Here is a 144179-nt window from a genome sequence, read left to right as displayed (position 1 = left end):
GTTCTAACACCAATCCCATCACCAGTGTCAACTTCTCTCCCACTGTATCCAGGATTCTCCCAGCACCACACATTCACCCGACTCCCAACACACACACCTTACCTGCCTCCTTGACAGGCACTTTAAAAAAAAATTTATTTAAACACTGTGGTTTAAAAGTTGTCCATTATACAATGGCATTCAATGTTCCAATACCAATCCTGCCACAAGAGTGACCTGTCCTTCACTATCACCTTCATTGTCCCAACTACTCCCCAAGCATGCTTCCTTAGCAGGCACAAAATAATTTATTCTATGTTGTTTATTACAATCAAACAGCTAATAGAATTATCAAATAATCACTGTCACTGTCACTGTCCTCTCATTGTTCATCGATTTGCTCGAGCGGGCCCAGTAACATTGTGAGACTTGTTACTGTGTCTGGCATATCAAATACGTCACAGGTAGCTTGCCAGGCTTTACCATGAGGGCAAGATACTCTCTGTAGCTTGCTGGGCTCTCCGAGAGGGGCAGAGGAATCTAACTCGGGTTGGCTGTGTGCAAGGCAAATGCATAACCCACTGTGCTATCGTTCCAGCCCAATCTATATAATATATATAACAAATATATATAAATACTAATATCCACAACCAGGGTAAACAGAGGCTATGAGGACTGGTCAATAGTTAGAATAAACCACAAGTGTGTGTGAGGCAGAGGGTAGGTAAGACAGAATAGGAAACAGTATGACAGAAATAGCTGGAAAAGATCACAAAACTGAGTGCTAAAAGTAGGTAAGGGGATGTTCATGATAACCTGTCAGTTCTGTGTTAAAGTTCCTTTTAAAGTTCTGTTAACCTTCCTCAGTGCCCGAGAGAGAGAGAGTGAGAGAGAGCGAGAGAGAAAGGAGAGAGAGTGAGGAGAGATGAGAAAGAGAGAGAGAAAGAGAGGGAGAGAGAACAAGAAGAAAGTACCTGCCATAGGCACTGAAACCTAATCATGAACATCTTCCTAAGGATCTATCTCACAGACATTCAATAAATTCTTTTTTAAAACCAAAAATCTCTGCTATAGGTATATCCACACACAGTATATGCCTGTGCACACACAGATTCATGCACACAATGATGAAAAAATTTGTTTTTGTTTTGTGCCACACAGAAGTAAGCCCTGGCTGTGCTCAGGGCTTGATCACTTGATCACTTGACATCCCGTTACTCATCGATTTGCTTGAGTGGCACCAGTAATGTCTCCATTTGTCCCTGTTGTGTGCTAGTGTAGCCCAATGGTGTATGCTCGTTCTAGGAACATAAACAGCCTCAAACAGATCGTTCAGGGTCTTGACGAAGAAGTCTGACCATCTCATAGGTGGGCGGCCACGAGATTTTTGATGCCCCGTGGAATCCAGTTGTAATGGCTCTAGGCTAGCAGTCGTCTATAAATCTCATTACGTGTCCAGCCCATCTGATTTTCAACGCCTTGGCAAACGAGACAGCATCCCTGATTCTTGATTGTCAATGAAGGTCCCAACTCCAGATTCTTTCTCTCATTTGAGTGAAATGTGATACTTTAAGCATAGCTCTTTCAATTCCTCTTTGGGAGACCCGAATAGCATTCTCATCCTGTTTTGTAGGGCCCAGGTCTCTGAGGCATATGTTAATGCAGGAAGAACAGTGAAATCAAAGAGATGTACCTGGAGACAGAGGTTCTTCATCCTCTTAGCTATTTCTTCGATGCTCTTGAAGGCGTTGGAAGCCACTCTATTCCTTCTGCATAACTCAGGTGCCAGGTCATTCGTCATGTTACCTTCTCGACCTAGGTACACATAACTGTTAGATTCAGTGATGTTCATCCTGTTGAGAGTGAAGGGAACATCAGGAACGAGACCATTTCTCATAAACATTGTCTTTGTTAGATTCAGCAGTAGTCCGACATTTCCACACTCACAGTCAAAGTCAGCCAGCATTTGTGCCGCATGGCTGATGTTTGGTGTTATAAGAATGATGTCATCAGTGAAGCAGAGGTGGTGTAGTTGCCGACTGTCTATCTTCACTCCCATTCTAGTCACTGCATGATGTTCTCGAGGGTGGCTCTGAAGAGTTTTGGTGAAATGGTATCACCTTGCCGAAACCCTCTCTTGACGTCAGTTATCACCTCCTTGTAGAATGGTGAGAACCTGGTATCGAATCCACAATATAGCTCACAAAGGATCCTGATGTACTGACTTTGAACGCCCTGTTTGGCTAGGGCCTTCATGACTACTTCAGTCTCAACAGAATCAAAGGCCTTCTTTAAATCAATGAATGTTAGAAAGAGTGGCATCTTGAACTCCCGAGAAACCTCAATGAGCTTGGTTATTGTGTGAATATGGTCAACTGTGCTGAATCCTTTTCGGAAATCGACTTGCTCACATGGTTGTCCTTCATCTAGTGTTCTGCCAATCCTCTTCAGGATGACTTGAGTGAACAACTTGTAGACAATAGACAACAGGCAGATCGGGTGATAATTCCCAATGTCCTGGATGTCTCCCTTCTTGTACAGTAGTATAGTCCTGCTGGTTTTCTATTGGAACGGAAACTTGCATTCAGACAGGTAGCATGTGAAGAGCCAAGCCAGTATATTGATGAGTACTGATGGCAGGTTCTTTAGGTGTTCGGGTCTGACCTTGTCTGGGCCAGGTGCTTTTCATTTCTTTACTGATGAAATGGCGTGTCAGATTTCGGAAGGGAGAACTTTGGAACGATATATCCATACTGTGGAATTTGGTATGTAGGCAAGTGGACATGAATATCTAAACTCTGAGTAGAAGTCAGATAATGGATAATGGATAATCCAATGGATAATGGATAATCTTCTCCATTGCCCTTCTGGAAGATGTGATAGATCCATGAGGATATCAGAGGGCAGTCATTTTGGTCTTGTAGTTAGCAAAGGACAAGTGGGCGTTGCAAATGCTCTTGCCACATCTTCTCTTCTATCTTTGAGGTCTTCCTCTATCGCTTCTCTACACTGTTTTGTGAGCTCGGAAGTTTGCTTGCGTTTGCCTGAGGCTTGCGCCAAGCCACGTTGGCGAATGAGCTCAAAAAATTTTGAAGACAGGTGTCTTTTTGTGGCTATCTCGCTCTTGGCGCTCTTCGCACAATCATGGAGGTGCTGAACCAGTCAACCGTATTTCTCGTCAATGTCAACAACGGTATCTTCCTATGTTGCCTCAATAGTGCCAAAGATCTCCCAGTTGGTGGTCATTCTGAGAGTTCTCTTCTTAAACTTTGCAGCCCTTTTCCCCCCGATCTGTGAAGTAGAATTTTGCATGAAGGAGATGGTGGTCCAACTCCGTTTGGAATTTTGGGACAATAGCAACATCGATCAGGCAAGACTGTCGATTGAATATGATGTAGTCAATTTAGTTGTGGATCCTTCCACGGGGAGACTCCCATGTCCAATGTTTAGATTCGGCCTTCTGAAATTATGAGTTACCATGGATGGTCTTGGTTGACATGATGGACTCGGACAGTCTCTCACCCTGTTCGTTCCATGGGTCCTGATGAGTAGTTCTTCCACTGATCTTCTGGGTCCTGTCTTGGCATTAAAATCACCTACAATGATCTTGTAGAAGGTGTGGTCTTCTTTATAGAACTTCTCTATCTCCAGCTCAGGGCTTATTCCTGTTAAAGTGCTCAGGGACCTCTCCTAGAGGTGCTTGAGGCACCATAGGAGGTGCTGGTATTGAATTGGATAGGCAATATGCAAAAGAAGTGCTTAAACCCTCTGTACTATCTTTCTGGCCCCACTGATAAGTTTCAATAAGTTACTTTTATACTCAAATGAGATAATTGCGTGGTTTTTGAATCTAATTTTGAAACTCCATTTTCACCATTTGCTAAAATCTAAAAGCATATTGTTCTTTCTAAATTTTAAAGGGGTAATATTTTTAAAAAGTGAAAATAGACATTGGTTCTTTTATCTCAAAATGCTTTTTATGAGATAAAAACTGATCATGTTTGGTCAGTCCGTAGTCTCCTTAGAAATTATTTCTTATTGAATATTTTATTAAAACAAAAGCTTCTAGTGCTTAGTTTGCACAAAACTGTCAATTCCAGAGATCAACATTGAGATCTAAACCTGCTTCATTAGATCTTCATTTATACAAATATAAGCAGAATGTGATTAGTTTAGTATGATAAAAACATTCCTGAGGCCCTGTGTGCAACTTTTATAAATACTGCAGCTCATTTGTGAGTATCAATGAAGCTAAGAATTACAGGAAGAAAAGCAAGAAAATAGATGAGAGGCACTATTGGGAAATAAATTTTCATTGTACAAGAAATATTACATTCATATTATCTGATCTAAACAGAGTTTACAAGTTAATTTATTTTTTTTCTTTTTCTTCCCATTAACTTGGGCTATCTGCCTTGCACGCAGCCAACATGGCCGACCCGAGTTCGATTCCTCTGCCCCTCTCGGAGAGCCCGGCAAGCTACCGAGAGTATTCGATATGCCAGACACAGTAACAACAAAGTCTCCAATGGAGACGTTACTGGGCCCGCTCGAGCAAATCGATGATCAACGGGAGGGCCTTTTTAACTTGGGCTATGAAATACATACGATGTGAAGCAGTGCCTATTGCTTCTGGGATAATCAGCATACTTGAGGCCTACAGATGGTGCCAAGAGAGATATGGATAATTCTCCAGTGTCTGAATGGCACAAGTCACAAGAGCCAAACTTAGGTGTAGCATTGCCAGACTAAACACTCCATTCAGAGTCCCCCTTTTGATTGACACGTTCATTTTTGTATGTTTCTGAGAGACAAGAAAAGCACAAGTGTGTGACTATGTATGACTCAGAGCAAACTTTTTCCTGCATTTACACTGCTATTCCTGAGGTCAGCCTTCAGGAAGAAAGGCCCCCTGGAGTCCTTCTGTGCCTCTTCTGCTCACTTATGTTTCCTTAGGCCTCTTTTCCCCACTGAGATTGTCATGGCATCACTCACCATATTCTCACTTATGCTTTAGGGAATAAAATAATTCTGCCTATCAAAACATGTTGTCTGTTGATTGCTTCTAAATTTGTAATATCCATTACAGATATTTTTAGAGACTGTGTCTGTGATATTACTGTTGTTTTTCAACTTTTATTAAGGATTATACTTGATTTGAAAATCCTTCTTTTTCCTTCTTTTCATTTTGGTTCTGTTTATTTTAAACATTCCTGATTACTTTTTCAATCTGCGGATACTTTTGGCTATAATATTTATAATATAATATTAGTATAATATTATAATAGTTTATAATATTAGTATCACTCACATAAAAATGTTGATTTAAGAAACCTTAACTGGAAGATGAAATCTTACAAAAGAAAGTAAAATGAAAGCATTTATCTGTTTCAGAAAATAAGTTATTTGGGATACTTATGTTTACTTATCTTCAATTTACGTTGTGGCCTATGACATTTAAATGTTTGCTCGAGCTCGATTTGTTCGAGCGGGCCCAGTAACGTCTCTATTGGAGACTTTGTTGTTACTGTGTCTGGCATATCGAATACGTCACGGGGAGCTTGCCAGGCTCTGCCGTGCGGGCACGATACTCTCTGTAGCTTGCCGGACTCTCCGAGAGGGGTGGAGGAATCGAACTCGGGTCGGCCATGTTGGCTGCATGCAAGGCAAACGCCCTACCACTGTGCTATCGCTCCAGCCCTGCTATATTTAAATGTTTATATAAAATAATCTTAGAATCAAGATTAGAACATGTAATTGGAAAATAATAAAAAGTGTGAAGGTAAAAAGACTTGGTCAGAAATCTGTGTGGATTATAATGGGTTATTGTGACAATGGTGTTGCTGTCACCATTACTGAATATTTCTTCAGTTTGCAAAGCTACGTAAGCCAGAGAGACGACAATGAACTTAACTTGCTTTATTTAGTGTTAATCCTTCATACAGTGATGGCCAAGTGATGTGATTTTCATTTGCTTTTCTTTTGCCTGGGTCCTATTGGGTGAGGTTAGCAAAATTAACCTTAATGTAAAGATCTGTCAGTGGTGTCAGTGTTCTTGTCAATACGAACTTGGCCATAAACTTTGATTCATTCAAAAGCCTAACAACCAGAATTGGATGATTACACTTGAATAGATGTGGCTCTCTGCCAGCATTTTCTATCTTCATTGTCTATGCACCAACATCCAATTTTGATGAAGGAGAAATTGAGAAGTTCTACATGGAGCTGGAGAAGTTCTGTAAAGAAGAACACACCATCTATAAAATCATTGTCATTGCCAGTGATTTTAATGCCAAGATAGGACTGATAAGATCAGCCAAAGAACTCCACATCAGGCCTAAAATGGAACAAACAAGGTGAGAGACTGTCCGAGTTCATCATGTCGACCAAGACAATCCATGGCAACTCACAATTCCAGAAGGACAAATCTAAACATTGGACATTGAAGTCTCCCGGTAGACTGTTCCTCAAAAAAATTGACCACATCATATTCAATCAACGCTTTTGACTGACCAATGTCGCTGTTGTCCCAAAATTCCAAATGAGGTTGGACCACCTCCTCCTTCGTGAAAAATTCCACTTCACAGAGCAGGGAGAAAGGGCTGCAAAGTTTAAGTTTAAGAAGAGAACTCTCAGAATGACCACCAACTGGGACCACCAACTGGGAGCTCTTTGGCACTATTGTGGCAACATGAGAGATACTGTCATTGACAACATTGATGAGGAATACGATTGACTGGTTGAGCACCTCCATGATTGTGCGAAGAATGCTGAGAGAGAGATAGCCACAAAAAGACACCTGTCTTTGAAAACTCTCAAGTTCATTCTCCAGCATGACTTGGTGCAAAACTCAGTAAACCGCAAGTGAACGTCCGAGCTCACAAAACAGTGTAGAGAAGTGATAGAGGAAGACCTCAAAGAGAGAAGAGCAGCAGTGCTGGCAGATGTGGCAGAAGCTGGGAAAAGCATTCACAATGCCGCCTGTCCTTCACGAGCTAAAAGACCAAGATGACTGCCCTCAAATATCCTGATGGATCTATCACATCTTCCAGAAGGGCAATAGAGAAGATTATCCATGACTTCTATTCGTATCTCTTTGATAGCCATGTCCACCTGCCCACATACCAAATTCCGCAGGATGGATATGTCATTCCCAGTGTTTTCCCTTCTGAAATCCGACATTCCATTTCATTGATAAAGAAGCCAACTGCACCCAGCCCAGACAAGGTCAGACCCGAACACCTAAAGAACCTGCCGCCAGTACTCATCAATACACTGACTCGGCTCTTCACATGCTACCTATCTGAATGCAAGTTTCCATCCCATTGGAAAACCAGCAGGACTATAATACTGTACAAGACGGGATAAATCCAGGACATTGGCAACTGTCACCCAATCTGCCTGTTGTCTGTCATCTACAAGCTGTTTGCTCGAGTCATCCTGAAGAGGATTGGCAGAACACTAGATGAAGGACAACCATGTGAGCAAGTCGGTTTCCGAAAAGGATTCAGCACAGTTGACCATATTCACACAATAACCAAGCTCATTGAGGTTTCTCGGGAGTTCAAGATGCCACTCTGTCTAACATTCATTGATTTAATGAAGGTCTTTGATTCTGTTGAGACTGAAGTAGTCATGAAGGCCCTAGCCAAACAGGACATTCAAAGTCAGTACATCAAGATCCTCTGTGAGCTATATTGTGGATTCAATACCAGGATCTCACCATTATACAAGGAGGTGATCATTGACGTCAAGAGAGGGGTTTGGCAGGTTGATACCATTTCACCGAAACTCTTCAGTGCCACCCTCGAGAATGTCATGCGGCGACTGGAATGGGAAGGAATGGGAGTGAAGATAGACAGTTGGTAACTACACCACCTCTGCTTCACTGATGACATCATTCTTATAACACCAAACATCAGCCATGTGGCCGACTTTGACTGTGAGTGTGGAAAGGTCGAACTACAGCTAAGTCTTTTGAAGACAATGTTTATGAGATATGGTCTTGTTCCTGACATTCCATTCACTCTCAACGGAATGAACATCTCTGAATGCAACAGTTATGTGTACCTAAGTCAAGAAGTCTTCATGACAAATGACTTGGCACCTGAGTTGCGCAGGAGGAAGAGATCAGCTTCAAACACCTTCAAAAGCATCAAAGAAATAGCTAAGAGGAAGAAGAACCTCCAGCTCCAGGCATAGCTCTTCGATTCCACTGTTCTTCCTGTATTAACATACACCTCAGACACCTGGGCTCTAAGCAAACAGAATGAGAAAGCTATTCATGCTTCCCAAAGAGGAATTGAAAGAGCTGTGCTTGGAGTATTACGCTTCACTCAAATGAGAGAAAGAATCTGGAGTTGTGACCTCCATTGACAATCAAGAACCAGGGATGCTGTCTTGTTTGCCAAGGCATCAAAAATCGGATGGGCTGGACATGTAATGATATTTGGAGATGACTGCTGGACTAGAGCCATTACCGACTGGATTCCATGGGATGTCAAAAGATCATGTGGCCCCCCACCTACGAGATGGTCAGACTTCTTCATGAAGACCCTGAATGATCGGTTTGAGGCTGTTTGTGTTCCTAGAAAGAGCAGATGCCATTGGGCTACACTAGCTCGAGACAGGACAAATGGAGATATTACTGGTGCCCACTTGAGCAGATTGATGAGTAACGGGATGTCAAGTTATCAAGTAAAGATCTATATATTTGCAAAGATACACAGGTTTTCAAATTTAGTAATTTAGTATAAAAGCATACTAATAGCGCTGAATGAGACATAACAAATGATGTCTAGTAGAAGCTTTGTAGATCATACTTTTTTGTATGTATGTAGTATATAGTCCTCAGAAACAAAAATTTTTCTGAGAACTATACCTGCAAAGTTTCCCCTACAATACGAAAAGTATCCTTCCTTCCTTCCTTCCTTCCTTCCTTCCTTCCTTCCTTCCTTCCTTCCTTCCTTCCTTCCTTCCTTCCTGCCCTCCCTCCCTCCCTCCCTGCTTCTTTCCCTTCCTCTCTCTTTCCCTGCCTTCCTTACTTCCTCCTTTCTTCGTTTCCCCCCTTCCTCCTTCCTCCCTTCCCCTCTTCCTCCCTTCCTCTCTTCCCACCTGACTGCTGAGGGATTACTCCTGACTCTCTGCACTCAGGGAGAACTCCAGGTGGTGCTCAGGGGACCATGTAAGGTCCCAGGGATCAAACCTGGGTCAGTCTCTAACAAGACAATGGCAATATCTGCTGTACTATTGCTCCAGCTATTGTAGCCTTATTAATTAGAAACATAGCATGAGTTCTAAGAATCCAGGTGTCAGGTTAATTTCTTGCTAATGAAACAAGTATCTTGGTTCATTCATGCATGATGCTACAAATAGCAGGATTTTTTCTTTTTGATATGTTTAAATAGCTTAATAATATTCCACATCTTTATTTTTCTGTTGAAGGACACTTAGGTATTTTTGTAGTTCTCGGCTATTATAAATGCAATTATTTGTAATTATAATTTGGGAGTGAATATCTCTCTAAGTGAGTGCTTTTCTGTTTTTCAAATAAATACTAGAAGGTATTTACTAGAGATTCCATATGATCCTGGAAGAACTGGATCATATAGAATTTCTATTTTTTAAGTTTTTGAGAAATCATCAAACTGTTCTTGATATGGCTATACCAATTTACATTTCTACCAGTAGTATATAAGTATTGCCCTTTCTTTACATACCATTCAACAGTTTTATTTTATTTACTTTAGGATAAAATCAGTTCTCATCAGTATGAGGTGAAATCTTATTTTTATTAGCACTCCCTAATAAGAATTGATAAAATACTGACACATCTTTTACTAGAACAAATGTTGATACAGCTCTTCTGTCCATTTTAACTTTTTTTTGTTTGCTTGTTTGTTTTACAGTTTAGTTCTATGTTCAATACCAGTCTGTTGTAATACATGCACAGTGCAAATATCTTTTCTTATATTTTAATCTTGGGCAGGAGCGATAGCACAGCGGGTAGGGCGTTTGCCTTGCACATGGACAACCCGGGTTTGATTCCTCCACCCCTCTCAGAGAGCCCAGCAAGCTACTGAGAGTATCCCGCCTTCATGGCAGAGCCTGGCAAGCTACCCGTGACATATTTGGCATGCCAAAAACAGTAACAACAAATCTCACAATGGAGACGTTACTGGTGCCTGCTGAAGCAAATCAATGAACAATGGGAGGACTATGCTAGAGTGCAGTGTTATATTTTAACCTTACTTTTATTTTGATGTAGGTTCTTGCTCAAAGAAGCTTTTCAATTTGATTTAGTGTCGCGTTTTTAAAATGGTCTTTAAAAATCTCAATTTTATTCGTTCTGCACTAATTAAAACATTTCCTCTTTTCTATTGCCTTTTTGTTTTTCCTTTTTTTTTTCTTTTTCTAGTTTCTATGGACATATGTTCAGAATTGTATTTGTAATTCCTATTTCCTGAGCTAGGCATGCATTGCTATATACATGTTTGTCTTAATATTTTTTTTTCCTGAAATACATGGTTTCTGAACTTGTATCATTTTTATTCAACTTCAGCTAGTTTTTAAATTTCCTTTTTATTTTCTCATTGACCCATTAGTTGCTCAGTAATATGGTTGTTTATTTTCTCATGAATTTTTTTATTACTTTTCTTTTCTTGGTTTGCTTCTGGTTTCATACCATTGCTCTCCTAAAGATACTTGATATGATTTTCACTTTCACAAATTTATTGAGACATGCTTAATGTATCAACATATGGTCTATCCTTAATTATGTTAAGTGAACATTGGAAAAGAATGTGCATTCTGTTTGTAATGGGTTGAATGCTTTGAATTTTTAATTTTATCTTATACAGTCTATTATTTAATGTCGTTGTTTTCTAGTCTATTTCTGTGCGGATAATTTCCATTGCTTTAAGTGGGATTTATAGTTCCATACCAGATTACTATCAATGTCTGGGACCTTTCTGTGGGGAGGGATATTTGCATTTTCAAATTTTATTTTTATTAAAAGAATACGACTTTCACGGCAGAGCCTGGCAAGCTATCCATGGCATATTCGATATGCCAGAAACAGTAACAATAACAGGTCTCATTCCCCTGAATCTGAAAGAGCCTCCAATATGGCAGCATTGGGAAAGACGAGTAAAGATAGGCTGCTAAAATCTCAGGGCTGAGACAAATGGAGACGTTACTGACGCCTGCTTGAGTAAATCAGTGAACAACGGGATGACAGTGATATAATGATACAGTAATAATTCATCCTGTTGCTCTGTGTATTCTTTTTTATTTTCCAGAATAGTTTATTCATTATACCCATCAGCATTTTTATTTATTTATTTATTTTATTACTGAAACACCATGAGGTACAGTTATAGACTTACATATTTTTGTGCTTGGGTTTCAGTTATACAATGATCAAGTACCCATCCCTCCACCAACGCCCATCCTCCACCACCACAGGTCCCAGCATCACTCCCACCCCCATCCCCCCATCCTACCCTGCCTCTGTGGCAGGGCATTCTCTTTTGTTCTCTCTCTCTCCTTTTGGGTCCTGTGGTTTGCAAGAGAAACATTGCGTGGCAATCATGTTTGGTCTATAGTCTACTTTTAGCATGCTTCTCACATCCTGGGAGGATCCTCCCAACACCCTTTATTTGGTGCTCCCTTCTCTATCTGAGCTGCCATTTCCGCTAGCATGTGAGACTGGCCTCCAAGCCATGGAGTAAACCTCCTGGTTTACTCTCGGCTATTCTTGGGTGTTAGTCTCCTATTTTGTTACTTTATATTCCCCAGACGATTGTTATTTTTCTATGTCTGTCCCTCTCTTTCTGACTCATTTTCTTAGCATGATACTTTCCATGTAGTACCACTTGTATGTTAATTTCATGACTTCATCTTTTCTAACAGCTACATAGTACTCCATTATGTAGATGTACCAAAGTTTCTTTAACCAGTCTGCTCTGTGTATTTTAATTGGTGAGTTACATATATTATATTTTGAGTGAATACTAATATCTCATGACTTGTTTATATCAGTTTGTTTATTTTATGACTATTGACTTGTTTCATATTTGGTGAATGTTCCTTTTGTTTGAATAGGAGAGCTACTTTCAATTCTTCTTGCGAAGTAGACAGAGTGCTGAAAAACTCCTTCAACTTTTGTCTGGGGAAATTTTTTTCTCTATTGTAACAAAGGTGGATTCTGTATTCTATTAGAATATCTCTCCATTTTGTATCATTTACTAACTTGGAAAACGCCATGCAACCATCTATTTGGAGAGTTCAGATACGTATTGTTATTTCTCTCTATGTAAAAATGTCAATATATTTATTATTGAGGCAAATGAATAAAATATGTGAGAATCGTTGTAAGGGTTATGGCATAATTAAACCTATTTTTATGTGAAATTAAATAATGGTTAGATGACTTATATTATTGAGACTAGCAAAACCTAAAATGAATTAGAGAAGGAAAAGAAAATTATTTAGAAATAAAACAGAAATATGCGCAACACAAAGATTTGAAAACACTAGGAAAACCATGCAAAGGAAGTAAGATTTATTATTTATTAGAAAGTGAAAACAAAATAAACCAGTATTTAAGGAAAGATACTAAAGAAAGTTGAAAATTTTATTGAGAAAATCTGCAAAGTTGATCAGATATGTATTTGATAGTTATAACCTAACAAAAAGATATAACCTAACAAAAATAATGTGTTTAAAATAAGGAAAAATTGTCTTTGGATAACTAGACCATTATGATCCACATACAAACAAATCAAGTAACAACAAAATAAATGAAAATTCCATAAAATCTCTTGGCAACAACATTTTAAGCTATGAAGCAGTGAGGTAATTTTGTTATTTAAGAGAAGAAAATGTAAGTAAGATTTTAATATCCAGCTAAGATTCCTTTCGATTAAAGGCTACAAACAGTTTTGAATATGCAGTACTTACAAGAATCAAATCACAACATAACTGTTCTGAGAATTTCTTAACAGAACACACTTTCAAAAATATGTTTGAAGAAGATTCTTCGTAAGGTTTGGAGACAAGACAACAAACATTTGAAAACAAAACCATGAAGATAGAAATGACAATACATGTTAAGACATCATGAAATTTTATATAAGATAAATAATATAACCAATTAAAAAGAGATGAGTTATTATAAAAAGAAAATATTATAACTTGCTGATAAGTTTACTGGTATTAAGAGAAAGAAGATATTTAAAATCAAAATATAAAGAAGCTGGAGGTTAACTATATTCTCCTTAACAAGCATTAACAAGCATCAATACTAGGATTAAATTAATAAGAAATTAACAGAAAGAGTTAATTACACTTATAAATAACATAAATAAACTGATAGTTTCAGAACAAAGTTTCAGTTTAAATGCATTTTACAAAATATCAGTATGAAACTAATGTTAGAAAAGAGTTCAAATATTTCTGATAGCAAAAAAATGAAATGAAGGGTATAAAAGAAAAAACTGTTAATAGAATGTAATATATGCATGCACATATATAAATTAATACTCTACTATGCAAATGAGACCAAAATATCATATTTTATAAATACATGTTTGTGAGCTTACGTTACAATTGAGAAAAAAAGATTTTTAGTTTGACTAGAAGGCAAAATTCAACTTTATGTTGTATGCAAAAGACATACCTTAAATAAAGTGAATTGAAAAGGCTTACAATAAAAGCTTGAGCCAAAATATATCAGTCGAAGGCAACTAAAAAGAAAGCCTGGGTCATGATCTTGATCTAAAACAAGGTAGAATTGAGGTCAAGAAGAATTAAACAATACAAAGTAGGACACTACAATGCTAAAGGCTTCAACTCACAGTGAAGATATTAATATCTATTCACCAAATATAAGAACAGCTTTCATAAAGAAGAAATGGTGGGAGATGAAAGGGACAGGCACATATTAAAAATAGGAGATTTTGCAAACCTTGTTCAGATCAAGATAAATCAGGAGAACAAAATGTTAGCAAGGGCACAGAAGACCTGAAATGCTTATGACAGTGTCTATAGATATAAGCACTGAGAGCATAGAATATGCCTTACATTCAAGCATGGGATGGCCATTAAACTAGAGCACATATTATATTACACTATAATCAACATTATCAGGCCATAATGAAATAAAGGCTTAAGTAGTAATAATCAAAAAAAGGGTTTATCCCTTTTAAAAATCTGGAAGGAAATTTAAAAGAAGTTAATTTTTACATCACTAGAACAATGCAAATCCAAGTTTCTATATTTATAGGAAAGAATAATGAAAAGCACATCAAAATCTAATGAAAGTGAGAATGTCATAAAAAAGTGAAACATCCTGGTATCTTTCCAAGGCACAGAGAAACTTAATTAAAACTTGGTAGGAGCCATGATAGAGTACAATGGTTAGGGTGCATGTCCAGAAATGATCTGATTCTACTCCCCTCACTGAATGGTCCCCTAGGCACGGTCCTGGCAGCTCTTACATCCTAGGGACCTTGCACTGATCTGTGAGGTCCAATTGGATAAGAATCACTGGTAATGTACCTCCTGAGCCCCACTTGTGAGCCTCATTCACACATATTAAAAACTATTATACTGGCTGATCTGTGAGAATGGATAGAGAAGAAGCAGAAGCTCAGAGACCAGTTTGCGTAAGTTAGTGTGGTCGCAATAGAAGTGGACAGAAGTGGGAAGATTTCTGATGTTTTATTCGATGCACAAGCTAGAGAACTGGAGAGAATTGTGAATGGAAGTGGAGAGTGAGGAGCAAGGTACGGACTCATTCTAAAGGATCTGACAGAGCAGAAAATACATCGAGTGATGCAAGAAGATGGAGCAAAGATTTTTGGTATAGGAAGGCAGAAAAACAATTGACAAACTGGATTATGATATAGACAACTCATAGTGAAAAGATTACAAAACCAATAAGATCAATGGATCTGATGAATTTCAACATGACTCTAACAAAGAAATGCAGATTAAAATAAAATGTAATTTTTAATTGATCAAATTAACAAATTATTGTTTATGGTAGTAAAACCAACCCGGTTAATGTTGCGTAAACTTTTAACCTCCCATTTACAAAACTATATCATCTAGGCGATTGAATTTAATTTCTAAACATGTACTTCAGAGAACTAGTTAGTTATGTTGATCACTGTGGATCAAGAAGAATGTCAATCACAGCTTTATGTATTGCAGCAAAAATCATAATTAATTAATTATTAATTGGGCTGGAGCAATAGCACAGTGGGTAGGGCATTTGCCTTGCACACAGCCAACATGGCCAACCCGAGTTCGATTCCTCCACGACTCTTGGAGAGCCCAGCAAGCTACCGAGAGTATCTCACCCTCCCAGCAAAGCCTGGCAAGCTATCCGTGACGTATTTGATATGCTAAACACAGTAACAAGTTTCACAATATTACTGGGCCCACTCGAGCAAATCGATGAACAACGGAAGGATAGTGATAGTGAATTATTAATTAATTAATTTAATAATGTGAATTTTAAGTGACAAATGTTAAATTATGCCAATATAAAACAAATGCATATGAAGTTAATATTAGGGTTTTGAAGACATACTTGAAAAGGCATTTCTAGTTTACATCAATGTAGAGTTCATTGAAGTTAGCAAACTATCTTACTAAGTCTCATTCTAAAAGTACAAGTAAGCTCTTCCTCTTCGTCCCCAATGCATGCCGGTCTTCTTCCCCACCTAGGTCAGTTTTACCTCCAGTATTAGAACCCTGGACTTGGCTTTCACCATGCAAAACCCCAGGCGTACTCTAGGCCCCTGGGACAAAAGCAGCCCTGAGCCTCTTCCTCTTCGTCCCCACGCTGTGCCGGTCTTCTTCCCCACCCAGTCTTTACCCCTCCCGAATCACACCAGGTACCCATGGGGGCGTGGCCTCTTCAGAAGTGGAAGTGGCTTCAGGATCAAAGTGGGTGTGGCCTAATTTTAGGCGGGTCAATGCTCACCCAGCTGCAGGTAATTTTCTCATACCAAGAAATCAACTGTAACATATCAAGTCCCATGCCTACACACCAACATGAAGAAACAAAGCAAATCCCCATCAAGTGGGAATAAAGATGAAAAGAGTCCAGAAGCCTCAGTAGGTGCTATTCACCTAAAGGACCTCTCTAAGAAAGAATTCAGATATGAAGTCATGAAGATGTTTAATGAACTCAATGAAACAGTCAGACAGATATGCAGTAACATGACAGAAACAATCGAGAAATTACAGGAAGAAATGAAAGCAGTTGTCACAAGTAAATGATTCTGTAGATGAAATAAAAAAACTCAGTGTGTGTCCTCAACAGTAGAATGACCACAGCTGAAGATAGAATCAGTGAGCTGGAAGATCAGCGGCACCAAGCCAACAGAAAACAACAAACAATGGCAAGAGATCTCAAAATAAGTCTAGAGCAAATCAGAGTCCTAGGAGATGATTCCAAGAGGAACAACGTTAGGATCATTGGAATACCAGTAGCTCAGGGAAACAATCCCAATGAAAAAGCCAATGTTAAACAAATCATTGCTGAAAAATTCCCGAGCTGGACAATGCAGCCATTCAGATTCAAGGATCCCGAGGGGTGCCAGCTAAAAGAGACCCTAACAAAAACACTCCAAGACATATCATAGTTAGAATCATGGATGCCACGGATAGAGACACAATACTGCAAGCTGCAAGGGCAAAGAAGGAAATCACATACAAGGGAGCACCCCTTAGATTCAGGGCAGATCTATCAGAGGAAACCCTCCAAGCCCAAAGGCAATGGCAAGATATAATGAAAAAACTCACTAAAATGAATGCTTCATCAAGAATACTCTATCTGGCTAAACTCTCACTCAAAATCGAAGGAACAGTACACTATTTTATGGATAAACAGCAGCTCAGGAACTTCATAGACTCAAAACCAAACCTAAAAGAAGGCCTAAAGAGGCTACTATAAGATAAGAAAAACCCTACAAGCACAACAGACCCTTACAGAAAGATGACACAAAACCCCATAACAATAATCTCTCTCAACGTCAATGGTCTAAATTTACCAAGTAAGAGACACAGAGTGGCAAAATGAACTCAGATACACAACTCAACATTCTTCTGCCTACAAGAAACCCATCTCAACAGTCTGAGCAAACACAGACTCAAAGTCAAAGGATGGAAAATAATTCTGCAAGCAAACAGCTCCATCAAAAAAGTTGGAGCGGCCATACTAGTATCTGACAACATCAATTTCAGGTTGAAAAAGATTAGAAGGGAAAGTGAAAGCTATTATCTATTCACCAAGATATATTTACAACAGGAAGAAATCACACTCTTAAATGTATACGTACCTAATGAGGGAACAGCTAAGTATTTGAAACAACTGCTAACGGTTTTTAAGGAGGTCATTGCTAACAACACAATAGTAGCCGGAGACTTAAACATTGCCTTATCACCTCTGGATAGATCAACAAGAACAAAACTCAGCAAGGAAACATTGGCTTTGAAAGAAGAAATAGAAGAGAGAGGGCTTATAGACCTATACAGTGCTTTACACCCCCAAAAGAAAGAATACACATTCTTCTCCAGTGCACATGGTACATTTTCCAGAATAGAAAATGTGCTAGACACAAAATATACCTCAACTAGATTCAGGAAGATAGAAATAGTATCAAAAATCTTTTCAGACCACGATGCACTGAAAATAGAAGTGAACCACAAACAGACACGAAAAACCAAATCAAACACCTGGAAATTAAACAACTCAATGTTGAACATTGAGTTTTGCTGATGACATTGTTTTAATAACACCAAACATCAGTCAAGCGGCACAAATGCTGGCCGACTTTGACCGTGAGTGTGGAAAGGTAGGACTACAGCTGAATCTTACGAAGACAATGTTTATGAGAAACAGCCTTGTTCCTGACGCCCCATTCGCTCTCAATGGAACGACCATCTCTGAATGCAACAGCTATGTGTACCTAGGTCGAGAGGTCAACATGACAAATGACCTGGCACCCGAGCTGCGCAGGAGGAAGAGAGTGGCTTGGAACGCCTTCAAGAACGTCGAAGAAATAGCTAAGAGGATGAAGAACCTCTGGCTCCGGGCACATCTCTTTGATTCCACTGTTCTTCCTGCATTAACATATGCCTCAGAGACCTGGGCCCTACGCAAACAAGATGAGAACGCCATTCAGGTCTCCCAAAGAAGAATAGAAAGAGCTATGCTTGGAATATCACGTTTCACTCAAATGAGAGAAAGAATCCAGAGTTCTGACATCCGTCGACGATCAAGGATCAGGGACGCTGTCTCATTTGCCAAGGTGTCGAAAATCAGATGGGCTGGTCACGTAATGAGATTTAAAGACGACCGTTGGACTAGAGCTGTTACTGATTGGATTCCACGGGATGTCAAGAGACCGCGTGGCCGCCCACCTACCAGATGGTCAGACTTCTTTGTCAAGATCATGAACGATCGGTTTGAGGCCCTCCATGTTCCCGGAGCGAAGAGATGCCATTGGGCTACACTAGAACGCGACAGGGACAAATGGAGACGTTACTGGCGCCCGCTCGAGCAAATCGACGACTAACAGGAAGTTAAGTGATTAAGTGAAGTGAATGTTGAACAATGAGTGTGTCAGGAAGGAAGTCATGGACGAAATCAAAAGATACCTGGAAACAAATGAGAATGCGAGCTACCAGAACCGCTGGAATGCAACTAAAACAGTGTTAAGGGGAATAGTTACAGCTCTGCAAGTATTTGAGGAAGGAAGAGAGGGCCCACATAAACAACTTGATTTCGCAGTTCGAGATCGTAGGAAAGGATCAAGAGAAGGAGCCCAAATCGGGCAGAAGGAAAGAAATTATAAAACATAGAGCAGAAATAAACGACATGGAAACCAAAAAAACAATCTGAAAGATCAATGAAACCAACAGCTGATTCTTCGGGAAAACAAATAAGATAGATGAACCACTAGCAATACTCACAAAGAAAGAGAGAGAGAGAACCCTAATAAAGTGAATCATAAATGAAAAGGAGGATATCATAACAGAAACCAAAGAAATTAAAAATATCATCAGAGACTAATTCCAAAGTCTGTATGCCACGAAACAAGAGAACCAAGAAGAAATAGATAAATTCCTGGATTCCTATAAATGCCCAAGGCTGAATCAAGAAGATCTAGAGTACCTGAATAGACCTTTTCAAATCAAAGAAATTTAAGCTGTAATCAAAAGTCTTCCCAAAAACAAAAGCCCAGGTCCAGTTGGATTCACTAGCGACTTTTTCCAAACATTTAAAGAGAACCTATTGCCAGTTCTTCTCAAGCTTTTCCAGGAAATTGAAAAAAACAGAAACTCTCCTAAAGAGTTTGTATGAAGCCGATATCTCTCTAATACCAAAAGGAAAAAAAGACGCCACAAGAAAAGAAAACTACAGGTCGATATCCCTGATGAACATGGATGCGAAGATTTTCAACAAAATACTAGCAAATAAATTCAACATTTGAATTTTTATTCAACAAATAAATTCAAAAAGATCATACACCATGACCAAGTGGCATTCATCCCGGGGATGCAAGGATGCTTTAACATTCGGAAATCAATCAACATAATCCATGGTATTAACAAAAGAAAAGATAAAAACCATATGATCATATCAATAGATGCAGAGAAAGCATTTGACAAGATCGACACCCATTTATGATGAAAACCCTCACGAAAATGGGTATAGAGGGGACTTTCCTCAATATAGTTAAAGCCATCTTTCACAAGCCTACAGCAAGCATCATCCTCAATGGGGAAAAACGAAGAGCCTTCACCCCAAGATCAGGGACAAGACAAGGATGCCCACTCTCTCCATTGCTGTTCAATATAGTACTGGAAGTACTTGCAATAGCAATTAGGCAAGAAAAAGATATAAAAGGCATCCAGGTAGGAAAGGAAGAAATCAAGCTCTCATTATTCACAGATGATATGATACTATCGTTAGAGAACCCTAAAATCTCTACCAAGAAACTCCTAGAAACAATAGACTTGTAAAGTTTCAGGCTATAAAATCAATACCCAAAAATCCATGGCTTTCCTATATGCAAATAGTGAGAGATAAAAAAGTGACATGAAAAAAAAATCCTGTTCACAATTGTGCCCCAGAAATCAATACCTATGAATCAGCTCAACTAAGTGAGTAAAAGACCTGTACAAAGAAAACTACAAAACAATACTCCATGAAATAAAAGAGGATACGAGAAAATGCAAAGATATCCCATTTTCATGAATCAGGAGAATTAACATTATCAAAATGGTGATACTCCCTAAAGCATTGTACAAATTCAATACAATCCTTATAACGATACCCATGACATTTTTCACAGAAGTGGTGCAAACAGTCCTGAAATTCATATGGAACAATAAGTCCCCAAGAATAGCTAAAGCAACTCTTGGGAACAAGAAAATGGGAGGAATCAACCTCCCTAATTTCAAACTCTACTACAAAGTAGTAATAATTAAAATAGCATTGGTACTGGAATAAAGGCAGAGCTGCAGACCAATGGAACAGGGTTGAATATACTGACATCTCCCCCAAGCATATGATCATCTAATCTTTGATAATGGGGCAAGAAATGCGAAGTGGAGCAAGGAAAGCCTCTTTAACAAATTGTGCTGGCAAAACTGGACAGCTACATGCAAAAAAATGGGCTCAGATCTCTGCCTAACATCATGTAAAAAGTAAGACCAAAATGGATTGAAGACCTCAACATCAGACCGGAATCTATCAGGTACAATGAAGACAAGATTGGCAAAACCCTCCATGATATTGAAGCTAATGGTAACTTCAAAGATGTCACACCACTGGCCAAGCAAGTGAAAACAGAGATAGACAAGTGGGACTATCTTAAACTAAGAAGCTTCTGCACCTCAAAAGAAACAGTGACCTGCTGCGCTGATCTCGCCCCAAACCCAGGTGAGTTCATCTGCCTGTACTTGAACCTGGGACTTGGATCTCTCCCTGCAAGACCCCAGACATCCTCCCAGACTCCTGGAGAAAAGCAGCTCTGAGTGTCTGCCTTTCCCTCTTCACTCCTAATGCTGCACTGATCTAGCTGATCTCGTCTGAAACCCAGGCTCCCGTGGAGGGGGTGGGGAGTGGACTCTTCAGAAGTGGGCGTGGCTTCTTAGGAGTGGGTATGGCTTATTTTTCAGCAGCAGCCACTCACAGGCTACCAGTAATTTAGCCATACTAAGGAACCTAGTCCCCAAGGAAACTAGTCCCCAACCTACACAGCAATATAAAGAAACAACGCAAATCCCCACCACATGGGGAGGACAATGAAAAGAATCCAGAAGAATTTGTCGATACTGCTCACCTAAAGGACCTCTCTGACAAAGAATTCAGATACAAAGTCATGAATATGTTCAATCAACTCAATGAAACAGTCAGACAGATATCCAGTAATATGTCAGAAAAAATCGACAAATTACATGAAGGAATTAGAGCAGAAATGTCACAATAAAAGATTCCGTAGATGAAATGAAAAACTCAGTCTCTTCTCTCAACAATAAAATGACTGTAGCTGAAGAGAGAATCAGTGAGTTGGAAGATCAGTTGCACAAAGCCAATAGGCAACAACAACAGTCGCAAGGGACCTCAAAATAGCTCTACAGAGAATCAGAATCCTAGGAGATGATTCCAAGAGGAACAACATTAGAATCATTGGAGTACCAGAAGCTCAGGGAAACAATCCCAATGAAAAAAATACACAGTTAAACAAATCATTGCTGAAATATTCCCAGAGCTCCACAATGCAGCCATTCTGGTTCAATGAGTCCGAAGGGAACCAGCTAAGAGACCCTAACAAAAACACTCCAAAAAATATCATAGTTAGAATGATTGATGCTGCCGATAGAAATACAATACTGCAAGCAGCAAGGTTAAAAAAAGGAATCGCATACAAAGGAGCACCCCTTAGATTCACAGCAGATCTATCAGAGGAGACCCTCCAAGCCCAAAGGCAGTGGCAAGATATAGTGAAAAAAACTCACTGAAATGAATGAATACTTCACCAAGAATACTCTATCCGGCTAAACTCTCACTCAAAATCGAAGGAACAGTGCACTATTTTCTAGACAAACAGCACCTCGGGTATTTCATAGACTCAAAACCAAAAATAAAACAAGGGCTAAAGGGGCTACTTTAGACAAGACAAACCCTACAATCACAACAGACCCTTAAAGAAAGATGACACAAAACCCCATAACAATAATCTATCTCAATGTCAAGGGTCTAAATTCACCACTTAAGAAACAGAGAGTGGCAAAATGGGCTCAGAGACAGAACCCAACATTCTGCTGCCTACAAGAAACCCATCTCAAGAGTCAGAAAAAACACAGGCTCAAAGTTAAAGGATGGAAACCAATCCTGCAAGCAAACAGCTCCTTCAAAAAAGGTAGAGTGGCCATACTAGTATTAATTTCGGGTTGAAAAAGACTAGAAGGGAGAGCGAAGGCTATTTTCTCTTCATCAAGGGATAACTACAACAGGAAGAATTCACACTATTAAATGTATATGCACCTAATAAGGGAACAGCTAAATATTTAAAACAACTGCTAACAGATTTTAAGGAGGACATTGCTAGCAACACAATAGTAGTTGGAGATTTCAACATCCCCTTATCAACTCTGGATAGATCAACAAGAACAAAACTCAGCAAAGAAACGTTGGCTTTGAAAGAAGAAATAGAAAGAAAGGTCTTATAGACCTATACAGGGCTTTACACGCCAAAAAGAAAGAATACACATTCTTCTCCAGTGCACACAGAACATTTTCCAAAATAGACCATGTCCTAGGCCACAAAACATACCTAAAAAGAATCAGGAAGATAGAAATAGTATCAACAATATTGACAGACCATGATGCACTAAGAATAGAAGTGAATCACACACAGATACAGAGAATAAACTCAAACACCTGGAAATTAGACAACTCAATACTTAACAACGAGTGGATAAGGAAGGAAGACAAGGACGAAATCAAAACAAAAGAGAATGAAGACACGAGCTACCAGAACTTATGGGATACAGCAAAAGCTGTTTTAAGGGGAAAATTTATAGCTCTGCAAGCATACCTCATGAAAGAGAAAGGATGCAAGCAAACAACATGACTTCACAGCTCAAGATCTTAGAAAAGGATCAACAGAAGTAGCCGAAATCAGGCAGAAGGAAAGAGATCATAAAACTTAGAGCAGAAATCAACGACATGGAAACCAAAGAAACAATCCGAAAGATCAATGAAACAAAGAGCTGTTTCTTTGAGAAAATAAATAAGATAGATAAACCACTAGCAACACTCACAAAGAAAGAGAGAGAGAACCCTAATAAATCGAATCAGAAATAAGAATGGGGATATCACAACAGAAACCAAAGAAATTCAAAAGATCATCAAAGACTACTTTGGAAGTCTGTATGCCACGAAATAAGAGAACCTAGAAGAAATGGATAAATTCCTGGATTCCTATCATCTCCCAAAGCTGAATCAAGAAGATATAAAGTACCTGAATAGAGCTATTCACATCAAGGAAATTTAAGCTGTAATCAAAAGTCTTCCCAAAAACAAAAGCCCAGGTCCAGATGGATTTACTAGCGAATTTTTCCAAACATTTAAAGAGGACCTATTGCCAGTTCTTCTCAAGCTTTTCCAGGAAATTGAGAAAACAGAAAATCTCCCAAACAGTTCGTAGGAAGTCCATATCTCTCTAATACCAAAAGGAACAAAGACACTACAAGAAAACAAAACTACAGGCCGATATCCCTGATGAACATGGATGTGAAGATTCTCAACAAAATACTAGCAAATAGAATTCAACAGCTCTTCAAAAAGACCATACACCATGACCAAGTGGGATTCATCCCAGGGATGCAAGGATGGTTCAACATTGGGAAATCAATTAACATAATCCATCATATCAATAAAAGAAAAGAGAAAAATCATACGATCATATAAATAGATGCAGAGAAAGTATTTGACAAGATCCAGCACATTTTATGATAAAAACCCTCACCAAAATGAGGATAGAGGTGACTTTCCTCAATATAGTTAAAGCCATCTACCATAAGCCTACAGCAAAAATCATCCTCTATGGGGAAAAAATGAGAGCCTTCCCTCTAAGATCAGGGACGAGACAAGGATACCCACTCTCTCCACTACTGTTCAATATAATATTGGAAGTACTTGCAATAGCGATTAGGCAAGAAAAAGATATTAAGGGCATCCAGGTAGGAAAGGAAGAAATCAAGCTCTCACTATTCACTGATGATATGATACTATACTAAGAGAACCCCAAAACCTCTACCAAAAAACTCCTAGAAACAATAGACTTGTATAGTAAAGTTGCAGGCTATAAAATCAATGCCCCAAGATCCATGGCCTTTCTATATGCAAATAGTGAAAAAGAAGAAAGTGACATGAAAAAAACAATCCCATTCACAATTGTGCCCCAGAAAATAAAGTACCTAGGAATCAGCTTAACTAAGGAAGTAAAGGACCTGTACAAAGAAAACTACAAAACGCTACTTCAGGAAATAAAAGAGGACACGAGGAAATGGAAAAATATCCCCTGCTCATGGATGGGGAGAATCAACATTGTCAAAACTGCGATACTTCTCAAAGCACTGTACAAATTCAAAGGTGATCCCTATAAGGATACCCATGACATTCTTAAAGAAATGGAGCAAACACTCCTGAAATTTATATTGAACAATAAGCCCCCACGATTAGCTAAAGTTATTCTTGGGAAAAAGAAAATGGGAGGAATCAACCTCCCAATCTTCAAGCTCTACTGCAAAGCAGTAATAATTAAAACAGCATGTTACTAGAACAAAGGCAGAGCTGCAGACCAATGGAACGGGGTTGAATATACTGACATCTCCTCCCAAGCATATGATCATCTAATCTTCGATAAGGGGGCAGGAAAAGTGAAGTGCAGCAGGGAAAGCCTCTTTAATTGTGCTGAAAAAACTGAACGACTACATGCAAAAAAGTGGGCGCAGATCTCTGCCTAACGCCATGTACAAAAGTAAGATCAAAATGGATTAATGACCTCAACATCAGACTGGAATCGATAAAGTTCATTGAAGACAAAGTGGGCAAAACCCTCGATGATAATGAAGCTAATGGTATCTTCAAAGATGTTACGCCACTGGCCAAGCAAGTTAAAACAGAGATAGACAAATTGGACTATCTTAGACTAAGAAGCTTCTGCACCTCCAAAGAAGCAGTGACCAAAATACAAAGACAGTCTACAGAATGGGAAAGGATATTCGCCAAATACACATTCGACAAGAGGTTGATATCAAGAATATACAAGCTACTGGTTGAACTCCACAAGAAGAAAACCCCCAATCCCATCAAAAAAATGGGGCGAGGAAATGAACAGAAACTTTCCCAAAGAAGAAATCCGAATGGCTAAAAGTCACATGAGAAAATGCTCTATATCATTAATCATCAGGGAGATGCAGATCAAAACCACAATAAGATATCATTTCACACCACAGAGACTGGCCCACATCCACAAGAACAACAGTAATAGGTGCTGGCGAGGATGTGACGAGAAAGGGACCCTCCTTCACTGTTGGTGGAAATGCCAACTAGTTCAGCCCTTCTGAAAAAACAGTATGGACGATTCTCAAAAAATTAGATATTGAGCTCCCATTTTACCCAGCAATACCACTCATGGGAATATATCCCAGAGAGGCAAAAATGTATAGTCAAAGTGACGTCTGCACTTGTTATTTCATTGCAGCATTCTTTACAATAGCTAGAATCTGGGAAAAAACTGAGTGCCTGAGAACAGATGACTGGTTAAAGAAACTGTGGTACATCTACACAATGGAGTACTATGTAGCTATTAAAAAGATGAAGTCATGAAATTTACATACAAGTGATACAACATGGAAAGTATCATGTTAAGCGAAATGAGTCAGAAAGAGTGAAATAGATACAGAAAGATTGCATTCATCTGGGAAACATAAAGTAACAAAATGGGAGACTAACACCCAGGAGTGGCCAAGATTAGTACCACGAATTTTGAACCATGACTTGGAGGCCAGCCACACGTGCTAGGGGAAAAGGAAGCTCAGATAGTGAAGGGAGCACCAAATAAAGGGTGTTGGGAGGATCCTCTCAGGATGGGAGAAGCATGCTGAAAGTAGACTATAGCCCAAACATGATTGCCACTCAATGCCTCTCATGCAAACCACAGGTCCCAAAAGGAGAGAGAGAGAACAAAATGGAATGCCCTGACACAGAGGCATGGTGAGATGAGGGGGATATGGGGTGGGAGAGGTGGTGGATTAGATACTGGGATCAATGGTGGTGGACAATGGGCACTGGTGGAGGGATGGGTATTTGATCATTGTATAATCGAAACCCAAGCACAAAAATTTATAAGTCTACAACTGTACCTCATGCTGTTTCACTAATAAAATTTTTTAAAAATTAAACAAAAAATAAGTAAGATAAATTTAATAAGATTCAGCAACTAAATGGATCAAGGTAAAATATCATATGTGACTGTAATAAGAAAACTGAAAAGCAACCTAACATTCTTTTTTTAACATTTATTTATTTATTTATTTATTCTTATTTAATCACCATAAGGTACAGTTTCAAAGTTTTTATGACTGAGTTCCAATCATACATTGATTGAGCACCCATCCCTCGACCAGGGTGCATTTTCCACCACCAATGTTCCCAGTATCCCTCCTGCTGCCTTAGTGGCAGGCACCTTCCTTCTTACTCTCTCTACTTTGGGGCACCATGGTTTGCAATACAGTTACTGAGAGGCCGTCAGGAACATAATGTTCTTAAGACATTGTAAACATTAAAAAACAGACTTAAAATCAAAACTATTATATATCAATTCTAACAACATTATTACTTAGAGTTTCCAATTAGTAAGTGAGAATAGAGCTGTATGGTATGAATGAAATTGAGTTTTTATGTAGATATGGAGAGCTCAAACTAAATATTGCAGAATAGCACTGCACTATCCTCCCTTTCATTGATTTGCTCCAGAAGGCACCAGTAACGTGTCCATTGTGAGAATTATTGTTATTGTTTTTGGATATTGAATACACCATGGGGATCTTTCCAGGCTCTGCCCTACGGACAGCATACTCTTGGTAGCTTGCTGGGCTCTACGAGAACGGTGTAGGAATCAAATCTGGGTCAGCTGCATGCAAGGCAAACGCCTTACCCACTGTAATATCGCTCCAGCCCAAATATTACAGAATACATACATAATTTCCTTCTTTGATCTTATTGCTTTCAATGTTCTATCTCTCTTTTTGGCTTTGTTATTTTAACTATGATTTATTTTTGGAATAATTTTATTTGGGTTTCTTTTGGTTTTGATACTTTAAAACTCTTCAATCTTGCTTTAAGCGCCCCTCAGTTCTGGGAATTTCTTAGCTATTTCTTTGATTAATGATTCATCAAGATTGCATACCTATTCAAGGACTCCAATGATTCTTATCTTATTCTTCTTGAACTCATCCTCTATCTTTCTATTGTGCTGTTTATCTATTTGAGACATTTTCTCATCTGTTGTTTTCTAGATGTTTTCTGCATCTCATCTTAGATGCATCTTGATTTCTTTTTTCATTAGCTCCTGTTACTCTCCTGTGAGGACCTCCAATTAAATTTTTATTTTATTTATCAAGGTCTTTAGTTCTGTCACTTCTGATGGTAGTTTTCTCATTTCTGATCTTTCACTTTCTTGTATCTATACCATCATTTCTTTGAGCTCATTAAATTCCTCAGCATGTCTCTCCAAAGTCTTTATGTCAGAGACTATAGAGTTGGTTAGTTTTAGTCAAATCTTCTGGGGCTCCTGTCTTTACTAACTGAGATTGTTGGAATTCTATACCTCTTCTCCACCGTGTGTGATGCCATTTGGGGGTGAGTTTTTCTAATTCACCACCCACAGCGCCTTCTCCCCAGGTTGCTCTCTGAGAGATTCAGATGAATGTTGCCCTCTTACTTCTCAGCCAGATATATCACAACTAATTTCATTGCTTTTAACTAGTTAGTTGGAGTTTTGTGTGAGGGATTCACAGCAGCTTTCAAGGTCATTGGCTTTGACTCTCCTCTAGCTATAAGTTAGGGTCCTAGGAGTTCTAACTGGCAGGTTACCTTTGAGAGTTTTGAAGGTAATAAATGATTGGAGCTAGGTTTAAGTTAATATTAGCACTATGTTAGGGGCAGTCAAGCCAGTCAAGAGTTTATGGCAAGTCCACAACACCCAAAAGGAGAGAGAGAACAAAAGGGAATGCCCTGCCACAGAGGCAGGGTGGGATAGGAGGGATGGGGGTGGGAGGGATATTATCCATGGTGGTGGAATATGGGCACTGGTGGAGGGATGGGTATTTGATCATTGTATAATCGAAACCCAAGCACAAAAAATTGTAAATCTACAACTGTACCTCATGGTGTTTCACAAATAAAAATTTTTAAAAAAGAGAAAGATAAACCCTAAAACTCATGCTGAATGAGATCAGGAAGAGTCAAGGTTATTCTTCAAAAAAAAAAAGAGTTTATGGCAAGAGTTCTAAGTGTTTTTCATGTGAGGTGTGAGGCATTATTCCACAATATTATGGACTGTGGACTCATGAAGGACACTGAGCAATGATTCTATTGTTCTGGGTTTTCCTGTGGACCAGTTCCTTCACAGACCCTTTAGATGTTTCCCTCGGGAGTAGGAATGATAGAGATTTGACCCAAACACATTTAAATGATACTTTTAGTCATAGGGCCATGTGCTTCTCTGAAATTTATTTTCTGTTACTGATGAGAAGAGTGTTCAGAAACAGTAAAATGTTTCTGCTAAAGAGAAGGTACAATCAATATCCATTTCCTCTTTAGCTTCTGCCCCTGACCAAGCATCCACTGTATACCCTAAAATGTGGGCTGGAGTGATAGCACAGAGGTAGGACGTTTGCCCTGTGTGCAGTTTTCCTGGCTGAGCCAGGTTCGATTCCTCCACACCTCTCAGAGAGCCTGGCAAGCTACTGAGAGTATCTCACCTGCCGGCAAAGCCTGGCAAGCTACCCGTGACATATTCAATATGCCAAATACAGTAGCAACAAGTCTCACGATGGAGACGTTACTGGGCCTGCCTGAGTGAATCGATGAACAACGGGAGGACAGTGCTACGGTGCTACTCTAAAATGCAACTAGGCACCCCTGGGGAAGAAAGTTCTATATTATTGTGCAAAAATATATGTGCTTATTTATCTCCTTATAATCACAAATCATCCCTGTAGTAATTGGGTTTATTGAGAGTTCTGCTCAAACGGAAGAGTTACATAGATACATAACTCAAAAAATATACCTCAGTCTGCCACAGTACCTAAGAGAAAAATAAGAGTGAGAAAGAGAGAGAGAAGTGAGAGAGATAGGGAAAAAGAAGAGAGAGAGACAATGAGAAAGAAAGAGGGGGAAGAGAGGGAGAGAGAAAGAGGGAGAGAGAGGAGAGAGACAGAGAGAGGGAGAGAGAGGCAGAGAGAGGGAGAGAGACATAGAGAGAGAGAGAAGGCGGTGTCTGACATAGAGGTAGGCTGCTAAGGTGGAGCAAGGGGGTACAGGTGGGACGAAAACTAAGAATATTGATGGTGCGTAATGAGCACTGGTGAAGTGCTCTGGTATTGGAACATAGCATGACTGAAACTCAATCATGAACAACTTTGCAATTGTATATCTCACAGTGAGTCAATAAATTTTTTAAAAATAAATCATTCTGCCCTCCCTCAATCTTGATAGCAAGAATGCTGGCATATTTTAAAATGTCATATATCCATATAGAAATACACATGTGAATGTATATGTAGAAGGTATCAAGCAACCAGGATACACAAAGCTGCAACTGCTATAATGGCTGTCTGGTGAGAAAGTGCACCTAATTTAATATTTTTGTTTATGTCAATGTTTTTCAAAGTACTTTTCTAAATCACTTAATCACTTAACTTCCCGTTAGTCATCGATTTGCTCGAGCGGGCGCCAGTAACGTCTCCATTTGTCCCTGTCACGTGCGAGTGTAGCCCAATGGCATCTGTTCGCTCCGGGAACATGAAGGGCCTCAAACCGATCGTTCATGATCTTGACGAAGAAGTCTGACCATCTGGTAGGTGGGCAGCCACGCGGTCTTTTGACATCCCGTGGAATCCAATCAGTAACAGCTCTAGTCCAATGGTCGTCTTTAAATCTCATAACGTGACCAGCCCATCTGATTTTCGACACCTTGACATATGAGACAGCGTCCCTGATCCTTGATCGTCGACGGATGTCAGAACTCCGGATTCGTTCTCTCATTTGAGTGAAACGTGATATTCCAAGCATAGCTCTTTCTATTCTTCTTTGGGAGACCTGAATAGCATTCTCATCTTGTTTGCGTGAGGCCCAGGTCTCTGAGGCATATGTTAATGCAGGAAGAACAGTGGAATCAAAGAGATGTGCCTGGAGCTGGAGGTTCTTCGTCCTCTTAGCTATTTCTTCGACGTTCTTGAAGGCGTTCCAAGCCGCTCTCTTCCTCCTGCGCAGCTAGGGTGCCAGGTCATTTGTCATGTTGACCTCTCGACCTAGGTACACATAGCTGTTGCATTCGGAGATGATCGTTCCATTGAGAGCGAATGGGGCATCAGGAACAAGGCTGTTTCTCATAAACATTGTCTTCGTAAGATTCAGCTGTAGTCCTACCTTTCCACACTCACGGTCAAAGTCGGCCAGCATTTGTGCCGCTTGGCTGAATGTCATCAGCAAAGCGGAGGTGGTGTAGTTGCCGACCATCTATCTTCACTCCCATGCCTTCCCATTCCAGTCATCGCATGATGTTCTCTAGGGTGGCACTGAAGAGTTTCGGTGAAATGGTATCACCCTGCCGCACCCCTCTCTTAACATCAACGATCACTTCTTTGTAGAATGGTGAGATCCTGGTAGTGAATCCGCAATACAGCTCACAGAGGATCCTGATGTATTGGGTTTGAATGCCCTGATTGGCTAGGGCTTCAATGACCGCTTCCGTCTCAACAGAATCAAAGGCCTTCTTTAAATCAATGAACGTTAAACAGAGCGGCATCTTGAACTCCCGAGAAACCTCAATGAGCTTCGTTATCCTGTGGATATGGTCGATGATGCTGAATCCTTTGCGGAACCCGGCTTGCTCACATGGTTGTCCTTCATCTAGTGTTCTGCCAATCCTATTTAGGATGACTCGAGTGAACAACTTGTAGATGACAGACAATAGGCAGATCGGGCGATAATTGCCAATGTCATGGATGTCTCCCTTCTTGAACAGTAGTACGGTCCTGCTGGTTTTCCAATGGGATGGAACCTTGCATTCAGACAGGTAGCGTGTGAAGAGCCGAGCCAGTGTATTGATGAGTACTGACGGCAGGTTCTTCAGGTGTTCAGGTCTGACCTTGTCTAGGCTGGGTGCTGTTTGTTTCTTTACCGACGAAATGGCATGTCGGATTTCGGAAGGGAGAACGTTGGGAACGACATATCCATCCTGTGGAATTTGGTATGTCAGCAAGTGGACATGGCTATCGAAGAGATTTGAGTAGAAGTCATGGATAATCTTCTCCATTGCCGTTCTGGAGGATGTGATGGATCCATCAGGACGTCGGAGGGCAGTCATCTTGGTCTTATAGTTGGCGAAGGCAGGCGGGCGTTACGAATACTTTTCCCGGCTTCTGCCGCATCTACCAGTACTTCTGCTCTTCTCTCTTTGAGGTCTTCCTTGATCGTATCTCTGCACTGCTTTGTGAGCTCAGGAGTTCGCTTGCGGTTGCCTGAGGCATGCGCCAAACCACGCTGGCGAATTAGCTCAAGAGTTTTTGAAGATAGGCGATTTTTTGTGGCTATCTCTCTCTTGGCGTTCCTCGCACATTCATGGAGGTGCTGAAACAGTCGATCGTATTCCTCGTCAATGTTGTCAACAATGGCATCTTCCCATGTTGCTGCAATAGTACCAAAGAGTTCCCAGTTGGTGGTCATTCTGGGAGTTCTCTTTTTGAACTTTGCAGCCCTTTCTCCCCGCTCTGTGAAGTAGAATTTTGCACGAAGGAGATGGTGGTCCGATCCCGTTCGAAATTTTGGGACAACAGCGACATCGGTCAGGCAAAACCGTCGATTGAATATGATGTGGTCTATTTCATTGTGGAGTCGTCCACCGGGAGACGCCCATGTCCATCGTTTAGATTCTGCCTTCTGGAACTGTGAGTTACCATGAATGGTCTTGGTCGACATGATGAACTCAGACAGTCTCTCACCCTGTTCGTTCCATTCTAGGCCATGGGTCCCGATGTGAAGTTCTTCAGCTGATCTTCTCGGTCCTATCTTGGCATTAAAATCACCCACAATGATCTTGTAGAAGGTGTGGTCTTCTTTATAGAACTTCTCTAGCTCCATGTAGAACTTCTCGATTTCTTCTCTCGACACTACTTCCACTACCCAGCCGTCGCCACACTCCAGGACGTTTTCCGGACCCGCGTGGCAGCTCCGGCCGAGACCCACGCACGACTGAAGACCCACAGAACAAGATAAGCGGAACTCTCTGAGACCTTGGACTCCAGGCTCGGGGGACCCAGGGACAGAGCTTCTCTGCTTGCTCCCACCACCACAGGTGACAAAGGGATTCTAATCAGGAGCCCCACCCTACCCTGCCCTGTCTGCTTCCATCAACCACCCAGGGATCGAATTGTGCACAGGAGACCCACCCTACATCATAAGACACTAAATACCCATCTTCTGGAATTGTTGTACCATATTTTATAGGGTTCAAATATGGTAACACCTACAAGGGTGATTAGAGGTCACCCCAAAAGCCTCTATCCCTCTCGGAAAGACTGGCAAGCTATCGAGAGTATTCCGCCCGCATGGAAGAGCCTGGCAAGCTCTCCGCTGTGTATTCGATATGCCAAAACCAGTAACTACAACTGGTCTCATTCACCTGACCCTGAAGGCTTCAGCGACATGGCAGCACTGAGAAGGATGAGAAAGGAGAGGCCGACAAAATCTCAAGGCCGACCTAGGCTGCCACAACGAAGGAAGACAAAAATGATCGTCTGTATTTTCAATGCACGTACGCTAGCATCAGATGCATCCATCGAGGACCTGATGGTACAAGCGCGAATGATCAAGTACGACATCATTGGTCTGACCGAGACAAGAAGGCACGAATCTCACCATGCCGTTTTCAACACTGGAGAAGAATTGTTCCTCGGAACATGCGATAAAAGAGGCATTGGAGGCATCGGTGTCCTTGTCAACACAAACTTGGTCAAGAGCATTGATTCATTCGAATGCCTAAGCACGCGAATCGGACGTTTACATTTGAATAGATGTGGCTCACTGCCTGCAGTTTCTTTTTTTTTTTTTTTTTTTTAGTTTTTGCTTTTATTTATTTATTTTTTTTTTATTTTTTTTTCCCTTTATTTTATTTTATTTTTTTTAAAGTTGTAGATTTACAATTTTTTGTGCTTTGGTTTCAATTATACAATGATCAGATACCCATCCCTCCACCAGTGCCCATTTTCCACCACCATGGATAATATCCCTCCCACCCCCATCCCCCCATCCCCCCGTCTCTGTGGCAGGGCAATCCCCTGTGTTCTCTCTCTCCTTTTGGGTGTTGTGGTCTGCAAAAGAGGCATTGAGTGGCAAACATGTTCAGTCCATAGTCTACTTTCGACATGCATCTCCCCTCCTGGGAGGATCCTCCAAACATCCTTTATTTGGTGCTCCCTTCTCTATCTGAATAGCCCTTTCCTCTAGGATACCCGGCTGGCCTCTAAGTTATGGAGTAATCCTCCTGGTGCTGATCTCAGCTATTCTTGGGTATTAATCTCATACTTTGTTACTTTATATCCCCCAGATGAATGCAATCTTTCTATGTCTATCCCTCTCTTTCTGACTCATTTCGCTTAGCATGATACTTTCCATATTGTACCACTTGTATGTAAATTTCATGACTTCATCTTTTCTAAGAGCTACATAGTACTCCATTGTGTAGATGTACCAAAGTTTCTTTAACCAGTCATCTGTTCTTGGGCATTCAGGTTTCTTCCAGTTTCTGGCTATTGTAAAGAGGGCTGCAATGAACAAACAAGTGCAGATGTCACTTCGACTATACATTTTTGCCTCTCTGGGATATATTCCCAGGAGTGGTATTGCTGGGTCAAATGGGAGCTCAATTTCTAATTTTTTGAGAATCGTCCATACTGTTTTCCAGAAGGGCTGAACCAGTGGACATTCCCACCAACAGTGAAGGAGTGTCCCTTTCTCGCCACATCCACGCCAGCATCGGTTGCTTTTGTTCTTTTGAATGTGGGCCAGTCTCTGAGGTGTGAGATGGTATCTCATTGTGGTTTTGATCTGCATCTCCCTGATGATTAATGATGTAGAGCATTTTCTCATGTACTTTTTTGCCATTCGGATTTCTTCTTTGAGAAAGTTTCTGTTCATTTCATTGCCCCATTTTTGGATGGGGTTGGATGTTTTCTTCTTGTGGAGTTTAACCAGTATTTTGTATATCCTGGATATCAACCCCTTGTCAGATGTGTATTCGGTGAATATCGTTTCCCATTCTGTAGACTGTCTTTGTACTTTGGTCACTGTTTCTTTGGAGGTGCAGAAGCTTCTTAGTTTAAGATAGTCCCATTTATCTATCTCAGTTTTCACTTGCTCGGCCAGTGGCGTGGCATCTTTGAAGATACCATTAGCTTCAATGTCATGGAGGGTTTTGCCAACTTTATCTTCAATGTACCTTATGGTTTCTGGTCTGATGTTGAGGTCTTTAATCCATTTTGATCTTACTTTTGTACATGGTGTTAGGCAGAGTTCTGAGCCTATTTTTTTGCATGTAGCCGTCCAGTGATGCCAACACAATTTATTAAAGAGGCTTGCCTTACTCCACTTCACATTACTTGCACCTTTATCAAAGATTAGATGAGCATATGATTGAGGAGAGATGTCAGTGTATTCAACCCTGTTCCATTGGTCTGCAGTTCTGCCTTTGTTCCAGTACCATGCTGTTTTAATTATTACTGCTTTGTAGTACAGTTTGAAGTTCGGGAGGTTGATTCCTCCCATTTTCTTTTTCCCAAGAATTGCTTTAGCTATTCGTGGGGGCTTATTGTTCCATATAAATTTCAAGAGTGTTTGCTCCATTTCTTTGAAGAATGTCATGGGTATCCTTATAGGGATTGCATTGAATTTATACAATGCTTTCGGTAGTATTGCCATTTTGACAATGTTAAGTCTCCCGACCCATGAGCAGGGGATATCTTTCCATTTCCTCATGTCCTCTTTTATTTCCTGAAGTAGCGTTTTGTAGTTTTCTTTGTACAGGTCCTTTACTTCCTTAGTTAAGCTGATTCCTAGGTACTTGATTTTCTGGGGCACAATTGTGAATGGGATTGTTTTTTTCATGTTGCTTTCTTCTCTCTCACTGTTTGCGTATAGGAAAGCCATGGACTTTTGGGTATTGATTTTATAACCTGCAACTTTACTATACGAGTCTATTGTTTCTAAGAGTTTTTTGGTGGAAGTTATTGGGTTCTCTAAGTAGAGTATCATATCATCTGAATACACATTCTTCTCAAGCGTACATGGAACATTCTCCAAGATAGACCACATGCTGAGCCACAAAACATGCCTCCATAAAATTAAGAAGGTAGAGATTGTATCAACAATCTTCTCAGACCATAATGCGCTAAAATTAGAAGTAAATCACACACAAAAACAGAAAACTAAATCAAACACCTGGAAATTAAACAGTGCACTATTGAACAATGAGTGGATTAGACAGGAAATCAAAGAGGAAATCAAAAGATTCCTAGAAACGAATGAAAATGAGAACACGAGTTACCAAAACTTATGGGACACAGCAAAGGCTGTGTTAAGAGGAAAGTTTATAGCTCTACAAGCATTCCTCAGGAAGGAGGAGCGAGCACACATAAGTAACCTAACCTCACAGCTTAAGAGCTTGGAGAAGGACCAAAAAAAGGAGCACAACCCGAACAGGAGAAAGGAAATAATAAAACTCAGAGCAGAGATTAACGAGATGGAAACCCAAAAAACAATCCGAAAGATCAATGAAACCAAGAGCTGGTTCTTTGAGAAAATTAACAAGATCGATAAGCCTCTAGCAAAACTCACAAAGAAAGGGAGAGAGAAAACCCTAATAAACCGAATCAGAAATGAAAAGGGGGTCATTACAACAGAAACCACAGAAATTCAGAGGATCCTCAGGGAGTACTTTGAGAAGCTTTATGCCACGGAACATCAAAACCTCGAGGAAATGGATAAATTCCTAGACTCCTACAGACTCCCAAGGCTGAACCAAGAAGACCTGGAATACCTGAACAGACCTATCACCATCAAGGAAATTGAAATGGTAATAAAAAGTCTCCCCAAGCACAAAAGTCCTGGCCCGGATGGATTCACTAGTGAATTCTTCCAAATCTTTAAAGAGGACTTACTCCCAATCCTCTTTAAGCTTTTCCACGAAATTGAAATATCAAAAACACTTCCAAACAGTTTCTACGAAGCAAATATCACACTGATACCAAAAGCAGACAGAGATACCACAAAGAAAGAGAATTACAGGCCGATATCCCTGATGAACACAGATGCAAAGATCCTCAACAAACTACTAGCAAATAGAATCCAACTACTCATCAAAAAGATCATACACCATGACCAAGTAGGATTCATCCCAGGGATGCAAGGATGGTTCAACATTCGGAAATCAATCAACATAATCCACCATATCAACAAAAGAAAAGATAAAAAGCATATGATCATATCAATAGATGCAGAGAAAGCATTTGATAAGATCCAGCACCCCTTTATGATGAAAACCCTAGCCAAAATGGGTATAGAGGGGACCTTCCTCAACATAATTAAAGCCATCTACCACAAGCCTACAGCAAGCATCATCCTCAATGGGGAAAAACTGAGAGCCTTCCCTCTAAGATCAGGGACGAGACAGGGATGCCCACTCTCTCCACTGCTGTTCAATATAGTACTGGAAGTACTTGCAATAGCGATTAGGCAGGAAAAAGATATTAAGGGCATTCAGGTAGGAAAGGAAGAAATCAAGCCTGCAGTTTCTATCTTCGTTGTCTATGCACCAACATCTCATTATGATGAAAGAGAAATCGAGAAGTTCTACTTTTCTAAATTGTATTAAAATGTTTTTCGTAATATATTGGTGCTTAATAGTAAATTTTGATGGAAATTTTTAGTTCACAAGAAAACACATTTGAAATGCAAGATCATCTCATCTGTAAGTAGGAGCTGGAAACTTTAGGGTTCCGACAAACAAATGATCATAACAGCAAGCAACAGCAGGGTAGGACGTCTAAGTTGTATTTGAAAGTAAAGGATTGAGCCTCTTCAGTATGCTCATTCAATAAGCTTACAGTTTAGAGGTTCTTTTTAATTACATCTCTCTTGGTACTTGGATTTGTATACAAAATGGGATTCTTCTCTACCACAGGTTATTAATGCCAATATACGTGAATTGCAGTATCTTTGGAAACTGTTTTCAATGTCTATGAATTTATATTTGTGTTTTTCTCTTCTAACAATAAAAATGCTTCATTTAGAGAATGATGAAAAATTGTGTGTGTGTGTAGGTCCCCATGCAAACATAATGCCCATTATTACATATCATTTTATTTTCGTTTTAATATATGCTTTTCTTTGAAGGTATATACGTGTGTATATTTGCACATTTCTATAAACTTAATTTCCCAATGCTTTCTTCCAATGGGATTCTAAAGTCTTATTAAATCCTCCAAATTGAATATGTTATTATGTTAGAAATACTGGGCTAGGCAGTGACATGACAGAAGACATTTAGTTTATGACAGAGAATTAAACCTTATAAATGCCGTGGTCTGTATAGTATTTGTTTTCTCTCAAGACTGATAATGGAAATACTGAACAATCCTTGTCCAGAGTCACTGACCAATCAGAGTAAACATCTGATTAATCAAAACAGATTTGTAATACTTGTATATCCCTATGGACTACTAAACTTTCATCTGCAGTGTGTGGTGCACAGTAAAAATTTGATATATTTTCTAAGAAGTTGAGTGTATATTTTTACAGAGAAATCCTTTATCTTAAAAAAATTGTTTTGGTTTTTGCTTTTTGGGTCATACCTGCTTGTACTCTTACTCTGTGCTCAGTGATCACTTCTAGCAGTGCTCAGAGGACCATATGAGTGGCCAAGGATCATACCTTGGTGGAGTACATGCAAGATAAGTGCCCAATCAACTACTATCTTTTCATCTCCCTTAAAGTGCTTTCTTGTGCCATTCATGGCCACGAAAGAACACTAATGCACCTAGTTCAACAAGAGGAAAGATGAATTCAGAAGAAAGAATGGTATCAAGAAACAATACCATAGATATTGATGAAATACTTGAAAAAGCAAGATGCAAGTCGAAGAAGCAACTAATGGTGAACAGAATAATGGCACACCCAAATGTCTACAATTAATCCCTAGGATCCATGATTGCATATCCTAATATTCTATCGGGGGAATCAATTCTAAATTTGCTGAGTGAGCTCATTTTTCTCACAGAGATTTCTAGAAGAAAATAGCATCCTTCCAACTCAAATGCCTTAATCAGTTCTATAAATTTCCTTTTGAATATAAGGTAACATAACCAAAGGTTAGAAGGATTAATTTTGTTTGATGAAGTTCGATGTACTAAAATACCCAAAACATGGTTATTGTATTGTTCAAGTGCTCTCACATACTACTCCTACTCTATTTCTCTAATGCAGAAGCACAAACCAAGAAGTACTGTGCAAGGTGCTGGAGTGATAGGACAGCAGGTAGGGCGTTTGCCTTGCACCGGGCCAACCCAGGTTGGATTCCCAGCATTCCATATGGTCCCCTGAGCAAAGCCAGGGATAATTCCTGAGTGCAGAGCCAGGAGTGACCCCTGTGCATCGCCAGGTGTGCCCCCCCCCAAAAAAAGTACTGTGCAAGACGTATTTATTAGTAAAATTTATCCTTTATTTTTATTGAGGGTAAAAGACCTCCAGCCGAAGACCTCCAGAACCAGCCACCACCATGCTGAGACCACTGTCCGCACACATGAAGGTACCGGCAGAGGAACAAAGGCAAGCGTGTCCCAGGGCTGAGATCTCCAAGCCTACTCGAATCGGGGCTGAGCATCCTCCACCCAGATCCTCCATATTCCAGTAGGCAGGGGTCACACCCACCAACTGGCCCCCTGGCGCCGTGTAATCCCATCAACGGCCAAGACTCAGAAACTATAAAACCCAGCTCCCAGAACATCTTATTACGACATCTTATTATCTCATTCCTACTTTGGATAAACTGGCAGGCTACTGAATGTAACCTGCTCACATGGCAGAGTCTGGCAAACTGCCCGTGGTGTACCCAATATGCCAAATACCACTAACAATGATGGGTCTCATTCTCCTAAAGAGCCTTGAATATAGCACGTTCTTAAAAATCTCAGGGCTAGGATGAAGGAGACGTTACTGGGGCCTACTTGAGGCAATCGACAAATAACAGGATGGTCGTGATTCGTCGTGATTGAGGGTTATGATCACTTGATGACTTGATCACTTGACTTCCCGTTAATCGTCGATTTGCACAAGCGGGCGCCAGTAACGTTTCCATTTGTCCCTGTCGCGTGCTAGTATAGCCCAATGGCGTCGGTTTGTTCTAGGAACACAAAGAGCCTCAAACCAATCGTTCATGATCTTGATGAAGAAGTCTGATCATCTGGTAGGTGGGCGGCCATGCGGTATTTTGATGTCCTGTAGAAGAATCCAGTCAGTAACGGCCCTAGTCCAGCGGTCATCTCTAAATCTCATTATGTGACCGGCCCATCTGATTTTTGATGCCTTGGCAAACGAGACAGCGTCCCTGATTCTTGATCGTCGACAGATGTCGGAACTCCGGATTCTTTCTCTCATTTGAGTGAAATGTGATACTCCAAGCATAGCTCTTTCAATTCCTCTTTGGGAGACCCAAAGAGCGTTCTCATACTGTTCGCATAGGGCCCAGGTCTCTGAGGCATATGTTAATGCAGGAAGAACAGTAGAATCAAAGAGATGTGCCCGGAGTCGGAGGTTCTTCATCCTCTTAGCTCTTTCTTCAATGCTCTTGAAGGCGTTCCAAGCCACTCTCTTCCTCCTGCGCAGCTCAGGTGCAGGTCATTTGTCATGTTGATTTCTCGACCTAGGTACACATAACTGTTGCATTCAGAGATGGTCGTTCCATTGAGAGCGAATGGAGCGTAAGGAACGAGGATGTTTCTCATAAACATTGTCTTCATAAGATTCAGCTGTAGTCCGACCATTCCACACTCATGGTCGAAGTCAGCCAGCATTTGTGCCGCTTGGGTAATGTTTGGTGTTATTAGAACAATTAGAACATCAGCAAAGCGGAGGTGGTGTAGTTGCTGACCATCTATCTTCACTCCCATTCCTTCCCATTCCAGTTGTCGCATGATGTTCTCGACAAAGTTTTGGTGAAATGGTATCACCCTGCCGAACTCCTCTCTTGACATCGATGATTACTTCTTTGTAGAATGGTGAGATCCTGGTAGTTAATCCGTAATACAGCTCACAGAGGATCCTGATGTACTGAGTTTGAATGCCATGATTGGCTAGGGCTTCCTTGACCACTTCCATCTTAACAGAATCAAAGGCCTTCTTTAAATCAATGAACGTTAGACAGAGTGGCATCTTGAACTCCAGAAAAACCTCAATGAGCTTGGTTATTGAGTGGATATGATCGATGGTGCTGAATCCTTTGCAGAACCCGGCTTGCTCACATGGTTGTCATTCATCTAGTGTTCTGCCAATCCTATTCTGGATGATTCAAGTGAATAACTTGTAGATGACAGACAATAGGCAGATGGGAGATAGCTGCCAATGTCATGAATGTCTCCCTTGTTGTACAGTAGCACAGTCCTGCTGGTTTTCCACTGGGACGAAATTTTGCATTCAGGCAGGTAGGGTGTGAAGAGCCAAGTCAGAGTATTGATGAGTGCTGAAGGTAGGTTCTTCAGGTGTTCAGGTCTGACCTTGTCTGGGCCGGGTGCTCTTTGTTTCTTTACTGATGAAATGGCCTGTCGGATTTCAGAAGGGAGAACATTGGGAATGACATATTCATCCTGTGAAAATTGGTATGTAGGCAAGTGGACATGGCTATCAAAGAGATCTGAGTAGAAGTCATGGATAATCTTCTCCACTGCCATTCTGGAAGTTGTGATAGATCCATCAGGACGTCGGAGGGCAGTCATCTTGGTCTTGTAGTTGGCCAAGGACAGGCGGGCGTTATGAATACTTTTCCCGGCTTCTACCACTTCTACCAGCACTTCTGCTCTTCTCTCTTTAAGGTCTTCCTTGATCGCATCTCTGCACTGCTTTGTGAGCTCGGACATTTGCTTGCGGTTGCCTGAGGCATGCGCCAAATCACGTTAGTGAATAAGCTCAAGAGTTTTCGAAGACAGGTGTTTTTTTGTGGCTATCTCTCTTGACGTTCCTCGAACAATCATGGAGGTGCTGAACCAGTCGATCGTATTCCTCGTCAATTTTGTCAACAATGGCATCTTCCCATGTTGCAGCAAAAGTGCCAAAGAGCTCCCAGTTGGTGGTTGTTCTGGGACTTCTCTTCTTAAACTTTGCAGCCCTTTCTCCCCGGTCTGTGAAGTAGAATTTTGCGCGAAGGAGATGGTGGTGCGATCCTGTTTGGAATTCTGGGACAACAGCGACATTGGTCAGGCAAAACTGTCGATTGAATATGATGTGGTCTATTTTGTTGTGGAACCGTCCACCAGGAGACTCCCATATCCAAGGTTTAGATTTGACCTTCTGGAACTGTGAGTTACCATGGATGGTCTTGGTCGACATGATAAACTCAGACAGTCTCTCACCCTATTCGTTCCATTGTAGGCCATGGATCTCAATCTGAAGTTCTTCAGCTGATCTTCTCGGTCCTATCTTGGCATTAAAATCACCCACAATGATCTTGTAGAAGGTGTGGTCTTCTTTATAGAACTCCCTCACGTCCATGGAGAACTTCTCAATTTCTCCTTCAACATAATTGGATCTTGGTGTGTAGACAATGAAGATAGAAACTGCCAGCAGTGAGCCACATCTATTCAAATGCAAATGTTCGATTCAGGTTGGTAGGCATTCAAATGAATCAATGCTCATGGCCAAGTTCGTGTTGAAAAGGACACTGATGCCTCTGACACCTCTTTTATCGCATGTTCCAAGGAACAATTCTTCTCCAGTGTCGAAAACGGCATGATGAGATTGGTGCCTTCTTGTCTTGGTCAGACCAATGATGTTGTACTTAATCTTTTGCGCTTGTACCATCAGGTTCTCGATGGATGCATCTGATGCTAGCATACGTGTATTGAAAGTACAGACAATCATTTTTGTCTTCCTTCGTTGTGGCAGCCTAGTTCAGCCTTGAGCTTTTATCGGCCTCTCCTTTCTCATCTTCTCAATTCTGCCATATTTGTGACAACTTCAGAGTCAGGGGAATGAGACACATTGTAATTACTGGTTTTTGCATATTGAATACAAAACGGATAGCTTGTGAGGCTCTGCCATGCGGGCTGAATACTCTTGGTAGCTTGCCAGGCTTTTCGAGAGGGATAGAGGCTTTTGTGGCGGCCTCTAATTGCCCTTGTAGGTGTTACCATGGTTCAAACCATATTTGAACCCTATCAAATATGGATCAAATATGGTATGGAGGTTTATGATACCTTTTTCATTTTAAAACTGCCTATGAAAATTTCAAAGGAAAGATGATAGAGTGACATAGAATTTCATATGTATTTAATAGTCAAAGGTATTTTCCTAAAACTCACACTGACTTTTTTTTTGGTTTGAACCACTAGCAGACTCTGAGACCAGAAAGTAAAAGAACAGATCTTATTTAAAGTAAGCATAATTCTTTACATGTTAAGTATGTCAAGAGAGCATAATGACTAAAAGTATGTGCACATATGAATCATATGTTAAATACATATGCCTACCACACACATTTATGCATATACCACACACACACACACACACACACGTTATGGTCCCACAGAGCCAAGCAAGGAAGCTAGATTTACTTCACACTAATCCATGTTTTCCAGCTTCATAAGGGCTTAGATTATTTTCTATCAATCTTTCTTGTCCACTGCATTAAAAGAAAAAACTCGTGGGCTAATTTCCTAAGCCACAAAGCCTAGTCCTTCTCAACCCATTTTAATCTGTGGATGTGCTGAATATGAATGAAAAAGAGACCACTTTCTTTGGATCATAACATTCCTAATAGAATGTAAATTTCTGTCTTGAAATGAATACTCTTCTGCGTGTAGGTGTGTAAACACTGCATTCAAAAATATCCATATAATGAACTTGTCTCGGCTTTATTGGGTGCATTTTAAAATGCATTTTCATATGGTCTGACAGTAATTCTTTTTATGATAAACTGTTATTATATTTGCAATCATTATGTGCCTTGAGCACCTGGTTAATCTTTTGCTTAAATTCTGTATCAGCCAGGTGTCCTCTTACAGATCACATAAAGATAGGACTTCCTTTAAGTGTGAAATAATCCTGTTGCTTCTATGTGAGAATGAATGAGTCCAGGATTAGATCAGATAAAACACACTCAAGCTAAAGTGCACAAGGTGGATTATGCAAGAAAAGAGGATTTAGTGAAGAACAGATCCACAACTTTTTGTTAACACAGAGAATGGTGGCTTTTGTAAGCAACATTTGTGGAAACTCAACTCGAGCTTTAAAAGCTGTGTCTTTTGTTGTACATTTCTCTGCATACATTTGCTTTGTAGCCAGGAGTGCTAACTTTGGCAGCCATGCTGGGCTTAGACTCATGCTCATTTTGCCTAATAAAAGGCTAAGGATGTACTTTTCCTCATACATTCTTGTTTTGTCTTCTTTGAAGTTTATTAAGCTCTCATGAAAGATGTGAAGTTCATTAGGTTGTTATTATCATGACCACAAATTAAATGTCTGTTCCCTGGGGAGTGATAAGCTTCAAGTATAAGCTATACTTACTATAATATTTATTTAATTGCTACATGTATGACTTCTTGCTCTTAGTATAGAAAGGGACAACACACCTATAAAGGTCTGCTAGGCTATGTTCTGACTTTAAGGTTATACTTGCTTAATATGAATGTTCTGATGCTCTGACTAAATTGTAAATCATATGTGATTCAGACAGGCAAATAGGCAAGGAATGCTTTAAACACAAGTGCAAACATTTGGATCGGAATTTCCAAATCTTATATTTATGTGATATTCTCTAGGGGAGGATATTTTCAATATTCAAACATTCTCTGAAGTTCCAAAGTTTCCATCTTACCATGGATATCTTATTGCATCTATAGGTTTAAGTTGGAGTTCGAACAAACTAAAGCCACCTCAAACTTGGGTATTAAATGATTATCAAGTTTATTCTACTCCATTATCTCTACTTCACTATTTCTGCTCTATTGTAATCCATTTGTTAAATATCCATGTGCTTCTTTTTATCAACTGGATATCAGTAAGTAATTCTCATCCTTGTTTTTATCACTGTATCACGTGCTAAATTTTCTGAGTATTCTTATTAATTTTGGTCTTAGAAGTGATGAAGAGGGAAATATGGTTTTAAAGATGGCAAGACATTTTTGAGGAGTGAATATAAAATTACTATTAAATTATCAATTTTTGATTGAGAGTTTACTTTAATCAGTAGTTTTCAATAATGAATCTACAATCATGTCTTTTTCACAGATTTGATTTAATCCATTCCTAATAAAGTAACATTTAGCATATTTACCACTATAAAACTACTAAAAACTCATATAAAGAGAATTATACCTACATCTTAATATAATGAAGTAATTCAAAACATAAAATATTTCTCTACTTCAAAATATATTTCTCTGCAACATGTACAGTTTTTTACCCAAAAAGTCTTTTATTATATATGTACTTTGAAGACTTCTTCTACTTGTCTGAATATACCTCACAATAAAAAACAAATTTAAAAATTGGAAAACTAATCCAATAACGGGTATTAGCAAATGAATGACTCATTAGGCATTTAGTATTTGCTGTGCACTGTTGTAGTAGACAGTGAATAAATATAAAAATAGCTCAAGTACCATAGGAAGCCTTAAGACTAAGTTTTGATCATTGAAACATCAATAAGAGAGTTGTGCCATGCTCATTTGGAAACTGGATAATATTTCCCTAAATGTAATTAGAGTACATACTAAATTGAACTATATGACAGTTTGGCTGGAGAGTTGTCTAAACATGTGATGCAATTCTTATATGTTGTTAAAATGTTAGGCATTTATAGTGACTTTCAAAAAAATGGTCAATTGATCATGTGGCACACAGAGAATTTGGCAGCTGGGGGAAAACGTTTTATAAGTTGTTTTCCCCACCTATTCCTAAAAATTTGGAAAATAAGACAGATTAAGTTTATTTCAATAATTCTGGAACTTGCTTGAGAACTTGTATTATAACTAACGGTGCTGAAGTCACTGTAAAAAATACGTACCTATATTTGCTATGTTTTTCTCATCAGGAGATAATCATTCTGGCTAATTAAAAAAAATTAGGACATGTGATGTTTTATATGTGCTAAGTCCATATTTAAGGGCTGGAGCGATAGCACAGCGGTAGGGCGTTTGCCTTGCGTGCACCCAGCCCGGCTGATCCGGGTTCTATTCCTCCGCCCCTCTCAGAGAGCCCGGCAAGCTACTGAGAGTATCTCGCCTGGATGGCAGAGCCTGGCAAGCTCCCCGTGAAGTATTCGATATGCCAAACACAGTAACAACAAGTCTCATGATGGAGACATTACTGGGCCCGCTCGAGCAAATCGATTAACAAACGGGAGGACCGTGACCGTGACCATGAAGTCCATATTTATCTCTTATGTCAACTAATAAGATATGTTGTATACCTAGTGTTTTAAAATGATGTGTGATTCAAAAGTTGGTCACTGAGGAATAAATGTCTTAAAAATCACAGTGACAGACAATGCCACAGAGTTAAATATTGAACTATGCCACAAAATAATAAAACATAAACCTGTATGAATGCGCCAGAAAGGTGGGAATGAGTGTAGCAGTGATGTCTTTGAAGAAAGTGCTAAAAAGCATTTTGAAATACAAACTGCACAAATAATCTCTGAAATGCAGTTCTGGGCTTTCATTAACCATCTAGAGATGCTCCTAATCCTCAGAATAGCATATGTTGTAAAGTGGTTTTAAGGAGTGGCCTTCGAGAGAAAATAGGGGTGGAGTTTGCAAGCCTCATGTGAAGTTGACCTGTTTTGATATTTGACACTGCATATGGTTCCCTGAACACAGAGTCAAGAGTCAGCCCCGAGCACCACTGGGTGTGGCAGCAAACAAAGAGTGACATGAACCACAAAATTTTTTTATTTTATAAAGCAGTATGACCTCACCAGCAAAACAATCATCTCGGAAACAAATACAAAATCATGCCTTTTAGCATGAATTTGGCATTTTTTCCCTGCTAAAATAGAATTTTGAAATTTACCCTTTTCTTTATAGTAAAACCATTTGCAAGTCACACACTGCCAAGAAGCATATGAAACCATCTGCAAAGTGACAAATATTATGCGCAGGAGAAAGCAATGCAAGCTGTTGGCAAAATTCCTTTATCAAATGACACCATTTGACTGTGTATATCAATAGCACTCAATGGGAAAGAAAAATCCTACACGGGGTGGGTGGGAGGAAATTTTGAGTTTTTTGTAGTTGGATGAAGCCTACAATGTAGAAATCTATGTTGTAATCTATGTTGAGGGAAATAGGTAGACTCAATGGGCTATTACTGCGTTTATTTCTGAACCCTGTACTATAGAAGAATACTTATAAGTCTTGATGTTGGTTGAATGGAGAAAGAGCTGCAGGCTCTTCTCTGAGGGATAGCAAGCCGCACACAATGGAAGAAGGCATTTCTGGCTGAATCAAACAGCGTTGCCAATCCACACTCTGCTTTGCCCACATACTGCTTTATTCGCAGAGACCAGTTGGTGGTTTACAAAATGCCTCCTCATTTTGATTGAGCGCTGAAGGAAATGGTGAAAATTGTGGTCCAATGATACTAAACATTTCAGAAGCTCCGTTGAATGTCAGACTTTTATGAGGCCTCATGAGAATTATTGCTAGAACCTTTTCTAATTAGTTTCTAAAATCATTCCTTGACTTCTTCTAATCCATGGGCTGGCAAACTTTTTCTATAAAGTCTTTGATTGTGAATACTTTCAGCTTTACAAGACATATGGTTGAAACATAGTGTTGAAACTACTCAGTGCTAGCCTTGTGGCACAATGTGCAAACAAATAGACATGGTTGTGTAACACTTTACACACACACACACACACATACATACACAGTGGACTTTAATTTGTTGACTCCTCCCCTGATCCTTCTTCGAAGAGATAAAAATCATGTGAAAGTTTGCTCATAGCACACCTGTAGTTCATAGCTTTCAAAAATTCTTGACTTTGTTTATTTAGAGTTGACTTACATAATCGCATTATTGCACTTTGACTACACTGTCACTGTCACTGTCCTCCAGTTGTTCATCGATTTGCTCGAGCAGGCCCAGTAGCGTCTCCATTGGAGACTTTGTTGTTACTGTGTTTGGCATATCGAGTACGTCACGGGTAGCTTGCCAGGCTCTGCCGTGTGGGCGAGATACTCTCGGTAGCTTGCTGGGCTCTCCAAGAGGGGCGGAGGAATCGAACTCGGGTCGGCCATGTTGGCTGCGTGCAAGGCAAACTCCCTATCGCTTTGCTATCGCTCCAGCCCACTTTGACTACACTGTTTAGAATAATATTCAAGATTCTTCTTGGTTTCTGATCGATAGCACAGCGGTAGGGCATTTGCCTTGCACAGCCAGCCCGGCCTAGCCGGGTTCAGTTCCTCTGCCCCTCTCGGAGAGCCCGACAAGCTACCGAGAGTATCCCGCCCGCATGGCAGAGCCTGGCAAGCTCCCCGTGGTGTATTCGATATGCCAAACACAGTAACAACATGTCTCACAATGGAGACGTTACTGGGCCCACTGGAGAAAATTGATGAACAACGGGAGGACAGTGCTTCTTGGTCTCACTTCTCTCACCCTTTTCAATCTCAATTTATGCTTTATTTCCTGTGTTCCTTGAAATAAAATTCAACCAAACATTTTAGAGCTCTTTTAGAGTGCCACATTTTTAACCTTCTGTGCCTCTAAATAGAATATAGTATTAGAATAGGTTTTGACTCATTAATTGTATTATTAGTTTATATACTTGACTACAACTGAATTAAAAGATCAAACTCTCATAAGACTGGGGGACGTTCTGCTTATTTTTGTAAAGATCAATCTTAAGACAATACCTGGTCAGTTCTAGATAATCAATAAATGTTTGCTAAATATAAACCAATGATTGGGGCTGGAACAATAACACAGTGTATAGGATGTTTGTCTTGCACACGGCTGACCCGGGTTTGATTCCCAACATCCCATATGGTTCCCCGAGCACCACCAGTAGTGATTCCTGAGTGCAAGAACCAGGACTAACCCCTGTGCATCGCCGGGTGTGACCCAAAAAGCAAAATAAATAAATAAATAAATAATAAAAAATAAAAATAAACCAATGATTAAACATCAAATAATGGGTACATTAACATTCAAAAGTGATTTGCCTATCCTAGCAAATGTGGAAGTTGGAATCTGGAGGCTCTATACATGAAAAATTTATTTTAGAGTAAATTTTACATACAAATTCAGTTACAATAGTAGATATTCATAATTTAAAACTAACACATAATTGGGCATACTTGCAATATCTAAAATTTTTTTTTATTAGTGAAGCACCATGAGGTACAGTTGTAGATTTACAAATCTTTGTGCTTGAGTTTCGGTCATACAATGATCAAATACCCATCCCTCCACCAGTGCCCATTTCCCCCCACACCCCTCCCACCCTGCCTCTGTGGCAGGGCATTCCCCTTTGTTCTCTCTCTCCTTTTGGGTGTTGTGGTCTGCAAAAGAGGCATTGAGTGGCAATCATGATCAGTCCATAGTCTACTTTCAACATGCATTTCCCCTCCTGGGAGGATCCTCCAAACACCTTTCATTTGGTGTTCCCTTCTCTATCTGAACTGCCCTTTCACCTAGAATATCCGGCTGGCCTCTAAGTTATGGAGTAATCCTCCTGGTGTTGATCTCAGCTATTCTTAGGTATTGATCTCATATTTTGTTGCTTTATATCCCCCAGATGAATGCAATTTTTCTATGTCTATCCCTCTCTTTCTGACTCATTTCGCTTAGCATGATACTTTCCATATTGTACCACTTGTATGTAAATTTCATGGCTTCATCTTTTCTAAGAACTACATACTACTCCATTGTGTAGATGTACCAGAGTTTCTTTAACCAGTCATCTGTTCTTGGGCACTCAGGTTTCTTCCAGTTTCTGGCTATTGTAAAGAGTGCTGCAATGAACAAACAAGTGCAGATGTCACTTCAACTACACATTTTTGCCTCTCTGGGGTATATTCCCAGGAGTGGTATCGCTGGGTCAAATGGGAGCTCAATTTCTAATTTTTTGAGAAATGTCCATACTGTTTTCCAAAAGGGCTGAACTAGTCGACATTCCCACCAACAGTGAAGGAGTGTCCCTTTCTCGCCACATCCGCGCCAGCATCAGTTGCTTTTGTTCTTTTGAATGTGGGCCAGTCTCTGAGGTGTGAGGTGGTATCTCATTGTGGTTTTGATCTGCATCTCCCTGATGATTAATGATTAATGATTAATGATGAGCATTTTCTCATGTGCTTTACTGCCATTCGGATTTCTTCTTTGATAAAATTTCTGTTCATTTCATTGCCCCATTTTTGGATGGGGTTGGATGTTTTCTTCCTGTTGAGTTCCACCAGTATTTTGTATATCCTTGTTATCAACCCCTTGTCAGATGTGTATTCGGTGAATATCCTTTCCCATTCTGTAGACTGTCTTTGTATTTTGGTCACTGTTTCTTTGGAGGTGCAGAAGCTTCTTAGTTTAAGATAGTCCCATTTATCTATCTCTGTTTTCACTTGCTCGGCCAGTGGTGTGGCATTTTTGAAAGTACCATTAGCCTCAAAGTCATGGAGGGTTTTGCCAACTTTGTCTTCAATGTACCTTATGGTGTCTGGTCTGATGTTGAGGTCTTTAATCCATTTTGATCTTACTTTTGTACACGGTGTTAGGCAGAGTTCTGAGCCCATTTTTTTTGCATTGTAGCCATCCAGTGATGCCAGCACAATTTGTTAAAGAGGCTTTCCTTACTCCACTTCACATTTCTTGCACCTTTATCAAAGATTAGATGATCATATGATTGAGGGGAGATGTCAGTGTATTCAACCCTGTTCCATTGGTCTGCAGTTCTGCTTTTGTTCCAGTACCACGCTGTTTTAATTATAAATGCTTTGTAGTAGAGTTTGAAGTTAGGGAGGTTGATTCCTCCCATTTTCTTTTTCCCAAGAATTGCTTTAGCTATTCTTTGGGGCTTATTGTTCCATATAAATTTCAGGAGTGTTTGCTCCATTTCTTTGAAGAATGTCATGGGTATCCTTATAGGGATTGCATTGAATTTATACAATGCTTTCGGTAGTATTGCCATTTTGACAATGTTAAGTCTCTCAACCCATGAGCAGGGGATATCTTTGCATTTCCTCATGTCCTCTTTTATTTCCTGAAGTAGCGTTTTGTAGTTTTCTTTGTACAGGTCCTTTACTTCCTTAGTTAAGCTGATTCCTAGGTACTTGATTTTCTGGGGCACAATTGTGAACGGGATTGCTTTTTTCATGTTGCTTTCTTCTCTCTCACTGTTTGCGTATAGGAAAGCCATGGACTTTTGGGTATTGATTTTACAGCCTGCAACTTTACTATACGAGTCTATTGTTTCTAGGAGTTTCTTGGTGGAGGTTATTGGGTTCTCTAAGTATAGTAACATATCATCTGCAAATAGTGAGAGCTTGATTTCTTCCTTTCCTACCTGAATGCCCTTAATATCTTTTTCTTGCCTAATCACTATTGCAAGTACTTCCAGTACTATATTGAACAGCAGTGGAGATAGTGGGCATCCTTGTCTTGTCCCTGATCTTAGAGGGAAGGCTCTCAGTTTTTCCCCATTGAGGATGATGCTTGCTGTAGGCTTGTGGTAGATGGCTTTAACTTTGTTGAGGAAAGTCCCCTCTATACCCTTTTTGGCTAGGGTTTTCATCATAAAGGGGTGCTGGACCTTATCAAATGCTTTCTCTGCATCTATTGATATGATCATATGCTTTTTATCTTTTCTTTTGTTGATATGGTGGATTATGTTGATTGATTTCCGAATGTTGAACCATCCTTGCATCCCTGGCATGAATCCTACTTGGTCATGGTGTATGATCTTTTTGATGAGTAGTTGAATTCTATTTGCTGGTAGTTTGTTGACGATCTTTGCATCTGTGTTCATCAGGGATATCGGTCTGAAATTCTCTTTCTTTGTGGTATCTCTGTCTGCTTTTGGTATCAGTGTGATATTCGCTTCGTAGAAACTATTCGGAAGTGTTTTTGATATTTCAATTTCGTGGAAAAGTTTAAAGAGGATTGGGAGTAAGTCTTCTTTAAAGATTTGGAAGAATTCACTAGTGAATCCATCCGGGCCAGGGCTTTTGTGCTTGGGGAGACTTTTTATTACCATTTCAATTTCCTTGATGGTGATAGGTCTGTTCAGGTATTCCAGGTCTTCTTGGTTCAGCCTTGGGAGTCTGTAGGAGTCTAGGAATTTATCCATTTCCTCGAGGTTTTGATGTTCCGTGGCATAAAGCTTCTCAAAGTACTCCCTGAGGATCCTTTGAATTTCTGTAGTTTCTGTTGTGATGACCCCCTTTTCATTTCTGATTCGGTTTATTAGGGTTTTCTCTCTCCCCTTCTTTGTGAGTTTTGCTAGAGGCTTATCGATCTTGTTAATTTTCTCAAAGAACCAGCTCTTGGTTTCATTGATCTTTCGGATTGTTTTTTGGGTTTCCATCTCGTTAATCTCTGCTCTGAATTTTATTATTTCCTTTCTCCTGTTCGGGTTGTGCTCCTTTTGTTGGTCCTTCTCCAAGCTCTTAAGCTGTGAGGTTAGTTTATTTATGTGGGCTCGCTCCTCCTTTCTGAGGAATGCTTGTAGAGCTATAAACTTTCCTCTTAACACAGCTTTTGCTGTGTCCCATAAGTTTTGGTAACTCGTGTCCTCATTTTCATTCGTTTCTAGGAATCTTTTGATTTCCTCTTTGATTTCCATTCTAAGCCACTTGTTGTTCAATAGCGCACTGTTTAATTTCCAGGTGTTTGATTTAGTTTTCTGCTTTTGTGTGTGATTTACTTCTAATTTAAGCGCATTGTGGTCTGAGAAGATTGTTGATACAATCTCTATCTTCTTAATTTTATGGAGATATGTTTTGTTGCTCATCATGTGGTCTATCTTGGAGAATGTTCCATGTATGCTTGAGAAGAATGTGTATTCAGCCTTTTGAGGATGAAGTGTCCTGTATATATCTACTAAGTCCCTTTCTTCCATTGTTTCCCTCAGATTAAGTATGTTCTTGCTAATTTTGCGTCTGGTTGATCTATCCAGAGGTGACAAAGCGGTGTTGAAGTCTCCCACTAGTATTGTGTTGCTATTGATGTCTTTTTCCAAATCTATGAGTAGTTGTTTTAAGTACTTTGCTGGTCTCTCATTAGGTGCATATACATTTATTATTGTAAGTTCTTCCTGTTGTACAGATCCTTTGATTACTACGAAATGGCCTTCACTGTCTCTTATGACCTTCTTCACTCTGAAATCGATGTGGTCTGATATTAAGGTGGCTACCCCAGCTGTTTACCTGTAGGATTGTTTTCCATCCTTTGACTCTGAGTCTGTGTTTGCTTTGACTATTAAGGTGTGTTTCTTGCAGGCAGCAGAATGTTGGGTTCAATTTTCTAATCCATCCATCCACTCTGTGTCTTTTAATTGGTGCGTTTAGCCCATTGACATTGAGAGAGATGCAATATCTAAAATTTTTAATTTTAATACAGTTTCACGTTTCTTTCATAAAGATACTTTAGTAAAGTATCATGCTAGACTTCATGTAGATAGTGTTATTTATTAAGGAATTTTAATGTCACATGCTATTTTCCCTACACATAGGGATGGAGCGATAGCACAGCGGTAGGGCGTTTGCCTTACAAGCGGCCAACATGGCCGACCCAGTTCGATTCCTCTGCCCCTCTCAGAGAGCCCGGCAAGCTACCGAGAGTATCTGGCCCGCACGACAGAGCCTGGCAAGCTACCCATGATGTATTTGATATGCCAAACACAGTAACAACAAGTCTCATGATGGAAACATTACTGGGCCCGCTCGAGCAAATTGATGAACAATGGGAGGACCGTGACCGTGACATTTTAGAAATAATTTTTATTAAAGCCTTTGAAAGAAAAGAAAAAATGGACCTAATTTCTAGCTCAGGTTAGAATACAGGCACACCCGCTATTGATGCTATTGATGTCTTTTTCCAAATCTATGAGTAGTTGTTTTAAGTACTTTGCTGGTCTCTCATTAGGTGCATATACATTTATTATTGTAAGTTCGATAGTACAGTGGTTAATGTGCATTTCTTGCTCACTGCTGACCCAGGTTTGATCCTTAGCAACCCCAATATTTCCCAAAGCCCCACCAGGAGTGATGCTTGAGCACAGAAACAGGAGTAAGCCCTGACCTCTTTCTAGAGTGACATCAAAATGAACCAAACAAACAAAACAGGTGGGAAGACTGTAACTGGATTTACAAATCTAATCTAAAATAAACAATGCACAGGACATATATCAGAACCAATTTTTTCTCAGACATTTGACTTTATAAAACAGAAGACAGTAACTGTTAGCTGGGAAATGGGGGCAAAAAACCACTGTGACAGCCCCTGGTTATCATCCCAGGTTTCAGGACAATTTTTAGGGGCCAATGTTCAGAGCTGGCAAGTTCCAGGAGTTTGCAAGAGCTTTAAAAGAGGAATTAAATGGTCATTTTAGGAGAGAGAAGTGAGCAGCCAGGGAGACAATGCCAGAGAAGAGCAGAGCCGCGCACCTTTGAGTGTTTGCTGGAATCTTCATCAGTGTGTGAGTTTGAGGACAGGAACAGAAATTATAAAAGCATCAGAGGAAGCAATTTACAGAGACTTCAAATGCCTGAAATATTGTCAATTCCTAACAGAATTAAATGAAAAATAATTCACCAGACAATTTTAGAATTCTCAGAAGGGTTTATCTCACTAGAAGGACAAAATTTGCACTAAACTTTATTCCGATCCCATCAAATCAAAGTAAAAATAAAACCTATTAGAATGAAACTATTTCCACTCCACCTCTCAGGATAAACCTGAACAACAGGGTAAGAGTTGCCATGGTCTGGCATGAATAAAAAATTCAAGTCTGAAAGAAGCATTGAAGGCAGATTGCAAGAAATCAATGTCATCAAACTCAGAAATGACACAGATGACAGAATTTGCCAACAAGATTAAATGAGAAATTGAAACCAAATTCCACATAGTCAAGAGGATAAATTAAAGATATGACGTTAGGTGGAGACAGAGATGCTCTGTAGAAAACCTAAATTCAACTCCCAGGAATAAAAAAAATGGTTTAAGATTAAATAAACAGTGTGTAGGATTAAGAGTAGATCATATATTGCAGAGGACATTTTTTGTTGATGTTGAACTTGAAAAGATACTGTGGAAGTTACTCAAAATGAAGCTCGAGGGAATCGAACTTGGGTCGGCCATGTTGGCCATTTGCAAGGCAAATGCCCTACCCACTCTGCTATCGCTCCAGCCCAAAATGAAGCAAGAGGAAGAAAAAATAAGATTATGAAATACAGACTTAAGGGTGAGTAGAGGGGTTTTAAAATACTTGCCTTGGTCATGGCTGACCTGGTTCAATCCCCAACACTGTATATAGTTCTCTGAGTGATGCCAAGATTGATCCCTGAGCACAAAGCCAGGATTAAGCCTTGAGCACACTGGGTGTGGACCAAGATTCCCCTCCCCCCCAAAAGAATTCAAGATAATGTTACGAATCCTAATATATTTGTACAGTGTTTGAAGAACTGGAGAGGGACACGAGAAGAAAAAGCACTTGAAAAGATAATGACTGGAAGTTTTATGGAACTGTTAGTGTACAGATCCAGAAGACAATGTACCTAAAAATCTCAATATGAGTAATAAGAAAAAAAACAAGCAAAACACATTGCAGCCAAATTACTTAAAATCAATAAGAAAAAAGTCTAAAAATTGAAAAGAGCAAAAGAGACACATCATGAACTGCACAAAATATAAAAACCAATATAACTGGGAAAGAATACAAGCCAGAGGATAGTGAAACCATCTTTTCATTTACAGGAAAGACTAGTGTAAGAAAATAAAAGGACAAACAAATCTATTACCCAAGAATGTTTTCTCAATTAGAATATCTTTCAATGGTGGGAGACAGCGGGTAGCTCTGCTTGTTTTGCATATGTCCAATCAGGGTTTGATCCCTGGCATTCCATATTGTCCTTGGAGCACTTCCAAAGTGATCCCTGAGTTCAGAGCCAGGAGTAAGCCCTGAGTACCACAAATTGACAAAATAAAATCAATTTGTCAGATTTCACATTTATCTTGTGAAATAAAATGACCATACAAATTGAGCCCCAAACCAATAAATAAATAAAAAGCCTTCAAAATAAAGGCAAATATGTTGATTTCTCCTAAAGTTAAAGTGAGACACCAAAGACATAGGAATTTCACCCATGTGTATTAACCTTATGTAAACAAAAACACGGAGTTAAATGAATGCTTGTATATATGTTTCCAGTAGCATTATTCATAACAAAAAGAAATGAACAATCTGAATTTACAAACGAATGGATACACGAAGAGTGGCATTCGTTAAATGAAGGATAAAGATGCAACAGTTGCCACCAAATGGTTTTAGGAAGTCTAAAAACATAATGATGATCAAATGAGCCTAACCCGATGAATAAATATTACACGGTCCAACTGATATAAAATATCTATAGTACATAAATTAATAATGATAAAAATAGATCAAAGGTTGCTAGAAGCAGAAAAGAAAGGAAAGAAAATTTATTGCCTCGCAGGTACAGAGTTTATGACTGTAAGTAATGAAAATTGTGGAAATATGTAGTGGTGATAGATGTGCAAAAATGCCTCTAAAATTCCATACTACCTTCAGTGGTTTTAGGCCAGAAAAACAGGACAGGGGTGAAGGCAAATGTTTTGCATGCAGCAAAGCTTTGTTCCAGTCCTGGTGCCACATGGACTCCAATGCATAACCAGTTATAAACCTGCAGGCGCCTTAACATACCAAAATTTATGGAATGAAGCTAAGAAATTTATCTCTAAAGTCCCATGACAAAAAATAAGAAAGATCTCAAGTCATTTTTTTAATTTTTACTTTAAAAATGCTGGAGCGATAGCACAGCGGGTAGGGCGTTCGCCTTACAAGCGGCCAACATGGCTGACCCGAGTTCGATTCCTGCGCCCCCTCGGAGAGCCCTGCAAGCTACCGAGAGTATTCGATATGCCAGACACAGTAACAACAAAGTCTCCAATGGAGACGTTACTGGGCCCGCTCGAGCAAATCGACGATCAACGGGAGGGCCTTTACCTTTACCTTTTACTTTAAAAATAGAAAAATGAATAAATAAAACCCAAAGAAAGCACCAGAAAGGAAATAATATAGTTGAATGATAAATTAATGACCTAGATAACAGAAAATCAATAGAGAAAATAGAACTAAAAGTACCTCCTCCTAGGTCATTAAATTGATAAATTTCAAGCCAGACAGTTCAGAAAAATAAAAGACAAGATACAAATTAATAGCATCAGGAATAAAAATGATACATCATTAAATATCCTAAAGACATAATAAAATGATAATGAAATTATGAGCAACTTTTTCCAATAAATCTGACAATTTAAATGTGACTAAATTGCAAAGATAACTTAGAAAGCATTAAACCAAATATCTTATAAAAGATTAGAAGATGGTTACAGCAATAATAATAGTGAGATTATAGATCTATAAATTTTAGAGAATTTTTTAAAATTAATTTTTAGTTAAAATATATTTCTACAAAGAAAAATCCAGATCAGAAACTTTGACTTACCTGGAAACTTCTACCAAATGTTTAAGAAATAAATAATATAAAATTAGCATAAATTCTGGCAGAACGTTGAAGATCACTCATTTTATCAGATCAACATTAATCTGACTCTAAGATTAAATAAAAAAATAACAAAAGTATAAATATTTCTTTAAAATATCTCAATACTGGGGTCAGAGAGATTGTACAGCCAAAAGAGCATTTGCATTGTATACAGCCAACCCCAGTTGAATCCCCCAGCATCCCATATGGGGATAAGCCACCAGGAGTGATTCTTTAGCACAAAGAGAGGAGTGTGACCGCCAAACCAAACAAAATAGAACAAATAAATTAAAAACCTCAACACTATTTTTGCAAATGAATTGAACAATGCATAAAAAGGGTGTATCATAACATGACTAAATAAAGTTTATGTTAGAATTGATTTCAGATTCAAAATCCAATCAACACTGTACACCGTATTAATAGACAGAATAAGGAAAACCATAAGATCATCTCTCTCTTTTCTTTTTTAAATTTTTATTAGTGAAACACCATGAGGTACAGTTGTAGATTTACAAATTTTTGTGCTTGGGTTTCAGTTATACAATGATCGAATACCCATCCCTCCACCAGTGCCCATTCTCCACCACCACCAGTATCCCTCCCAGTATCCCTCCCATCCCCTTCTCCCTATCCCACCCTACCACTGTGGCAGGGCATTCCCTTTTGTTATCTCTCTCCTTTTGAGTGCTGTGGTTTGCGAAAGAGACATTGAGTGGCAATCTTGTTCAGACTATAGTCTACTCTCATCACGCATTTCCCACCCTGAAAGGAATCTCCCAACAACCTTTATTTGGTGCTCCCTTCTCTATCTGAGCTGCCTTTTCCCCTAGCGTTTGCAGCTGTCCTCAAAGCCATGGAGTAATCCTCCTGGTACTTATCTCAGCTATTCTTGGGTGTTAGTCTCCTATTTTGTTACTTTATGTTCCCCAGATGAATGTTATTTTTCTATGTCTGTCCCTCTCTTTCTGACTCATTTCACTTAGCATGATACTTTTCATGTAGTACCACTTGTATGTAAATTTCATGACTTCATCCTTTCTGAAAGCTACATAGTATTCCATTGTGTAGATGTACCCATGACATTCTTCAAAGAACTGAAGCAAACACTCCTGAAATTTATATGGAACAATAAGCCCCCACGTATAGCTAAAGAAATTCTTGGGAAAAAGAAAATGGGAGGAATCAACCTCCCTCACTTCAAACTCTACTACAAAGCAGTAATAATTAAAACAGCATGGTACTGGAACAAAAGGAGAAAAGCAGACCAATGGAACAGAGTTAAATATACTGAGATCTCCCCCCAAACATATGATCACCTAATCTTTGATAAAGGAGCAAGAAATGTGAAGTGGAGTAAGGAAAGCCTGTTTAACAAATGGTGCTGGCAAAACTGGATGGCTACATACAAAAAAATGGGCTCAGATCTCTGCCTAACACCATGTACAAAAGTAAGATCAAAATGGATTAAAGACCTCAACATCAGACCAGAATCCATAAGGTACATTGAAGACAAAGTCGGCAAAGCCCTCCATGACATTGAAGCCAATGGTGTCTTTAAAGATGTCACGCCACTGGCTAAGCAAGTGAAAACAGAGATAGATAAATGGGACTATCTTAAACTAAGAAGCTTCTATACCTCAAAAGAAGCAGTGACCAAAATACAAAGACAGTCCACAGAATGGGAAAGGATATTCGCCAAATACACATACGACAAGTGGTTGATATCAAGGATATACAAAGTACTGGTTGAAATCCACAAGAAGAAAACATCCAACCCTATCAGAAAATGGGGCGACGAAATGAACAGAAACTTTCCCAAAGAAGACATCCGAATTGCTAAAAGATACACGAGAAAATGTTCTACATCATTAATCATCAGGGAGATGCAGATCAAAACAACAATGAGATATCATTTCACACCACAGAGACTGGCCCACATCCACGAGAACAAAAGCAATCGGTGCTGGCGTGGACGTGGCAAGAAAGGGACCTCCTTCACTGCTGGTGGGAATGCCGACTGGTTCAGCCCTTCTGGAAAACAGTATGGACGATTCTCAAAAAATTAGATATTGAGCTCCCATTTGACCCAGCAATTCCACTCCTGGGAGTATACCCCGGAGAGGCAAAAAAGTATAGTTGAAGTGACAACTGCAGTTGTCTCTTCATTGCAGCACTGTTTACAATAGCCAGAATCTGGAAAAAACCTGAGTGCCCAAGAACCGATGACTGGTGAAAGAAGATCATCTCTCAAGGCACAGAGAAAATATTTGATGTGATTCAACATCTGTTTTTATTATAAAATACTCATGGCAAAGTGAAACTATAAAACTTTCTTAACCTAATAAAGTACATTTACAAAAATATTTGCCATTAGCATCACACTTAATGTTGAGAATCAAACGTTTCTTAACTAAATCAAGAACAGTCTTGGTTGTCCATATATACCCATTCTATTTGTCATGGTATGACAGTTGAATGCAAGATATCAAGTCAAGAAAAAGAAATTTTAAAAATATCCAAGGAAAATTTTTAGCATATCAAATACGCCCCGGGGAACTTGCCAGGCTCTGCTGCACTCTCCAAGAGAAATGAAGGAATCGAACCCGGATCAAATCAACAAATATAAAATTGAATTTCTACATGCTAAATGTAAAAATAAAAATGAAACAATAGCTGAAACAATGTAAAATGTTTATAGATGAATCTGATTAAAAGTGTAGAAAGGCCCCTCTACTAAAAACTAAAAACATTGCATAAGGCAGTTAAAGAACAAAATTTTAAAAAGGCATGTTTTATCTTTAAAGTGTATGTGTTATATGTTATGGATCAGAAGACTCAATTATTAGCATGTCAATTTTCCGCAAGTAAATCTTTGAAATAGTGCAGTCTTAATAAATAATCCTGGAACATTTATCTTGTGAAATCTGACAAATTGACCATAAAAATCATATGGAAATGGAAAGAACTTAGAATAGACAAAAATGTAATTTTTAAGACTACATTTGAAGTACCTTAGTGTTACTTCATTTTGATACACCTGATATAAAGGTTCGATTTAAAACTAGAAAATAATGTTTTCTCAAAAGAAACAAATTAATTAATGGAACAGAAGAGATCTATCCACAAATGTTGCATTCTACTCACTTTTTATGCATATTTTTAAAGTCATGAAGCTAACTAACTGAACTTCGATAAGAAAGAAAATAAAAATACTTGAATTGAGATTTCAAATTATATATAATATTTAATCTCAAAATAAATAATAGATTATTATATACAGCCAATGGTTATAGTTTCTAATAGGAAAAGTAGGTTAAAAACATATTTCTGGACATTTTAACTCAGTTTATTTTAGGTACCATGATTGACAATACTGCTAATGGTAGAGATTCATGCATAAAATGTTCCAACATCACACCCTCCACTCGAGTGTTCACTTCCCTCCACATGTGTCCCAGTGCCATCCCTCCTCAATGCATCCTATTGCCCACAACCCTACTCCCCCTGCCAGGGTAAGCTTCCCATTGAAGAACAATTCTCAGTTTGCATTGCCTTTGGACATTTACTTTATTTTATTTTAATTTTTCTTAGTGAAACACCGTGAGGTACAGTTGTAGACTTAAAATTTTTGTGCTTGGGTTTCAGTTATACAATGATCGAGTACCCATCCCACCACAGTGCCTATTCTCCACCCCCACCAATCCCAGTAATCCCTCCCACCCCTCCCATCCCTCATCCCACCCTGCCTCTGTGGCAGGGTACTCCCTTTTGTTCTATCTCTCCTTTTGAGTGCTGTGGTCTGCAGAAAAGACATTGGGTGGCAATCATGCTTTGTCTATAGACTACTTTCAGCATGCATCTCCCATCCTGGGCAGATCTTCCCAGCACACTTTATTTGGTGCTCCCTTCTCTATCTGAGCTGCCTTTGCCCCTACAGTGTGCAGCTGGCATCTAAGCCATGGAGTGAACAACCTGGTATTTATCACAGCTGTTCTTGGGTGTTAGTCTCTTATTTTGTTACTTTATGTTATCCAGATGAATGAAATCTTTCTATGTCTGTCCCTCTCTTTCTGACTCATTTCTCTTAGCATGATATTTTCCATGTAGTACCACTTGTGTGTAAATTTCATGACTTCATTTTTTCTAACTGCTACATAGTACTCCATTGTGTAGATGTACCAAAGTTTCTTTAACCAGTCATCTGTTTTCGGGCACTTAGGTTTTTTCCAGATTCTGGCTATTGTAAAGAGTGCTGCAATGAACAAACTAGTGCAAATGTCACTTCAACTATACTTTTTTGCCTCTCTGGGATATATTCCCAGGAGTGGTATTGCTGGGTCAAATGGGAGCTCAATTTCTAATTTTTTGAGAATCGTCCACACTGTTTTCCAGAAGGGCTGAACCGGTTGGCATTCCCACTAGCAGTGAAGGAGGGTCCCTTTCTCGCCACATCCGCACCAGCACAGATTGCTTTTGTTCTTTTGTATGTGGACCAGTCTCTGTGGTGTGAAATGATATCTCATTGTGTTTTTGATCTGCATCTCCCTGATAATTAGTGATGCAGAGAATTTTCTCATGTGCCTTTTAGTCATTCGGATTTCTTCTTTGGGAAAGTTTCTGTTCATTTCATCACCCCATTTTTTGAAGGAGTTAGGTGTTTTCTTCTTTCAAAGTTCAACCAGTGCTTTGTATATCCTTGATATCAACCCCTTATCAGATGGGTTTTGGGTAAATATACTTTCCCATTCTGTAGATTGTCTTTGTATTCTGGTTACTGTATCTTTTGAGGTGCAGAAGCTTCTTAATTTAAGATAGTCCCATTTGTTTATCTCTGTTTCCACTTGATTAGTCAGTGGAGTGTCGTTTTTGAAGATACCGTTAGCCTTAGTATCCTGGAGGGTTTTGCCGACCTTGTCTTCAATGTATCTTATGGATTTTGGCCTGATGTTAAGATATTTAGTCCATTTTGATCTGACCTTTGTGCCTGGTGTTAGGTCGAGGTCTAAGCCCATTTTTTTGCACGTGGTTGTCCAGTTATGGGCATTTAAAACAGAGAACTTTTCAATGTTCTTGAATAAAACACCAAATTATCCTGTTAAAATTATTTAAAAGATAACCCACACATCTAGAGAAAATGTTTCCAAATTATATCTTAATTTATATAGACTATATATCTTATATAGTCTACTACAAACTTGTAGTAGACTATATAAAGAAATCGCAAAATCTGTAAGATTATTGGGGCTGGAATGATAGCACCGCGGGTAGGATGCTTGCCTTGCATGCGGCCGACCCGGGTTTGATTCCCAGCATCTCATATGGTCCCCTGAGCACTTCCAGGGGTAATTTCTGACTGCAGAGCAGAGTAACCCCTATGCATCGCAGGGTGTGACCCAAAGAGCAAGAAAAAATCTGTAAGATTATTAACATGGTCAAACTCTTTTATCAGATGCTATCTATAACAACCAAGACATGCAGATTGCAAATAATCACATGAAGCGATGCTCAGCATCATCCATCAATTGGAAATTGCAGAGTAAAGCTCAAAATAGTACTGCACATTCACCAGGATGACTAGAGTTAAGAGCCACAGTCACATCAGGTATTACTATGAACAAGGAGGAACTAGGACTCATTCCCTTCTGGAACAGGGCCAAAATGTCACAACTACTTTGGAAAACTTCGTGGCAATTTCGTAGAAGTTATTATAACTACTATCTAATTCAGTCATTCATCTCTTAGGCATCCCCACTATCATTACCACCGCTCAAATGAAAACATATATTCAAGCCAAGAGAAATGGTAAAGGTTAAGTTGTTCCTCTTGCATGATTCTGATCATGGTTGATCCCTGGTATCACACAGATGTTCCTGATACTAGCCACGAGTGACCCCTGATCACAGGGCCAGCAGTAAGCCCTGAGCACCACTGGGTGTAGCTTCAAAAAACAAAAAATAAATTAAAAATGGAAGCATAGATACCTTTTTTTTAAAAAAAAACTTGTTTATGAGTATGCTAACAGATCTATCTTCAGGCATTCCCAGACTGGAACCAATCTAAATGTCTATCAAGAGTAATTGTATTAGCACTATATATTTTATCCAGTTAGTGGAATATTTGTCAGCAAATAGTGAAATAAAATATTTGTAGACACAACAGCTTAAAGTAATCTCAAAAATAATCCTAGAGAAAGGATATACTATATATGCTTGTAATTAGAGAACTTATATTTATAGCTAATTAATGATGAGCAATCTGAGATCATTAAGAACTCATATATGGAGCTGGAAGTTTATCAGTAGTTGTTGTGTCCATCGTGGAGCACAGATGGACAGAGCAAAGAATTACAAAGGGAAGAGGAGATCTGGAGGTATGGTGGATAAATTCATTATCTTGATGGTGGTCTTAGTTCTATAGATATGTATGTATATAAATAGAAAAGAGTACTTTAAAAATAAGCAACTTGGGACTGGAAAGATAGTAATGGGGTAAAGGAGCTTTCTCTGCCAACTTCAGTTTGATTCCCAGGATCTCTGGTGACATCCCCAGCCCCCACACCCAACACACACACACACACACAAACACACACACACACACCAAAGAAAGTTACTGTATGTCTGTTAAACTGATAACGGCAAAAGAAAAGGTGAAAACAATATTTATACTGTTAGTCTTCAATCTTTGAGACAAGACATCAAAGATTAAATACAGATGCATATCGTTAAGGGGAAAGCAAAACACCTATCTATCTGACAAAGATCTCTATGTACACAATCTGTAAAGTCTTCTGTATGCTTGGTATTCCTAATGAAGACATGGGTGACCTTCTAAGAAGATAAGCACGCACAGACATTGTGTCAATGAAATAATGTGCAAGGCAGATCTTGACCTTTCTTCAATAGGCAAAGAGCTATTTGGCTCATCTCTGATGAATTTCACAGCAGGTATAAAATTAACTAGTTGGAAATATACTACAGAATCAAATATGACATCATCGTGAGTTTAAATTAAGGAAGTTGTTATTTTCTTTTTATAAGCCCTTACAACAAGCAGCAATGTTTATGAATGTGTGTGTGTGTGTGTGTGTGTGTGTGTGTGTGTGTGTGTGTGATTTTAGAGTTAACTCGGGAAACATGGCAAGTTACTTCTTTAGTAAATTTATTTATTTATTTATTATTTTTGTTTGGGGTCAGGCCCAGGAGTGATCAGTCACCTCAATGGTGCTCAGGGGCTATGTGCAGTCTGCGATTAGAACCAGGGTCACAGCCATAGCTGAAAGGGGCAAGTGCCTTGACCTTTGTACGATCTCTTTCACTCTTGCCTAATAAATGTATTTGTTTCTGCCACACTTGTTTTCTCAGCAAAATAAAAGGAAAGGTTGCAAGTCTAATGCCTCTTCTTTTGCTGAGTTTGTTGTTCCTGAGTCTAATTTTTCTGCTATTGGAGACTTTCTATTTCCTCTTTGCTTTGTTTCCCCAGTTCCTTCAATATCAGAAATATTCACCTTGTTTGAAGAACCAGGATGTTTGAAGAAAACCTACTAACCCAAAAAGAAACATTGTCATAATGCATATGTTAAATACAATTTGAGTCTCGGCCGGAGCTGCCACGAAGGTCCGAAAAGCGTCCTGAAGTGTGGCGATGGCTGGGTAGTGGAAGTAGTGCCGTCGCGACACTTCAGGACGCTTTGCGGACCCGAGTGGCAGCTCCGGCCGAGACTCACGCACGACTGAAGACCCACAGAACAAGATAAGCGGAACTCTCTGAGACCTTGGACTCCAGGCTCGGCAGACCCAGGGACAGAGCTTCTCTGCTTGCTCTCACCAACCACAGGTGACAAATCAGGAGCCCCACCCTACCCTGCCCTGTCTGCTTCCATCAACCACCCAGGGATCGAATTGCACACAGGAGACCCACCCTACCCAGATAAATACCCCACTGGCAGACTTCCACTATCGACACTACTTCCACTACCCAGCCGTCGCCACACTTCAAGACACTTTTTGGACCGGCGCGGCCGCAAAGCGGCCACGCGACACATCATAAGACACTAAATACCCATCTTCCGGAATTGTCGGACCGTATTTGATAGGGTTCAAATATGGTAACACCTACAAGGGTGATTAGAGGTCGCCCCAAAAGCCTCTATCCCTCTCGGAAAGACTGGCAAGCTACCGAGAATATTCTGCCCGCACAGAAGAGCCTGGCAAGCTATCCGTTGTGTATTCGATATGTCAAAACCAGTAACTACAACTGGTCTCATTCACCTGACCCTGAAGGCTTCACCGACATGGCAGCATTGAGAAGGATGAGAAAGGTGAGGCCGACAAAATCTCAAGGCCGACCTAGGCTGCCACAACGAAGGAAGACAAAAATGATCGTCTGTACGTTCAATGCACGTACGCTTGCATCTGATGCATCCATCGAGGACCTGATGGTACAAGCGAGAATGATCAAGTACGACATCATTGGTCTGACCGAGACAAGAAGGCACGAATCTCACCATGCCGTTTTCGACACTGGAGAAGAATTGTTCCTCGGAACATGCGATAAAAGAGGTGTTGGAGGCGTCAGTGTCCTTGTCAACACAAACTTGGCCAAGAGCATTGATTCATTCGAATGCCTAACAACCCGAATCGGACGTTTACATTTGAATAGATGTGGCTCACTGCCTGCAGTTTCTATCTTCGTTGTCTATGCACCAACATCTCATTATGATGAAAGAGAAATCGAGAAGTTCTACATGGAGCTAGAGAAGTTCTGTAAAGAAGACCACACCTTCTACAAGATCATTGTGGGTGATTTTAATGCCAAGATAGGACCGAGAAGATCAGCTGAAGAACTTCACATAGGGACCCATGGCCTAGAATGAAACGAACAGGGTGAGAGACTGTCTGAGTTCATCAAGTTGACCAAGACCATTCATGGGAACTCACAGTTCCAGAAGGCAGAATCTAAACGATGGACATGGGAGTCTCCCGGTGGACGATGCCACAATGAAATAGACCACATCATATTTGATGGACGGTTTTGCCTGACCGATGTCGCTGTTGTCCCAAAATTTCGAACGGGATCGGACCACCGTCTCCTTTGTGCAAATTTCTACTTCACAGAGCGGGGAGAAAGGGCTGCAAAGTTCAAAAAGAGAACTCCCAGAATGACCACCAACTGGGAACTCTTTGGTACTATTGCGGCAACATGGGAAGATGCCATTGTTGACAACATTGACAAGGAATACAATCGACTGGTTCAGCACCTCCATGAATGTGTGAGGAACGCCAAGAGAGAGATAGCCACAAAAAGTCGCCTATCTTCGAAAACTCTTCAGCTAATTCGCCAGCGTGGTTTGGCGCATGCCTCAGGCAACCGCAAGCGAACTCCTGAGCTCGCAAAGCAGTGCAGAGATGCGATCAAGGAAGACCTCAAAGAGAGAAGAGCAGAAGTGCTGGTAGATGCGGCAGAAGCCGGGAAAAGTATTCGTAACGCCGCCTGTCCTTCGCCAACTACAAGACCAAGATGACTGCCCTCCAACGTCCTGATGGATCCATCACATCCTCCAGAATGGCAATGGAGAAGATTATCCATGACTTCTACTCAAATATCTTCGATAGCCATGTCCACTTGCCGACATACCAAATTCCACAGGATGGATATGTCGTTCCCAACATTCTCCCTTCTGAAATCCGACACGCCATTTCGTCGGTAAAGAAACAAACAGCACCCGGCCCAGACAAGGTCAGACCTGAACACCTGAAGAACCTGCCGTCAGTACTCATCAATACACTGGCTGGCTCTTCACTCACTACCTGTCTGAATGCAAGGTTCCGTCCCAATGGAAAACCAGCAGGACCGTACTACTGTTCAAGAAGGGAGACATCCATGACATTGGCAACTATCGCCCGATCTGCCTATTGTCTGTCATCTACAAGTTGTTCACTCGAGTCATCCTAAATAGGATTGACAGAACACTAGATGAAGGACAACCATGCGAGCAAGCCGGGTTCCACAAAGAATTCAGCACCATCGACCATATCCACACGATAACCAAGCTCATTGAGGTTTCTCAGGAGTTCAAGATGCTGCTCTGTTTAACGTTCATTGATTTAAAGAAGGCCTTTGATTCTGTTGAGATGGAAGCAGTCATTGAAGCCCTAGCCAATCAGGGCATTCAAGCCCAATACATCAGGATCCTCCGTGAGCTGTATTGCGGATTCACTACCAGGATCTCACCATTCTACAAAGAAGTGATCGTTGATGTCAAGAGAGGGGGGTGGCAGGGTGATACCATTGCACCGAAACTCTTCAGTGCCACCCTCGAGAACATCATGCGATGACTGGAATGGGAAGGAATGGGAGTGAAGATAGATGGCCGGCAACTACACCACCTCCGCTTTGCTGATGACATTGTTTTAATAACACCAAACATCAGCCAAGCGGCACAAATGCTGGCCGACTTTGACCGTGAGTGTGGAAAGGTAGGACTACAGCTGAATCTTACGAAGACAATGTTTATGAGAAACAGCCTCGTTCCTGACACCCCATTCGCTCTCAATGGAACAACCATCTCCGAATGCAACAGCTATGTGTACCTAGGTCGAGAGGTCAACATGACAAATGACCTGGCACCCGAGCTGCGCAGGAGGAAGAGAGCGGCTTGGAATGCCTACAAGAACATCAAAGAAATAGCTAAGAGGACGAAGAACCTCCGGCTCCGGGCATATCTCTTTGATTCCACTGTTCTTCCTGCATTAACATATGCCTCAGAGACCTGGGCCCCACGCAAACAAGATGAGAATGCTATTCAGGTCTCCCAAAGAAGAATAGAAAGAGCTATGCTTGGAATATCACGTTTCACTCAAATGAGAGAACGAATCCGGAGTTCTGACATCCGTCGACGATCAAGAATCAGGAACGCTGTCTCATTTTCCAAGGTGTCGAAAATCAGATGGGCTGGTCACGTAATGAGATTTAAAGACGACCGCTGTACTAGAGCTGTTACGGACTGGATTCCACGGGATGTCAAAAGACCACGTGGTCGCCCACCTACCAGATGGTCAGACTTCTTCGTCAAGATCATGAACGATCGGTTTGAGGCTCTTCATGTTCCCGGAGCGAACAGATGCCATTGGGCTACACTAGCACGTGACAGGAACAAATGGAGACATTACTGGCGCCCACTCGAGCAAATCGACGACTAACGGGAAGTTAAGTGATTAAGTGATTAAGTGATTAAATACAATTTGTGATATAATTTAACGCGCCTTTATCTTTGTTTAAACTCTGGTCATTGAGAAGAATGTTTCTGTCTAAAAATTTGTGTAGATCTCATGAATTATGTTTTCATGTTTAGACACTAATTCAGCATTTGGAATATTTTTGTAGATGATATTATCCAATATTTATACCTTATCCCCCAGTTAAACTTTCTCTTTCAATGACCGAATGAGAGGTTTCTTTCTATAATAAAAAGATGATGGTTTAGTTTTTTAAATCTTTGCTTGTCCTTATTTTCCTATATCACTTATAAGAAAGATAAGAAATGTCAATTGCTGATGGGAATTTAAGGGTTTCTTAGGTCCTCATTTTCAGCAAAAAATAAGGTAATATTATGTCTTTGTTATTAGTAGTAATTTGGAGTAAGAAAAATATTCTCATGTAACCTTGCCTATCTTACAAAACAAGTGTTCTCTTCTAAAATTTTTCTATAGGCATTTTGTTGTTGGTTTGGACCATACTGGATAATGCTCAGGTTTTACTTCTAATGGGCTCATGCGGCTATAGGGGATGCTGGGGATTTAACCTGGGTTGGCTGCATACAAAGCAAGCACCACACTCACTGTACTCTCTCAGCCCTTGGACAAGCATTCTTGGTTCACTTTAAGATGTACCATTGACTTTGAGTTGAAACTTCTATTCTGAATAGAAGTTATACTTGCAGTTATAAAATTATATCCTTTACAGTCATTTGTATCTTTAAAAAAAACACTTCTTAAGAAATTCAAAGTAATCTCAAGTTGTAGAATTTCAAGTCTTATTGAGAGTGAACATTTTATACATGCACAAATGCCAGACATTCAGAGAGACAATTTTTTCCCAGAAGCCTGGAAATTACTCCAAAAAGGGAACTACAATAAGCTTTGGCAGTAATGTTTATCCCCAAGCTATTGCAATTAGGAAAAGGGAACTTTTCATTGCTTTGGAGGATTGAAAAACCTATCCTCTTCCTTTTCCTTCCTCCGTGCATTCTTAGCTGAAAGAAGCTATGTTTTCTTCAGCATCTAACAAAGTGGTGGCAAGCAGGGAGAGTTAACATTCTTCTCTTCTATCAGGGGAAAGATGTATTGAGAGAAGTGACATCCCAGCTAGCTGTGTAACTCAAATGCACTTGCTGCCTCATGGAATTATTATAAGAAAACCACAGTGACCTAGAGATTTTCCCATGACTGGAAATCACCCAAGTAGTTTAGACTAAGATAAAGCCATATTCTGCATCATCTGCTGTGTATTGGTCATGATTCTGTCCAGGATCCAGGTGTCGGTTCAGAAGTGGGAAAATTTATAAGGGAATTGATTCAGATGGTGTGTCATGGCCAGGGCCTCTAGGCTGTCTTTCTCCACATATACATGAGGAGTACAGTATCTGGAAATGAATGGTGTGGGTCCAGATAACAGGTGACGTCTGGGAAGAAAAGCGCCTGAGAAACATGAAAGAAAATGGACCATTGCTATAGCTTATTCATGTTCAAACCTCCAAAGCCATAAATTACTGAGAAACTAGCAAAATAGGCTTGCAAAGTCATGCTTTTTAAAGTGCTTGGTCCACATTCTGAGTACCAGAGAGAAAGCTCGCAAAGTGTTCAAGGTTCTAGATTGTTCTAGAAAAATTTGTCTATATTTGCAAATCACATAATCAGCTAAAGGGTGCGTGCCCAGAAATGCATGAAGAAGTCATGCAAAATAAATAAATACTAGTTTAATTTTTAAATGGGTAGAGGAAAAATTTACACGTCTGTCCAAAAGACACCCTGATGACCAACAGGATGTAAAAAGATGATTAACATTGCTAATCATCCAGGAAATGAAGTTCTTAGCCACAATGAGGTACCACCTCACTCTCCTAAGGATGGCTATTGTCATGAAACAATAAGGATTTTTTGTGAGGATACAGAATAAAAAGATACATTGGCATTTTCTCCAAAGAATTCAAAACAGAAATATTGTAAGATTCATGGGGTCCCAGGAGACAGTAACCCTGTCGGGAACTTGCTTTCTATTCTGCAGACCCAGGCTATCATCTGGCATCCTACATGATCTCCCAAACCCATCAAGAATGACCCTTGAATGCAGAGTCAGGAATAAGCCAAGAGCACAATCAAATTTGGACCCAAAACCAACCAATAAAACAAGCAAAAAGAATGCCCATTTCTGGGTAGACATCCTAGGAAATAAGTCTTCTCTCTAAGAGTTATCTGTACTCTTATAGGACAGTAGGCAGTATTAACAATAATCAAAATATGGAAACAATTTGTGTCCAAGAGACAAAAGGATTGGGAAATTAAGGAACATTTCTGCAGTCTACTGCCAGTGACTTGTAAAGTGGAAAGGAGGAAGATGGCTCGAAAGCAGCGCTTTTACCTCTCTGCTTGACCTTGGCCACCCAGCGGAAAGCCTGGCACGAGTTACAACTGGTAAACTTGGCTCTCAGCACCTTAAATTTACAAGCGCTTGTGTGCAGCCATCCCAAGAAGCAGTCCTCAAGCGCTGCCTGGTGTCCGCTTGTTCTGCCTAGAGAGGGACAGGTCCCCACCACCTCAGTTCTAGGGGAGCTGTGGACTCAGGCAGGAGCAAGGAATTGGTCTCTGTAAGGGAAAGGCAAGTCAGTACTCACCTGAGGTAGGTCTTCTGGGACCCAGGGCTTCCCTCTCGGAGAAGAATTTCAGAGGCAACTGAAGCAAAATCGTTGTATTAAAGGAAATTTAGAGAGATGTTAGGGGAGCGCAAGAGTGATTTATGTTTAAGAGAGAACACTGGCTTCTCCAGAGGGGAGAAAAGCCTCAGTGCCTTCAGGAGGAGATTAGATTAGATTTAATTCCTCTAAATTAACTTGGCCTGGAGTTCTCTGAATACATAAAAGTTGTGACGGGGAAAGGTTTGCACTGTTGATGGTCCTTTCATATCCTTATCCAGACCCTTCAGCCTTCTTTAGCTTCTCTTTTGAGGGGGTCAACCCATCTCTGGGAGGGGCTAAGGTTTCTGCCTCAGGGTCATGCCTCATATTCACAGTTTCTCCAAATCCAAAGAGCTTCAGTTTGAATGTCAAAGGAATGAGATCTTTGCACCTTTGGGCTTCTTCTGGGCTGGACCATTTCTCCTGAAGTTTTCTGTCTACAACAAATAGAATATTGTTTCCTCATAGAAAAGAGGGAAATCTTGTCATTTGTGACAAAATACGTGGTTCTTGAGGGCATTATGCTAAATGAAGTAGCTCAATAGGGAATTTCAAATCCCGGATAAGCTCACTCACTGGAATAGAAAAAAGCAAAACCAGAGATGTAGGTAGATGTAATGAGATTTTTCTTAGTAATAAAACCAAGAAGTGATTCAAAGAAATTACCTTGTTCTGACTCCCCAAATCTTGCTCTTCCCTGGTACACCTCAACTTAAATTTTTTTTGTTTGTTTTGGGGCCACACCTGGTGATGCTCAGGGTTTACTCCTGGCTCAGAAATCACTACTGATGGGTTCAGGGATCCTTGCTGGATGCTGGGGTTCGACCCTGGTTCATCCACAGGCAATGTAAGCATCCTACCTGCTGTACTATTGCTCTGGCCACTTATCTCAACTTAAAACCCAATAAAATGTGCTCACCCCTAGTTACGAAGTTATAAAAAGGGAAAAGTTTTCACTTTTCTCTGGAATCCTGCTTAGGGGAGCTCCCATTATACTCTGGTAATCTTCCTGCATTTCCCCCCTTTTTTAATTTTATTAAACAAAATCTTACCATGAGACCATTTTGTGTTGCCTCCTTTCAATCTGGCTGCTTGTGGGCAGGAACCTGAGGGTGCTGTTACAATAGAAAAAAGAGAACAGATTGGTGGTTATCAGCAGCAGAGTGAGGAGACTAAGTGGGTGAGTGTAGTCAAAGTTTCAATCTCCCAGTTTTCACACAAATCAATTTTGTTCACAACAAGCATGAATGTAAACACTTTGATATGATGTAGTTACCTTAAGTACAACTGAAAAAGAGAGGAACTGTACAAAGTTGACCACAGATATCGGTTTTGTAAACAAAAATAAAATTAAAATAATAATAATAAAGCTACTGAGAAGAGTGTGTTAAGTATTTTGGTGAGTTTTGGGGGGGAATTTTCTAGATTACAAACATAATTATTACTGATAGATTATTACTAGTAGATTATGCCAAAATATGCTTCAAGCTTGTGGTTCCCTCTTTCCTCTTTTCCCCACTTACTCCACAATATTTTCCAAGGGATCCTCAATCTATTCAAAGAGTCATGGAAAGATCTTGAGCTGAAATTGATTTCTAGGATCTCTACATGCCTCCCCATGATCCAAAATGTGCAACTGAAATCCTTAGGCATAAGTAATGCATATTTGATGTGATAGATGAAAATATAAAGCCTAGGGGTGATATATGTCTAATAATATAGTGCAAAAATGTTTTAATGATTTCAAGTGACTGATTTGTGTGTTCTCTGTGTTCGATCTTAATTGGCCTTCCTATTACATATGCATCGTTCTTCTAAATGTATGGCAAATATGAATGTGTGTATCACTTCTCAGGCATAACACATTCGGAAATGCTTTTCCCATCACACCAATTCTCAATCAGGTCTGACACCATCCAATTGCGGTAAATATTTCCATAAAGTGAATATAATACTGAAAATGCAATTTTTAAAGGTTAAAATCAAGCCTCTGGATATTGAGTAACAAATCTGAAATGATCTTAAGAATACATATACTTAGGCAACACATTTTAATTTAAACTCCTGTTATTACAGTAACTAGTCAGAAAATGGCTCCCTATTTATGCAATATGTTAGCTGGAATGTTACTTAAATTGAACAGACGAGTGGCTTCTAATAATGTATGTTTACTTCATGAACTTCTGGGCAATTACATTGTAATTATGTCTTTGTAGGTGCTTTTTACTGACATATAGAGCGCCAGTGCATTTTAAATGTAATTGCTGTTCTCTGTACCATTTAGCAAAGCTGAAAATTGTTAAAGGTTTGTAAATTACCTACATTTAGACGATAGGCAGCTAGGCAAATTAAGTGACACTGTCAGCAACGTTACAACATAAATTGGGAGCAAGTATAAATTCAAGGTAGACTTTCTTCTCTAAATAAGAATGCTGCTTAGAGCCTGCCTTTTAAAAGGAAATAGCCAAAAGTAAGAAAGACAGGAAGAAAAGCACGTGGCTCACCACGGACAGCATAGATTTGCCTTTTCATGCAAATAATAAATGACTGATTTGCAGTACAGTGGAAATCGTAGAACTCTTTCGAACTAGGAATTTGGGTGGGTTTCATTGTATTCAAAAAAGTGAGTCCTTGATGGTTCTGGAGAACCAACGGTTCTGCCACCTGAACAGTTCTCTAGTGAAACTACAGAACTGAGTGAGGAAAATCAGGCACCAGTTTAACACAATTCTGTCACTTTACAACCCAACAGCCTTGTCCAGATGACCAAATTTCTTGAGCTGCAGCTTGTTAATCTGCAACGAATTCTAAATCTAAACTATATACATAAACTAAATCTCCTTCGGGGAATTTCAGAGTGAATCACAGGGGATTCTCAGTCTTCCAGTTCTCAGTCTTCTGAGAAGTGGAATCTGGTCAGAATAAATAAATAAACAAATAGATAAAAAATAAAATGAGTGTTTCCTTCGATGAAGAGAGTGGGCTGGTGGGAGGCTGAGTTGAATCAGCCAGGGAACCGCCAGGCTTACACAGATTTCCTTTCCCCCGTGGGAATAAAGAGAACTGGAGCCGGTTGTAGGCTGAAAAATGCTCCCTTGCTTCTACAGCAATGTCCCATAGAGGAGACTGGTCTCCAAAGACCAGCCATGCAGTTCAGGAAATTAATTGTGAAAGTATTACTCCGTCACTTTGTGCCTGCAGGCCATCTGCTTATTGATGGCAAGGGTTTAGGTTCGAATAAGACCATTTCACCCATGCAAGCCCTCTCCATTAAATGGGAAACAAGCGTCCAGCACTGACAGCTCTCAGGGCGCCGCTGCAGAAAACCCCGCGCATGGGTCATTTTATTTAAGTGTAAGATCAGGGAGGGAGTTCATGCCAGGCCACTTTCCTCAAGTACAAATAATGAATTAATAATATGACAAAATCGCACGCCTGTAGAAGATCCTGCATGTGTAGCACGTGCACAGGGTTCAGATGACGATTTAAAACCAGTCAATCCTGGAGTTGTATAAAGCCACAGGCGACCAAGAGCTGAAGAGGGGTTTTCTCCTCCTTTAGCCAGGGACTCTCAGGCCAGCCCCATCTCTTTCTCTGAATGGCAATTTCCTTCTTAAAAAGTAGTATCATGAGGGACTGGAGTAATAGTGCAGTGGGTAGGGTGCTTGTCCTTGAAAGCCCACTTGAGTTCGAACCCCAGTATTCCATATGGTCCCCCAAGCACCTTGAGAGAGATTTTTGAGCGCAGAGTCGGAAGTAATCCCTGCACACCTCCGGGTGCACCCCGAGCCCCAAAAAGGTAAACTAAATTAAAATATAGTATGAAAAGCTGCCTTTCTACCTGATAGTTTTAAATTTGCAGGTGAGATAATGTATGAGACAGAATCTTCATGGAGCATCTAGATCTGTGTCCTTACCTTGGGATATCCTGAACTTTGTAGATATTTTGATGGGAAGCTTAAAACTCTAATATTGAAGTTCGTATTCTCATACTTTTCTTAAGTTTGTCTTTTGGTAAAAAGGCTTACAATACTGTTAGCTTTCATGGTTTTGATGAACAAAGTTACTGGAGCTTCACCATCACCAGCTCCCCAAGATCCTCCCCACTCCCTGTCACCTTGCTGTTCTCAGGTTGGTATAGGAACATTTTCCCTCTTGCCTGAATGCAAAATTGAATATTGGCTTTGGTAGTAGGAAGGAGGATGAAAACACCACCCTATTTAAACAAGTATGTGAGCCTTGTAATGTGTTACAAAGTTGGTACAATGGAAGTCTCTCCATCGGCAGAAGTAAGCAACTTGAGAAGGGAACAGAGATTCAAGTTTGATGGAAGATTGGATGCCAAGGAAGCTTGTGACCAAGTAGAGCTGCTGGTTTGAGTAAATTGCATATTTCATAGGGTTCACAGAAAGGCACTCTGGGCCACAGCTCCTTGGTAGCATGGAGTAGAGAAAGTGGCAGCAAAAAGTTGACAGGGGTTACAGAGAGACAAAAATTGACTGGGCTTAACAAATCTGTCAAAGAATAGTCTCAAGCTTGGTGGCCAGTTAGAAGGTCAGAGCTCACTACAACCAGAAGTCTGTATTCTGATCTGAATCTTTTGTTGGAGTTCAAAATAGAGCACCAGCCCAGACATATCAGAATCTCTAGAAATCATTGTGCGGAAGGATTGAGGAAGGGTTCTGATTTCTCTGAAAGTGAAATGGAAAGTCTTTTTGTGGTTGTGGCTTTAACAGAAGGTCACTGAGAGTAGAATAGTAACTGATGGTGGATGATTATAGGCTACTAAGAGTGGAATGGAGAGCAGGCAACTGTGTGAGAAAAGGGAATCAGAGCAGGAGGGCTTTCCGGCACATTCCTCACTCATTTCCTCTACTACCACCACCACCATCCATGACCACCTCCTTCACCAAACCCCAAGCCCCCACTTTGGGAATTTACTTTATCAGATAAACTGTAAAAATTCAAGTGCTATTGTTGTCAATTTACTCCCCTAGATATGAGGACACTGGACCTACACTTTGCAAAAGGAAAAATCAAGACAGAAAACAAAGTGAAAAATGAAAAATGGGTTGGGGAGTTCGGAAGTCCTGGTAGAATAGAGTAGATAAAAATGGTGTTTATATCTGTTTACATATCTCTTTGCTGAATAAATTGAGCCACTGCCTAGTGAGGCCACCCACTACCCCAATGGTGGATGGAGAGAAGAAGCCCAGAGGCAGACAGGGCTGCAAACCATTTCTAAGACCAACCAGCCTGGCCCTCATTTCCTTCCTTTGCCTGCCCATCACCATCGACCTCCCCGGGGTGGGGGAAGCAGGGTGAGACTACCGAATGCTGGTGGTGGGACAGAGAGACTGCTGCTGCTGCTGTGTGTGCCTTTTTCGAGTTTACACCCATATCCACACCAACACTGCTTGTGTTTGCCACACACTGCTGGTGTGTGCCACTTTCACTTCTTGTGAATTGATACCTCACTGTTTAACTTGCTTTTCCCTGATGGTAACTGATGAAGAACATTTTTTCACATACCTATTGAACATCCATATGTCTTCTTTATGGAAATGTCAGCTTCTGTCTTTTCCCCATTTGGAGGGTTTGTTTGGTTGTGGTTGTTAAGTTTTACAAGTGATTTATGTATCTTGGATATTAACCTTTTGGCAGTTGAGTGGTGAGCAAATACTTCTCCTAGTCTATTGGGTGTCTTTTTATTTTAGTCATCATTTCTTTTGCAATTCAAAATCTTTTTAATTTGGTGTAGTTTTTTTTATTTATCTTTGTTTCTGTATGTTTGGTGAATGACACTGAGACAATGAAAACTCTAGATCCAATATTATGGAGAGTTCTGTCTCTGTTTTCCTCAATATCATCAATATATTCAGATCTTACAACAATTCCTTTAATTCCTATTGAATTTACTTTTGTGCATGGTGTGAGATAAAGCTTTGAGTTCTATTTTTCTCATTTGTCTGACCAGTTTTCCCATTAACATTTGTTAAAAATGCTTCTCTTACTCCACTACATACTCTTCAGTCCTTTGTCAATGACTACCTGTCTATAAGTCTGAAGATTTGTCTCGGGCTCTCAGTTCTACTGAGGGATTGCCACTATTCCATTTACCACATTGTATTGATTGCTACTGCTTTATAATGCAATGCAAAGTTGGGGAAAAAGAAGCCTCCCATTTTATTTTTCTCCTAGAATTGCTATTGCTGGTTGGAGGGGGTTATTACCCCATAGAAGTTTCAACAGCATTTGAACTATGTTTCTAAAAATGTCCTATCAGTCTAAGCTTTAATACTTTCTCACCCAACTTTACTCCTCCACTGCAGTCTGCAAATCCTTTGATTACATACACAGATGCTCCCTTTTACTGTGCCACTCCTTACCCTTGAGTGTAGGCCCATGTACTGTTCTTTGTCCCTGACTTGTTCTCCTACTTGGCCATCTCATTCTTCCTATGACTCCCTGGTATGGTCTGGAGGACATCTAGGACATGTTCTCCCAGATGTTGCAGATACTACTGACAGAGTCCTTGGTTCTTGGCCCCCCCAGGATTGGCTGCAATTGAGGACAGAGAAACTCAAAGCTGTCATTATGGCAGGACAGTCCAGTGCCAGTCATGAAATAGAGGGTCTATAGACCTGACCTCTGAGACCCTAGAGGGGACAGCTCTGAAAGGCCACCTCAAGAAGTGGTCTGGGACTGTCTGAGATGGGGATACTTGTCACTTTGTCACTCTTGAGATGTGGTGCCACACAACATTGCACATCTCTGCTAACAAATATTCTTTTCAGTCACTCTTTCCCATCCCTCTTAAAAATGACCACTGTCATGAACCCCACATCACTTACTAAAAAACTCCCCACAGGATTAGATAGAATGTCACCTGTTGCACAAAGCTCTCCCTTCCTCGTCACTCAATTTCCTTCCACATTCCTCAAGTCTAGATCTCTATTGTGATGAGGATGATTGTGGTGGTGATGAAGGTAAGATAAAAGAGGAGATAAATAAAAAACATTACTATCCCACAAATCAGTAGCTCTTTTGTCCATTATTATGAACATTTGCAGTTGTGTCTAGAAAATATGTATCAAATGAGTTAGCTGGTAGGCAAAACAGAAAAGCAGAGAATAGAATTTGTAATTTGTCTTTTATTCTACTCAAGGTAAACAATCTTATGCTGTCCACACATTAGAAAATGCAATTGTGGATGAATAGTTAAAAGTCAATAATCTTTGCTTATTATGTGTCAAGTCTGAGCCACCCTATCAAGATCAGACTTCTGTCCAGAAGGAACAGTGATCACTGAATGTTCAGAAAGAAGAGGAAAGGGTCGGGTTGGGGGGCTTTGGGGATAGCCCAAAGATCACATATTTTGCTTTATGAAGCCCTTGGTTCCATTCTTACCATCCAGTGATCCCTTGAACACCTCTTGGATTAACCCCTGAGCACCACTGGGTTTGTCCTAATGGGGAAAAATAGCAATGACACACGGAAGAAGAAGAAGAAGAAGAAGAAGAAGAAGAAGAAGAAGAAGAAGAAGAAGAAGAAGAGGAAGAGGAAGAGGAAGAGGAAGAGGAAGAGGGAGAGGGAGAGGAAGAGGAGGAAGAAAAGGAGGAGGAGGAGGAAGAAGAGGAGGAGGAGGAGGAAGAGGAGGAGGAGGAGGAGGAGGAAGAAGAAGGGAAGGAGAGGAGAAAGTATTTTGCTTGGTGAACTTGCTACTTAATCACATTGTTGTTCTTTCTCCTTCCATTTATCACCCCCCCACCCCACCTCAATCTGGCCCCCAGCCCCCAGCTCTTCCAACTACCATGTAAGCTTAAAGTACTTGTATAAATCCTTCATTCCAGGGATCCTTGAAGTAGTATTTTTCTTTTGGGCTGTACCCTCACTGCTACCTGAGGAAAACCATCAGGGTCCCCTACATTCTGAGTGACCCTTCTTACCATCCAGAAAGTGTGTCATCCCTCTATTCATTCCCTTTCTGTCTACGACAACTTCAACTTGGATGCACATTTTTTAATCACCTACTAAAAACAAAAAGTAGATCTAAGATGTCCACCATTCAGAACACATTTTCCAGGAAATAATGTTTGAAAGGTAATCGTGGTTATAAATGCCACAAGGCAGAAAAGTAAAGATAGAAAAAAAAGAATCTATTTCTTCATGTAGACAGAGAACAAAGAATAACCTACATTATGATTGCTCATAAAAAAATGCTGTGCAGCAACATGGGTTTCCAACAAATTTGATAACCTGTTTCTGTCTCCCTCTTTCTCGATTAAATTGAACTCTCTGAATAATTCATGAGGGCTATTTTAATGGGATAATTTTTTCTTGCAAACGCTGACACTAATACTAAGGAATATCTCTAGATATTCATCTTGGGTAGATAAGGCTCCTGGTAACTAGTTTTCTTGATGCTTCACCTTATTCAAATGAACATAGATGGAAGTAACTAATGTAGACTTTTTTTCATACTTAATGTTTTCAATATGTTTCTTTCCATATATGTGTAGTCAGACATATGTTTGCTCAAGAATTAGCCAGGATGTGGAATTAAATGAAAGTCAAGATGAAAGTTAAGCAATTCTCCAGTGAACTCAGAAGGGCATTAAGTGGGAATTTTAAGTCCACATTTTCCAGCTGGGATGACATCTCACAATGACTTGGGGGAATTGCCCATCCCTCCATAGTACTCGGATGATTTTTCAGAACTGATCATTCACTTGAATGTGTACATTAGGGGTTCTTAACTCAGGTTAGTAGAAATTCAGTGGCTTAGTGAATTCTCTGATTGTGAATACCAATTTTTCTGTGATTTTTGGAGGGTTATTTTTGTATAAAAACTTTCTATCATCCATCAAATGCTCATGGTGTTCATGAGTATTCTACTATCACCAGCTCTAAACGTTAAGGCAAAAGCAAGCTTTAAAAGTCAGCATCCTCCAGATTCTCATTGGGAGGCAGTTCTCTTTCATTAAATTCAGTATCAAGGAGCTACATATGCAACAGTTCTAGTATTTAGAGAAAATTGAACATCGTGGATAAGTTATACTTCATTATTTCATATTTCACAGTGTTTAATTTTTACAACTACCTAGAGACTCTTTTTAAGCCCAACCTTATCTTCTAAAAATTACTCTAAGCATTTTTCTTTCTTGTTAAGAATCTCTATTTAAACATTGAGGAGATCATCTTTAACCTAACCTATTAGAGCGATGGTATAAAAAATTAGCCATCAGTTTGTTGGAAGATGTAAATGAAGCTCGAGGTAATCGATTTGAAGGCAGCGTCCAGACTTCTTCCTTCAATCATGATGTAAACTAAGGATTCAGTGTGCCTTTCAAGAGATAAAATTCTAAGAAAACACTTATCTCTGCAACCCACCCCCCTTCACCATTTTATGCAGCCTTCTAACGAACTGATCAGCAAGAAATCTGACACGATTTTTAAGTCACTGAGGTGGCTGTCACTGCTGGGAAGTGTCCTGGAGGCTTTTTCTGTCCAGAGATGACAGTGAGGCTCCCCATGCAGATTAAGCTGGTGTTTACAGATTTGCCCTGGGTGAGCCTCTCTCCTGCTGTGATCTCCAAATGCCTGTGACAAGTGCCAGACAGATCTCTCTATAAGAAGGGTTGACGTGCCCTCACTGTGTGTGGGGTGCAGTCCTAATCAGGTGCCCTTGGCTATGGTCCATTTCTTGCTCCCCTTCTCAACCACTCGGATATGAACACTTGACCTGTGCATTGGGTATGTGTGTGCAAAAGATTCACCAGAGACTTCTGAGTTGAATCTCAAGATGATCAAATATTGCGGCTTGTGAAGAAAATGTTTGGGATTGGGACTCAGTTTCTGGAATTATGCAAGATGTTGTGTGTGTACCCATTCAAAAGACAGCTGAGGGGCTAGAGTGATAATACAGAGGTAGGGCATCTGCCTTGCATGTGGCCAACCTGAGTTCCATGCTGAGTATCTCATGTGGTCCCCCGAACCCACCAGGTGTGATCTTTGAGCACAGAGCCAGGAGTAAACCCTGAGCATCACCAGGTATGGCCCAAAAGCCAGAGAGAGAGAGAAACAGTGTGTGTATATGTTTGTGTGTGTGTGAAAGAGAGAGAGGGAGAAAGAAAGAGAGAGAGAGAGAAAGAGAGAGAGAGAGAACTGAATGCGCATTTTTTGTTTTTTTTCCCCCTTTATTTTATTTTATTTTTTTACAGTCGTAAATTTATAATTTTTTGTGCTTTGGTTTAAATTATACAATGATCAGATACCCATCCCTCCACCAGTGCCCATTTTCCACCACCATGGATAATATCCCTCCCACCCCCATCCCCCCATCCCCCCTGTCTCTGTGGCAGGACAATCCCCTGTGTTCTCTCTCTCCTTTTGGGTGTTGTGGTCCGCAAAAGAGGCATTGAGTGGCAAACATGTTCAGTCCATAGTCTACTTCGACATGCATCTCCCCTCCTGGGAGGATCCTCCAAACATCCTTTATTTGGTGCTCCATTCTCTATCTGAACTGCCCTTTCCTCTAGGATACCCGGCTGGCCTCTAAGTTATGGAGTAATTCTCCTGGTGCTGATCTCAGCTATTCTTGGGTATTAACCTCATACTTTGTTACTTTATATCCCCCAGATGAATGCGATCTTTCTATGTCTATCCCTCTCTTTCAGACTCATTTCGCTTAGCATGATACTGTCCATATTGTACCACTTGTATGTAAATTTCATGACTTCATCTTTTCTAACAGCTACATAGTACTCCATTGTGTAGATGTACCAGAGTTTCTTTAACCAGTCATCTGTTCTTGGGCATTCAGGTTTCTTCCAGTTTCTGGCTATTGTAAAGAGTGCTGCAAAGAACAAACAAGTGCAGATGTCACTTCGACTATACATTTTTGCCTCTCTGGGATATATTCCCAGGAGTGGTATTGCTGGGTCAAATGGGAGCTCAATTTCTAATTTTTTGAGAATCGTCCATACTGTTTTCCAGAAGGGCTGAACCAGTCGACATTCCCACCAACAGTGAAGGAGTGTCCCTTTCTCGCCACATCCACGCCAGCATTGGTTGCTTTTGTTCTTTTGAAAGTGGGCCAGTCTCTGAGGTGTGAGATGGTATCTCATTGTGGTTTTGATCTGCATCTCCCTGATGATTAATGATGTAGAGCATTTTCTCATGTGCTTTTTTGCCAGTCGGATTTCTTCTTTGAGAAAGTTTCTGTTCATTTCATTGCCCCATTTTTGGATGGGGTTGGATGTTTTCTTCTTGTGGAGTTTAACCAGTATTTTGTATATCCTGGATATCAACCCCTTGTCAGATGTGTATTCGGTGAATATCCTTTCCCATTCTGTAGACTGTCTTTGTATTTTGGTCACTGTTTCTTTGGAGGTGCAGAAGCTTCTTAGTTTAAGATAGTCCCATTTATCTATCTCTGTTTTCACTTGCTTGGCCAGTGGCGTGGCATCTTTGAAGATACCATTAGCTTCAATGTCATGGAGGGTTTTGCCAACTTTATCTTCAATGTACCTTATGGTTTCTGGTCTGATGTTGAGGTCTTTAATCCATTTTGATCTTACTTTTGTACATGGTGTTTGGCAGAGTTCTAAGCCTATTTTTTTGCATGTAGCCATCCAGTGATGCCAACACAATTTATTAAAGAGGCTTTCCTTACTCCACTTCACATTACTTGCACCTTTATCAAAGAATAGATGAGCATATGATTGAGGGGAGAGGTCAGTGTATTCAACCCTGTTCCATTGGTCTGCAGTTCTGCCTTTGTTCCAGTACCATGCTGTTTAAATTATTACTGCTTTGTAGTACAGTTTGAAGTTCAGGAGGTTGATTCCTCTCATTTTCTTTTTCCCAAGAATTGCTTTAGCTATTCGTGGGGGCTTATTGTTCCATATAAATTTCAGGAGTGTTTGCTCCATTTCTTTGAAGAATGTCATGGGTATCCTTATAGGGATTGCATTGAATTTATACAATGCTTTCAGTAGTATTGCCATTTTGACAATGTTAAGTCTCCCGACCCATGAGCAGGGGATATCTTTCCATTTCCTCATGTCCTCTTTTATTTCCTGAAGTAGCGTTTTGTAGTTTTCTTTGTACAGGTCCTTTACTTCCTTAGTTAAGCTGATTCCTAGGTACTTGATTTTCTGGGGCACAATTGTGAACGGGATTGTTTTTTTTAATATTGCTTTCTACTCTCTCACTGTTTGCATATAGGAAAGCCATGGACTTTTGGGTATTGATTTTATAACCTGCAACTTTACTATACGAGTCTATTGTTTCTAGGAGTTTTTTGGTGGAGGTTATTGGGTTCTCTAAGTAGAGTATCATATCATCTGCGAATAGTGAGAGCTTGATTTCTTCCTTTCCTACCTGAATGCCCTTAATATCTTTTTCCTGCCTAATCGCTATTGCAAGTACTTCCAGTACTATATTGAACAGCAGTGGAGAGAGTGGGCATCCCTGTCTCGTCCCTGATCTTAGAGGGAAGGCTCTCAGTTTTTCCCCATTGAGGATGATGCTTGCAGTAGGCTTGTGGTAGATGGCTTTAATTATGTTGAGGAAGGTCCCCTCTATACCCATTTTGGCTAGGGTTTTCATCATAAAGGGGTGCTGGATCTTATCAAATGCTTTCTCTGCATCTATTGGTATGATCATATGCTTTTTATCTTTTCTTTTGTTGATATGGTGGATTATGTTGATTGATTTCCGAATGTTAAACCATCCTTGCATCCCTGGGATGAATCCTACTTGGTCATGGTGTATGATCTTTTTGATGAGTAGTTGGATTCTATTTGCTAGTAGTTTGTTGAGGATCTTTGCATCTGTGTTCATCAGGGATATCGGCCTGTAATTTTCTTTCTTTGTGGTATCTCTGTCTGCTTTTGGTATCAGTGTGATATTTGCTTCGTAGAAACTGTTCGGAAGTGTTTCTGATATTTCAATTTCGTGGAAAAGCTTAAAGAGCATTGGGAGTAAGTCCTCTTTAAAGATTTGGAAGAATTCACTAGTGAATCCATCCGGGCCAGGACTTTTGTGCTTGGGGAGACTTTTTATTACCATTTCAATTTCCTTGATGGTGATAGGTCTGTTCAGGTATTCCAGGTCTTCTTGGTTCAGCCTTGGGAGTCTTTAGGAGTCTAGGATTTTATCCATTTCCTCGAGGTTTTGATGTTCCGTGGCATAAAGCTTCTCAAAGTACTCCCTGAGGATCCTCTGAATTTCTGTGGTTTCTGTTGTAATGACCCCCTTTTCATTTCTGATTCGGTTTATTAGGGTTTTCTCTCTCCCTTACTTTGTGAGTTTTGCTAGAGGCTTATCAATCTTGTTAATTTTCTCAAAGAACCAGCTTTTGGTTTCATTGATCTTTGGGATTGTTTTTTGGGTTTCCATCTCGTTAATCTCTGCTCTGAGTTTTATTATTTCCTTTCTCCTGTTCGGGTTGTGCTCCTTTTTTTGGTCCTTCTCCAAGCTCTTAAGCTGTGAGGTTAGGTTACTTATGTGTGCTCGCTCCTCCTTCCTGATGAATGCTTGTAGAGCTATAAACTTTCCTCTTAACACAGCCTTTGCTGTGTCCCATAAGTTTTGGTAACTCGTGTTCTCATTTTCATTCGTTTCTAGGAATCTTTTGATTTCCTCTTTGATTTCCATTCTAAGCCACTCGTTGTTCAATAGTGCACTGTTTAATTTTCAGGTGTTTGATTTAGTTTTCTGCTTTTGTGTGTGATTTACTTCTAATTTCAGCGCATTATGGTCTGAGAAGATTGTTGATACAATCTCTACCTTCTTAATTTTATGGAGGCATGTTTTGTGGCTCAGCATGTGGTCTATCTTGGAGAATGTTCCATGTACGCTTGAGAAGAATGTGTATTCAGCTTTTTGTGGATGAAGTGTTCTGTATATATCTACTAAGTCCCTTTCTTCCATTGTTTCCCTCAAATGAAGTATGTCCTTGCTAAGCTTGAGTCTGGTTGATCTATCAAGAGGTGACAAAGCAGTGTTGAAGTCTCCCACTAGGATTGTGTTGCTATTGATGTCTTTTTCCAAATCTATGAGTAGTTGTTTTAAGTACTTTGCTGGTCTCTCATTAGGTGCATATACATTTATTATTGTAAGTTCTTCCTGTTGTACAGATCCTTTGATCAATAAGAAATGGCCTTCACTGTCTCTTATGACCTTCCTCACTCTGAAATCGATGTGGTCTGATATAAGGATGGCTACCCCAGCTTTTTTATGGGAGCTGTTTGCCTGTGGGATTGTTTTCCAGCCTTTGACTCTGAGTCTGTGTTTGCTTTGACTATTGAGATGCGTTTCTTGCAGGCAGCAGAAAGTTGGGTTCCATTTTCTAATCCATCCTGCCACTCTATGTCTTTTAATTGGTGCGTTTAGCCCATTGACATTGAGAGAGATTATTGTTATGGGATTTTGTCCCAATGTTCTGTTAAAATTTGGTGTATTTGAGGGGCCTTTCTTGCCTTAAAGTAGCCCATTTAGTTGTTCTTGTAACCATGGTTTTGAGTCTATGAAGTTCCTGAGCTGTTGTTTGTCTGTGAAACTGTGTGTTGTTCCTTCTATTATGAATGAGAGTCTTGCTGGGAAAAGTATTTTTGGGGAGTTATTTATTTCATTGAGCTTTTTCACTATGTCCCACCACTGTTTTCAGGCCATGAGGGTTTCATCAGAAAAATCAGCTGTGAATTTTAAGGATGCTCCTTTGTAAGAGATTTCTTTCTTTGATCTTGCTGCTTTCAGAATTTTGTCTCTGTCTAAGGTTTTGGTCATTTTGATCAGAATGTGTCTTGGGGTATTTTTATTCGGATTTCTTCTAGCTGGTACCCTTCGGGCCTCCTGAATGTGGTCACAAGTTTTCTTCAACTCTGGAAACGTTGTAGCAATGATGTCTTTGACAGTTTCTTCTTCATCGAGGTTTTCTTCCTGTCCCTCTGGGACTCCAATAATTCTTATGTTACCCCTCTTGGCTTCATCACGATCTTCTCTTGCCATCTGTTCCCGAATTGTGAGTCTCTTTTCCATTTTCTGCTCTTTTCTGGAGAGTCTCTGAACTTCATCTTCGAGCTCACTGATTCTGTTCTCAGCCGCTCTTACTCTGCTGCCGAGTCCTTCCACTGAGCTTTTCAATTCGCCTATGAGATTTTTCAGGTCTGACATTTCTGATTGCATTTTCCTCATTTCTGCCTTCAGATCCTCTTGTCTTCTATTGGCATTGCTTTCCATTGTTTCTTTTAATTCCCTAAGCATCCTAAGTAGCTCCCTTCTGAATTCCTTTTCAGAGAGGTTGTCTAACACTACAGTACTGTTGGTGTCATCTGGGCTAGACTCTTCAATATGAAAGTTTGGTGGGCTTTTGCGTTGCTTTACCATTGTGAGAGGTATGGTTTAGTCCTTCACGTTCACTGTTACTATTCTGCTTGATATGCAGTGTGAGTTAAGATAGGCTTATGATTTATTGGCTACTGTGTTTCTAGTGGCTGAGCTAAACTAGAGAAGTTTCCATCTAAGAAGGTAGCTTATGGTTCCTATGGCATACTTAGTGGGAAAATATTTCGCGGCCGCATTAGTGGCCGCGACTCCAGAAAGAGTCCCTGGCACTGGGTGAGGAGTTGGGAACGTCTCCTGTTTGGAATTGGAGCCGTTCAGCTTTGTTGCCCAGAGCTGGGCCTCTGTGCCCATCCCACGCAGATCAGGGGTTGAAAACCGGCTTTCTAGGGATGGTTCTAGCTGCGCATGCCCAGAGAGGGACCCAGGCCCTTGGGGGCGGGCTGTACCTGTTGGAATTGGAGCCGTTAAGCTTTGTTGCCCAGAGCTGGGCCTCTGTGCCCATCCCACGCAGATCAGGGGTTGAAAACTGGCTTTCTAGGGGCTGGTTCTAGCTGTGCGTGCCCAGAGAGGGACCCAGGCCCTTGGGGGCGGGCTGTACCTGTTGGAATTGGAGCCGTTCAGCTTTGTTGCCCAGAGCTGGACCTCTGTGCCTGTCCCACGCAGATCAGGGGTTGAAAACCGGCTTTCTAGGGGCTGGTTCTAGCTGCGCATGCCCAGAGAGGGACCCAGGCCCTTGGGGGCGGGCTGTACCTGTTGGAATTGGAGCCGTTCAGCTTTGTTGCCCAGAGCTGGGCCTCTGCGCCCATCCCACGCAGATCAGGGGTTGAAAACCGGCTTTCTAGGGGCTGGTTCTCTGTTTTTTTTTCTTGGGGAGGGGTCACACCCAGCAATGCTCAGGGGTTACTCCTAGCTCTGCACTCAGGAATTACTCCTGGCAGTGCTTGGGGGACCATATGGGATGCCAGGGATTGAACAGCAAGACAAACACCCTACCTGCTGTACTATCACTCCAGCCTGCGAATTGAATGTATTTGCCTTCATAATTGGAACAATTACATTAATTTCCACGCTGCAATGTCTTTAGACAAGAATAATGAGACAATGTATCTGGATGCTGGATCAAAGCCACCAGACTGCGGGTGTATATAACCAGGTTGGGTGTAGCCAACTGAATCTTCTCCACTTTCCTTCCACCAAAAGCAAGCTGCATTAGTATATGTGAAAGCAAACTTGCTGTTGTCACCTAATTATTGAAATAGTCATCAATATATTGAAAACAGATCAAATTATTGAAACTGTCATCAATATATTGAAAGCCAGATCAAATTATTGAAACTGTCATCAATATATTGAAAGTCATCTCTCTACATTGTCTCTGATCTTCTTTCAATAGGAACTTCTTATAAAGAAAAGTGCTAGGTTTTGAGAGTTTTTTTTCTTCATGTCTACATCAGTCTGTGGAATTCAAAACTCACACTGAACAACAAAAGTATCTTAGGAGCATGAATGTATTAGTTCATGCATTCACCAGTGTTCAACTGGGAGATTGTGGAAGTTACTCTCTGCCACCTTGAGTCTTGAGTCTTGTATACAAAGTTCAAAACCTTTTTATCCTACCCCTCACTCATGCCATGTTTCTATGGCTTCTAAGTATATATATGCATATAAACATATATATATATATTTATAATCTGAGAAACAGTGCAGCATTGATTTGGGGAAGGGTTGTTAGGGACTGGGGCAATACCCAGAAGTTCTCAAGGTTTACTTCTGGTTTTGCGCTCAACAGTTACTCCTGGCAGTGGTTGGGGAACCATGTATGGTGCTGGGGATTATACTCGGTTTGGCCTGGAGGCAGAAGGTTATTGGTTTACCTCTTAACTGTACTTCACTGTACTTTCTCTCTTGCCTGAAATATTAATTTCTTAAATAGTATCTTGAGTCCAGTGTCTTCTCTGAAGATCTGATGATCTAGTCATATATTTAGATGTTTATGTTTACTTTAGAGCTTCTAAAAGGGGTCCAGACTCAATCACAAATTTCATAAATTCAGATGAAGAGTATATAAACACACACACACACACACACACACACATATATATATATATATATATATATATATATATATGTGAGCTCTATTGCGGATTCACTACCAAGATCTCACCATTCTACAAAGAAGTAATCATCCATATCAAGAGAGGGGTTCGGCAGGGTGATACCATTTCACCAAAACTCTTCAGTGCCACCCTCGAGAACATCATGCGATGACTAGAATGGGAAAACATGGGAGTGAAGATAGATGGTCGGCAACTACACCACCTCCGCTTTGCTGATGACATCGTTCTAATAACACCAAACATCAGCCAAGCGGCACAAATGCTGGCGGACTTTGACCGTGAGTGTGGAAAGGTAGGACTACAGCTGAATCTTATGAAGACAATGTTTATGAGAAACAGCCTTGTTCCTGACGCTCCATTCGCTCTCAACGGAACCACCATCTCCGAATGCAACAGTTATATATACCTAGGTCGAGAAATCAACATGATGAATGACCTGGCACCTGAGTTGCGCAGGAGGAAGAGAGCGGCTTGGAATGCCTACAAGAGCATTGAAGAAATAACTAAAAGGACAAAGAACCTCCAGCTACGAGCACATCTCTTTGATTCCACTATTCTTCCTGCATTAACATATGCCTCAGAGACCTGGACCCTACAAAAACAGGATGAGAACGCTATTCGGGTCTCTCAAAGGGGAATCGAAAGAACTATGCTTGGAATATCACGATTCACTCAAATGAGAGATAGAATCCGGAGTTCTGATCTTCGTCAATGCTCAAGAATCAGGGACGCTGTCTCATTTGCCAAGGCATCAAAAATCAGATGGGCTGGACACGTAATGAGGTTTACAGACAACCGCTGGACTAGAGCCATTACTGATTGGATTCCACGAGACATCAAAAGATCACGTGGACGCCCACCTATAAGATGGTCAGACTTCTTCGTCAAGACCCTAAATGATCGGTTTGAGGCTCTACATGTTCCTAAAACGAACAGATACCATTGGGCTACGCTAGCACGCAACCGGGATAAATGGAGACGTTACTGGCACCCGCTCGAATAAATCGATGAATAACGGGGATTAAGTGATTAAGTGATATATATATATATATATATATATATATATATATATCCCAATGAAGCAGACAGCACACTCCAAGCACCTACCTGAGCACTTGTCATTATACTCTCTGCATTTCCCAGGCCCTTACCTCCTGTCTGAGGCATGCAAGGCCAGAAGGATGCTTTCTTCATGTGTTGTTATGTTTACATCCATAACTTTATAATTTTATCCACAATGTGTATGTGTGAAAGCATTAGGTTGTTCATTCAGAGCTCACTTATCCTTGAAGTGATTTTATTTATTTATTTATTTATTTTAACTTTCTTTCTTCCACTCGCTTCTTCCTTTTAATTGTTAAATTGATCTATACAGGAGCTGAAGAGAGAGCACAACAGACTTTGCTTTGCATACAGAAAGTGTGGGTTTGATCCCCAGTGGCACTGCCCCTGAGTACTGAGGGGCTCTGAGCTGGGGTATCGCCTGAGTACCACTACTGTGGCTCAAAAAGCAAATTAGATTAATAAAAACAAGTTTAACTACAAATAATTACTTAATGCATCTGGATAGCACTTCCAGAGTTTAAAACACATTTTTAAGTTTAGCCTGGTATAAGGTGATCTGGAGATTCTTATGTCTGAAGGAAGGAGAATATTGAAGTACAAGTTCAGTATTGAAGAATCTGATGTATGGTTCTAGTGTGGCAATCCTTTTATTTAGCTACTATAAAACTTCACTTAGAAGGCAAAATGAAAACTTGGGTACATGTCTTCTTTTTAACTGGATGATTTTTAAGTGTATTTTGTTTCTTTTCTTTTCTTTTGGTTTTGGTCACACCAAGTAGTGCTCCTGGATCGCACCCAGCTTGGAGCTCGGGAGTTCCTGGTAGTGTGCAGGACCCGATGGGGCCTCCGGCATGCAAAGCACATGCTTCAGCACTTTGGGTTAGCTACACACACACACACACACACACACACTCACACACACACTCAAACACACTCACACTCACATACACACTCAAACACACTCACACACACACACTCACCCACACACAAAGCTTCTCAGGACCAGTATGATGATGTTCCTATAAATCAATAGTAGATGTGGTTCCTTGAATTGTTTCTGATTATTTAATATATCTTTTAAAAAATCATAAAATCATCGCTTTCTTTCTTTCTTTCTTTCTCTTTCTTTCTTCTTCCTTCCTTCCTTCCTTCCTTTCTTTCTTTTTCTTTCTTCCTTCCTTCCTTCCTTTCTTTCTCTTTCTTTCTTTCTTTCTTTCTTTCTTTCTTTCTTTCTTTCTTTCTTCCCCTCCACTCCCCAGCCCTCCTTTCCTGTCCCTTCCCTTCCCCTCCCTTCCTTTTCCCTTCCCCTCCCTTCCCTTCCCCTTCCCTCCCTTCTCTTCCCTTCCCCTCCCTTCCCTTCCCCTCCCTTCTCCTTCCCTTCTCTCCCCTCCCCTTGCCTTCCCTTCCCCTTCCTTCCCTTCCCTTCCCCTCCCTTCCCCTCCCTTCTCCTTCCCTTTTCTCCCCTCCCCTTCCCTTCCCTTCCCCTTCCCTCCCTTCCCTTCCCTTCCCCTTCCCTTTCCTCTTCCCTTCTCCTTCCCTTTCCCCTTCCCTCCCTTCCCTTCCCCTTCCCCTTCCCCTTCCCCTTTCCCTTCCCCTTCCCTTCCCTTCCCTTCCCCTTTCCCTTCCCTTCCCCTTTCCCTTTCCCTTCCCTTCCCTTCCCTTCCCTTCCCTTCCCTTCCCTTCCCTTCCCTTCCCTTCCCTTCCCTTCCCTTCCCTTCCCACCCCTCTCTTCTCTGTCTTGCGTTCCTTTTGATTTCTTGAGATGTCAACTTTATGACAAGGATGAGACTGCAGCAGCTAATTTTAAAGGCAATTCCAGAAATCACTGTGAGGTTGCAAGGCTGAAAGAAAGAGGAGGGAAGTTGACAGGGGACAGTAAGGGCTTGTTAGTAAATAAAGAGATTGCCACTGTCAGAGAGAAAGAAGGTCGCAAGGTGCTCAGAGAAGCTGGAAGGGTGAGAAATCTCTTTTCACATCCTCTTGGGGATGGGGTAGGGAGAGAGAGAGTGTGAGAGAGAAAGGAGGGGAGAAGGAGGGAGAGAGAGAAGGAGAGAGAAGGCGAGGAAGAGGAGAGAGACAGAGAGTGGGAAGAGAGGAGAGAGACAAAGAAAGAGGGAGAGAGACAGAGTGGGAGAGAGGGAGGGAGGACAGAGAGGGAGGGAGGGAGGGAGGATGGAGGGAGGGAGGGAGAGAGAGGGAGCAGAGAGAGGGAGGGGAAGAGAGGACAGAGACAGAGAGAAGGAGAAACAGAGGGGGAAGAGAGAGGGGGGAGAGAGAGGGTGGGAGAGAGAGACAGAGAGAGGGGGAGGGAGGGAGAGAGAGGGGGCAGAGAGAGGGAGGGGAAGAGAGGAGAGAGACAGAGAGAAGGAGAGAGACAGAGGGGGAAGAGAGAGGGGGGAGAGAGAGAGGGTGGGAGAGAGAGACAGAAAGAAGGGGAGAGAGAGGGAGAGAGAGGGAGGGAGGTAAGGAGGGAGAGAGAGACAGAGTGGGAGAGAGGGAGGGAGGGGGGCCAGGGAGGAAGGGAGGGAGAGAGAGATGGAGAGAGAGGAGAGAGAAAGAGAGGGGAAGAGTAGAGAGAGACAGAGAGAAGGAGAGAGACAGATAGAGGGAGAGAGAGATGGAGGGAGGGAAAGAAGGAGGGAGGGAGAGAGAGGGAGGGAGAGAGAGACAGAGTGGGAGAGAGGGAGGGAGGACAGGGAGGGAAGGAGGGAGGGAGAAAGAGAGATGGAGAGAGAGGAGAGAGAAAGAGAGGGGAAGAGTGGAGAGAGACAGAGAGAGGGAGAGAGATGGGGGAGAGAGGGGGGGAGGGAGAGAGAGGGGAGAGAGAGGGTGGGAGAGAGAGACAGAGAGTTGGGGAGAGAGGGAGGGAGGGAGGACAAGGAGGGAGGGAAGGAGGGAGGGAGGGAGGGAGAGAGAGAAAGAGAGAGAGAACACTTATCCATTGCAGTGGTGAGCGTGACAGCCATGAATTCCTCTACCCACTCCAGCTTCTCTGCTTCTGGCTGAGCCTGCCTGTCAGCCTGTCCCCTTCGGGGTTGGCCTGCCCTGTGCCGGGTGACACTTGCTCCTGCCTGGGACCAGGCTATGGGCAGGGAGAGGCCAGTAAGTGCGCTGTGTGGGCGAGCCGCCAGGGAAGGAAGGTGTGTCAGCTCCATCCTGATGCCACCTCCTTCCCTGGCCCAGGGCCCCCACTATCCCGGTCTTCTGTGGTTTCAACAGATTCCGGTTAACAATGAAAACGCGCAGCAAACACACTGCAGCCAGAGAACACCTGACCCTTTTCTGTGCAGAGAATGAAGTGCCAGGAGGCAGCCGGAGAAGAATGCTCGGGCCTGACCTAGATTGGGAGGAATTTCACAGCCTGTCCCCTGGGAAAGAAGGTCGCACGGTGCTCAGAGGAGCTGGGAGGCTGAGAAATCTTTTTCACCCCGTTACTTTAAAGAACATTAGAGAATGGGCTGCGGCCTTGAAAGCAGAGCTGTGATGCTGGAGAGAGCAAGATTGAAAGGGGGCTCAGTTCCGAGGCGAACCCGCTTGCCTAACGACTAAGTAGCAACAATAGGATTCCGTCTCCACGCGCAGTTTTATTTTGCATTAAGCTCTTGTTCTGTGCTCAGGGTTTTCATCCCGAGAGAAAGCAATGTGCACACACATGCATCTCAGAACTGGAGAATAGTTCTATAGGAATAAATGCTGCCTGGGAGTCATTGAACTTGGTCCCCAACCCAGATTCGTGACACGGTGGCCCTTCCGACTCGTCTAAACAGAAATTTGCTTAGATTAAATTAATTCACATCTAAAAAAAGCTCTTTTTAAAAAATACAGCTACAGACTTACAAACTTCCATGCTTACATTTCAATCATACAAGGATCAAGCATCCATCCCTCCATCAGTTCCCATTCTCCACCATCAATGTTCCCAGTATCCCTCCTCCCATCCTGCCTACCTCCCTGTGTCGGCACATTCCCTTTTACTCTCTCTTTCCTTTTCGGTATTATGGTTTGCAATACAGACATTAAGTATCCATCATGTTCTGTCTACAGTTTATTTTCAGCACACATCTCCCATCCCGAGTGGGCCTCCATGCATCCTTTACTTGGTGGTCCCTTGTCTCTCTGAGCTGCCTTTTCCCTCAGCATGTGAGGCAGGCTTCCAAGCCGTGGAGCCATCCTCCTGGTCCTTATCTCTACTATTCTTGGGTGTTAGTCTCCCGTTCTGTTACTTTATATTCCACAAATGAGTGCAATCTTTCTATGTCTGTCCCTCTCTTTCTGACTCATTTTACTTAGCATGATACTCTCCATGTCGATCCACTTATGTTAAAACAAAAAAGGCTCTTCCTGCACCTTCTCAATCTCTCCTGGAAATGTTTTCACTCGTTGACTTGCTGTGAATGGTAGAGAACACAAGTCAATGTTGATTCCAAAAGAAATGTGGAAATAATAACAAAATAGTGGAGGGGGTTTGAGGGGCCGCTCCTAGGGGTGCTTAGAGGGTCTTTTCTTGGTTGCTAGGTGATGCCAGGGATTAATTGGGATCAGCTGAAACCATGCCAAGCAGCCTTAGACTCACCACTATCTCTGTGGCCCGTTATAGGGAAATTTCCACGCGTTTGGTGTGCAAAGTGGTCTTCACAAACAGTTCTCAAATCTCCTTTAGTTCTGTCTGTGAAATGCTGTGAGAATGACCAACCATTTGGGTAACTTTAAAATTTTTGTTTTGAAATAAATTTTTTAAACTAAATAAATTTCTTGATTGTTTATGATTGGTAAGGTTATTTGTAACTATTTTGCACAACTGTATGCACAAGGTTGTATATAAAAACTTGCTTGGGCAAAAAATTGACTGTAAACAAAAGTTTGAGTAGTCCTATAATATCCCATTAATCAAAGCAGGAACACAACCAAACCCAGAGTCAAATAATGATCCAACACTTCTCAAGAGAAAGAAATGATCCAACAGAAGGAAAGGAAGTGACTGTTTTCTAACAATTATCACTCACACAAGGTAAAGGAGAGGGAATGTATAATGTGCTTCTCTTTCCTTTTAGGGGAAGATATTTTATCTAGTAAGGTTTTATATCACCCAGCATATGCTTTCTTTCCTTTGATATCTATTTCAAAAAACCAAACTTTCCTTAATCCATACCCTTTTCTCCTCTAGATTTTACTAGAAGAAGAGGTCCCAATGATTTGAGCCTGAAAGGACAGCAGACCAGGTATTTGCTTTGCAAACATCTGACACAGGTTCTATCCTAGGTACCCCAGAAGTGACCTGAGTTCGGATCCAGAGCAGGATCTGAGCACCACTAGGTATGACCCAAATCCCTATTCCCGCATCTTCTTAAACCTGCAGAAATTTGTTGTTTTTGTGCAATCAAAAATGTATCATGCTATTCTGATTTACAACAGTACTCATGTTATAGGCTTCCAAGTCCACTATGCCACCAGAGTATCAGTAGCATCCCACCATGAGTGTCCCCGTGTCCCTTACCAGCCCTGCACTGGATCATTGCTGAGTAGTCAAACCTTTTATTGACCACTTGTATTCTCATTGTACTTGCATCAGGGCAAAATCCCTCACAACAACTACAGGATAGTTGGATACAGGATAGTCAGGACTTAAACATGGCCTTCTTTCTTCTGTCTGTAGTGCCTCACTGCTCTCCCAGTACCTTTGAACTCGCTGTTCTCTCTCCCCACTCCACCTCACAAATCTGTATGAAATGGGACCAAGGGAGTTTGTTGGCTATAGCAACTATCAATCAACATTTCTCCCTCCCTCTCTCCTGCCCCCTTCACCCTGGAGAAGCTGTATGATTGCAGGTGTTTCATACATGCAATCTTTTGCAACCTGGATTATGTTCCACCTAGGCAAATATTCAGGAACATTGTACATGAAGGGGACTCCATCTTTCTACTGCTTTGAGAAGTCTTCCACTGAGCATGTGAAACATTTGTGTCTCTACAGCAATGGGCAAATGTCCTGCCTTTAGGTTAGTTGGTGTTCTCTGCAGATCCAGCAAATCTGGATGCCAGTCAGTTTTGCATAAGAGATTCAAAAGTAGTAGGTGAATCACCAGTGGCTTCTTGCATTCAGCTACCAGCTGATGAATTAGGCATGTAAGGCAGCCTCAGAAGTGCTGATGAGTTGAGTCTAAGGAAGTAAAGCTGAATCTCAGAACCAGCGGCTTTTGGCAGAAATGCGTCTGGACTTCGCATTAGGTTACCAGCGCCCGGCCACTCCCGGTGGGAAAAGATGCCATTCCCTCTGCCTATTTCCCCTGGCGGCTCTGTGGCCACCATCTTCCAGAAGCCATTGGACAGTCAGGTATGGGCCAGCAGAGATGAGACATGCGGGGTCTCACAGAATGGGAGTGGAGCCAGCCCTTGACCTCCCCTGCTCCAATGAGACCCCTAGTCACCAACCACGAATGGCCCCTCTGGCGACAGATCAAGCTGCTTAATGGCCATGATCCCAGATACTCAAACCAATCTCAGAACCCAGCAGCTATTGGCAAAAATCCCTCCAGATTTAATTATTAAAATTTCAGAATTCCAAAATCAACTTCTACTCCCTTTCTCTTGGCTGTCTTCCTTGCTGACACCATCGCTGGTGTCCCATGACTTCTCCTCCTGGTTTCCAAGGCACCTAAGCCACTTCAATCTTTTTCTCTTTCCAATGGCAGAATGCCTGTCTTCTACATGACACAACCTGTGACAATGGTCGCATTGTCCATCCCACCCTGCCCGCCATCTAAGACAAGGTCATTGAAGTGTACTTTTTTTTCTTTTTGGGTCACACCCAGCAATGCTCAGGGTTACTCCTGGCTCTGAGCTCAGGAATTATTCCTGGTGGTGCTCAAGGGACCATATAGGATGCTGGGAATTGAACCCAGGTTGGCCTCGTGCAGGGCAAACGCCTACCTGCTGTGCTATTGCTCCAGCCCCTCACTCTATTTCTTGGCCCCAGAGTACAGTGAGGAGAAGGAAGGAAACAAATGCTCATTTTAAAAGGGTTTTATAATAATGTTTTAATTGGAACCATGAATATTTATTCATAACCTTTTAAAGAGGATGTATTTTTAAAGCTTTTTCAAACAAATACTAAAATGTGTTGTGTATAATTTATATTTTTATTTTATTAAACTCTTCTCTAAGCTGTAATATAGACCATAAAATAAATCAAATCAGCATGCTTTGCAACTTGCCAAAGATACTCTATTTTGCTGAGCATGTGACTCTATAATTTAATAATATACTGAAGTCTCTGAACAGATGTTAATATAAAAAAATTATCTGTGACCCTTGTTTATTTATTTCTTGTTTGTCTAGAAAACTTGAACACACTTATCTTTGAAACATACTAATTACAAACAACTTGACCTGTTTTATCATTTTGGCAATGGGGGAGGTTCCCTGCGGTGCTCAGGAGACTTGGGGATCATTCAAGGCTAAACTCAGCCAGCTGTCCTTGGTCATTCAGTGCTGGACTTGTGGATGCTGACTTGCTTGAGGGTTGCTATACAGGAGACTCTTAGGACCACAAGCCCATTGGTGCTCTGGAGTCACTGGATTACCCCTGGCAAGGTCTTAGGGGGACTATGCAGTACCAGGGCTTACTCTAGGGTCCAGTAGCACACAGAGAATGAACTTCTAGCTTCTGGACTATCTCCCTGGCCCCCAGGAGCACTGTTTTCCATTGTAGCATTAAGGACTGAGCTTTAGCTGCAAGGACTTGCACTTGGAAGGAATATTTGAAGCATGCAAAGAACCATAACACCCTTGAGCACCACTACATAACTATGTAACATGGGCAAGCTCTTGTCCAACTCTGTTTCCTTACCATGAGAAAAAGGATAATTATACTTATCATTCATGTACACTTTTCTGGTGCATATAGCATTCAAAAAGATTAACTACTTTGTGATCAGATCATCATTACATTATCATTACATTGTATATCCATTTTATTAAAATATTTTTCATTATTATTCACTGCACCAAAACTCACTACTAAAATGTCATAAAGAATTTCAAGTCTCTTGAGCTTAAAATTAGTTTGGCTATATATATGTTTCTCTGTGTCCTCCCAAATTCTAATTTGAAAAGTTCATTTTCCATTGACTTCTATTGGTACTTATCTCATTATATGGAAATAATTTTTTTCATAAATGATATGATATCAATGAATTCATGAAATGACAAAATATTCTTTTTCATTTATAATCCAATACCTCATTAAAGTACCTGGTTTATGATATATTTTAATAAAAGTTTACTGAGCTATTATTCTGATTTTACTTATCACCCAAAACTTGGCAAACAGAATGCAATTAAGATATTTTTTCCAACGTGGTGATGTACTGGGGTGAAAATTTCTCTTTCTGTAATAAAGAGTTAATATTGGATCAAATAATATTAATTTTCTCTTTGTTTTTTTTGGTCATACCAGATATGCTCAGGGGCTACTCTTGGCTCTGTGTTTAGGGGTCACTCCTTGAGGTACTCAAAGAAACATATGTGGTAATGGAGATTGAACAAGTAAGACTGTTTTGTTTTGTTTTGAATGTGGTGGTACATCTAGATAAAAGTAACTGTTCCTGTCATGAAGGGCCAGAATCAGATCAAATAAACCATTGGCTTATTCCATTCAAATAAAGATTTTTTTCCATTCAAAAAAAGTCACAGCAGGTAACTTTCCTTTTGAGTAAAAGTTAAATAACATAGTTAGTTCAGCTGGTTAGAAAATATGCTGTGAGTTGAAAACCACACATCATTGTTTGTACAGATGATTACTTGGGATGGACTTCAATAGAATCATACTTTGCTAGCAAAGAAGGCGGCTTTGGCCTTCTCACACAATGACCAGCAAGGCTGACTAATATTTTCCAACTGAGATCAATGGACCTTAATCCATTAACACAAACCTAAATATCACCTGATAGGAAGGGATTACAATGGACTGCAAATAAAAAAATGGTTCTGAGTATTCAGATTAAAGAGACCTTTTTTCCATGTAATAATCTCTTTTCATACCCTACAGGAAAACTCTATAATTTTAGATTTTCAATTAGTTTGCCCTACGTACTAAATAGTAAGAATATCTCTTTGAATGAGAAAATTATTTTTGCTCAGCTTCTTCAACTGCTCTTTGCAGAATTTGATTTTTGAAAGTGTCGTTGGCAGCATCTTAGCAATAACTATTTTCAAATGTCAACAAATAGTCTCATTTGCTTGTGGATTATAATCATTCCAGTAAATCAGATATTGTGAGATAGTTAAATTTTAAAGGGCAAGTCAGTGAAGAGACAGAAACTGATATACAATCAACTATATCAAACTAAAAACAATTCAAACACCTGAAATGAAGTATCTGCCGGTAAGACACAACTTTTTTTGTCTGCATACTTAGATGTGCTGTCTAACCCTGAGTGGTGTCTATATCACGTTGTATTCATGTCTACTGAGAAAGAAATCTCGGCGTTGCTTCAGTGTTCCTTTCTTGTAGGCTATCGCTTCATCCTTTTCTATCTTCTGCTGTCTCCTTCCAACTATTTTGTCGTTCCTTAAGCATCTTATTTTTGTGTTTATTTTTCGTTTTTAGAACTATTCACCTCTACTTTTTTCTTCAAGATTTGTAATTGTCTTAAGGATAGAGACTATATTTTATTGCCTTTACATCTCACGATTCAGATTATAAATTATGCCCCAAATAAATATCCCTTGAAAAGCTGAATAAGTTGAAGTAAAAGATCAGCAGTCATAAAAATAAATGCCTCTGATTAAACCATCCCACCCAACCCCTGCCGATGCTAAGTCAACCTCGTATAACACATTGCTAATCAAAATTGGCAGAGTAAAGAGATTCCCTGCCATATTTTTATCTGCTGCCTGTTTTGACAGCTAGCACTCTGGAACACACAATATTTAAAATGCAGACATTTGTATAATTGCACTGAGTCGATTAAAGTGGACTTCTCTCTGAAATGCAGTTATGGACTAGAGTCAACATTGTAGAAAATGTCAGTTCTCTACAAATTTACCTATAAATGTCATACTTTTCTCAATGCCTGTGGTATCATGTCTAATTTTTGTACCTAGAAGGGAAAATTTTAGAGTTGAAGGGGAAAACTGTCATTGCTAAGAATATTTTGAAATCAATGAATGGAATGATGAGGAAGACTTTATCTCTTGGATGACAGTTCATATCAGAGAGAACTACTAATACTATAATACTGTTGCAGAACAGTCTAAAGCAGAAGCAGAAGACCACTTGGGGGGATTTTCACAGTAATCCACGGTGCAAACACTTCTGAGTTAACCAGGTCCACTATTTGTCTGTTCCTCCATTTTTCTGTTTAACCAACCTGCTTTTTGCATGACCTGCCAACTTTGGGTTCGTCTTTCCAAACAACCTACACTGTGCATGTGGACAAACCCATTTCCTTGTACCGTTCTGTCTCTTATGTTTCGATAATTTGAAGCTATGTGACTTCTATAGGTTTCTGTAGTTTGAAGCCAATATATTAAGTGCATCTGTTTATGATATTGTCTTTACTTATATGCAATTTTTATTCCTCTTAATTCTGTTTTTCCTGAATTCTGTTTGATGATACGATTGTTGCTTGATCACTTGGTGCCCCCAAGTTTTAACCAGTTTTACTATGTTATTAGCACACAGCAGAATGGATCTTATTTTCTTCTTTATATAACAAATTAAGTATGTTTTAGTAGAAGTGTTACCTATTTAATATGAATAGCACAGTGGTAGGGCGTTTGCCTTGCATGCTGCTGGCCCAGCCAAGCTGGGTTCGATTCCTCCACCCCCCTCCGAGAGCCCTGCAAGCTACCAAACGTATCTCGCTCACCTGCACGGCAAAGCCTGGCAAGCGACCTGTGACATATTCAATATGACAAACACAGTAACAACAAGTCTCACAATGGAGACGTTACTGGGCCTGCGGGAGCAAATTGATGAACAATGGGAGGACAGTGCAGTACATGGTTTCCAAAATATTTGGGGTTGTTTCTGACATTTTAGTTAGTATTATTTTTAAATGATTTTCTTTAAACAAATAAATATATATCATATGCATTTTCTATACCAATCAGAAAACTATAGATTTTTTAATATTCTTCTAAATATTTTTTCTTTAGATTTTTAAAACATGCATAGCTATCCTTCTAACTGCTATAAAAGTTTTATATAGAATTTTAGGGACCAGAGAGATCTCTCAAAGCATTTGTTCTGCATGCTATGGACTCTGAATTTGTTCCTAGTACCACCAAAATCCATCAAGCACAGCCTCAGGCACAGAGCCCAGTAGAGCCTTTGAGAACTCCTGGGTGTGACCAACAAGCAAAACATTTTATAAGAATTTTAGTATTTCCACTGATCAGCCCTTTATACACACACACACACACACACACATACACACACAATACACACGTATATACATATATCATACTATTCACAATTATAGTTTTGTCTTCTATAATAAAAAATTATGTTAGGTTAATATTTAATATGTTTCCATATTTTTCAATGTATTTATATTTCATGTAATTCGCATTTTGCAACAGTGTACATTTGCTATATGTTATGCTTTTAAGCTCTATTTACTCTGATCACAAGTCTATACACTTATAATCATTTGAGTGATAACCTGTGGGTAGATGTATGTTTGTAAGTTTTTTTCTTACCCTTAAAGGGAAATTTTACTAGGAATAAGACTTTGTGTTGACAGAAATTTTTCTTCAAAATATAGACTTGACAGAATATAGAATTCTGCTAACTTCTAGCATGGATGGAAGCCAAATATTTCTGCCCAATTCTGCTACTTTCACTGCTACTCCTTTGTAAGAAAATAAAATTTTCTTTCTCTGGAAGATTTCCGCTGTAAGATGACCTATCTATGGTCAGTGAGTTGAAGTGAGATTGTGCTGTATCTAGGCGTTGATTTATCTTCTTTTGTTTGTACTTAAAATGCAATTTTAATTCAGTCAAGTTGTAAATATCTTCCCAAGAACCGACTTTTTAAAAAATTTTTTTATTAGTGAAACACCATGAGGTACAGTTATAGACTTATAAATTTTTGTGCTTGGGTTTCAGTTATACAATGATCAAGTACCCATCTCTCCACCAGTGCCCATCCTCCACCACCACGGGTCCCAGTGTGGAGAAAATGAGTGAGTTATCCATATCACATTGCTCATAAAGTGATAAAGAATTGATTCAGCTATCCTACTGCAAAGACTGAACTTTTTACAATTTATCCTACACAGTATTGCCTTACTTTTAATATTATTTTCTAAATAAAACCCTACACTCAAAGTCTGTAGTTTGTATCAACTTTTATCTCTATTTTAAAAGTCTATTATGTCAGTAATCACATATTTAGACTCTGAAAAAAAAAGATAATCATGGAGGCATCATTCCAGGGAAAAAAAGAAAAAGAATGAAAAAACTACTAATGTGAAAATACTTCAGTAAAATGATATATCAAAATAATATAGACATTGATTTATGTTAGTTACATTACACATAATATGAATCATAATGTGAATAGTTACTTCAAAATTAGTTCTGATTTTTCTTTCAAAACTTTGTATATGGTAAAAATTGAGGTAGGCATACTATATACATAAATTCTTCATGAATTTTTCATGTTTCTTCTCTTTAAGATTGCTATTAGGTAGTGATTAGATATGTTGAAGTGCTTGAGAAAGACTTATGTTCCATTTTCCTACTGATTGGAAGACAGCCCATGATAGAAACTATTCTCATTCCTGCATATTTTGCAGTTTTGAGAAGATCAGATAGCTCAAAGGAAAGCTTCATTCTGTTTTGAAATTCTTCCATTATTTATTTATTCTGAAGTAATATTATTGAATTTTTTTTCCCTTTCTTCTGAGGGAGCTAAGTTAGGACAGCTTTATGGAGGCAAGAAACTTATCTCCAAATAAAACTGTGCATTTACTTATTCAGTCAAATGATTTCTTGTATTGATGATTCCTAATTTTCTATGCTATTATATTTTTCTGTGATGCGAAGGGGAAAAAAAACCTAAGAAGATCTGATACTGTATCAAGGCTCTGTAGACTATGAATTTGTTTTATGTTGCATAAAGAAAGGCTACAAATTTACTTGATAACTGCTGAGTTTATTCTTTACTCCTAGCTAGACCTGCATTTGGACAATACTTTATGTAAGTGGTTATATTTCTGTCACGGGAACCTGTCTGTGGTAAGGAAATGACAGAATATTGGCCAGGGTTCTCTTTTTTTAATATACCACATTGAAGACAATTCTTTATTGCAATAAATTTATTTTCTTTAGTATTTTCAAATTGAGCAACTTCAAAATATTTCATTGTTTTGAATATTCTAAAGTTCATCTAGATAAACTTCTACCGGTGTACCCATAGTTTCTTTTCTATTTTTGATGGCAGTTGAAAAGACTCTGAAGAACATAATCAAAATTCCTTTCCTTCATTTAATAGGGATCTATTCCCCTGAACAGTTGAAGCAATCTTTTCTGAAGACAATCGTTGCTATATTTAAAACTCTTTGAGGCTTTGGCAGTCTCCTGCCCCTGTGCCTGGCTGTTCCTCACCAGAGCCCCTTGGAGGGGAGCGGGTTGAGCTCTCCTCCCCGCCCCGACCAGGGCTCCGGCAGCCGAAGACCTCCATTGACCAGCCACCACCATGCTGAGACCACTCTCCGCACACATGAAGGTACTGGCAGAGGGACAAAGCCACAAGGGTTCCGGGGCCGAGATCTCCAAGCCTACTCGGATTGGAGTCGAGCATCCTCCACCCAGATCCTCCAAATTCCAGTAGGCGGGGGTCACACCCACCACCTGGCCCCCTGGCGCCGTGTAATCCCATCAACGGCCAAGACTCAGAGACTATAAAATCCAGCTCCCGGAACCTGGTGGCCGCGCGACATCTTATCAGGACATCTTTTTATGACATCTTATTATCTCATTCCTACTTTGGACAAACTTGCAGGCTATTGAATGTAGCCTGCCCACAGGGCAGAGTCTGGCAAACTCCCCGTGGCATACCAAATATGCCAAATACCAGTAACAATGATGGGTCTCATTCTCCTAAAGAGCCTTGAATATAATCTCAGGTTTAGGATGAAAGAGACGTTACTGGGGCCTGCTCGAGGCAATCGACGAATAACAGGATGATGAATGAATGAATGAATGAGGCTTTGGAAGAAAACCTTGGCAATTTTAAGGAAAGAATAAGACTCAAGGAAAGAGAATTCTGGTGCTTTCTCCTTGCCCTGCCTCCCTTTTTGCCGCCTTCCTCCTTTCCTTATTATTCTAGCCACCATAGTTCTAGCAGCTCCTTTTTACCCATCTCTTCACACCCCATTGCTTTGCACATGCAGCTTTTCTGTTGGCGCCAAGGTTCTCTTCTTTTAAATGAACATGTTTATTATTCAACTTTCAGCTTAAAGACCCCTCCTGAGAGGAACAAGTCTTTAACTCTTTGATAGTGACCAATGTTTCTGTTAAAGATGCTCATAATTCACTTACTATGGGTGTTAATCATTTGTATAATTTACAGCATTCTCCACTATTAATTTGTGACTTCTCAACTTTTTGTTTCATTTTATTATAGTTTTGGTTTAGGGACCACACACAGAGGTGCTCAGGACCAACTGTGGCTCTGTACTTCAGGATCGTGCCTTGAGGGGCTCAGGGGAGCACATGGCGTAGAAAAGTGAGGTCTTTCAAGGCTAGCATCTTACCCACTGTACTATGCCATGTAAAAAGGTAAAGGCAAAGGCCTTTCCGTTGTTCATCGATTTGCTCGAGCGGGCCCAGTAACGTCTCCATTGGAGATTTTGTTGTTACTGTGTTTGGCATATTGAATACATCACGGGTGGCTTGCCAGGCTCTGCCGTGCGGGAGAGATACTCTTGGTAGCTTGCCGGGCTCTCCGAGAGGGGCTGAGGAATCGAACTTGGGTCGGCCATGTTGGCTGCTCGCAAGGCAAACGCCCTACCGCTGTGCTATCGCTCCAGCCCATTATGCCATGTATGTATTCTTTTTCCTACTTAAAAAAAGTAAGTCACAATATATTTACTGAGATTTACATGGAGCTGGAGAAGTTCTATAAAGAAGACCACACCTTCTACAAGATCATTGTGGGTGATTTTAATGTCGAGATAGGACCAAGAAGATCAGCTGAAGAACTTCACATCGGGACCCGGGGCCTAGAATGGAACGAACAGGGTGAGAGACTGTCTGAGTTCATCATGTCGACCAAGAACATCCATGGTAACTCACAGTTCCAGAAGGCCAAATAGAAACGTTGGACATGGGAGTCTCCTGGTGGACGATTCCACAACGAAATAGACCACATCATATTCAATCGACGGTTTTGCCTGACTGATGTCGCTGTTCTCCCAAAATTTCAAACGGGATCGGACCACTGTCTCCTTTGTGCGAAATTCTAATTCACAGAGCGGGGAGAAAGGGCTGCAAAGTTCAAAAAGAGAACTCCCAGAATGACCACCAACTGGGAGCTCTTTGGCACTATTGCGGCAACATGGGAAGATGCCATTGTTGACAACATTGATGAGGAATACGATCAACTGGTTCAGCACCTCCATGATTGTGCAAGGAACGCCGAGAGAGATACCCACACAAAAACTCCTGTCTTCAAAAACTCTTGAGCTTATTTGCTAACATGATTTTGCACATGCCTCAGGCAACCGCAAGCGAACTCCCGAGCTCGCAAAGCAGTGCACAGATGCGATCAAGGAAGACCTCAAAGAGAGAAGAGCAGAAGTGCTGGTAGATGTGGCAGAAGCCGGGAAAAGTATTCATAACACCTGCCTGTCCTTCGCCAACTACAAGACCAAGATGACTGTCGTCCGACGTCCTGATGGATCTATGACCTCCTCCAGAACAGCAATGGGGAAGATTATCCATGACTTCTACTCAAATATCTTCGATAGCCATGTCCACTTGCCGACATATGAAATTTCACAGGATGAATATGTCGTTCCCAATGTTCTCCCTTCTGAAATCCGACATGCCATTTCGTCAGTAAAGAAAGGAACAACACCCGGCCCAGACAAGGTCAGACCCAAACACCTGAAGAACCTGCAGTCAGTACTCATCAATACACTGGCTCGGCTTTTCACACGCTACCTGTCTGAATGCAAGGTTCCGTCCCAATGGAAAACCAGCAGGACTGTACTACTGTTCAAGAAGGAAGACATCCATGACATTGGCAACGATCGCCCGATCTGCCTATTGTCTGTCATCTACAAGTTGTTCACTCGAGTCATCCAAAATAGGATTGGCAGAACACTAGATGAAGGACAGCCTTGCGAGCAAGCTGGATTCCGCAAAGGATTCAGCACCATCGACCATATCCACACAATAACCAAGCTCGTTGAGGTTTCTCGGGAGTTCAAAATGCTGCTCTGTCTAATGTTCATTGATTCAAAGAAGGCCTTTGATTCTGTTGAGACGGAAGCGGTCATTGAAGCCCTAGCCAATCAGGGCATTCAATCTCAATACATCAAGATCCTCTGTGAGTTGTATTATGGATTCACTACCAGGATCTCACCATTCTACAAAGAAGTAATCATTGATGTCAAGAGAGGGGTTCATCAGGGTGATCCCATTTCACCAAAACCCTCAAGAACATCATGCGACAACTGGAATGGGAAGGAATGGGAGTGAAGATAGATGGTCGGCAACTACACCTCCTCCGCTTTGCTGATGACATTGTTTTAATAACACCAAACATCAGCCAAGCGGCACAAATGCTGGCCGACTTTGACCGTGAGTGTGGAAAGGTAGGACTACAGCTGAATCTTACGAGACAATGTTTATGAGAAACAGCCTCGTTCCTTACGCCCCATTCGCTCTCAACGGAACAACCATCTCCAAATGCAACAGCTATGTGTACCTAGGTCGAGAAGTCAACATGACAAATGACCTGGCACCCAAGCTGCACAGGAGGAAGTGAGCGGCTTGGAACGCCTTCAAGAAAGTCAAAGAAATAGCTAAGAGAAGGAAGAAACTCCTGCTCTGGGCACATATCTTTGATTCCACTGTTCTTCCTGCGTTAACATATTCCTCAGAGACCTGGGCCCTACACAAACAGGATGAGAACGCTATTTGGGTCTCCCAAAGAGGAATTAAAGAGCTATGCTTGGAATATCATGTTTCACTCAAATGAGAGAAAGAATCCGGAGTTCTGACCTCCGTCGACAATCAAGAATCAGGGACACTGTATCATTTGCCAAGCTGTCAAAAAATCAGATGGGCTCTTCACATAATGAGATTTAAAGACGACCGCTGGACTAGAGCTGTTACCGACTGGATTCCACGGGATGTCAATAGACCGCATGGCTGCCCACCTACCAGATGGTCAGACTTCTTCATCAAGATCATGAACAATCGGTTTGAGGCTCTTCGTGTTCCTAGAGCGAACAGCACCATTGGGCTACACTAGCACGCAACAGGAACAAATCGAGACGTTACTGGCGCCCGCTCGAGCAATTCGACGATTAACAGGAAGGCAAGTGATCAAGTGATCAAGTGAGATTTTGTGATATGGACTTTTTCCTCTCAGTAATACAGAAACATTCTTTCTACCTCTTCCTTTCCCCACCTCTTTCTGCTTTAAAATTTTATTCATTTTTCCTAACTAGAACATATTTTTTTTATGGATAAACATTATTTAAAAAAATTTTATTAGTGAAACACCGTGAGATACAGTTGTAGACTTACAAATTTTTGTGCTTGGGTTTCAATTATACAGTGATCGAATACCCATCCCTCCACCCATGTCCGTTTTCCATCACCATGGATCCCTGTATCCCTCCCACCCCCCATCCCCCCCATCCCACCCTGCCTCTGTGGCAGGGCATTCCCTTTTTTTTCCCCCTTTATTTTATTTTTTTTTTTTTACAGTTGTAGATTTACAATTTTTTGTGCTTTGGTTTCAATTATACAATGATCAGATACCCATCCCTCCACCAGTGCCCATTTTCCACCACCATGGATAATATCCCTCCCACCCTCATCCCCCCATCCCCCCTGTCTCTGTGGCAGGGCAATCCCCTGTGTTCTCTCTCTCCTTTTGGGTGTTGTGGTCTGCAAAAGAGGCATTGAGTGGCAAACATGTTTAGTCCATAGTCTACTTTCGACATGCATCTCCCCTCCTGGGAGGATCCTCCAAACATCCTTTATTTGGTGCTCCCTTCTCTATCTGAACTGCCCTTTCCTCTAGGATACCCGGCTGGCCTCTAAGTTATGGAGAAATCCTCCTGGTGCTGATCTCAGCTATTCTTGGGTATTAATCTCATACTTTGTTACTTTATATCCCCCAGATGAATGCAATCTTTCTATGTCTATCCCTCTCTTTCTAACTCATTTCGCTTAGCATGATACTTTCCATATTGTACCACTTGTATGTAAATTTCATGACTTCATCTTTTCTAACAGCTACATAGTACTCCATTGTGTAGATGTACCAAAGTTTCTTTAATCAGTCATCTTAGAACATATTTTTTTCTAGTTATTTCTTGTCCTTGAATGTGACCAATTCTGCCCAACTCAGTGCTAGAAAGAAAAAAAAAGCAATCTAGAAATTATAGAACAGAAGCATTAGGAAAATTAAGTATCTTTATAGTGTCTCTGTACTTTTATAACAAATTTTACTGGGCTTTTGCCTTAGAAATATGTCTTCTCAATGTTCTTGGTAGCCTCTGAGAAAGAATGCTACTGGAGAGAATTGCAGGAAAATATCCAGGGTAACTCATTTTTGTGTAATGAATAGCATTTGATCATGTACTTTTCAGTTCCTGTGATCAACAGCTTAAAACAAGTTGACTCCCTCCCTTCACTGCATAGTGGTCTACTTTCACCTTAAAACAATGGCACCCTTCTACTAACACCACTTCACTGTACCTTGTGATGTCTACTGAATTCAGCGATAGGACTACTACTACTACTACTACTACTACTACTACTACTACTACTACTACGAAGATCCTTTCTCCCTGAATCATGAAGGCAGAAGGATACTAACTATGTACTTTTACTATCAAAGATTTCTGAAATTTGCACTAGACCTTGAGAAGTCTGTTTCTACTTGACTTTCTTATTCAAATTGATCCAAACCTCAAATTTGATTAGCTGTGATTGGGTTTAATAACTTTTCCCAAGTTAATTTAAGGTGGTATTTATCATTGTCTTTTTCTTTGTAATGTTTGACAGGTTGTTGAGAGAAGGAAGAATAGACATATCTTAGTTCTGCCATACTTAGCCAGAAGTTTGATTGAAATATTCATAAAAATACGAAGTCAATCATACCCAAATACATTCCCTCTCATGTGATAATAGTATAGTATTTAAAAGCTTACTTGTTGTAAATGCTTCAACTCTTATTAAGAAATGTCTCAGGCAAAGCAAAAACAAAAATTTGAAATGTGCAGTTTTATATTGTATACATTAAAGAAGATGATGATTTGCTTTAATACATTGGGAATTTTTTTCAAATTAAAATAATTATATATTGTAATATTAAATACTCATACCATGACAAAATTTTAAGTAACCACCTTTAAAACCATTACCATGTGTTAGTGAGGATCTGGGATAGGGAGTTTAATCATAATACCATAGGCAACATCAATGGTGACCCTAAAATGGTCATAGTAAAGGTCATCTACGTATGTAGACAAGACAAAAGGATTACCATTCTATCATATTGATAAATACTGGCAGAAGACAAATATACCTTAACAAAAAACATACCATCTATTAAAGTAGTTTAACTGATATTCTACTTATCAGCATGAAAATAGCTCAGACATACAGTGATGGTATCTGTGTTACCAAAGGTTTGAAAGTTCAGGAGGACTTCTCTCTGTGTATGGAGAGTAAACAGTAAAGGGCACTTGATGTTGTAGTGTGAGGCCTATGACTTCAGGTTGCATTTGAACAGGAAAGTCTGACAATCTGACAATCTCCTATTTACAACTGATCTACGAAGCAAGATGACTCACTTTGTTAGGCTTCCCAAGTATCTGATCTGTCTGATCTGTCCTCCTGTTGTTCATCGATTTGCTCGAGCGGGCCCAGTAACATCTCCATTTTTTGAGACTTCTTGTTACTGTGTTTGGCATATCTAATACATCACGGGTAGCTTGCCAGGCTTTGTCGTGCAGGTGAGATACTCTTGGTAGCTTGCCGGGCTCTCCGAGAGGGGCGGAGGAATCGAACTCGGTTGGCCATGTTGGCTGCGTGCAAAGCAATTGCCCTACCACTGTGCTATCTCTCCAGCCCTATCCCAAGTATAGAAACAGTTATATATCACGGAAAAAATGAACAAAAAGAAAAGTAAAACAAGAAAAGTAAATCTGTGTAAAAATTCTATGACAACCTCTCAACCCCCTTTTTTTCCCATTTTTTATAATTTTATCTATTGAATCACCATGAGAGCAGTTACAAAGTTTTTGGGTCTAAATCTCGGTCATACAATGAAACACCCGTACCTTCACCAGTTCCCATTCTCCACCCCCAACAACCCCGGTATACCCCCATCGCACACCCTCCCCCTACCTGTGGGGCAGATGATTTCCACATTACTGTCTCTCTACTTTGATCACATTCAATATTTTGACACCAGACCCACCATTATTATTGAGATTTTACCCCAACACTCAGATCTTCTGAAAAGGCAACAGCACACAATATGTTTTCTATTGCTGGGTATGAATAACATATGATGTCACATGGCTGCAGTAGTGGCCGTGCTATTTTGAAATTCCGAAATTTTAACACTGAAATCTGGAGGGATTTCTGCTGGGTTCAGAGATTTGCTCCTGAGTCTCTGGGATCATGGCCGTCAAGCAGCTTGATCAGGAGCCAGAGAGGCCGTTCGTGGGCGATGACTTGGGATTTCGTTGGGATGGGGAGGACAGGACCAGCTCCACCCCCATCCCGTGAGGCCCAAAATGTCTCATCACTGCGGGCCCAAACCTGACTGTCCAATGGCCTCTGGAGGATGATGGCCACCGAGCCACTAGGGGAAAGCAGGTGGAGGGACAACACCCTTTCCCCCCTGGGGTGGCCCGGTCACAGGAACCAACTGCGGGGTACGGATGTATTTCTGCCAAAAGCCGCTGGGTTTCGAGATTTGTTTCTGAGTCTCTGGGATCATGGCCTTTAAGCAGCTTGATCAGAAGCCAGAGAAGTCGTTCGTGGGCAATGACTTGGGGTCTCATTGGGACGGGGAGGACAGGACCAGCTCCACCCCCATCCCATGAGGCCCAATAAGTTTCGTCACTGTGGGCCCAAGCCTGACTGTCCAATGGCCTCTGTAGGATGGTGGCCACTGAGTCGCCAAGGGGGAGCAGGCGGAGTGACAACACTCTTTTTCCCCTGGAGTGGCCCAGTGACAGTAACGTACTTTGGGGTCTGGATGTATTTCTGCCAAAAGCCGCTGGGTTTCGAGATTTGTTTCTGAGTCTCTGGGATCATGGCCTTTCAGCAGCTTGATCAGAAGCCAGAGAAGTCGTTCATGGGCGATAACTTGGGGTCTCGTTGGGGTGGGGAGGACAGGACCGGCTCCACCCCCATCCCGTGAGGCCCAGCATGTCTCGTCACTGTAGGCCCAAACCTGATTGTCCAGTGGCCTGTGGAGGATGGCGGTCACCAGGCTGCCAGGGGGAACAGGCCAAGGCACGAAACCTATTCCCACCTGGGTTGGCCCAGCACCGGTAACCTACTGCAGGAACTGGATGCATTTCTGCCAAAAGCCACTGGGTTTCGAGATTTGTTTCTGAGTCTCTGGGATCATGACCATTAAGCAGTTCAATCAGGAACCAGAGAGGCCGTGTCTCCAAAAATATAGCTGAGCCGGAGGTAGTTTTTGGGTGTGTTTCCCACATACCTAACATTTGGCCATTTACTTTCTTGGTAAACTTTGCCCCAAGTTTTTGGGGTCTGGCCAAAGGCACAGCAGCAATTTGGGGGTATCTGGAAGTCTGAAGGCGCCATGAGGCTGCTGATGCACTCACCTCACAGGTACAGATAGACCTGCTGGCAGCACCATACCCCCTGACACCCCCTTTTAACCAGAGGAAAATATTTTGTTTTTTACGTTTTTGTAGTATGGGATAATTTTTTTTTTTTGGACTGAATGGAGTAAGGGACTCCCAAGCATTGCTCAGCTGGTCCTGGGCTCTTGCTGGTGTTTCTTAGACAACCTGTCTGATGATTACACATTCATCAATGAAGTCTGGTGATTATCTGGTCTGCTCTGGTGGTGCTTGGAGACCTCAGAATTTGTTACAAGAAATGCTCAGAGGATCATATGGTACCAGAGACAGAATTTGGGTCAGGCACCAGTAAGGCCTTATCAACCGTATACTTTTTCTCTGGCCCCTCATTGATTGATTTAACCCCAAAGTTCTCATCCTGTGTTTGACTTCCTTTAACTATGACTGTGGAAGAATAGTAGCAATAGTCAAGTGTTTTAATCTTGACTTCTGACATAAATCCCTTTCCTAAAGATGTTATCCAGTTTCTTGTAACCTTTACAAACACATTTAAAACAATTTTTAATTGCAAACTTTTAAAGACCATGGTAGTTTAGCACACATGAACACAGACAGGTGAAATGTTTAGAATACAAGACTGCATTTTGGTCTATGCTTTATCAAGTATCCTTGTCTTCCAAGAACTTGCTTATTAGCCTCTAAGAACACACACACAAGTAAATTATGGCACATGGCGTTCCGTGATTGTTACACTATTAATTTTAATGGTATGGATGTTCCCATAGACAGATTGAAAAAACTCTGCAAAAGAAAGAAATCAGTCACAGAAGCACCAAGATGAATTGAAAAGCAGTAATCTTTAATAAAAGGCAAGAGGAGCACATCTTCCAAATGGCTCTGGCTACAGATGCCAAGAAAAGAGAAGCGAGCAGCAAACAAACAGGGAGACAGGGATTGTCACAGCTGCCAAGCCGCCGCCAGCATCTGTCATCTCCTTGAGCAGACAAAAACAGGCACAGGAACTCTGCTCTGGACACCGGCCATGTGGTTCCCAAAGAGTTTGTGGCTGTTTGCGTCCAGTGAAAAGGAGAGAGGACAAAAGAAATTTGTCTCTGCTGGTTCTCTTCAACTTTGACGGTCAGCATCTGGAGAGATGCTAATGTGCTTATCTAATTAAAGCCTCTGATCACTTGCCCCACTCGTTTATTCATAGTGGATGTGGCGCTAACAGTTAGCAAAGCGTTTTACCTTACATGAAGATATTTTTAAACAAAATCCTTGAATTTAGGCACCCACTTAGAATATTGTATCTGGCGTTTAAAATTTAGCATGTATATGCTAAAAGTAGTCTATAGACCAAACATGATTGTCACTCAATGCCTCTCTGGCAAAACACAGTACCCAAAAGAAGAGAGAGAGAACAAGGGGGAATGCCCTGCCACAGTGGCATGGTGGGGGGGGGGGGGGATGGGGGGGGAGGGATGCTGGGACCCGTGGTGGGGGAGGATGGGCACTGGTGGAGGGATGGGTACTTGATCATTGTATAACTGAAACCCAAGCACAAAAATTTATAAGTCTATAAATGTACCTCATGGTGTTTCACCAATAAAAAATGATTAAATAAAAAAAATTTTAGCATGTATCTATTTATTTACCCAAATATGTGTTCTTTCCACTCCATTACAAATAAAACAAAGCAGGGAAGAGGGATAGTACCGCAAGTAGGGTGCTAGCCTTGCACACAGCCAAGCCAGGTTCCATCCCCAGCATCTCTTAGGGTCCCCAGGGCCCCACCAGGAGTGATCCTTTAGAACAGAGCCAGGAATAAGTCCTGAGCAGCACGAAGTATTGCTCCCCCAAAACCAAATAAATGGGTAGACAAATAAAATAAAACGAAGCAGTGACAGTTCAAATGACCATGGAAAATCTCACATCTTACTTGGGGTAATTAATAGAGACTATAGCCCGCATTGGACTCAATAATTTTTTCTGAATTAAGTATAGTTTAAGAGTGTCTGCTTGAAGTCATAGAACCTTAATATTGTATGTGTTCAACCTCACAGAACTTCCCAGCTCTGTCAGTTTCCCATTATTTTTCTAGTGGTCCTCAGTGCTCAGACCAAAAAAAAAAAAAAAAAGAAGAAGAAGAAGAAGCAAGCAAAATATTCACTTGCAATTATCTTTGCTTTAAATATTAGTAACCAGACATTTTGCACTTAGTTTTGACATTCAGTCTGGATTTATGTCTCTTCCTATAATGGAGATATAGAGAACTTCAGAGATAAGTTCGAGTGGTGGAAAGGAAGTACAACACATAGAACATTTGCCTTGTATGTGGCGGCCCTGGATTCAATCTCCAGCATCCGATAGAGTCCCCTGAAGTCCCACCGTGAGTGATCTCTGAGAGCAGAGCCAGGAGTGAGCCCTGAGCACTGCCAGGTGTGAGTCCACAAGTAAAAACAACAACAAAGACAAACAAAAATAATTTCAATACACACCTACATAAATGGAGCTGGAGAGATAGCACAGTGGTAGGGTGTTGGCCTTGCATGCGGCTAGCCTGGCCGACCAGGGTTCGATTCTTCCGCCCCTCTCAGAGAGTTCGGCAAGCTACCGAGAGTATGTCACCTGCACAGCAATGCCTGGCAAGCTCCCTGTGACTTATTCAATATGCCAAACATAGTAACAACAAGTCTCACAATGGAGACGTTACTGGATCCGCTCGAGCAAATTGATGAACAACGGAAGGACAGTGCTACAGTGCTACCTACATAAACAGCGAAACCCAAGCTGTTGCAATTCCTAGGGTGCCAACCATGGGATTCTTACCGCATTTTCTTCTTCTTTATATTATTAGAAATAATATGAAGGATTTCCTCATTTAATCATCATAATTTACCTGAAAGCATATCTGCTCCCCACTGCTGCCAATCAACCCATCTCCTTGCATATCTGGTCTCTCGGTGCTGGTCTGCTTCTTTGCAAGGGTTGCCTCAAATAGGAACCACATAAAAAGGTGTGTAAAACAATTCTGGAAAAAAATAGCCTATAGACTAACTCTTGTTCTACCCCAGTACAAACTTCCCCTATACAGTTAATGAAGATTGTCTATTATTAAGGTCTATATGCACACAGTTATATATAGAAATATATAATAGTCCATGATAGTGTGTGTGCATATATATGTACATATATACACTAACCACAAATATATTTTTAAAGTAACTGCCTTGTTTTACTTCATATTTACATACACTGCTACCCTGTCTTATATGCTGACTAGAGCTCTCTTTCATTAGTTGCAGAATCTTAAGCTGAGCAGAATTGTTTTGGAGAAAGGTCTGTTTGGAACTTCCGCTTTTGCTCAGAGTGGAGAATTACTGGGCCATGCCCGCAGGTCCTGGGTTTACCATCACGAGACCGTGGGCATTCTACAGTGCATGCAACTTCCTACATTTCCATCAATGTATAATTAAAAGCATGTTTCTTTCTCCTTCCTGGTTGTTGGGAGGCAGGGACCGGTAAACCTGGTTAAAGAAGTGAAAACAGAGAGAATTTTCATGAGTTGCCCTGCAAATTAGTCTATCAGTTAAGATTCTTAGTTCTCAAATAGTTGCCCCATTCTAAAGAAGTTCGAGTTAAAAAAAAAAAAGTCAAGCAGGGCCAAACCAAATTGCACCCTTATGCCAAACTAAGAGGAAGAAAGAAGGCATGGGGAGAACCCCTCTCTCTAGTTGTGGAAAGAACTCCTGATGCTGCGTTTGACGCCCAGTGACATACACCTGACACAAGTCTTGTGCAAGTGCCAATCATCTCTTAGTGGGGAAAGGAAACACCGCTGCTGGGATTTGAGGGAGTGACTGCACCCAAGGCGTTGGGGCTTTCAGTTGGGCAAGCTCAGTGAGGCCCACTCTGGGCAGCCTTAGCTCCTAGGGTCTACTTGCACAAACACACAAGGTTGTCTGTTCTGCTAGACAATTTGGAGATGGACTAGTGGGGGGTAAAACCGCATTGTCATTATAAATTGCTAATTAAATAATTATCAATTAGTTGGCAGACAGAACTCATTCCAGTGTATTCCTTAGAGAGTCATCAATAAGGAAAACAGTCATTTTGGGTCTTTCCCTATTCAATATCCTTGCCGAGAGCTAGCAAATTGAGATGTGTGATATTTTCTCTGTTTGGTGTCTCGCAACAGTGGTTATGTATCATGAGCAAAGTTACAACACTTGATAGCAAGCAAACACAAATTCGTATTGTTGTTCTGTGACATTCATTTCTCCAGATAACTTAATTGCCTGGGTAGTTTTTTTTTTTAATGCACTAGGCAATATAGTACTCACTTTCCACAAAGAAAACAAATCCTGACACAAAATTTCTGAAGGTATCACATAGAAAATATTTTGGAATACAAAAATATCGACTAATATTTTCCTGTTTTATGTTGCAAATGTGTTGTACTTAAAACTTGTAGGTATGTTCACTCACGAATATTACACAACTAATTAAAAATAGCCAGAAACTGGAAGAAACCTGAATGCCCAAGAACAGATGACTGGTTAAAGAAACTTTGGTACATCTACACAATGGAGTACTATGTAGCTCTTAGAAAAGATGAAGTCATGAAATTTACATACAAGTGGTACAATATGGAAAGTATCATGCTAAGCGAAATGAGTCAGAAAGAGAGGGATAGACATAGAAAGATTGCATTCATCTGGGGGATATAAAGTAACAAAGTATGAGATTAATACCCAAGAATAGCTGAGATCAGCACCAGGAGGATTACTCCATAACTTAGAGGCCAGCCGGGTATCCTAGAGGAAAGGGCTATTCAGATAGAGAAGGGAGCACCAAATAAAGGATGTTTGGAGGATCCTCCCAGGAGGGGAGATGCATGTCGAAAGTAGACTATGGACTGAACATGTTTGCCACTCAATGCCTCTTTTGCAGACCACAACACCCAAAAGGAGAGAGAGAACACAGGGGATTGCCCTGCCACAGAGACGGGGGGGATGGGGGGATGGGGGTGGGAGGGATATTATCCATGGTGGTGGAAAATGGGCACTGGTGGAGGGATGGGTATCTGATCATTGTATAATTGAAACCAAAGCACAAAAAATTGTAAATCTACAACTTTAAAAAAAATAAAATAAAATAAAGGGGAAAAAAAAATAGCTAGTCATGTAAATAGGTAAAGGTAAAGGTAAAGGTAAAGGCCCTCCCGTTGATCGTCGATTTGCTCGAGCGGGCCCAGTAACGTCTCCATTGGAGACTTTGTTGTTACTGTGTCTGGCATATCGAATACTCTCGGTAGCTTGCCGGGCTTATAATTAGAAAATAGGACATTCAGAAGTAGAGATGAGTCACATCTCTTATTCAGATGTATATCCATATAGTACGTAAAATAAATATACATCAACAACAGTTATGGGTTTTGCATATCTACAACTATCTAGTGTGCGTTCTTTGCTGTGGCTTTAGGACTTAGGGATAAGTATCGATAAGATTCAGATATTGCAAGTGAAAAAGATCGTATTTGATTTTTAGGGGATAAGATTTCCCTTTGAAGCTCACATCAGAAACCCTGAGCTGAAAAAAAAAATTGGAAGGAGGGAAATTGAATTCCTAAGAAGTTCAGTACATTTAAGTAGGAATGGGTTTGTATTGGTCCTGTTTCAGACATGGATTATTTCTGACTTTGTAAGAATATTGAAAATAGAATCAGAGGATGCTGGTTCTTTTGCATGGAGTCTTCTCTGCTACAGATTTTAGAAAATTGTTACTGAAAATAAGTGCTACTGAGAACAACTAAGTTAAATAAATGTATTCCAGCAGCTATTGAGAAAAAACATTTTTCCCTACTAAATTATTTTCTACTACAACTCTGCAAAATGTAAACTTTCACTAGAAAAAGAAAAACACTTTAAAATATAACTGTCTTCTTGACACCTAATCCATCCTAATTATACAAATCAACACACCAAGTCCTCTTTATTATGTTCCATTAATTACTTCACAACAGATAAAAAGGTGTCTTTTGTAACAGCCTAAGACTTCTTCTAGACTAAAGTTTACTTTTTGGAACTTGAAATTAATTGGTACCCCCAAATCTTAAAAGAACAGAATATAGCAAGGTTCTTAACTTGATTTACTCTAAGGTGTGCTTTGTGGTTAAAGGTCCTTACAGTGCTGTGTTATTGAATTCTTGTTCATGACTCAGAATTGATCCACTTCAGCCTTTCAGCTGGGAGATGTTTTCTAGGGAGATTCAGCAGGTTTACAAATCAATAAGGTTAATAGAAGTGGGACCATGCAATCAGAGGAGACATGGTTGGCATTTCTGATGCCAATGAAGATGAGTTCTGATGTTACTTAAGTGCTGCCAGTGATATTGCACACACCCATACCCGGTTCTGTGTCATTGTCAACGACATATCAGAATTAGCTTAAGGGAACTGGGTCATTTTTTAAATTGTTTAAATGTTTATTTGTTTATGTAACTGGTCTCCATGACTTTGAAAAATCTATACTATCTCCTCCATGGAGGAAAACGCACTAATCTCATTCTTGAATTTTTAGAAGTACCCTAACAACAGTTTCAATAAATAGAAGCTCCCCAAAATTAGAGGTCATACTGTCTGGGGAATAAAAAAGATTTTTGAAAAGGCATTCCCTCAAAACAAGGGTATTTAGGGCCAGAGAGATGGTACAGAGGTTAAAGCACTTACTTTCCATGCAACTGACTCCTGTTTTACAGACCTGAGAATCACATGGTCCACTCACCCCTCATCCTCTCCACCCCCCACACACTGCAGGTTCAGCCCTAGACGTTTCCCGTACAGCCAGAGTATCAAGGTAATTCCCAACCCCATGGGGCCCCAGGAGCACCATGTCCTGGAAACAAGCATTGAAGTAATGGGCAAACTAGCCAAGAATTGCTGGGATGCTCCAGGACCTCCTAAACAGCTTGGGAGAAAAACCTTGAAAAGAAAGAAGGAAAGAAAAAGGAAGGAAGGAAGGAAGGAAGGAAGGAAGGAAGGAAGGAAGGAAGGGAGGGAGGGAGAGAAAGAATGAAGGAAGGAAAGGAAGGGAAGGAAGGAAGGAAGGAAGGAAGGAAGGGAGGGAGAGAAAGAACGAAGGAAGGAAAGGAAGGAAGGATGGATGGAAGGAAGGAAGGAAGGAAGGAAGGAAGGAAGGAGAGAGAGAAAATGAAAGACAGACAGAAAGAAAGAAAGAAAGAAAGAAAGAAAGAAAGAAAGAAAGAAAGGAGGGAGGGAGGGAGGGAATGAAGGAAGGAAAGGAAGGAAGGAAGGAAGGAAGGAAGGAAGGAAGGAAGGAAGGAAGGAAAAGAGAGGGAAGAAAAAGGCAGGGAGGGAGGGAGGGAAGGAGGAGGGAGAGAGGGAGCAAGGGAGGAGGGAAGGCAGGAAGGCAGGAAGGCAGGAAGGCAGAAAGACAGAAAGGCAGGAAGGCAGGCAGGAAGGAAGGAAGGAAGGAAGGAAGGAAGGAAAAGAGAAGGAAGGAAAAAGGAAGGAATGAAGGCAGGAAGGGAGGGAGGGAGGGAGGAAGGAAGAAAGGGAGGGAGGGAGGGAGGGAGGAAGGAAGGAAGGAAGGAAGGAAGGAAGGAAGGAAGGAAGGAAGAAAAAGAGAGGGAAGGAAAAAGGAAGGAAGGAAGGAAGGAAGGAAGGAAGGAAGGAAGGAAGGAAGGAAGGGAAAGAAAGAAAGAAAGAAAGAAAGAAAGAAAGAAAGAAAGAAAGAAAGAAAGAGGAGGGAGGGGAGGGAGGGGAGGGAGGGGAGATAGGGATGAAGGAAGGAAAGGATGGAAGGAAGAGAGAGGGAAGGAAAAGGAAGGAAGGAAGGAAGGAAAGAAGGAAGGAAGGAAGGAAGGAAGGAAGGAAGGAAGGAAGGAAGGAAGGAAGGAGAGAGAAAAAGACGAAAGAAAGAAAGAAATAAAGAAAGAAAGAAAGAAAGAAAGAAAGAAAGAAAGAAAGAAAGAATCAAACACCTGGAAATTAAACAGCGCGTTATTGAACAATGAGTAGCTAAGACAAGAAATCAAGGAGGAAATCAAAAGATTCCTAGAAACGAATGAAAATGAGAACACGAGTTACCAAAACTTATGGGACACAGCAAAAGCTGTGTTAAGAGGAAAGTTTATAGCTCTACAAGCATTCCTCAGGAAGGAGGAGCGAGCACACATAAGTAACCTAACCTCACAGCTTAAGAGCTTGGAGAAGGACCAAAAAAAGGAGGACAACCCGAACAGGAGAAAGGAAATAATAAAACTCAGAGCAGAGATTAACGAGATGGAAACCCAAAAAACAATCCGAAAGATCAATGAAACCAAGAGCTGGTTCTTTGAGAAAATTAACAAGATCAATAAGCCTCTAGCAAAACTCACAAAGAAAGGGAGAGAGAAAATCCTAATAAACCGAATCAGAAATGAAAAGGGGGTCATTACAACAGAAACTACAGAAATTCAAAGGATCCTCAGGGAGTACTTTGAGAAACTTTATGCCATGGAACATCAAAACCTCAAGGAAATGGATAAATTCCTAGACTCCTACAGACTCCCAAGGCTGAACCAAGAAGACCTGGAATACCTGAACAGACCTATCACCATCAAGGAAATTGAACTGGTAATAAAAAGTCTCCCCAAGCACAAAAGTCCTGGCCCGGATGGACTCACTAGTGAATTCTTCCAAATCTTTAAAGAGGACTTTACTCCCAATCCTCTTTAAGCTTTTCCACGAAATTGAAATATTGAAAACACTTCCGAACAGTTTCTATGAAGCAAATATCACACTGATACCAAAAGCAGAGAGAGATACCACAAAGAAAGAGAATTACAGACCAATATTCCTGATGAACACAGATGCAAAGATCATCAACAAACTACTAGCAAATAGAATCCAACTACTCATCAAAAAGATCATACACCATGACCAAGTAGGATTCATCCCAGGGATGCAAGGATGGTTTAACATTCGGAAATCAATCAACACAATCCATCATATCAACAAAAGAAAAGATAAAAAGCATATGATTATATCAATAGATGCAGAGAAAGCATTTGACAAGATCCAGCACCCCTTTATGATGAAAACTGTAGCCAAAATGGGTATAGAGGGGACCTTCCTCAACATAATTAAAGCCATCTACCACAAGCCTACAGCAAGCATCATCCTCAATGGGGAAAAACTGAGAGCCTTCCCTCTAAGATCAGGGACAAGACAAGGATGCCCACTATCTCCACTGCTGTTCAATATAGTACTGGAAGTACTTGCAATAGTGATTAGGCAAGAAAAAGATATTAAGGGCATTCAGGTAGGAAAGGAAGAAATCAAGCTCTCACTATTCGCAGATGATATGATACTATACTTAGAGAACCCAATAACCTCCACCAAAAAACTCCTAGAAACAATAGACTCGTATAGTAAAGTTGCAGGCTATAAAATCAATACCCAAAAGTCCGTGGCTTTCCTATACGCAAACAGTGAGAGAGAAGAAAGCAACATGAAAAAAACAATCCCGTTCACAATTGTGCCTCAGAAAATCAAGTACCTAGGAATCAGCTTAACTAAGGAAGTAAAGGACCTGTACAAAGAAAACTACAAAACGCTACTTCAGGAAATAAAAGAGGACATGAGGAAATGGAAAGATATCCCCTGCTCATGGGTCGGGAGACTTAACATTGTCAAAATGGCAATTCTACCGAAAGCATTGTATAAATTCAATGCAATCCCTATAAGGATACCCATGACATTCTTCAAAGAAATGGAGCAAACACTCTTGAAATTTATATGGAACAATAAGCCCCCACGAATAGCTAAAGCAATTCTTGGGAAAAAGAAAATGGGAGGAATCAACCTCCTGAACTTCAAACTGTACTACAAAGCAGTAATAATTAAAACAGCATGGTACTGGAACAAAGGCAGAACTGCAGACCAATGGAACAGGGTTGAATACACTGACCTCTCCCCTCAATCATATGCTCATCTAATCTTTGATAAAGGTGCAAGTAATGTGAAGTGGAGTAAGGAAAGCCTCTTTAACAAATTGTGCTGGCATCACTGGACAGCTACATGCAAAAAAATGGGCTCAGAACTCTGCCTAATACCATGTACAAATGTAAGATCAAAATGGATTAAAGACCTCAACATCAGACCAGAAACCATAAGGTACATTTAAGACAAAGTTGGCAAAACCCTCCATGACATTGAAGCTAATGGTATCTTCAAAGATGCCATGCCACTGGCCGAGCAAGTGAAAACAGAGATAGATAAATGGGACTATCTTAAACTAATAAGCTTCTGCACCTCCAAAGAAACAATGACCAAAATACAAAGAGCCTACAGAATGGGAAAGGATATTCGCCGAATACACATCTGACAAGGGGTTGATATCCAGGATCTACAAAATACTGGTTAAACTCCACAAGAAGAAAACATCCAACCCCATCAAAAAATGGGGCAATGAAATGAACAGAAATTTTCTCAAAGAAGAAATCCGAATGGCAAAAAAGCACATGAGAAAATGCTCTACATCATTAATCATCAGGGAGTTGCAGATCAAAACCACAATGAGATACCGTCTCACACCTCAGAGACTGGCCCACATTCAAAAGAACAAAAGCAACCAATGCTGGCGTGGATGTGGCGAGAAAGGGACACTCCTTCACTGTTGGTGGGAATGTCGACTGGTTCAGGCCTTCTGGAAAACAGTATGGACGATTCTCAAAAAATTAGAAATTGAGCTCCCGTTTGACCCAGCAATACCACTCCTGGGAATATATCCCAGAGAGGCAAAAATGTATAGTCGAAGTGACGTCTGCACTTGTTTATTCATTGCAGCACTCTTTACAATAGCCAGAAACTGGAAGAAACCTGAATGCCCAAGAACAGATGACTGGTTAAAGAAACTCTGGTACATCTACACAATGGAGTACTATGTAGCTGTTAGAAAAGATGAAGTCATGAAATTTACATACAAGTGGTACAACATGGAAAGTATCATGCTAAGCGAAATGAGTCAGAAAGAGAGGGATAGACATAGAAAGATTGCATTCATCTGGGGGATATAAAGTATCAAAATATGAGATTAATACCCAAGAATAGCTGAGATCAGCACCAGGAGGATTACTCCATAGCTTAGAGGCCAACCGGGCATTCTAGGGGAAGGGGCAGCTCAGATAGAGAAGGGAGCACCAAATAAAGGGTGTTTGAAGGATCCTCTCAGGAGGGGAGATGCATGTCGAATGTAGACTATGGACTGAACATGTTTGCCACTCAATGCCTCTTTTGCAGACCACAACACCCAAAAGGAGAGAGAGAACACAAGGGATTGCCCTGCCACAGAGGCAGAGGGGGATGGGGGGATGGGGGTGGGGGAGATATTATCCATGGTGGTGGAAAATGAGCACTGGTAGAGGGATGGGTATCTGATCATTGTATAATCGAAACCTAAGCACAAAAAATTGTAATTCTACAACTGTACCTCATGGTGTTTCACTAATAAAAAAAAAAGAAAGTAAAAAAATTAACACGGAAGAAAGAAAGAAAGAAAGAAAGAAAGAAAGAAAGGAAGGAAGGAAGGAAGGAAGGAAGGAAGGAAGGAAGGAAGGCAGGCAGGCAGGCGGGGAGGGAGGGGAGGTAGGGGGAGGGAGGGAATGAAGGAAGGAAAGGAGGGAAGGAAGGAAGGAAGGAAGGAAGGAAGGAAGGAAGGAAGGAAGGAAGGGAGAAAAAGAAGGAAAAGGAAGGAAGGAAGGAAGGAAGGAAGGAAGGAAGGAAGGAAGGAAGGAAGGAGAGAGGAAGGAAGGAAGGAAGGAAGGAAGGAAGGAAGGAAGGAAGGAAGGAAGGAAGGAAGGAAGGAAAGAAGGAAGGAAGGAAGGAAGGAAAGTTAGGCTACTTAAAGGACAAATTGAGAGACAGCTCAGTTTGGAAACCCGGGTCTGGAGTCCACTTAGAGCAACAGGAAAAAAGAGCCAGGGAAGCAGAGACAAGTTCTGTACCTTTTGTGCTCCAACAAATCATCCCTCTAAAAAGCCAGAATGCTAGGCCTGAGCCTGCAGGCACGTGCTTGGTGGCACCCCTATGGATTCCCAAGCATTTAGTGAGCACTTGCAGGTGTCACTGGGAAAGAGAAGTCATTAGAATGTTCCGCATGTCTTCCACACTCCAACAGAATGTGCCACTTAGAGGCTGAAGGGACAGTATAGAGGTAAGGTACTTGTCACGCATCCCGCCGACCCTGTTGAGAATCCCCAGCACTGCAGATGGCTCTCTGAGCACTGCCCGGGGTTCTTGTGAGCACGAAGCCAGGAATAGTTCCCCAGCACTGCCGGGGAATGTTGGGTTTTCCCGTGCAGATTCAGAATACACCTTGCTGTCACTTCAGAAGGCTGTTTTACTATTTCCTATAAAAAAAATTCAAAAAATCTGGGGCTGGAGTGATAGCACAGCCGGTAGGGCATTTGCCTTGCACGCGGCCGACCCAGGTTTGATTCCCAGCATCCCATATGGCCCCCCCGGGCACCACCAGGGGTAATTCCTGAGTGCATGAGCCAGGAGTTACCCCTGTGCATTGTCGGGTATTACCCAAAAAGCAAAAAAAAAAAAAAAAACCAAAAAATCTTATTTTTTTTAAAGAATGCAAGCTAGACCCAGCAAACCACTGCTCTAAACATTTTGCTCCGAAAGTTTCCTTGACTATCCTATGTTGCTCGTCCATCCATCCTGAATATCTTGTCTCCAGTCATTTTTCATCACTGATTTGTTATAGGCTTAAAGACATATTATTGTTAAACTTTGAAACATTATATAGTGATTATTATTCTGATCAGACAAATTTTGCCAGCGGAGACAAACGTCTATTTGCCAAGTAAAGCAGCAGAGGCACTACATTTTTGAAAAAGTGCCGAGAGTGATGGATATGTGTTCCTTCTAGTCTTTGGACTAACCTGAGCCAAGAATTTTCCTCAATCTTAAATTACCTTTTCCATTTTCATGTTTGAGATGCTAGCCCAGTCTGGTCCAAAATGGAAACTATAGGCTTGGAGAGAATATTCTCTCTCTCTCTCTCTCTCTCTCTCTCTCTCTCTCTCTCTCTCTCTCTCTCTCTCTCTCTCTCTCTCTCTCTCTCTCTCTCGTCCATTATATTTGTCTTCCAGGAAAAGAGCAGTTCTTTTAATAGTTGCACATTACAAGAAAAAAAAAAATCAGGATATACACGATAGCCTGTCAGCATCTCTATTGCTAACCATAATGCCTAAAATGAAAGAGAGAGGCTGGTGTGGGTGAGGGGGGCTTGAGATGGGTCGGAGGGAAACTGGAGACATCAGTGCTGGAAAACTACACGAATGGAGGGATGGGTGCTGGAACACTGTATGACTGAAACCTATCCATGAACATCTTTGTAATGAAAATCAATATTAAAAATTAAAAAATCAAAGGCACATTGGAGATTCTAAGGGCAAAGAAGAATTAAAACTCATGTCCATTTGAATCTATTAACATATTTTGTCTTAAAAAATTTTGTTCTTAAAAAAGGACCAATAATTAGGAAAGACATTTAACTGTGTATTTTATGAGCATGGGGGAGAGGGGTGGGGAGTGGGTGACTTTGTCACTCACAGAACAGCTCAGTGCATTTGAGGAACTCAGATGCAAATGTTGAGGTGCCTTTAATTTTCAAACATATTTTTTCACTTAATAGGAAAGACAAAAGAAACTTTCAACTAGCATCTCCAGATTTTTTTTTAATCTCAGAATGTTTTGGCGTCTCAAATGTGAGAACATGATTGTTTTTATTTCCAGGAGGAGATAATAACACTGAAGCAATAAAAAAGAGTCAAGGCAGCCGGCACAGCACAGGAAGTGCACAGCCAGAGACTTAATTTCTCACACAATGTGCTGTGCAATGGGCCCATTAACATAGATGAATGGGCTCTTTAAAGGGTTTTTTCCTTCTTCTTCTTCTTCCAGATATGCAGCTGCCGCTGAATGGTGATATGTTAATAAGGTACTCACTTGCCTATTCTTCAGGTACTCCGCTTTCTCTACCTAGGTAATCTCCATCTAGGACAAGCTATTAGGGGGTTGTATCTGCTACCACACCTTCAATTATATTAACACCTGCGCTGATAATCCACACTAGGTGAACTCGTAGGGGGCCCCTGGCCTTCGCCCACCTCTTTTCTCCCCACAAAGTTACATCTGAGAGGGGGGAAAAAGGGAAGACGTAGGAGGGGGTGAAAAAAGGAAAGTCACTTTTATTACACATCAGTGGGAACCTTCTGAAAAAGCTTTCATGCCTAGCAAATTGTTATTTCTTCAAACAGCTGACAGCCTGCAGAGGAGACTCTTAATGGAAACCCAGATCCTGCATTGTTATGCATGGCCCTCATGTAGATTTAGGGGGGTGGATTAAGTTAGTTTCCAAAGGGTCTATTGTGCACAGCATTAATTTGCAGGGCTCTTGATAGCTGAGTTTGAAGGTTTGTAACCTCAGTGTTTATTTAGATGAACTACATCCTAGGTTTGTTTATTTCCGTCTGCAGTCTCTTATTTCCGAGTAAATGTTGCATTTATATTTGTTAACAGCAAGAATGTTGTTATAAATCTGAAAGAAATAATTACAAAGCCTTTCATTCATTTTTAATGCCGGGACCTGGCGCTCCTGCGTCCCCCTTCCTTGTTATGTCTACGGAACATTCTACGGATAGATGCCATAAATTCATTTCTCAAGAACAGTTATGCAAAACAGCACGGTCTTATGAGAACATTGTTTTGAATGAATGCTTAATTATTACCTACCCCAAATTGGTGTACCTTTTTGTGAACTGAACATAACTGCCCCTTCTTTCCTTCCTAAAGCAATATTATAAATGTGAACCTCTGCTGTCTCCCCGCCTGACACCCCCAACTATGCTTTTTAATTTCAAAGGAACAAATCTACCAAAGACTGGATCAACTTTCTTTTTTACTGTTTGGAGAATTATCTTTTAAAGGTCAGTGCTAATTTAGATATTTTCTTTGAATGTTAGAGATTTGCTCTTCATAAAAACTACTCTTGTGTGATAACAGTACTGGAGCACTTTTAATGTCTTACCTTTCGAACATAACCTATAAACTTATATTTTGAAATTTGTCAGTACTACCCAAAGCCTTACTTCCTCCATTCTTTCCTCACTGGGTTGTTGGGTGCTAACATGAATTTAAAATTCATTATGAATGGCAAGGCTGAGGATTGGGGGGTGAGTGGGGTTGCGGCAAGAAAGCATGCCTATTGGAATTTAACCCTGCTCTTGATCTGGATTTAGGGCCCATTTGAATGGCAGTACATTAAGCTGCAACAACTAAAAGCTTCTATTACTTTGAAAACTTTTTTTTGGTAGAAACTCCAATTAGCATGTGGAAGATTTTATTGCACAGTTTCTGCTTTGTTATTTTTGTTAGTGTTAGTATTTTGGATATCCAACTGGTAATTAAAAATGGAATTACTTATATTAGCATTTCTATTCACGATCTCTAGATATAGAGATTCATTTTCTTAAACATCAAAGACCAAGGTCTTAATTCAGGCCCCAAGAGACCAGAGAAAACCTTTGGGGGTCATACTTTTTTATTTGGAAAATTTAGTGATACCTTTTCATTTCTGAAGTCTCTAAGAAAGTTGTTTCTCACCGAAATAGACTACTCTTTCATAAAATCGAGCTGATCTAAACGAGCTTCTCCTGCTCTCAAAAATTAAACTTGCTGATCTTTATACAATTCCCATGGTTGTACATTTATTACTATTTCTTATAGCAATCACCATTCCCCCCCACCTACTACTCGTTCTTTCTTTTTTATATCAAGGGATTGCTGTTCAATGAAAAGGTATTCTTCAAAAACTCTGACAGACCCCATGGAAAACACAGCAGTCCTCCTAATGGAAAAATTAAGAAAATAAAACTTAAAGCAAACTTTTGAGTTCTCATTATACTTAATCTATAAGTAATCTTAAAAAGATGGATCTTATGACCACCTGGATTGTTCTTTTTTGTTTAGTCTGTGCAGGTCTCCAGGTGGTTCCTGTACATGTCCAAAGGCATTCTTTCCCAAAGCAGGATTCAATTGAACTATTCGACAAACACTTCCTGACCACCCACCCCTTGTGCAGCATTTGTGCTGTAGGTTGAGAATACAGTCGTCTGTAAGAAAGAAACGCACCCTGACATTGGACTAGTTATTTTGACTCAGTAGCATACTGAAGACCATGACAAGTCTTATGAATGAATGATTTAGCTCATTTTAAAAGCAATGAATCGAACTTCTCCTATATATCAACCATTGTGCTTTAGCTGTGGGAATGTTTATTGGGGAGTAGAACAATTGTAACGGTTGGAATGGCAAGGTGAGCACTGTTGTTACTCAGGCATTTAATTCTCTTAAGAATTAAGAATTCAATATATTTATGAATTCTGAGTCCTATGTGTTCAAAAGCTGGTTCATGTATGAGCCATGCAGTACAAACTTGATCTTGATACTAATGTTACAGAGATTGTATACAGGGGCCAGAGAAATAGTAGAGAGGCATGTGCCTTGAATGCAGCCAACTTGCTTTTGATCCCCTGCATCCCATGTGGTCCCCTGAGCACACCAGGAGTGATTCCTGAGTGCAGAGCCAGGAGTAACCCTTGAGCACTGCCAGTTGTGACCCCCAAAAAATGGGAAAAAAAGAGAAAAAAGAAATAAAAAGAAATTGTATACAGGGCAACAGGAAAATATGAGGACTTTTAATGCCTATGCTAGGTTGGACAAACATTCTGTAGCTCAGTACTTATTGAAGAAACAAGGGAAGAATCCATTTTTAGTTACTGTATATTTATAATCAGTGACAGTGGCAATATTAGCTATCACTTATATTGGGCTTAAAAAGTACTATATATTAGTCCAGATACTTTCTTTGCAGAACCTGGTTATATTTTCATTATTCATTATATTTCATTGATTCATTATTCCTGTTTTACAGCTAAAGTATTAAGGTCTAGAAGAATAGCCACTTCTCCAGACCACAAAGCAGGCACATATAGAGCTAAAATTCAAAGTCTAATTCTCTTACTTCACAGTTTTCCGTGTCGTTCTTACCCTATCCTTGTGGCCAGAGTTCTGTAGCTATTTTGGAACTGGTAGTTGCTGTGTTCTTTCCTTAGGAAACTTCTGGGTACAAACATTAATTGCAGCTTAGCAAGAAAACAGTTTTCAGAACTGCCAGTCATCAAAGAGAATTTTGGTAAGCTCTTGTCCAACATAGACAACTAAAACTTTTTGTTCCTCGTGCAATCACTGTAGACGTTTGAGAGCTTTCAAAGGGAATATCAGGTAAAAATGTCTGTTCTTGAAAGTAACTATATGGGCTGTAATATGCAATATATGTGTATATGCCATTGGATGAATAATATGGAGGAGGTGGCAATGGCTTAACAGTGGCTTATGGAAGTGGCAAGCTGATCTATTTGAAGAATGATCTTGCATGTCATTGTTATAGCAAGACATTCCAGAGTTTCCAAATCTGAGGAACATAAAGGGACATGCTACATTTTTATTTTTCCCCAAGTTGAATATAGAAGAGGGAGGCGTGGAGACAGCAGCTGCGAACAGGCTAGTATTGAGTGTCAGATGCGCTAGTTTGAAAACTGTCCAAACACAGTTGACCACTGATGTCATCAGGGGGAAGGTTGATATCATGCAGATAAAACAAACTCTTCAGGCTTCTAGAGTTGCCTTTTCTTACTTTGTCCACTTCTGGGAACCTGTCATTACAACCTGTTTATACTTACAACCATTTCTGACAACCATCTCCTAAAAGTTATAAAGAAAACTTGGGTCTAGTTTTAGTTAAGAGTTGTATGATAGATGATAATTTGAGTTTGAAGTTTTAAAGGAAAAAATGTTGAATGAAAGTAAAGTTGGCGGATTTGCTTCAGAGGAAGATGTAGGAATAATTAATAATTCCTATTGAATCATTTTAGGCATAAGTGGCATGTGAAGAGTGAGGTGAGGGCATGTATCAGTTTAATTGATCAGCATATCAACCCCCCCCCACACATACACACACTTAAACTATATTAAACAGCATAATTTTGATTGGGGATCTCAGTTATTAGAGAAATAAAGGGGGGTCTGAGCAGGGTAGGGGACAAATCCTGCCTTCAGAGCTAGGGTGTGATCTTGGGACAGACACTCCCTCAGTGGGCCTCTGGCTTTCTCTGAATTACATGGGGATGAGAACCCAACCATTCAGGGTGGGAAGAAAATTTCAGTGCAGTCAGAAGCATTGGACACAATGCTTACAAATAAGTGTTCAGTAAATGGTCGTGATGTTTCAGTCGTGACTAGGTACGTGGACAATCAAGACACTAAAGAGGAAAGAGAAAAGAATAATAGTAAAAACAATCAATGAAAAGATAATTTAAAATAGACTGGGAGAGAGAAGAAACATGTCCCAAATCAAAATATTATTAGTGGATAAGAACAGAAGTTAGTCTGTGCTTATAGAACTATTCTGTCTTTCGGTACTGTGGTTTCATAGACACAACGTTTCAGGAAGAAAAAAAGAAAGGAAAAGAGCGACCCTAAAAAATTACAGAAAAATGGAACAAACCCAAGAAAATTAGATTTAATATGAAACTTTTGTCAAAGGCAGTTGAACAATGCTGAGAACAGTCTTTTAAAGCAAAAAACCCTGGGAAGTCTTGAAAAGAAAAACAAAGAGACACGGAAAAATACGAGAAAAAAGCAAATTCAGAGATAAAAAGGAAGGGTAAAGAGTACATACGTTCCAACTAGGTCACATGCAACTCGCTTTTAATTTTGAGGGCAAGGAAATACCTGGGTTGGCCAAACTTAACTCCTTAGAAAGTCATGTTTTAAAAAAAATTCTCAAGTTAAACAGAATCCTAGATCGAAGCACGATATAGGAACTATCTGGGCTGGCCAAAGTTACTTTAATGATTAGAAAGCCATGCTCAAAAAATGCTCAAGTTAAACAGAATCCTAGACTGAAGCACGATACGATGTGTCTAGACGAAAGGCGCACGGGGACTCGGGGCTTGGAGAGACGCTCCCCGACGCTCCCCAACAGACGCGCTCCTCGGGCTCTAGCCGCGAGAAACCAGCGCCCCCAGCGCGTCCACCCCGTGGGAGCGGCCGAAACCCGGAAGCGCAGTCCTCGACCCAGGGTTCGAGATGCTGAGAAGAGAATCCACCACGTCACTGGCTGACGGGTGAAGACCCGGAGCGACAGAAAGTCGCCACAGCCGGCCTCAACCCGCCTGAAAAAGAAGCCGGGCTCCCGGGGGGCCGAGCCCCTGCTCCCCGCCAAGGCGCACGTGCGCGGCTCCGCGCCGGCCCCCCGCGGCGGCGCCCGCGGCCTCCACCGGCCGCCCGGGAGCCGCTCCTCGGGGGGCTGCGCGCCGAGGCCTCCCGGCCGCTCGGGTGAGTCGCCCGGGCACCTTCCCGCGGCCCCGCCCCTCCCGCCCCGAGGGCCTGGCGCAGCCTCCAGCCCGGCCCGCCCAGAGCGCAGCCCCGGCCACGCGGCCTCGGAGTCCAGCCGGGCCGTCCCGCCGTCCCCCCCGCCCCCGGCCGTTCCGGTCCGCGAGCCGTCGGACCCGGGCGGGGCGGGGCGGGGCGGGGCGGGGCGGGCCGCGCCGGGGCGAGAGGCCCCGCGGCCGAGCGCGGCCCCGGAAACCGGCGCGAGCCGAGAGGGCGCCGCGCCGGAAACGGCCTCCCGCGGCCCGGGGGCGGGGCGGGGCGGGGGCGGCGGCCCGTTCCGTTCGCTCGGTTCGGTTCGCTTCGCGGCGGCGCCCCCTCCGCGGGGGCGCCCTTGTCTCGGGCCGAGCTGTCGCGGCCGCCGCGTCCGAGGCTTTTGTTTGGGGAGCGGCCCGCGGAGTGTCGGGGCGGACCCGCGGGCCGCTCGGACGCGCGGGCGCCCACTGGGGGCTCGTCGGGGCCACCCGCTTGCCCGTGCGCCGCCTGCGTGTGGCCGCGAGGGGACGAAGGCCGGCCTCTCCCGCAGGGACGGTTCAGTCGGTGGCGTCGGGGGGGAGGGGGGGCGTCCCCGCGCTTCCGGATCCGCAGGTCTGATTTTCGCGGGTAGCGGGGCTCCGCCTCGCCCCGGCTTCCCGCGCCCCCGAACGCCGGCCCGTCGCGTCGGCAAGCGCTCCCGCGACGGGAAGGGGGGCGCGGGCGTGGGGGAGGGACCCGCGGGCCTCGGGGACTCCTCCCCCCCGAAGAACGCAGCTGCCGGCCGCGGCTGCTGGGCGCCCGGCCTCGGCGCGTGACCCGTGTGCTGCGAGCGCTGCGAGCTCCCGACGACGCGGGACACCGGAGGCTGCCCGGGGAGGCCACGTCCGAGGCGCCCTTCGCGGCTGCCTGCCTCTGGGGACGCGGCATCTGGGGCCGTCGGTTCCTGAGAACGGAGGGTCCCCGGAGCGCCTCCTGTGCGCGGCGGCCAGTCTCAGGAGGCCTAAGAGGAGCGACGAATACAGCGGCCTTAATGAAACTCCATTGTTTTTCTGCAGTGGACTGAAGGCCATTATTGCCCCTGATGTACTGACAGATTTTAAGACGCAAGTAATTTGAAATCAACATCGATTTGCCCTGTGTGGCTCCCCTGAGCACATTCAAAATCAGCTGAGAGTGGTGTTGAATTTGAAACCCTGGAACGTGGGGGAGCTGTTATTGTTTTTTTGTCTTTTTTTTCCCATCGATACGCGGAAACCTCAACTTATCAGCACCCACCGAACTGTAACTGTGTTGGATGTTAAAAATAAAAGCATAGTATTCTGCTTACTTAATGATTTCAGACTTTTTTTATCAAACATAAGATCTGAAGTCAGCATTGCAGATGCTGAAGGGAAGTCTTCTTGCTTATATAATTTTATGAAGATAGAAAAGATAAGAAATATTAAACGTATTCGTCTATGTGTGCATTGACATGAGAATACCTGTGTGTATAGTTAGATAGGTGTAAATGTTGCCCACTAGTTCTTAACCATACTGACTAAAAATGAATTTTGAAAAGGCAAGCCATAGTATTACAAAAAAATCAAAGGAAGAATGTTCAGTTGACCCTTGAAAGTATCCAAGTACCAGTACTGAGGCCTGTGTTATCACTACTTGGGAGTATCTTTGGGGCGAGCATGGATTCACTTTCAGTTCTAGTACATGCCAAGTTTTCAATATGCTGCTCTTGTTTATTTAAATCTGCATTCTGAGGATCACTCTTTCAAAGAGGTCATCAATATCTGAATATGCAATTTAATGATTATGGGTTCAGATTAACCCAGTTTCTTTGAATATGGTCTAATTATTGAATGATTTCCCCCAAACACTGCAACTCCTCAGGGAAATCGACTGATAACTCACAACATTTTCTCAAGGCCTGGAGACTCTGAGGTCTGCTAGGAGTGCCTCGAAGCGCAGAAACTCTGCTCTACCTAAATATAAGTCCTAGGCTTGAATCACAATGGCTAGATTCACACTAAAGCAATTAACCATATGATTACTTTCACAGGAGCCCCCATCAGTATCTTTCCTTCAGGCAAACTGACAAGACTGGATATAGTCAAAGACTCAAGTGGATTTGATTTACCTAAGAAGTACAAGCCTCTGCTACATGTTAGCAAATGTAGAGTAGGAACGTTTATCTGTAATTTATTTAGACATTGTGATTTTGCAAGTAACACTTGAAATCTAAGTGGATAATGTAAAATCATTATTCCCAGAAATGACTGACAAGTTGTCGAGAGCCCATAAGGATCAGAAGAAAGCTGGAGACCAAAAGATGATGACCTGGTTTTTAGTTGGTTGAGTGTTGCTGTTGTTTTAGCTTTAATTTGCTTCAATTTGTACGTTTTGTTCTTTTTGGCTGAGTAGGGAGTGGGCAGTGACTACTGTTCAAAAATCTGTAAGATGGACTTTGAGAATTTGAAGGAGACAAAAATTCCTATTGAATGTAATTTGTAATTGAACAGACAACTTTAGATAAGGCTGCAAAGGTGTGTGTGTGTGTGTGTGTGTGTGTGTGTGTGTGTGTGTAGATTCATGTATGCATATGCACATGTGTACTTTTAAAGCTTATTTATTGGTCTTGTGATTTTATTGCTGGCCTTAGTGACCTATCAAATATGAACTCGAAACTTCTGGCATATTCTTTATGCTATCCAGCTAAGAAGTTTCAGTAGACACGCTAATAAGATTTTTAGTTGCTTGCCATTAAAACATTGTCTCGAAAAGGAAGCTATTAAAGAATTTTCTCTGTTTTAAGATTAAAAGCCAAGTATGAGTAGAACTAAACAATAGAAGTTTTATAGTGGATTCAAGAAAATTATTCAAGTTTTCTCAGAAGCAATTAAAATGCACCAGACTAGAAGATTCATCCCTCCTGAAAATACTAAGAATTTGTGCTTCCAGTATATCTTGGCCAGAACTTGGGTGGTCATGTGCAGGTCAGTCGAGCTGTATGCCTTTCTGGAATGCCAGAGTACATATTACTATGAAGGACTTCAAGTCATGAATTCTCTGCCCCAAGATTTGGAATCCCACAGTTCATTTTATCACCTTCAATAAATGCAAGTACACCCCTGGAATTTTATTCTTAATGATGCTGGGAACTTTTTAAATGAAAGTGCTTAGAATAGGGATTTTTTTTTTTTTGAGGCCTTAGGATGATTTGTGTTGAGTCAGAGAAGGCCTTATCAAAGTTGACCAAAAATGGCTTACTGAATCTTCTCAGCTACCAGACTCTGCTTATTTTTGAGTTTTTAATATTTTGATAAAATTGAAAAATGGGGACTCACCAAAATTCATAATCATCCTAGCTCTTCCCATATCATCCTAGCTCCTCCCATTCAAAGCTGAATGTTACACACACACACACACACACACACACACACACACACACACACACAACTCAACTCTAGGAAGATCTGCTGAGAGTTTGGGTGATGGGAAGTGAGTTGCTAGGAGCATCAGAGGAAGGAAATGCTGAGGGACCTTCTCTCTCAGTACTTCAGATAACAGCTGACAGTGGGGGAAGCATCCTTGTATGTTCTACAGCTCATCCCTCTCCTGTTCTTAAAGGGAAAAAAATAGATGTACTTAAGGAAGCCTAAAGAAGGTTGCAGTGGAAAACTTTCGGCCACAGAGAGTATAATTCTAGGCTGGTGGAGGGTTGATTGAGAGCTGGCTGCGTCTCTGGCCTCCCATTTGCCACTGGTGGCAGGAGGGAGAGGCCAACAGCCTCTGCCCTCAGCCGGCTGCTCCCACTCACTCTCCTCCTTCAGCCTATTCTTGGCTGTGGATTCCCCTGTGCTCTTTGTGCACTTTAAGTTTAATTTTGCATTTAAAAACTCAATTGGCTCATCTGTTAAGCATTAAGCAGCTCCCTTTTGAGCCACAGGGGGAGTCCTGGGAAAACCCACAGCTGCTGGAACATGGAAAATGGGTTTAAAAAAACAAAACCATTTTGAAACTTTAAAGCATTTTAGCAGCCGTGGATTTCCCAATCTTTACCCCCCAAATGGTTCATCTGTTTAACTTTTATCTGGTATTGGAAAACACAAACCAGAGCATTAAATAGCCCTCAAATGACTTTTTGTTTAATACAAAATGAAAGTAAAAGCTAAGCAAGCCGTGTGGGAGGATCTCACAGAGAGCTATGGCCTGGAATAGCTGCAAGCGTCTTCTCCCTCCCATCACAGGAAGGATTCTGAAATGTCAGAACTGCTACCTGCCCCCACTCACTTTCACACCCTCCCTGCCCTCCCCCACCCTCCAAATGGGAAGGGAGGAGGGATGCATTTTAATCCAGTCCAAATCCCAGCTTATTTATAAAATGGCAATAACATGGATGAAAAGTCAATAGACTGAGTATATTAATGACATGCATAATCAAGGTTTTTGAGTCAGAGTAATTTGCCATTGACTAAAACATCAAGTTCGATTACAGGCAGATCAACGAAAATGATCATGTTCTCCAAATATTTCCCTAATGGCAAAGGTTCCCAGTTGGTAGAGTTCCGAGTTCCACGCTTATGTGTCAGCTCCTTTGAAAGAATGTTGTCACATCTGTGAAAATGAAAGTATTCTTTGAAGGAGTGGCCGCCACAGGTCAGTTATTTACTGTTAATCACTAATAAAGGCAAAAGTCTCACATGGTTGTTGAGTAAATATAAAATAGGTAAAAAATTGAAGTTTGAGTCCTGGGGAGAGTTTCCAGGAAATGCCCTGGGCCAATAGAAGATCGATGGCAGAGGCAAAGGAGTGGGGAAATGAATGAAAGTACTCCTTGGGTCCTGCTGAAAGCTCACCGGACCGAGGGGAGGAAAGGTATAGCCCCAGGGGAGGAGCAGAGCTCAGAGGAAGTTGGAAAGAAATGCTTTCCTTCTTTTGCTTGTGCAACTTGCACTCAGGAGAATCATGACATTCTCATATTGAATTTTTTTCAATATATCAGAACTCAGATTATCCAAATCCAATGAATGAAGTCCAGACTATAGTTGATCTCAAATTACTCATGCTATCAGTCAATGTCAGATTTATTAGGCTATAATATTTTTAAGTTTCTCATTTTCTTAATAACCAATCTTAAAATTAGAGTGCTGTTCAAAACATCATAAAGTTAGAGGCATTTAATGCCTCCCTTCTTAAATTGTGAGCCTCATTTCCAAATGGGATAACTCAATGTGGAGATTAAAATTAAATCTTAGATTCTGTTTTAAAGTAGTTTTATTTACAGTTTATTATCGGTACAGGTATGATTTGTAAACATATATATCTGTACATTTATTTTATATGTATATTTTATGTGGGGGGATCTTGCAAAAATATCTCAGGCTAAATCACTCTAATTAGTCCACTTTAATTACAACATGTTTTATAATAGCACTGTAAATAATTTTTAAAGAGTGGTTATTAATGATAAATTGTAGTGAAAATATAATTGCATAATAAACTCAAGTTAATACATACACTGGTCACTTATGAAATATGAAGAAAGTATTTAAATAGCATTTTAATTTAAAAACATCTAAAAAGATGTCCATTTTCTTAACACAGGACTCAAATATTTGAGTTTCAAATGGAAATTGAGAGTAATGATAATGATATATCTGCATATTTATTGGAAAGGGAGACTATTACTTTTTTTGTACCATCTTAAATCTTTTATCAGGGGAAAATCTTTATTAAATACCTACGATATGCCATGAACAGTGCTAATTGATTTTATGTACCGAGGGATAATTCCAGTGACCTATTTTACATGACTTAATTATGAATCTCCAACTCATTCTTCTTAGTCTTTGTGCTTGAGCTTCTGTTGCTGATTCAAGTTTTTGAACTTGGGTTTTTCTTTTCTTTTTTTTTTTCAAATTTATTTATTGAATCACCATGAGAACAGTTACAAAGCTTTCGTGTTTGAGTCTCAGTAGTACAGTGATCAAACACCCATCCCTTCACCAGTGCACATTTTCTACCACCAACAACCCTGGTATACCCCCATCCCACCCCTACCCCTGCCTGTGTGGCAGATAATTTGCACATTACTTTCTATGCTTTGAAAGGCAACATTAGACAATTTGTTTTCTATTGCTGGTTATGAATAGGGTATGATGTTAGGGTCCCACCGGGCAGGGGAGAAGAAGGACCAGCGCCTCCATATCCTGTGAGGCCTGGCATGTGTCATCACTGCTGACTCGTACCTGGATTCTCCAATGTGTTTTGGAACATGGAGGCTGCCAGGCTTCCCAGGGAACAGGCGGAGGGACAGCACCTGTTCCTGTCTGGGGTGGCCCAGGGAAAGTGGCCTAATGCACAGTCTGGAGACATTTCTGCCAAAGGCCTCGGTTCCGAGATTTGTTTGTGTGTCCGAACTTGGGGTTTTTGAGTCTCATACACAGATGGAGAAATTTAACCGGCATACCAATTAGAAAATAAAAGAAACTATAGTTTCTAGGCAGCTTGTCCCTTGAGGTGAAGAACTCAACAATACTTTTCTCTCTAAGCAAAAGAAACAGATTGAAATTTAGCTGGAACTCCAAATCATGGGCACTCAGCTAAATGCAATAGTGGAGTTTGATCTTAGCAATGTTCCTTTGACTCTTCCTCTTCTCTTCCTCTTTATCTTAATCTCTCATTTTTCTTTCTCCTCCTCCTCCTCTTCCTCCTCCTCCTCCTCCTCTTCCTCTTTCTCAGGGCAGAAATTGTGATCACTTTCTCTCTTTAGCTCAGAATTCTTCTCCATATCAGGTTGGAGATGAAATTACTGTATGTTCAGCAGTTCCAAAGGAAAGGTTAATCTTCTTGCTATCATTAATCTAAATAATCCTAGAAAAGGTTCTGATTGTCCTGGCCCAGGTAACCTGTCTTACCATTGGGTCATGCAGAATGTTCTGGAGTTGGAGCCGACTAGAGCATACTGTCATGAACAGTGACTGGCTCCAAAGTGAAGAGGCACCATGAAGTTAAACCATTGTAACGCAAGGGATCCTGCTCACACTCAGAAGGCTAGGAATCAAAGAGCAAGAGCCTCACCTCAATAGCAGTGCTAATTCAGTAGGGCCGCATAGAAATTGTTTTCGAAGACATCCTGCTATCTCCCTCCCTTCACTTGCTTTGTTGTAAGTTTTATAACCTATCATTGTGAACTTACAAAATGTTTGGAAATAAACCAATCCCCTTGAGTTTGGAAGGACATGTGATTTGCTGTCAAAGTCTGAGATGAAACCTTTGGTGAGCCGTGATTTGCCATACTGTCAATGCATATAAAAATATTCCTTTTTTATATCTCATTATGTGAAGTGAGAAATGCTCCTTGTTAAATCATTTTGATTAGATATACTGTTCTTTGTGGCTATCAACATTCTCATGGGCACAAGACTACACATTTTGTTTCTCTTTGTGGGCTGTCTTGGATAAATCCAAGACTTGTAAGAGCAACTCAGGAGACATAAGCAGCATTCTAAGTGAGAGGTGACCCTAGAGGAGAATATGATTTGGGGGAAGAGGGAGAGGAGGTGTATAATGGAGACTATGACCTCTGGTTGGGACCTAGTGATACTGTTTATACATCTAGGTGGCATTCCCCATGGGGACTGGGCATCTGAGTCTGCAACCCTAAGATTATTTCTAGTTAATGATATGTACTGAGAACAAATTTGCATTTGATATGTACTGAGAACAAATTTGCATTAAGCCAATCTATGTTGATATTGGAATAGATGGATTTATCTGAAGAGAAAGTCAAGCTGCCAAGAATAGTTTCAAAATATCTTTGTGCTTTACTTGAAAATTAGTTAACAACTCAAGATATGAAAATATCTAGTGAATTATTAAGTGCTCAATAAAATTTCTTTCATCTTACTCCATAATCACTAGATTCCACTTGCTCAAATATTTCTTGAAACAGCTAAAGGATTTTTTTGTCTTGCTCAGAGTTAAAAGAAAATTAAAGCTTAATATAAAAGATTCAATCATTTTGTTCAAAAATAATATATTTGATGTTTCCCTTTACATTCCTATCTGCCCAGCCAATACTTTATTATAGCTGATTCTCTGAGTCCTTCCAAATCCATTATTTTATTCATCTTTTAATAGGCTATGCATCTCAAAATCCCAAAGAAGAGTGCAGTGGAAGAGCCTTGGAATTCTCAGACTGGGCCAAACACAGTGAGTAAGTGGGAAAGAGCACTGGGGGTTGGGGGAGGGATGCATCAGGAGGGTAAGAAACAGTCATTTTCTCTTACTTATATAAGATCTTGATGCTCAGGGAATGTGTATTTCATTCTTGAAGATGAGTCCTACTGGGAGTGTTGACAAAGAGCCTTGGGAGTTGTTGACTTTAGAAAGAGCTCTTTGGGTAGCAGGAGACTGATAGGCGCAAGTATGAGTGGGTTCAGGAAGGAGGAGAAGGGGATGGAATGAAGAGAGAATAGGCTGCTCACTACAAAAGTTGGGTTTAGAGACGAGTTCGTCAGAGGCCAAGGAAGTAGGAGAGAGGACAAGTCAGGTTGCTGTCGTTTTGAAGTGGACTGATGCAAGTTTGAAAACGGAGGGTATCTGACAAACTAGAGGGGGAGCATGTTCAGTATAGAGTCCCAAATGATGCAACAGCAAAAAGAATCTAAAGCAAAGCAGAGACACTGGCCTTCGTGACACTTGAAGATTTATTCTTGATCAAAACAGGAGAGAAGGAAGGAACAAGGGCTGAGGGCATATTTGTTGTTTTCCAGATCTTACACACTTTAACCGTTGTGTTTTATTTTGATGACTGTGCTGCTGTTATTATTTCCCCCTCTACCTCACGTATCTGAGAATCCTTTGAAAATCCTGGCCTATGAGTAAGAAAGGAGGACTGTCATCCTAAAGTTTTCCTGTGACATGGAAAATAATAGTGCAACTGTTTTTATAATAATAAAGACCAGAAGTGAAAAAAAAAAAAGAAAACCAAAGGCTAGGATCTTCCAGTCTTTCATGTTGACCTCTGCTCTATTATGAACTTTCAAATCTGTTTTACATCAGAAACACCAGGAAATAGAATAGGAGAATATGGGAAAGGACTCTTTCCCGCTAAGGGTGACTAGTCTAGGGGGATTGCTGATGTTACCAAAGAGAAACAAACAACAGTTGAAGAGAGTTTTCAATCAGAGTCAAAAGCTTTGATGTCAGAAGATTTTTAAACAGAGGAAGATGCAATGTTAGCAAGAAAATATCAAAACAAATTTCAGACAGACAGAAGTGATACTTAAGAAGAAAAGTTGCAAGAAAGTGAGGGAAGGAAAGCCATGGAGTATAAAAAGTGTTCATAAATCTTTTATTTGAATTTAAGGTGAACACTACATGCAATTATTTTGGTTATATGAAATCTTAAATTAAGCATTCATTTAAAAAAGAATGTGGTAAATTTAGAGGAATACATTTGATTTGTTATTTATATTATTTAGTGTCTACTTTGGGATGGATATCCTGTGTTTTAGTAAATTTTCAAGTAACTTTTTACTTTGTGAAGCAACTATGTGTATCATAATAATATAACAATATAGTATATACCTCTTCTTACTCTTGTAATTGTTCTCAAAACTGTTTGTGTCATGTTATTTACCTTTTCCTGTCAAGGCTGAAAGCATTGTTTAATCGCTTATTTCATTGATTTGGTAAGATAATAATTACCTCACCACAACTGTAAAGTAATAACTTACAGGGCTCAACAATGGTACTGTGATGAAACCACATCAGCACAGCCTGTCTTCATCATCTAAAATTAAACACACTATCTTGAAAACTATTTTGTCATGCGATGTTACATTCAGGTGATTGGGCTAGTGCCTTACGACATTGGGAGAGAGTGCTCGCTTTGCGTGCAGCCAACCCTGGTTTGATCCCCAGAACCTCATATAGTCCCCCAAGCCCACCTGGAGTGATTTCTGAGCACAGATCCAGGAGCAAGCCCTGAACACTACTGACTGCAGCCTCCAAAGCAAAATAAACAAAAGAGCTTCTAATAGCCATCCTAAGAGCCATCTCTGGAAGGTCAAAGACATGTTTAAAGAAATTTACTCCAAGTAATACATAGTCATTGCATTTCTGAAAACTTTATCTTTTTTCTTTGCCTTGGTGGTTCCTTTTTTTTTTTTTTTTGGAAGTGGAGGACACACCCAGTGAAGCTCAGGGCTTACTCCTGGCGGTTCTGTGCTCAGGGTTCATTACTGGCAGTATTTTCTTTGACTTAAATGAGGGGAGCTAGTGAGAAGGAACATACGTGAGATGTCTTATTGCATATTTTATAAACAGCACCTTGTTCAAGATCTGCTTCAAGTTTACGTTCCATGGGTTCTTCATCTCAATAGAATTGATTCCTCCCTTGTACTTCCAATCTGGAAAGACGGCAGAAGGTGAACAAATACAAACTATTCACTTATGGTTAGTTGAATTGTTTACTATATCTATGTATAATTTAAAACTCTTTGACTTTTTGCCAAGGTGTCATTCATTTCTCTGCATTATATTGCCATACTCATTAATGCTGCATCGGGAAGGAATTAATAAAATCAGTTACTCAAGTAAAATAGTTGGGCCTGAATAGTAGTGCCTTACTACATTTTAAATGTATGAATCAGCCACAATAAAAATCAACATAAAATGAACCTAAACATCTTTGAAAAAACTCAAAAATCAGTTTTATATTCATCTAAAACAAATGTAATTTGGCTTTGTTTACTTAAAACCAATCTAAATTTTCTACTAAGACATAAGAGGGAAAAGAAAGGCAATATTTGAAAAGTGTTTAATTTCTTTAAATGAATTCAAATCTTAGAAAAATTCTGATGCTGAGCTGATACTGAAAAGTAATCATCTTTCATGTTAGAAAAGTTTAAATTGCCAGTGTAAGTCTGTTAAAAATATTTTTATTGCATTCATAGTAATTTCCCATGGAAGCATTTCCAAAGGCTCAGCAAAACATTTACAGTTTTATAAAACCTTTTAAATTAATTTATAACTTAGCTACGAGCTTCTTTTTGGGAGACTCAAAACAGTGGGTGACCTTATATCCATAATGTGTGTGCTTAAATGTTTTATTACAACACAGTGAATTAGGATGGAATTACTTAACTTTAGTTATGAACATTTCATTTAACTGCAATCTGTTTGGCCCTTTACTTAAACCAATTTCATTCCATTTTATACAATTGAAATCTCACTTGCCTGTGTTTTGTTTTGTTTTATTTTCAGCATGGAATGGCTTCCAGCTGGGACTTCAGAAAAATGCTGACCAATTTTAGTAATTCCCTTGGCATTTTGTACCATAAGATATTTGAGAAGATCAGTGTTTCCTTATAATTTTCATGAGTGAGTTATAATGGCTTAACTTCTTGTGTTCCCAATCTTATATCCCAGTAATCTCCCATTTTTAATTATCCTGTTACTATGAGACTGAATTATGTACAAGTATAACCTGAAACCACTCTGCTATAGCCTTACCTGTCATTTATTGTCTCTGTCAAACTCTATGCATATTTTCAGTTCTATTTGTCTTTTAATAAATGCTTCAAGACCTTTTTTTCCATACAGTTTTTCAATCACATTCACAGGACAAGCAAGGGAATATTTTCTTTGCTCATTTCTAATTAGAACTTAAGTTTAGCTTTGGTCTCTCACATTAATCTAAAAGCTATTTAGAGAACTCTTCTCAGTATCTGCAAAAATATTTCATTTAGTTTTCCTCAAAGTTTATTGCCCTCTGATGTGAGGTCTTCACTGAGAGATTTTCTTTGGTTTTTCTTTAATGAAATGCCTATGGATACTGAACATTTTCTAACAGGATATTATAGTAGAACTCTTTCTGTTAGGTGTTTGGGAATAAAAAAAATAATCAGTGTCAGATGCTCTCAAAACCTGCTGTGAAGATCTCTACAAAGTTCTCTAACTCTTTCAAAGGAGAGAAATTGAAATTCAGGTATGCCTCTTGACCCATCAACCATCTTTGTCAACTTACTCCAGAGATAGGTTAATAAATAGGAAGGATCCCAGAGAGCATTGTTGATTAACATCAAATTCTACTTACCCCTTTGGGAAGTATAACAATGAGGAATGCTTCTAATTCACCTAACACAGTTGGCAGATGGAACTTTAGTAAAACCTCTCAGCCTGATGTGTCTATAACATACCAGAGACACCTCCACAAAATTGCAATAATGCAGATTGTGTAAATATCCCTGTGTCATAGTTGAGAACAGAGGGGGAATGGCTAGAGCGTTTCTATGGTCAGAAGATCATGGTGTGCCTATGAGAATCAGAGCTATATTTGGCAGGTAGTTGACTAAGGTTGATATTAAGTCTGTACTGTTCATTCTAGTGACCGTCAAAACTGAATCAAAAGTAACCATTCTAAAAGTGAAAATTAATGGCAAAATCTATTAAATTAATTGAATGAAAAATAAATCCCAGTCCTGATTGAATTTTCTTCTCAATGCACATAGTATTTTGCAGTAGTGGTAAAAAAAAAAAAAAACCCTTAGCCTTGAGGGACTTACCTGTGTCATCTCTATGGTTTGGATCCTGTTCAATGGTTCTTATCAAAAAGAGAAGTAGATTTATTGGCTAGATAAATTTACTTATTGATTTATTCTGTAAGTGCTGGGAGTGTAGAGGAACAGTTGAAATCTGCATTGGGACAGAATACTTTTGCAATGTGAAATACCAGGAGTTTTCCTGTCTGTTGCAAAGAATTGTTATTGTTTTCATTGA

The sequence above is a fragment of the Sorex fumeus genome, unplaced genomic scaffold (assembly GCF_029834395.1).
Source record: "Sorex fumeus unplaced genomic scaffold, SorFum_2.1 ptg000044l, whole genome shotgun sequence".
NCBI classification, from domain to species: Eukaryota; Metazoa; Chordata; class Mammalia; order Eulipotyphla; family Soricidae; genus Sorex; species Sorex fumeus.
This window is presented reverse-complemented; position numbering follows the sequence as displayed.